At 36.1% G+C, this 144,179-nt stretch overlaps 6 protein-coding genes across 11 annotated transcripts; 5 read left to right on the top strand and 1 right to left on the bottom strand.

Moving 5' to 3' along the window:
- Positions 1 to 16,510: 16,510 nt before the first annotated feature.
- LOC145098325 (uncharacterized) lies at positions 16,511 to 17,745 on the top strand. Its single transcript, XM_079035962.1, has 2 exons — positions 16,511 to 17,075; positions 17,303 to 17,745. The coding sequence occupies exons 1-2, from the start codon at positions 16,511 to 16,513 to the stop codon at positions 17,743 to 17,745; spliced, it is 1,008 nt and encodes a 335-aa protein (XP_078892088.1).
- A 67,669-nt stretch (positions 17,746 to 85,414) lies between these two features.
- On the top strand, positions 85,415 to 88,284 carry LOC145100100 (Calcium-dependent ARF-type GTPase activating protein family). Of its 3 annotated transcripts, XM_079037495.1 has the most exons (10): positions 85,415 to 85,594; positions 85,697 to 85,820; positions 86,154 to 86,231; positions 86,485 to 86,569; positions 86,656 to 86,731; positions 86,823 to 86,986; positions 87,048 to 87,279; positions 87,391 to 87,507; positions 87,585 to 87,680; positions 87,776 to 88,284. In XM_079037495.1, exons 2-10 carry the CDS (start codon positions 85,778 to 85,780, stop codon positions 88,055 to 88,057), a joined length of 1,173 nt encoding a protein of 390 aa, XP_078893621.1. In that variant the 5' UTR covers positions 85,415 to 85,594; positions 85,697 to 85,777; the 3' UTR covers positions 88,058 to 88,284. The 3 variants fall into 3 exon arrangements, with proteins under 3 accessions (XP_078893621.1, XP_078893622.1, XP_078893623.1); XM_079037496.1 differs by lacking the exon at positions 86,154 to 86,231; XM_079037497.1 differs by lacking the exon at positions 87,585 to 87,680.
- Positions 88,285 to 94,917: 6,633 nt separating this feature from the next.
- LOC145101492 (subtilisin-like protease SBT2.2) lies at positions 94,918 to 99,204 on the top strand. The gene is made up of 11 exons (XM_079038705.1): positions 94,918 to 95,020; positions 95,140 to 95,428; positions 95,985 to 96,144; positions 96,229 to 96,626; positions 96,709 to 96,804; positions 96,874 to 96,946; positions 97,020 to 97,302; positions 97,382 to 97,704; positions 97,784 to 98,054; positions 98,239 to 98,520; positions 98,595 to 99,204. The coding sequence occupies exons 2-11, from the start codon at positions 95,205 to 95,207 to the stop codon at positions 99,023 to 99,025; spliced, it is 2,541 nt and encodes an 846-aa protein (XP_078894831.1). The 5' UTR covers positions 94,918 to 95,020; positions 95,140 to 95,204; the 3' UTR covers positions 99,026 to 99,204.
- Positions 99,205 to 109,108: 9,904 nt separating this feature from the next.
- On the top strand, positions 109,109 to 111,942 carry LOC145101491 (obg-like ATPase 1). The gene is made up of 12 exons (XM_079038704.1): positions 109,109 to 109,295; positions 109,629 to 109,796; positions 109,946 to 110,069; positions 110,162 to 110,253; positions 110,332 to 110,430; positions 110,518 to 110,631; positions 110,711 to 110,775; positions 110,865 to 110,981; positions 111,075 to 111,150; positions 111,247 to 111,339; positions 111,467 to 111,517; positions 111,614 to 111,942. Exons 1-12 carry the CDS (start codon positions 109,209 to 109,211, stop codon positions 111,710 to 111,712), a joined length of 1,185 nt encoding a protein of 394 aa, XP_078894830.1. The 5' UTR covers positions 109,109 to 109,208; the 3' UTR covers positions 111,713 to 111,942.
- Positions 111,943 to 115,100: 3,158 nt separating this feature from the next.
- On the bottom strand, positions 115,101 to 118,919 carry LOC145101490 (uncharacterized). Of its 4 annotated transcripts, none has more exons than XM_079038700.1 (4): positions 118,753 to 118,919; positions 117,893 to 118,311; positions 115,530 to 117,458; positions 115,101 to 115,427 (listed from the first exon to the last, which is right to left on the bottom strand). In XM_079038700.1, the coding sequence occupies exons 2-4, from the start codon at positions 118,249 to 118,251 to the stop codon at positions 115,361 to 115,363; spliced, it is 2,355 nt and encodes a 784-aa protein (XP_078894826.1). In that variant the 5' UTR covers positions 118,252 to 118,311; positions 118,753 to 118,919; the 3' UTR covers positions 115,101 to 115,360. The 4 variants fall into 4 exon arrangements, with proteins under 4 accessions (XP_078894826.1, XP_078894828.1, XP_078894829.1 ...); XM_079038702.1 differs by having other exon boundaries at positions 117,893 to 118,306; XM_079038703.1 differs by having other exon boundaries at positions 117,893 to 118,253.
- Positions 118,920 to 122,474: 3,555 nt separating this feature from the next.
- LOC145101489 (EH domain-containing protein 1-like) lies at positions 122,475 to 127,590 on the top strand. Its single transcript, XM_079038699.1, has 16 exons — positions 122,475 to 122,691; positions 122,936 to 123,015; positions 123,553 to 123,621; positions 123,706 to 123,763; positions 123,912 to 123,967; positions 124,055 to 124,097; positions 124,177 to 124,211; positions 124,299 to 124,424; positions 124,503 to 124,605; positions 124,676 to 124,725; positions 124,809 to 124,937; positions 125,019 to 125,270; positions 125,369 to 125,448; positions 125,521 to 125,647; positions 125,766 to 125,906; positions 127,183 to 127,590. Exons 1-16 carry the CDS (start codon positions 122,607 to 122,609, stop codon positions 127,366 to 127,368), a joined length of 1,620 nt encoding a protein of 539 aa, XP_078894825.1. The 5' UTR covers positions 122,475 to 122,606; the 3' UTR covers positions 127,369 to 127,590.
- Positions 127,591 to 144,179: the final 16,589 nt, after the last annotated feature.

Below are 144,179 nucleotides of genomic sequence, written 5' to 3'. Positions count from 1 at the left end.
TTCTTCGATGAAGTTTAGACTCCCGTTGATTTCAATTTCATCCAGTGGAATAACAAGAGTCTCATCAGACAAGATCTTCTTCCGATCCTGGGATGCCTTCAATCATTCACGGGTTTGAACAATCTTCTCTGTAGTTTCTCGTATGATCTGGGGGCTGGTGAAAGTGTTGTTAGGAACTTGCCTGTTAGCTATTTGTGTGTCACCTACCTCATCCCATCAAAGAGGTGATCTACACTTGCTTCTGCAGAGAGCTTCGAATGACGTGACCTTGATGTTAATGTAATAGTTGATGTTGTATAAGGATTCGATGAATGGTTCTTCCTCTTTGTCTTTCAGTTTGAGGGTGATAAAAAGGACTTCTTTAACGACTATTAAAAACACGAGGCGAATCGCCTGTCCCTTATCCAAAATGATAGATAGTGGTATACTATACAGTCTCGCAATTTTCTTTGTATATGCTCCTGTTAGCTTTTCTATTTTTCTTTGTATCCTTGGTCGGTAGAAAGTGTGTGGGTTTGGTTGATTTGTCTATGATCGCTCAAGTGGTAGCATGTCCATCCACTATCCTGGGTAACTTGTCATGGAGTTCATGGTATGACTCATAACTGATTCATCTATCATCTCTTTGTGTTTATAAGTCGTGTATATTAAGATTGAAAAGACAGTCGAATCGGTGATTCTATTCTAAGCCCACATCCAAACAAGGAAAAGGATTTAAAGCGGAAATACCAACCCTAAGTCCGTAGAATCTTGATTATATTGGGCTCCAATATATACACTTAGTAATCATAGATTCACTAGTATGGGTCCATAGTCTCTACTTGAGTGGGGTGATTAACTTGGGTGAGATGGCATTTACCACAACCCTTTTCCGCAACTACTACACTTAGGTTGATTTTTGAACTCGGGTTACCGTATGGATGGTATTCCCAGGAGATCTTCTCGGAATATATCGAGAAGGTTACGGGCTTTTTCAACCTCCATGATGTCTTTCTCTTCTTGTTTCTTATCCACAGCACAGGCTAGGACGGCGTGGTGCCTCCTGTGTAGGTACTTCTGAGTCTTGTTGCAAAAGGTGAGTCGGGGGATTGTGTCCGGTTTGTCGTTATAGACAACGAGGGTTCTATTACTCGATGGGTTTAGGCGAATGGACTTTTCGTAATATATGATATCGGTATGGTGAGGAAACTAACTAATACGTTGTTAAAATGAAAATGTCGTAAATTTTTATTGTGACCGGTTTTAGGATGATTTGAATGAATTGGTTGATTTAGTGTTAGAGTGCACCCTATGTACACGTCTCTAGTGCTTTTGATTATTCCAATTCTACTGTAAATATTTCGTTTAAGTTTTTTTGAGGTTTTTGGTTGAGAAATTGATTAAATCTACGACTCACAAAGCCATCAAAAGAGTTATGCGGATGTGAGGCGCTTAGAGCTAGAGTTCCATGTGGGGGATCTAGTGCTCCTGAAGGTGTCGCCCTGGAAGGGTGTTATCTGCTTTAGGAAGCAAGGCAAGTTGGGACCCAGATTCATTGGCCTTATTCAAGTATTGGCCCATGTGGGCAAGGTGGCTTACCAGTTGGAGCTACCGGAGGAGTTGAGTCAGATCCATGATACTTTCCATGTATCCTAGATAAGGAAGTGTATAGCTGATAAGGCAACTATGGTTCCCTTAGAGGAAATTTAGGTCGATGATCGCCTGAATTATGTGAAGAATCCTGTAGCCATATTGGATCGTAAATTAAAGACCTTAAGGAACAAGGTAGTGAACTTGGTCAAGGTTCAGTGGCAGCACCATACAGGTTCAGAGTAGATGTGGGAACCAGAGTCCGAGATGCTTGAGCAGTATCATGAGTTGTTTCTGGAGGAAGAGTTTGAGGACGAATTCAAATCCTAGTGGGGGAGAATTGTAACATTCCGAATCAAGGTATAATTATATTTCATTAACCTTTCCTTATTATGTCAAAATTGGTCCTTATATTGTAAAAGATGGCAAGTGAGTATGCGGGGCATATGCATGAGTACGCGCAGCGTACTCATGCACTAGCAAGATCGTCGAGGCTACCTAATACATTAGGCATACTAGGCTCAGTATGCAAACCCTAATACTTCTTATCTCCCTATTTAAGGAATATGATAGCCTCATTTGTAGCCACCTTTATCAGCCTCCAACCTTTCCTAAACCCTAAATGCTTGTGGGTATGATTTTGCAAGCTTAAAGAGATTCTTGACCCTAATAGTGAAAGAGTGAAGTTATAAGAAGAAGAAGAAGTTGCCATCCAATTTAGATATCTAGAAACTATTCATCTTTGTGCATGCTTTCCAGGTATAAAGCTTGTAACTTGGCTAGTATTATCTTAGATCTCTTTTGGTGCAAGATTTCTGAGTTTAGGTCCTCAAGTATACCTTTTCGAGTTTGTGACTCTCTAGAGAGTTTAGGGTGTCCTTTCATGCATTTTAGGGCATCTAGATGGATAAAAATGCTTGATTGATCTTCTTTTGTGTCACATGCATGATTAAAGTAGTTTGAAAAAGGGTGAAATGATGATCTAGCTTCCCATAGCCATGCAAAGGCTTAAAGCCCATGAATTTATGGAATAAGAGACCTTGTTTAGCTCAGATTTATAGTTGGAGAACTTGTCTTAACGGATTAAGACCAAAAGAAGTGAAGAATTGGAGTGCGAGGTGTACGTCGTGTGTACTCCCATCTACACGCAGTGTAGAGTTGACGACCCCCGTTGTATGCATGGCCAGTAGTACTCCCAACGTAGGAAGTTGTATGCCCAGCATACTCTTTGGGTGTTGACTTCGGTTGAATTTTGTTGACCCCTTTTGAATCTAACTTTTAGGTCAAAATTTAGGGTATGGACCTAGGAGGGGCAATATGGTCCTTTTTGCCCTTAGTGGTCTTAGCTGTGGACTTGGACTCCTGATATGATTTTGGACCTTAATTATTAATTAAGGGTAATTTATTTGGTTGAATAGGTGGATTCTAGATCAGGAAGTTCGGGTGCTAGGTTTTCGTGTCATCAGTATCAGTTGAATCTCCTCACTTACTATTACATCTGTGGTAGGATAGCTGTAACATTATGACCAACTGGGTCTAGCTATTATGTATGTTATGTTATGTTATGTTATGTTATGTTATGTTATGTTATGTTATGTTGTGTTATGTTGTGTTATGTGCTGATATGATATTTGTTTAGCTAGGGCTGCTATTACCCAACCGGGGGTTGCTGATAACCTCCTGAGCATGCTGTTAGCTCATCAGGACTGTTGATAGTCCCAAGGTTACAGATAACCCATAGTTGTTTATTTATGATGAGTTATATGTGGTATTTTGGGGAATTCACTAAAATTTGTACTTACAGTTGTTGATTTTTATGTGGCAGGTACTTCACAGGACCGCGGGAAGGTGAATGTCTGATTGTACACACACTGAGACTTTATTATTGGGATATGATCTTTTATCTACTCTGATAACTATGACACTTGTGGTTTTGGGATTGACTTGTACTTGATATTTGGTTGTGAACTATGTTTTTGGAAGTTTTAAAAATGAAAATTTTGGTCTAAAATCTGAGGTGTTACAAGGATGTGCAAACCCATTTCAAACTATGCATAAATTTTTCTCAAAAACAATTGATATCACAAAATGATTTAATGAATGCAAATAAGTACCAATTATATTCACATAGCAAGTAAGACAACAATAAACATATAAATTGAAATGAAACTCCAACGTCATATATAATATCAAATTCCATGTAGGAAAAAACACAACTCACGTATAGAATCAAACATCGAGTGTGAAAACAAGATAGGTACTTGTACTCTCGCTAAACTCGCCTTGAGTTTATTTCATAGCTCTAATACTTCCCGCCTTATATTTCAAGAATACTTCAAATGTCACCTAAGAGTATTGTAAGATTGGTTAAATCCCATTAGGTGTCCAATTAAGTCACTTATTAAGATATTAATCTTGAAACTGAAATTTTATTATCTCAAATCCTTCCTTATGTTAAAACATGAATGGAGAAAAATCTCATGTGTGATTTCGATTCCGTATGAAAAAATTATGAGCAAAAAACGTTGTTGAGTGACATGAGGTAAACGAGACCAATACACGGCCCTTGTGGATTCCACATGACCCTTGTGCCTCATGCACACAACTTAAATATTAAAATATGCTATTTTATCACTTTAGGCATTATACTTCGCATATATGACCTCCAAACTCTCTCAAACTTTATTTTAAACCATGTTAATGTTTGGAATACATTAATAACTTTATTACACATGATTTAACACTATCATAATATCCCTAACATTTTTGGATTGTGGATTAAACTAACATTTTTTAGTTTCTCAAATTTTATGTTTTAAACTCCAATAATTGTCATTAGTTTGGATATTTACCCCAAATTTGTATCTAAGATGATACAAACTAACATAGAAATATTTTAGAACCATTTTAACATACTTCATTCCATGATTAAACAAACAATGTGATACTTAGTTCAAATTCAAGCTCAAAAGTCAACTTTTAAGTTTGAATCTCACCACTAAATCCATAGATCCAGATGATTTATTATAATGACCTTAGATCGGTAATATGAGCTTATTAGTACACTCAAAATCAACTTTTAATCATCATATCAAACTTCTAATAGACTTAATCAAATTCAAGATTATGATTCTATCCATTTAAGTGACTCGAAACATCATTTATGAAGTTGAGATGTCTTAAACTGTAACAACCACAAATTCAAGCTAGACATTTAGGATATAGTAAATAATCTTATCTAAAGTTGAAGTAGTCACGATGATGATTTCGTAGATATAAGGACCACTTAAATTGACTTCATATGAAGAACTTAGGATTGTTTGAAGTTTTGCGTCCGACCCTATACGGCAAAATACATCACAAAATATGAATCAAAGATCGATTGCTTATTATCTTGAGTAATCTAAACGAAAATCGTAGTAATCATAAAACTGAGAGTGTACATATAGATAATGCCTAAATCTGACTTCATATGAGGAAGTTATGATTTTTCGAAGTTTCAGTATAGCAGTGTGCGACACAGAAATTGAAATTTAGATCGGTTGAGTTTTAACCAAAACAATATAAACAAGAGTTGAAGATATCGTGAACAGGATTCCGTCGATATAAAGACAGTTGAGAACATAATTTGTATGAAAGAGTTATGATTTTTATACGGAATTTAACAGTCTAAGCCTGTTAAAAATTTAAATTTAAAAATAAGTGAGAATTAGCCGACTGAGTCTAAATGAAGGTTGTGGTGCTCATCGATAGATATGCATGGACAAAAAAAACGTAAAAAACAGAGCTCGTACAAGAAAGATACGATTTTATGAAGTTTTTTGAGAAGCGTCACATGTAGGTAGGTTACGGGGCTCACACATCTTCTAGAAGGGAGACGCGGACCACCATCCTTGCGACACATGGTAACAACCTAAAGGAGCAGTATAACACGAGTACGTGACGTGCACCTGTATAGGCATGACGCGCATGGTCAAAAATCATCTATAAATAGAGGGCGAAGCCCCATTCCTTCCGTAGGTTCCTTGATCGATATTAACTAACAATAAGAATAAACAAAAGAACACATAAGAATAACACAAAGGTTTTCACAAAGAGAATAAACACAAAGCTCTAGCGTTCGATGATCAACCAATGATCTGGACCCTAGTATATAGAGAAAAGTGAATACTATGTGAATCCCTGCAAACCATGGATATCACCTAATCTACGATAATAATAAAGTATATCCGATATCACTAAGATATTGGATGTACTAACTAACTACGTATATTCTTTAATTACAAGAGATTGCATAATATATATATATATATATATATATACATACATACATACATATGCACACACACACACACACATATATATATATATATATATATATATATATATATATCACGCTGACACGAATTTACAAACATAACTTCACGCTGGCACTTGAGAGATGATGGCACTGATTGAGTCAGCATGACTATTTTACATCATTAAATTCTAAGGATTAATCTTACACTTTCCCTCACACCTTTAAATCTTCTCTATGCATTTCTTTGAAGTTTTAGCTCGATTTTCCCTTAGATTTTACAAGTTTTTATTGGAGCCTTAAGTTATCGAAGAGATAGAAATATTCAGTTGAAGTTCTTCCTACGAACTATCTAGGATTTTTTCAGTAATATCTATAAGTTAAGCTACAATTATTATGCTTCAAGTGTAACTTATATTTATATTCTTAGTCGTTACTATGAATCTATAAATAAGATTTATCAGTGATTCCAGGTTACAATACTGATTGATCTACTTACGGGGTGATGTCTAGTCTAGATTTAGTGAGGTGTTTAATGTGGGATTTCCAAACATTATACTTTGTATACTAAACGGGCCCTACCTCCGATACGATCTTACTTGGTTGCTCTTTATCATCTATAGATCAGTATTCATTGGAATTATTGAGGAATCTAGACTATCGTTATTATAGTCACGAGTGATATAAAACTAAGACTTAGTGATAACTATATCTAGGTATTTCTAAAGGAAAAGATAAGGTGTTAGGCGGAGTGATGCTCAAATCATCATTCGTCCACTTTTTAACAAGTGAGTGAATAGTTACATTCGTCTTACACATAGATATGAAGTATTTAGATGATTAATTTCTATATGTGCTTATTATCTATGCTTAAGATGTTTTGTGTTATATGAAAAAATATTAGATGATTTTTAATCTATTCGTACATATAGTTTCATACTTATATTATACTGGGTGGTGATTGTTGATGACAAATAACGAAGAGATAGGTTATGACTTTACTAATAATGTTGTGATGTAGTCATATAATAGGGTATATAGGATGGCCACAGATTATTCTAGATAAATTATGGAGAAACATGAACATACTTGCAACCTGTAGGTGATTATAAATCATGCACGGGAAAGTTTACAACCTCTAGGTGATAGATAAACCATACATGGGCAGGTCTTCAACCTGTAAATGTTAAATGAACCATATAGGGGCAGGTCTTCGACCTGTAGGTGATAAATGAACCACACATGGACAAGTGTATGACCTGTAGATATTGATGAACTATATATTCATGTGGGCACTCTATTTTCCCCATGGTTGCCTTATTGACATATATTGCTAAGGAATCTCCAAAGCGGTATCATCTACCCGATGATCCTTTAGAATAGGTCCCACGAGATCATCATTTTAGGATAGGGGAGTGAGAATAACGAGAATGGGTAATCGGGTAATTTATTTGATACGAAATATATAATTAAAACAAATTAATTATAATATTGTGGGTTGGAAACCCTATGTGCTCATCGCGCTCCTAAGCCTGACCCACTCAGTTTTTTTGTATCACAAGTAGCGGTACTAAGGTAATATATAGTGATGTTTGAATCCGCTGAGAGATTAAAAGAGTTTAGGCCATTAGTACAATAATTTGTTGTAAGGCCTGTAATGACCATATTTATGCTTTTGTTTCTTGTATCAGTTATGACATCCCTAGTTTTTAATAATCAATGAAAATCGTTTCTTCGGAATTGCTTTTATCTCACATTTTTATTATGGGACAATTTTCGTATTTATAAAGAATACTCTATTTTAAAATAAGCATACAAAAAAGGTCTTTTCGGGCCGAAAAAATTGGTTTTGTCACATAAACATTTATAATATAATAAACTTATGAAATCTTTGTAAATTTACCAAAACATTATAAGTTTTGTTTAAGTAAATCATTTTCTAGTTGAATTAATGCTTTACAAGGGTTGATCAGTTTTAAAAGATTTTTTTTCAATTCAATTGGTGATTCACCATTGGAATCAGTAATTCCAATCACAAAACTCTATAGAAACATGGAATCACAACAATGAATCATCATAAAGAATAACAGTTAGCATGAGAATCAACCATAATTTAACAATTAAGTTACAAACTCCAACTACAACCTATATTTCAATCTAAACTTCAACCACGAAATGAAATTACAACTTGACATCAAGTTATTTTTCCAAATCCTTATATTCCATAATTGGAAATGGAATCAATAATTCCATGGGTTGGATGATGATGCCTTGATGTTCTAGAGCATGATACAAGCCTAAAAACTCAATCAATTCACAATTAAATCATTAAATTTTGTATCGCCCGTTCCTCAAATATAACCTACAATTATCAAAATTCTCCAAGTTTGAGGAATTAGGGTTTTGAAAACGACAACACGGTTCTTAATGTGTGTTATAGCACAGCCACGTTACTTAAGTGGCGATGCGGTGGTGGTTGGACTCAAAACCCTAGGTCTTGGGCCTTGGGCTCTATTTAAAGAATATGACAGTTAGGATTTCCTCCACCCTCAACCCACATCATCCACAGAGCTTATGCACCAAAACCTAGCCCCCTATTGGCCTTTTGAGCTAATTTTATGCTTATCTTTGCACATTAAAGGAGAAGTGTGCACATTTGGAAGCAACAAAGCAAGAAGTTAGTTGTATTCTTTCTTCTGGGCATTCCCTTGACCCGTGTAAGTCTTCATCACTTATGTTTGGATTTATTTGAGTGTTTAAATCTAAGGTATCATGGGTTTTGACCCATTTTGACTCCATGTTCTCGGAGAGGAGCAAAATCTATAACTCCTTCTTGTTTATAAGCAGGTATTTGACCCTAAAGATTCATAAAAAAAGTCTTTTGTTGTGTTTTTGACCAACCATGAAAAGTTTGTAGAGTATAATGGACAAAATCAATTTAGGGTTATAGATCTAGAAGGATTTGGACATGGGAATGGATAAATTTGGAAACTCTATCCATTAAATCAATGGAAAGGTTCAAACCTGAGAATTTAAGCCTTGATTTGTAAGGATTAAGAGCTTAACGAGTGTCTTGTTCTACCAGATGAACGGTGGCATGGTCACTAAGTAACCATGATGTGGTAATCAATGGAGCCTCGTGACTAGACGATGACACCACTAAGTATTAACCACAACGTGGTGGCTGTTGACTTTTGACCAAGTTTGATTTTTGGTCAACTATGTTGGGTATGGGCCTTTAAATGGGAAAAATGGTATTTTGCTCATGGATTGACTTTTATTTGATTTAGTTTCAATTAGAATGGGTAAATAAATGTGTGACCTTAGTTATTAAATTGCGTTAATTATTATGTAGTGATTTGAGGTAGTATAAGTGTCGCCTAGCCCGTTGTGTGGGTTTATCTTATGGATCATTCACGTGAGTTCTCATGAAATTACTTATTATATAGACTATATGTTATATATTCCGACAAGATCAACCCCTCAGATGGAATCTAGTTGGATTCGAAGGATGTAAGACTATGATATAACTCTCAAAAGGAAGTGTTCAATATTAGTTCAACTAAGATAGACCTCTTAGAGGGAATATAGTGGACTGGGGTTAGTTATGCTAGCATACTTTATGTATTTATATGTGAAGTTAGATGTGATTATTAATCTATTCCTATGATCTATGTAAAGAATAAGTGTTATGAATTCTAACTAAGCCTTAGGCTTAGAGTTGTTATTTTATGTCTTTAGTTGCAGGTCCTTCATGTTTGAAGGGCAAGGAGCTAGTTTGATTGGGTTATCTGGACATTCTCGAGGGCATGGCATCTACCCTGTGTTTATATTTTATGACTATGTTTTTAAAACAAGAATTTAGCTTCTATTTTTTATGATGATGTTGTGATACTATGTTTGATGATGTTGGATGGAACCCCTCTTTTTATTATTGATACTATGATTTTAGAAAAAAAAATTATGGTTGATTTTTGGGATGTTACAAATTTGAGATCAAGGATACTAGAGCTAGAAACGTCCAAAAATCTCCATCAAACTTCAATCATGAAAATATGGAAGAAGTTGATGATGAAACAATGTTATAGAGATAAGATAACAATTAGGAACTTCATTAAAACAATTAGAAACAACATGAAATTTTCATTTGACATAAAACACCTAAACCCTAGATTAATGAAATAAAGAGATTATAAGAGGAATATACATCTATTCATTAAGAGATGAATAGGTAGATGATGATTCTTCACTAAGACACAATGCTATAGTGCATATTTTCCCATGAAGAGGCATCGAGCCTTCATGTGGAATATATATAAGAAAAATACAATTGGGCTCAATGTACAACTATAGGCTAATTAATGAACACAATAAATGGGCTAACTAAAATATAACATACAAATACATATTACATCTAACATCCCCCCGTAGTTTGAACGGTAGGTCTTGAGCGGTCGTTCAAACTAGATATGAAGTCAATAAATAAAGAAGATGGGAGCATTTTGGTGAAGATGTCAACATATTGACATGATGAGGGAAGGTGAAGGACAAGAATCTGACCCGATGCAACTTTGTCGCGCACATAGTGTATGTCAATCTTGATGTGTTTGGTGAATTGGTGTTGAACGGGATTAGTAGAGAGGTATACTGCACTAACATTATCACAGAAAACCAAAGTAGTAGTGAGAGGAGGATAATATAAATCACGTAATAAGTTTTGAAGCCAACTTGTTTCAACCACCGTGTTTGCAACTCCACGATACTCTGCCTCAACACTAGATCTTGAAATAGTTCCATGTCAGATGTCTTTTAGAAGACCATGAGAGTAAATTTTGAAGGAGAAAAACACAGTATGCAGAGGTAGAGCACCTGGAAGAGGAACAGCCAGCCAAATCAGCGTCCGAGTAGACAATAAGGCCGCAAGCAAGGGACACATATAACTATAAATTATGAGCCAATGTACCCTAAATATATCGTAGAAACAATTTGAGAGAAGCAAAATGGGTCTCTTTGGGGTCATGCATGTACATGCAAACCTGTTGAATAACATATGAAGTGTCTGGGTGTGACATCCCCAAATCCATGGTCATTTTAAAAATTTTATTTATGCTTATTTGAAAATCAGAGTATTCATTTTAAAGAATAATATTGCGGTATTTGTTCCCATAAAACATGATAAATATATTATCAAAGCATTTCCAAAGAAAATGTATTTTGTTTGTATTAAAACTTTGGGATGTCATCGTCAATACAGAAATATAAGCATAAATAGACCTTACATTCATTTACACTAATGATTTACATCTCCTTTAATCTCTCGATGTAATGTAGCTTCATATCGACACCTGTGATATAAATAAACTGAATAGGTCAGGTTGGCAAACCTGGTGAGTACATAGGGTTTTCAACCCATAATAATATAGTTAAATTGTTTCTTCACATAATTCATGTCAAACAATTAACCCAATTACCCATCCCCATTTTCTTCATTTAATCCTCCTTAAAGATTTATCGTAAGGGTCATCTCCTACATCATATTTACCTCTCATCTCCTTACATCTCATTTCCTTATATGTTTGTTCCTAAGGACTTTTCCTGAGGATCATCGCCTACATCGCATAGAAAATACTGATTCGGGGATTACTCCCCCAATACGTTTCCAGTAAGGGTTAGGGTATAAATACGTAGTTACAACATCGCCTGAACTTATAATTCAAAGTAAGGGTGGGTTAGAGTATCATCGCATGAATATGTAGTTACAACATCGCATGAACTCACAATTCATCACCTACAGGTTATGAGGCTGTTGGTGTTTCCACATAACTGTCTAGAATGGTCTGTGGTCGCCATCTATACTCTGGTAGATGACTACATCGCCAGTCAAGGTTATGGAATCTCCTCTCATCCCACATCACCTATTTATCACCACCTATCTATCATCGCCTAGTTATCATCACATTTCTATCATCACCTATCTCTCATCACCCATAGTTACCCAATATATATTTATAAGTATAAAAATATTTATACATTTTAAACCACGTAAACATGTGTAGATCATTCATCTAGCATAGATATCAGGAACGCAGATAATATGCACACATAGCACGTAATTTATATTAAATACTTCATATATATGTGTAAGATGAAAGTAAATATGCAATCACTTGTTAAAGTGATGATTCCAAACTCGGCAGCGCTTTGCTTCTAACGATTCTATTTTCCTTCGACGAAACCTACTATTATTACCACTAGATTTTAGTCTAATATTTATTGCGACTATTTACGAGAAATATTGTTTTTCAAGTGTTAAACAATACTTTTCAACCACTATGTACAGACAGGGCCAGATATGAAGCACCGAAGGGCAGGACCATTTTCGCATTATAGCACTTCTGAAATCCAGCAACCCTATGCGGCCCTTGAAACCAGATTCCTCGTACCCTGAGTAGTTATAAGATATTATAATAATACTTTGTATATTATATTTTATAATATATATATATATATATATATATATATATATATATATATATATATATATATATATTGTGTATAAGTTCATAATAATGATATTTAACTTAAACATAAGCTATACTTAAAGTAGAGTAAGCATAACTCACTTACTAGGAGGTTTGGCTAGGAATCAGGCTCTGCGGTGGTAGAACTTCTGAGCCGAAAGCTCTTCTTCTCGGAGCCTTCTGGCGCTCCGGGACTTGCCTCTTAGCACTTGGGAAGTACTAAGTCTTGGGAGGGGTTTAGAGAGATGTTTGAGAGAGAGAGAGAGAGAGAATGGGAGAGGTGTGAAGGAAATTGAAGATTTGCGCCTCTATTTATAGGCTGGGAAATGGCCCAACTTGGCGAGTTTTGAGCCTCCAAATCGTCGAGTTGAGTGCTAAGTGTCACCATCTTGTGGCAAGGCATGGGGAGGAAGCATTGGTCAGGATTGTGCCACGTGTCACTCGCAGATTACTCCAAAAACTAATTATCTTCTAAAATCCGTAACTTTCGCATACAAGCTCCGTTTTTGACGTTCTTTATATCCGCGCGTAGGCTGCAATGTACTCTACAACTTTCATTTAGACTTCGTCTGTTAATTTTTAATTTATTTTTAAAGTTATTTTTTAACAGGCCTGGACAGGTAAAGTCCGTTAAAAATTCATAACTTTGTCATCCGACGTCCGTTTTTGTCTGTCTTTATATCGTTGAGCTCCTATTAATGATATCTTCGATTCTCGTTAAGATTGTGTCGGCTAAAAATCGTTCGATCTAAAATTTGGATTCTGGGCTGTGCACTGCTACGCTAAATCTTAGAAAAATCATAACTTCCTCATACGAAGTCAGATTTGGACGTTCTTTTCATGCACACTCTCAGTTTAACGTATACTTCGAATTTTGTTTGGATCGCTAAGGCTAGAAAGTATTTTATCGCAAGCCCACTTTTTATGATTCCTGGTGTTGTGTCGGTTTTTCCATGAAACTTCGATAGACCATAAGTTCTTTGTTATAACTCAGATTTCAACGTTCTTTATATGTACGGAACCCTTGTGGCATATACTATAACTTAGTTAAGATTATTTATTATAAATAATCTTTCATCAAAAAGTAATTTTTGATGTTTATTGTGTCTAAATTGATTAGCCCGAATATGCGGGCGTTACACTAGGCGAGTAAATGTCAAGTATTAAAGAGCACCTACAAGACAGTGATATAGAGTCGGATCCTCAACTGGGGGTTGTACCATCAAAATTTGTAGTAGTTTCTGCAGGAGTTCGAGCGGGTTTGCAATTAGACATATGTGCTCTAACCAAAATCTTTGTAGCATATTTTTGTTGAGAGAGAAACATTCCATGGCGATCTCTAGTGGCTAAAATTCCAAGAAAGTAATTTAAGGATCCCAAGTCAGTCATTGAAAATTATGAACTCAAGGTCATTATGACATGCTGAAGGAGACCTATGGAAGATGCAATTAACACAATATCGTCAACATAAAGAAGATGGTATGCACTATGATCTCCCCGTCTGTATATGAAAAGAAATTAATTAGATTTGTTGTTGACAAAGCTAAAGTGAGTGATAAACTAAGCAACTATGTGGTACGACATTCTAGGGGCCTTCTTGAGACCATAAAGATATTTTTGAAAAAGGCAAACATGATTAGGAAGTGACGGGTTTCAAAAACCCGGTGGTTGGTGCATATAAACGGTCTCCTGAAGCTGCCCTTAAAGAAACACATTCTTCACATCCAACTGATGAACAGGCCAGTGGTGTGATAGAACAAGCCTAAGGGGCCGTTTGTTATCATCTTACTGGGACCGATTCAGCGATTTGGGCTGACTCGGTCAGACAAAATACGTTTGGGGAAATAGCTTTCTCAATCAGACATATCTGACTCATAAGGATCTCGCTCAGACCATAAGACATAGCTGACTCGAAAAATTAACTCCATGCCCTCTCGTTTCTTTCTCCTTATCGTGACCTAATACAGAGACAACAAGGAATTAGGCCGCCATCGAGTCTCTCTGATCGAGCTCCGACGGGATCGAGTCTCTCCAACGTCGCTGTCCCTCCCTAGTCTGACTACCGGCCGGCCAGCGACCTTCCCTCCGATCAAGCTCCGACAGGATCGACGTCAAAACAGGTGCTATGTTTTCCTGTGAAAATTATTTTTCCTTCTCCTTTGTATATGATTTGATAAGAAATCACAAATTGGTTTTCAAATCAAAATTTATTCTTGGTCTAATGTTAGGAAATCAGAAATTCATCTTGTAATGTTATGAAATTTGAAATTATGTGTTTAAATGCTATGAAATTAGAATCATTCTTTGCTCTAATTTATGAAATCTGAAAATTGGTTATGTAAGCTGTGAAATCATGCATGTATTGGCAATATTGTGATTTTTTTTTGTTATTAGGATGTGAAATCTTAAAGACATGATGACAATGTTGGTTTGGAACAAAATCTGAAATTTTTTCATGTGTATAGGCTGTGAAATCATGTGTCTATTGGCAATGCTGTGATTTTTTTTGTTTATAAGCTATGAAGTCTTTTAAACATGATGTGATTTTTTTGTGTGTGTATAGGCTGTGAAATCTTTTAAACATCAAGTGTATAGGCTGTGAAATTTGTTAAACATCATGTGTGAAATGGCAATGCAGTGATTTTTTTTTGTTTATAAGTTGTGAAATCATGCTGTGAAATCTTTTTTTGTTTATAAGCTGTGATTTTTTTTTTGTTTATGATGGCAATGTTGGTTTGGAACAAAATCTAAAATCTTTTCTTATGTATAAGCTGTGAAATCATGTGTATATTGGCAATGATGTGAATCTTTTTTTGTGTATAGGCTTTGTTGACAATGTTGTGAATTTTTTTTTGTTTATAAGCTATGATGTTGATTCATTGGTAGAAAATTATTTTAATGTTTTAGGATGTTGGTTTGGAACGAAAGTGAGGACAAAACTTTTCTTGATGCATGTATCCATGAAATAAACACTAATGGTCGTGAGGGTTCTGGGCTTAAGGCTAGTTCATGGAAGACAGTACGCGAAAAACTGATAAACGAACATGGTAAAGAGGTTGATCAAAAGCAAATGAGAAACCACTTTGACTACTACAAATCAAAGTATGTTGCTTGGGTGAAACTGAAAAACAAAACCGGCAATATATATGATCCTATAAAAAATAAATTTAATCTGACCGATGAACAATGGAAGGAAGAGGGGAAGGTAATATTTTTATAACAAATACTATTATGATTATTTTTATAAAAAAACTAATAATTATAAAAATTGTAAACAGTTGAACAAGTACGTGTTGTCATTGAAAAGTAGACCCCTGTTGTTTTCAGATCTTTGCACCCAACTATTTGAAGGGTCGACCTCAACCGGCTTTCAAAGTTGGGGGCCATCTTCTACACTCCCTCGTCCTGTAGAAGAGTTTAGTGCCCAGGATTTTGATGAAGATGTTCCAATGGAAACCTCATCACAACATGTAGGTGCAAGTGAAGAATCTTCGGGGCGTTCAAAAAATACAGAAGTTGGTGGAAACAAAAGAGTTGGTGGGAAAAAAAGAGATGCAAGGGCATTAGAAGTTGAAGAGGAGATTGTCAAGCTTGCAAGGTCGTTAGTGGAAAAAAATGAAAGAATTGAAAAAAGTGAAATGGATAAGGATGTTGATGCGTGTATGGAGAAATTGAACAAAATGGAATAGGGAGAAGAAGATGAAAGACACAAGACCGCTCTTTTGCTATTTGGTGAAAGTGTTGATGTTCGAAAAGTTTGGTTACGACTTTCGCATACTAGTTGTGAGTCGTGGGTGATGAGTGCGGGTAGGAAGTATGGTTACCTTTGATCGGTGCGGGTAGAAAAGTTTGGTTACTAGTTTTTTGGTTACTTTGGATCCTATGTTTGATGACTTTTTTGGATGATGTTTTCTTGTTTTTTTGGTTACTTTGGATCCTATGTTTGATGACTTTCGCATCTTATGTTATATGACTTTTGTTAGTTTGGATGATATGTTATTGGATATTGAATATGACTTTTGTTATTTACTAGTTTTATGTTATATAATGTTTGTTATATGACTTTGGTGCATGATTTTTTTTTACTTTAGCATGTTACCTAATTGTTTGTAACAGGTCAAGTATGGTTTCTGATGGTGAAGTTGTAACTTTTCTTCTACTTGTGTTTTATTGGTTGAGGTCAAACCGACACAGACTAATCATAATTCATAGAATTAGAGAAAATGATTCAAGCGGGTATGCGTATACGCAAGATTTGATGTACGGAGACCCTACACAATGTTTCGATATGATGCGTCTTACACAAGAGGTATTTGCACTATTATGCAACCATTTTACCGAAAAAAATTGGTTGCAAGATAGTAGGACAATAAGCATTGAAGAGAGGATGGCTATCTTCTTACATGTTATAGGACATAATGAACGTTTTCACGCGGTTAAGGGAAGATTTCATCACTCCACACAAACGATTCATCAATGTTTTCATGAGGTCCTAACAGCAATGATGTGTTTTGCAAAAGAAATTATAGTACCAACAACTCCTAATCCAACAAGACATAACTCAGAACGGCATAGACGGTTAAAAAATATTTTTTTCGGAGTAATAGGTGCATTAGATGGAACTCTTGTACATGCGATTGTACCCGTTGATCAACAAACTCGTTATAGAGGAAGAGGAAAAGGAGAATGTTTTCAAAATGTAATAGGAATTTGTGATTTTGATATGATATTCACCTTTGTTTGGGTTGGATGGGAGGGTATAGCACATGATTCAAGATTTTTGAAAGAAGTTGCATTCAATTCGACTTCTGGATTTCCATTTCCTCCACCAGGTTTGTAATCTTTATATAATTTTTATTATCTATCTTCTTTATATAATATGTGTCATTATATAATATGTCATATTCGTTTGCAGATAAATATTACCTTTGTGATGTCGCATATACAAACACTCGTGGGTTTATGGATCCATACTGCAATACTAGGTATTGGTTAACCGATTTTCGAAGAGGCAGACATTTAACAAGAGAAGAAAGGTTCAATTATGCTCATGCACAACTTAGAAATGTTATTGAGCGTGCGTACGGGGTATTGAAGGCGAGATTCCCAATCTTAAAACAAATGGCTCCTTATCCTTTTACAGTGCAAAGAGACATAGTCATTGCTTGTGTTGCGGTCCATAATTTTATAAGGAAATACAATATAGAAGATGAATTGTTTAGAAATTTTGAGGAGGACACTATGGTTACTCCTGACGTCCAAGGTGGGGGAATTGATAGAGAAAACATACAAGGCATAGAATGGGGTCTAGAAGTCGTTGAATATATGCGTGCTTTGCGTGATCAGATTGCAAATTGACTACTTTCACCTACTTTACATTAAATTATTATGTTATTTTAAATTTCATTATGTTTTTATTTGGATATTAAATGATTTATGTTTAATTTACATTTTGTATGACATTTTTTATTTGTGTGTAATTTACATTTTGTATGACAATATGTATGTTTCTATAATTATTCGGCAACTTAATACATCACTATATATAACAGAAGGGTAAAATGGTCATTTTTCATCACTCAGCACATTCAGTCAGATGTACAATCAAACAACAAGATTTCTTAGTCAGTCAGGATTTCTTACCCAGACAGATCTTTCCCAGTCAGCACTTTCTCAGTCAGCAACTATCAAACGAGGCCTAAGAATAGTCCGAATAGTAGTCAGTTTAACAACTGGACTAAATGTTTCACCACAATCAATACCCGGACGTTGACTGCGTCCTCTTGCAACTAAACACGCCTTGTATCGAGCCAAAGATCTATTAACATTAAGTTTCTTTTTGAACAACCAAATACAATTAACCATATTAGCATTGTAAGGTTAAGGTACAGGTACCAAAGTCTCGTTAGATATAAGGCCATATTTCATTACATTTAGCTATTTAGGATCTTGAAAGGCTTGAGATAAGTTATGAAGAGTGAGAGATGAGGAAATGATGTCAATGTGAAGATTGATACGGTCAACGTGTTTATGAATGCCCTGTTTAGCACAAGTAACCATGGAGTGGGTGTTAATGGAATGATATACTGGAGGCCGAGAGACAACTGGGGTGGTAAGAGGAGACCGAGAGGAAGAAATAGGAGTAACGAGAAAGGTCGAAGACCCTGAGGAGGGAGAAGACCCCACTGTCGGAAAAATATCGTCAACGGATGTTGGAGTGTCAACAACGGCAGAACCGTCGAGAAGACGAGTGACAGTAGGTAGAAAAGGTGATGAATGGGTGGTATGGTTAAGGGGGTTTGGAGGAGTGATTGGGTTATTAAACATGTTACGAGATTAATCAGTATCAATAAAATCATATGAGGGGGGTTCATTCAAAGTCATAGATCCGAAAGGGACAATTGTTTCATCAAAGGTGACGTGTCTCGAGATAATAATTTGTTTAGTATGGAGGTTAAGACAACTAAATCCTTTATGGTTAAAGGGATAACCAAGAAAGATGCATGGAACAGAATGATGTTCGAGTTTGTTGGTGTTGGGTAGGTGTGGGTAGGAAAGACAACCGAACACGCGAAGATGAGAGTATGTAGGTTTAGTATGAAAGAGTTGTCGATAAGGAGTATCATTGTGAAGAGTAGTAGATGGTAGGATGTTTATAAGATTTGTGTCCATGTGGAGAGATTCCACACAATATCTAGGGGGAAGATGAGCTTGAAACATGAGAGTACGCATATGGAGCATGCATTTAGATTTTCCGTTTTGTTGGGAAGTGTAAGGGCACGAGAAATGCATGTGTATACCGTTAAAGTCACACAGTTAATGAAAATGTGTGTTGTTGTACTCTCTACCATTGTTACATTGAAATGCTTGAATTTATTTTTGGAATTGATATTGGACATAAGCACAAAAATGAAGGAATTTAGAGAATACATCATATTTCAATCTAAGAGGATAAACCCACACAAAATGAGAAAATTGATCAAGAAAAATAACCTACTCTTTTATTCCACTGTGACTTTGTAATGGAGAAGTCCACACATCAGAATGGACTACTTGAAATGGAAAAGAAGCATGCATTTTAGATAATTGAAAAGACAAATGAGTATCCATGCCAATTTGACAAGCAAGACAAAATAAAGGAGAATCCTTTTTATTACATGAAATGGAATTGCTAGAAATTACATGGTTGAACACGGGTTGACCGGGGTGACCAAGTCTTTAATGCCATAGGGAAGAGGTCAAATTGAGAAGGGCTTGAGGAGTAGAGGTGGACACTGGATAAAGATCACATGTGCTATTACATCGAAGGAGGATGCATTTGGTGCCAAAATGCTTCACGGGAAAACCAAACTCTTCAAATTCAGTAGAACATTTGTTATCATGAGTAAATTGACGCACATAAATGAGGTTTTTAATAATTTGTTGTGTAATAAGAATATTTTTTAGGACAAGAGTACGAAAAGGATTTAAATGTTGTTGGGTTTTGTATACTACAACATTCTATGGTGCACATACAACCCCAAATGCTTTGGATCTATGTTTTCTCTAATTATACATGCAATATTGTTTCTAAAGCATAAAGCCTACAACAAGCATACAATTGACATAATCAACATAAAAGTGAGTTATAGAATTACCTCTTTGTTGTAGCTTGTAGTTTTGGCCTTTAAGAACTTAGCACCCCAAGTGTGATGCATCAAACGTGTAACGATCGTTTCCGAGGTATAAAAGCTATTTAATGCTTCAGTTTATTTTGGGCCATAACTGAATTAATATTGTGAGTGGACCTTCATTTTGGGCCGAAGGGTAAGCAACCCATAAGCCGTACGTGGGGCGTAACCCCCCCCCCTTGTACGCTGGGCGTACTGCTTAAATGAAACACGGGGAGGCTGAGCGTACGCGCAGCGTACCTTAGGGTACGCCCAACGTACGCGACCAGGTGGCAAACCCTAATTTTAAGGGTTGAAGCATACTTAAACCCCATTATAGCCTCCCATTTGGACTCCTCACTTATCATTCACTCCATAGAAACCCTAGTTCGTCCCCTTTGCTCATTGTTTATGTGTGTTTGATCTTTGAGCTTATTTTTTTTTTGTGAAGAAGGAGGAGAAGAGAAATGGAAGAAGAAGAACTTGAGCACCTTGAGCTCATAGATCTGGGATCATCCTTTCTTTTGGCATTCAAAAGAGGTATAAAGCTTCCAACTTTCCTCTTGTAAGTTTAGATCTAGGAGTTTTTGGAAGTTTGGACCTTTTAGGTCCAATGGAAGGACCATTATCTTGCAACTTCGTTTTTGGAGCTTGGGATTGCGATCCTTGAAGATCAAGTGTCCCTATAGCAGTAAAGTTTCGATCTTTGTTGTTTATATGGAACCATGCATGAGATCTAGATGGTTTTATGTAAGTAGAATGTTATTTGTGGAAGTTTGAGCCTTTATGAGACTTGTAAGCCATCAAGTAAGCAACTTTATGGATTAAGTCATGGAATAAGCTTAGGATCTGGATTTGTAGCTTATGGATCGGATTATTAAGCACTTAATGAGATGTTGGCTTAACAGAGTTGTACGTTGGGCGTACATGGAAGTACGCGCCGCGTACAAGCTAGCAGCTAGTATGCTCAGCGTACCTTGATGTACGCCCCGCGTACGCTATCAGTTTGGGATTCGAGTGTTGGGCCTCGGTGTGGGCCGGGTTTCAGGCTTAGGGTCCTTGGGCCTTTATGGCCCATCAGAATTCAGTTGCTAAGGACCAAGGATTTAGTATTGAGCTTGGGTAAGGCCCAATAAAAGGGCCCTAGGCCCAATATAGCAAATTGGGCCATTAGTGGGCCTATAGTGGGGCCATAGATGAACTTAGAAGGAATTCAGGTTTTGGGCCATGTTGTGTCTCACACCATAGTAGGGGTAAAATGGTCATTTTACCCATAGAGGAATCCCTATTCTGATTTAGTATTTATTTCCCATTATAGCTGGGAAGCAGCCGGAGCAGCAGTTAGGGATTTCTCATTCAGGAGTTCAGCAGTCAGCATCACGAGGTGAGTTTCCTTCTAGTAGGAACGGGTCTACGACCACAATGTCGGCTCGTTTAGTTAGCAGTAGTTAGAGTGCTTGATGTCTTTGTGATTCAAGCATGTTTTGTGTTATGTGTTCCGGACTCTGTACCGATGTAGTATGCAGTATATGTTTTCATGCTAGTTGATATGTTTATGCTATGTTATGTTCAGTCAGTTCCGGACTTCGGTCCGATGCAGGGGAAAAGGTCCCATTCAGTTCCGGATTTCGGTCCGATGCAGTCAGTACCGGACTTCGGTCCGATGCAGTTAGTTCCAGACTTCGGTCCGATGCAGAGGGCAAGGCCCTGGTTAGTTCCGAACTCCGGTCTGATGCAGTTTCCGGATTTCGGTCCGATGCAGAGGGCAAGGCCCTGGTTATTTTCCGGACTTCGGTCCGATGCAGTGGGCAAGGCCCAGTAGATGCTTTATATGTTATTATATGGTATGTGGTAGTTTGGGGGAGCTCACTAAGCTTCGTGCTTACAGTTTCAGTTTTGGTTTCAGGTACTTCCGCAAGTAAAGGGAAGAGCTCGGGATAATAGCATTGCACACACCACCACTTTAGTCTTTTCCTGGGAGTTTGTTTTGATTCATAGTTTGATTTGACACAAATGTGTTGGAATAGTGTCTAAGGCTGCAACTATATTAGGCAAGTATTTGACCCGATTGTGCATGGTCCTTTTGGGTTGCCTTCACCATAGCAACTTGATGGGATGATTTATTATGAGAGAATAAATATTATTATCGGTATATTATAAGAATAATATAATGAATAATAATATTGTTATTTGATTAATATAAGTCATAAATTAATTAGTATTAATTTGGTGACTTAAAGTGATTAATTAAATAAGAGGGTATGAACTGTCAATTGTTTGATAGTTACACTTTAGACTGTAAATTCTTAAGGGATAAGGGATGGACGGATTCTAGGGCTTAGGATAGCTCAAAATCGTCCAAGGCTTATCTAAGGTAAGGATTTGGATTGCTTTAAGGAAAGATTATCCAGCTAGGGTTTAAAGGTGAAACCCTAGGAGTCTACAAGTATAAATAGACCCCTTGAGCAAGGGAAATCGGCATCTCTTCAAAGGAAAAGAACCCCTGGCCGATTTCTTCCTAACCTCTCTCTCAAATCATCCTCTTTGCTAGTTGGTGTTTGTAAGCCATTAGAGGAGTGACAATTGTGTCTCTAGAGCTCCAAGACAACAAGATCAAACAAGAGATTCAAAGGTAAACTTTTAGATCTGATTTTGTATTGTTCTTATACTCAATTAGTTATTAGAAGTCTTGGATTCAAAACATGTTTAATTAGAAAGCCTAGATCCAAGCATTAGGGTTTTGCATGCACACATAGGAAAGTTCTTATGGCTAAAACCCATCAAAATGTTCATGACATTTTATTATGGGTTGAGATAATTGACACATGGTTCTATGATGCGACGATCAGAATATGATTTTTATTATTATTCAAACAAAAATTTTTGGGTCGTATTTTTGGATGTTACAAGTTGGTATCAGAGCCTTGGTTTGAGGGATTCGGACACACTTTCGGGTGTGTCTGAACTCAAACTAAGGAAGTGGTAAAATGTTTTCAAAAGAAAAGAGTTTTAGAAAAGTGAAAAGGAAATTTTTAGAAAGAAAAGGACTTTGAAAAGATAAAAGGGGTGTGGTGCATGCGATCAGCCGAGCTCAAGTAAGTACTCCCAAATTACCCATACGAGTTTATGTTATCAGTTATCAGTTTCTGTAGAACAGCATGCTAGAATAGGGCTAAGGATCTAGGAGGATGCCTTATGTGCCTGCTATATGTGAATCAGCTTTATGAGAATTACATGCTAATATTGAGTAGACAGCAGTAGGATAGCCTGTTTAGGTTATGCTTGATAGTATGAGCTTACAAATTGCATGCTAGTATAGTTTCTCGTTATGAGAATAGATTTGCTTGAGTAGTTTCCTGTGTCCGAATGCTGCTTGCTTTGTGCTTTGTAGGACTCTAAGTGATGGGAGTTAGCCGTTAGGTGAATACGTCACGTCACATGTGATCAGGGTTGAATAATCTCAGAGTACTGGATTTGGCCCTATTGCGCAGCTCTTGTTTGAGTCTAACCGTTGTAGGGACGAGACTTTTACTCAAAGGATTATCTGAGCCTCGTCACATGTGATGGTATTCAGGTGATGGCTTATTAGCATTACAGGGAGGCCTTCAGCAGTTGAGGACTGGATTGGGTGGAGTCAGAGATTTCCCTAGGGAAAGCCTAGGATGAGAGTAGCAGAGATTAGTAGTAGTAGAAGTGACTTAGTGATGTCGAGGAAGTACTTGAGGAAAGTACGGATAGATGTGGAAGGTAGTATGGGCCCGTACTACTGAAAGCAGAGGATCCGTACTCGAATCAAGGAAAGCTGAGATGAGACCAAGAAGCTTGTGGTAGTAGTGATCCCTCGAGATATATTAGTGTTCCTGATGTTTTTTTTATGTTTCAGAATGGTGGTATTACGACGTAGACCAGCAGTCGGCAGTTCAGGTGCCGGAGGGGGATCAGGACCAGGCCCGGAGGCCGGGCAGTTGGATGAGCAGACTAGGGAGTTTCTCTCTTCAGAGATTACTCGCACCATACTTGAGCAGACTCCTGTGATCTTCGGTTCGATCAAGGGGGGTATCTTAGAGTTGATGGATGAGAGGTTGAGCACCTTCCGTGCTGAGATGGTGGCCATGATGGGGTCGCACATGCTTACTTTTAGGGAGTTCCAGGCATGCGGAGCTCCGGATTATCACGGGGCGCGGGACCCCATAGCGAGTACTAGATGGTTGGCAGATGTGGCCAACGCTTTCCGCACTAGCAAATGTCCCGAGAGGGACAAGGTCAGATTGGCGTCCTGTCTTCTGAAGGACAGGGAACAGGATTGGTGGGAGGAGGTTGGTCATGCCATTGGGGATGACGAAGCTTTGAATGCTATGACCTGGACTAATTTCACTACCAGGTTCAGAGCTAAGTTCGCACCGGTCATTGAGGTGCAACAGTTAGCCAGAGAGTTTCAGGATCTTACCCAGACTACAGAGACAGTGGCGGAGATTACCGCCAAGTTCAGGGAGAGGGCTCTTCTTGTTCCTCAGTACGCAACTGATGAGGAAATGAAGAAAGACTGTTATCATGAGATGCTGCGGAGTGATATCCGCCAGTTCGTGAGCCGGTCCAGCTGTAAGACGCTGGATGACATGATTGCTAGGGATCGAGAGAGAGAGAGAGAGAGAGAGAGAGAGAGAGAGAGAGATTGATCTTGAGATGGAAAGAAAGAGGAAGCCGAAGGCGGCTCCAGGTTCAGGGAGTTCGGGAAAAAAGCCCAAGGGTTCGGATCACAGAGCTAGGAGTCAGCATAGCCTTGTTAGGTGTGGCAAGTGTGGGAGATGGCACAATGGGGCGTGCAAAGCAGGGAGTGTCGGATGCTACAAGTGCGGTCGGACTGGGCATATGAGCAGAGATTGTACAGCCACTACTACCGCTGTTGCGGCATCAGATCTGATTTGCTTCCATTGCAATCGGAGGGGACATAAAAAGTCCCAGTGTCCGAGTTTAGCTGCTGCAGGGAAGGTGTCAGCACATGCCCCTGCTACTTTGAGGATTACAGATGGCCGTCAGGGCCGAGCTGAGACTCTAGTGGCAAAGAGTAGGGCTTTTCAGTTGACAGCAGAGGAGGCGCGAGCGACTCCTGACGTGGTGACAGGTATGTTTTTTTTCCTTTTCTCCGTACCCCTGCACTTAATATTGATTGTTTCTTATGGTTATATGTTTTGTATAGGGTCGTTCTCAGTGAGCGACATATCAGATACCATATTGTTTGATTCGGGGGCTACCCGATCATTCGTCTCTCTTGCACTGAGCAAGAGGTTTAGCAGAGCTCCAGGGGAGCTAGATTGTCCACTTGAGGTTGAGATAGCAGCTGATAGGACCGTTAGGGTTGCAAGGGTGCACAGAGGGTGTTCCCTACAGTTATTCGATGAGCAGTTTCTGGTGGACTTGGTCCCTATTCCCTTGCGAGGGAATAAGGTTATAGTAGGTATGGATTGGCTAAGCCCTAATGGGGAGATGATAGATTGTGAGCTACAGTTAGTAAGGGTTCGCACTCCCAGTGGGTGAGAGTTAGTGTTTCAGGGCGAGAGGCTACAGCACAGACCAGTTCTATGTTCAGCGGCGAGAGCGAGGCACTATTTTCAGCAGGGTTGTATCGGTTATGTTGCCTATGTTTTAGATGCCCGAGAGAAGGGTAAGATAACAGTTGATGATGTTCTGGTAGTGCGAGACTACCCGGATGTATTTCCAGAGGATTTTCCTGGAATACCTCCTGAGAGGCAGGTCGAGTTTGGGATTGACCTAATCCCTGGTGCAGCTCCGATAGCCAAGGCACTGTATCGTTTGGCTTCCCCAGAGATGCAGGAGTTGTCTACGCAGCTGCATGAGCTGTTAGACAAGGGTTTTATCAGGCTGAGCAGTTCGCCCTGGGGAGCGCCGATTTTGTTTGTGAAGAAGAAGGACGGGTCGCACCGTATGTGTATTGATTATCGGGACTTGAATAAGGTAACGGTGAAGAACCGTTACCCACTCCCAAGGATAGATGATTTGTTTGATCAGCTGCAGGGAGCATATTGGTTTTCCAAGATCGATTTACGCTCCGGGTATCATCAGATGAGAGTCAGGGATGAGGATGTGCAGAAAACTGCTTTCAGGACCCGATACAGTCATTATGAGTTCGTGGTGATGCCGTTTGGGCTCACCAACGCCCCAGCCGCGTTCATGAACCGCATATGTAGGCCGTTGCTGGATCGATCGGTGATAGTATTCATTGATGACATCTTGGTTTATTCCAAGACTCAGGAGCAGCACGAGGAGCACCTGAGGGAGGTGCTAGAGATTTTGAGGAAGGGGAGACTTTTCGCGAAGTTCTCCAAGTGCGAGTTCTGGTTGCGCGAGGTGCAGTTCCTTGGACACCTCGTCAACCAGAAGGGTATTTTGGTAGATCCGGCCAAGATAGAGGTCGTGATGCAGTGGGAGGTCCCGAGGTCTCCATCTGAGATTCGGAGCTTCCTAGGTTTGGCAGGGTACTACAGCAGGTTCATTCAGGATTTCTCCAAGATAGCAGTACCGCTCACCCGACTGACTAAGAAGTCGGTGGTGTTTCGCTGGGGGCCTGAGCAGCAAGCAGCATTTGAGATCCTCAGGAAAATATTGTGCGAGGCACCGATTCTTACCCTGCCAGAGGGAGTAGAGGATTTTGTGGTTTATTGTGATGCTTCGATCACAGGTATGGGAGCAGTGTTGATGCAGCGAGGTCGTGTGATAGCTTACACCTCGAGACAGTTGAAGCCTCACGAGGCTAATTTGGAGACATTACCTCTACGGGGTCCGTTGTACCATTTACACGGATCACAAGAGCTTGAGGTACCTCATGGATCAGCCGAATCTGAACATGAGGCAGAGGCGATGGTTAGATGTGTTGAAGGATTACGACTGTGAGATCTTATATCACCCAGTGAAGGCCAATGTAGTGGCCGACGCCCTGAGTTGCAAGGCAGCAGCGGCCCCGATCAGAGATATTTGTTTGAGGATGACTGTGATTACTCCATTGTTGGAGTAAATCAAAGAGGCGCAGGCCGAAAACCTCAAGGAGGAGAGACAGAAGTGTGAGAGGATTGTGGGCCAAGTAGCTTCTTTTAACTACGATAGTCGAGGATTGTTGACTCTTCATGGGAGAGTATGGGTACCGTACTGGGGCGGAGTACGGCAGGTATTGATGGACGAGGCTCATAAGTCTTGATTTTCCATCCATCCAGGGGCGACGAAGATGTATAGGGATCTTCGACCCGATTATTGGTGGCTCTGCATGAAGCGGGATGTCGCCTGGTATGCGGAGAGGTTCCTGACCTGCAGGAAGGTCAAGGCAGAGCACCAGAGGCCCCACGGCAAGTTGCAGCTGTTAGACATTCCAGTGTGGAAATGGGAGGATATCACCATGGATTTCATCACTAAGCTCCCTAGGACCGCACGTGGGGTGGATTCGATTTGGGTTATTGTGGATCAGTTGACGAAGAGTGCTCATTTTATACCGATCAAGGAGAGTATATCGGCGGAGAAACTAGCCGATATTTATGTGCGAGAGGTTGTGGCACGGCATGGAGTGCCTGTTTCTGTGGTGTCAGACCGAGATGTCCGTTTTACTTCCAGATTTTGGAAGCGGTTTCATGACGAGATGGGCACTCGTCTCCATTTCAGCACCGCTTTCCACCCCCAGATGGACGGACAGAGTGAGAGGACGATTCAGACCCTAGAGGACATGCTTCGGGCATGTGTCCTAGATTTCGGTGGCAGTTGGGATATGTATCTTTAATTAGCTGAATTTTCGTATAACAACAGTTACCATACGAGTATTGACCGACCTCCCTTCGAGATGTTATATGGGAGGAAGTGTAGGACCCTGATTTGTTGGGGCGAGGTCGGTTAGCGTGTCATTAGGAGCACCGAAGTGGTGCTCAAGACGACAGAGTTGATCCAGCAGGTATGCAGTAGGTTGCAGACTGCGCAGAGTTGGCAGAAGAGTTCCGTCGACAGGAGGCGATCAGACTTGGAGTTTCAGGAAGCTGACATGGTCCTCCTGAAGGTATCACCTTGGAAGGGTGTCATCAGATTTTGGAAGAGGGGCAAGTTGGGCCCTAGGTTCATTGGTCCTTTTAGGGTTCTGGCCCGGGTGGGTCTGGTTGCTTACCGGTTGGATCTTCCGGCAGAGCTTAGCCAGATCCACAACACTTTCAATGTTTCCCAGTTGAGGAAGTGGTTGGTGGATGAGTCAGTAGTTGTTCCCTTAGAGGACATTCAGGTTGATAGCAGCCTGAATTATATTGAGAAGCTGGTCGTGATTCTGGACCGGAAGGCAAACACCTTGAGGAACAAGGTAATTCAGCTAGTGAAGGTGCAATGGCAGCACCGGAAGGGTTCAAAATGGAAGTGATTCAGTGATTCAGTGACAGCAGACTTCGAGGACGAAGTCTGATTCAAGCGGGGGAGATTTGTAACGATCGTTTCCGAGGTATAAAAGCTATTTAATTCTTCAGTTTATTTTGGGCCATAACTGAATTAATATTGTGAGTGGACCTTCATTTTGGGCCGAAGGGTAAGTAGCCCATAAGCCGTACACGGGGCGTAACCCCCCCTTGTACGCTGGGCGTACTGCTTAAATGAAACGCGGGGAGGCTGAGCGTACGCGCAGCGTACCTTAGGGTACGCCCAGCGTACACGACCAGGTGGCAAACCCTAATTTTAAGGGTTGAGGCATATCTAAACCCCATTATAGCCTCCCATTTGGACTCCTCACTAATCATTCACTCCAGAGAAACCCTAGTTCGTCCCCTTTGCTCATTGTTTGTGTGTGTTTGATCTTTGAGATTATTTTTTTTTGAAGAAGGAGGAGAAGAGAAGTGGAAGAAGAAGAACTTGAGCACCTTGAGCTCATAGATCTGGGATCATCCTTTCTTTTGGCATTCAAAAGAGGTATAAAGCTTCCAACTTTCCTCTTGTAAGTTTAGATCTAGGAGTTTTTGGAAGTTTGGACCTTTTAGGTCCAAAGGAAGGACCTTTATCTTGCAACTTCGTTTTTAGAGCTTGGGATTGCTATCCTTGAAGCTCAAGTGTCCCCATAGCAGTAAAGTTTCGATCTTTGTGGTTTATATGGAACCATGCATGAGATCTAGTTGGTTTTATGTAAGTAAAATGTTATTTGTGGAAGTTTGAGCCTTTATGAGACTTGTAAGCCATCAAGTAAGCAACTTTATGGCTTAAGTCATGGAATAAGCTTAGAATCTGGATTTGTAGCTTATGGATCAGATTATTAAGCACTTAATGAGATGTTGGCTTAACAGAGCTGTACGCTGGGCGTACAAGGAAGTACGCGCCGCGTACAAGCTAGCAGCCAGTACGCTCAGCGTACCTTGGTGTACGCCCCGCGTACGCTACCAGTTTGGGCTTCGAGTGTTGGGCCTCGGTGTGGGCTGGGTTCCAGGCTTAGGGTCCTTGGGCCTTTATGGCCCATCAGAATTCAGTTGCTAAGGACCAAGGATTTAGTATTGGGCTTGGGTAAGGCCCAATATAGCAAATTGGGCCATAGATGAACTTAGAAGGAATTGAGGTTTTGGGCCATGTTGTGTCTCATACCATAGTAGGGGTAAAATGGTCATTTTACCCATAGAGGAATCCCTATTCTGATTTAGTATTTATTTCCCATTATAGCTGGGAAGCAGCCCGAGTAGCAGTCAAGGATTTCTCATTCAGGAGTTCAGCAGTCAGCATCACGAGGTGAGTTTCCTTCCAGTAGGAACGGGTCTACGGCCACGATTCCGGCCCGTTTAGTTAGCAGTAGTTCCGGACTTCGGTCTGATGCAGTAGTTAGAGTGCTTGATGTCTTTTTGATTCAAGCATGTTTTGTGTTATGTGTTCCGGACTCTGTACCGATGTAATATGCAGTATATGTTTTCATGCTAGTTGATATGTTTATGCTATGTTATGTTCAGTCAGTTCCGGACTTCAGTCCAATGCAAGGGACAAGGTCCCATTCAGTTCCGGATTTCGGTCCGATGCAGTCAGTACCGGACTTCGGTCCGATGCAGTTAGTTCCGGACTTCGATCCGATGCAGAGGGCAAGGCCCTGGTTAGTTCCGGACTCCGGTCCGATGCAGTTTCCGGATTTCGGTCCAATGCAGAGGGCAAGGCCCTGGTTATTTTACGGACTTCGGTCCAATGTAGTGGGCAAGGCCCAGTAGATGCTTTATATGTTATTGTATGGTATGTGGTAGTTTGGGGGAGCTCACTAAGCTTCGTTCTTACAGTTTCAGTTTTGGTTTCAGGTACTTCCGCAAGTAAAGGGAAGAGCTCGGGATGATGGCATTGCACACACCACCGCTTCAGTCTTTTCCTGGGAGTTTGTTTTGATTCATAGTTTGATTTGACACAAATGTTCATGACATTTTATTATGGGTTGAGATAATTGACACATGGTTCTATGATGTGACGATCAGAATATGATTTTTATTATTATTCAAACAAAAATTTTTGGGTCGTATTTTTGGATGTTACAAAACGGTTCACAACACACCCTTGAACAATTGGATGACTTAAGAGAGATTACTAGGCACACAAATCAGTTATGAACTCCAAGAACACTTGCACACGGTTTTGGCCATGGGATAACATATATATAGTGTAGGATTCCAAGAGTCATGGGTAAACCCTAATCCATACACTTTGGGTTATGATCCATATTTCATGTGGGCTAACTCTTCATGGATGCTTACATAAACTTAGCTCATCATGGATCAATAGCCCAAACTATATATATATATATATATATATATATATATATATATATATATATATATATATATATATATATATATATCATTGATTTACATAACCAGTCCCCGTTAATTTAATTAGTCTCTTTTGATCACTAAATTAATTTCATATTAATTCTTGATCAACACTAATTAATAATATGATTTCATATTAATATATTAGAACTTATAATATATTAATAAATCATAAATAACCTCTTACTCAAATGTTCATCCTCAAATTGTCCTGGTGATATGCAACCCGAAATGGACCATGCTACTCTTGGGTCAAGTACATACCAATTATAGTTATGGACTTAGACACCTAATCCAAAAAATATGAGATTGAGCAATTTTAGTGACCGGGAGACAAGATCCATTGCCAATTAAGATTGATAAATTTGAATTTTTGCACGTATGACTAAGAGACTTGAGAGTACCTGAATTGGCGTGAAGGTGCGTGGTTGCCGCGGTGTTCATATACCAATCTGCACTGTTTGGATCTTGAAGGTTCATAGTGTTAAATGCTTGGGGTAAGGTAGTCAGTTGATCCATATTACTTGGGTATTGAAACCATTGTCAGCTATTGGGCTGATTATTGGACTACTGAGCCATGGAGAAAAGAGTATGTTGTTGGGCTGAATGCAAATTGGGTCAGTTCTGATGGTAATTTGATTTTGCATTGTTGGGCCATGTGGTGTGTTGGATCAATGGAGAGGGTAGCAGCCCACATTGATGTTGTTGACCTTGCGACATCGCTGACTAGGGGTAATACCCTCCCTAATTTTGACTGTGACCAAATCCTCCGATATTGGACCAGCCTTGCCTACCACCACCTCTATCGCCATTCTGACATCGCCTATCGCCGCCTCACTGATTCCGAATACCACCAGAGTTATTAAATTGGGAATTGGAGGGCCAATTTTTGTGCTCGGTTGCAAGAATGGTTGGAGATGATGCATTGTATTGATGTAAAGCTTGAACTTGGCAGAAGTGTTCTTTTGTCATGGACCTTTCTTCACATGTTAACATGGAGAACATCTTAAGGAATGTGGGAAACGACTTTTGATGTCGAATGGTGGTGACAACATGAGCAAATTTCTAAGATAAGCCATTGGTGGCATAAATAACTAGGTTTCTTTCAGGTACCGGGGATCCAATATTAGCAAGGAGGTTAGAGATGGACCTAATACGTGTGCAATACTCCATGACTATAGAATCACCAATGGTGATAAAGAGAAGTTCATCATCTAATTCCATAGCTTTTATCTCTTTAATCTCATGAAATAGATCTTCAATAGTCCTCCATACATCCGTTGTTGTGGCATTGGGTTTGAGAATAGATTGGATAACGGTTTGAGTAAGTGTTCAAAATAACCATTGTTTGAAAATATTGCCCATTATCTCCCATTCCGGATCATCTTCAATTTTAGCAGACCCATCAAGATGACCATATACTTTGTATCTAATGCAGTAAGTTTTAAAAAGCTCTTTCTAGGAAACATAACTAAAGTGGTCAAGATCGAGAAGAAGGGGAACTTAAGACTTGATGTTGGTTATCCCATAAATTTTATCATTGGGACTAGGTTTGGGATTAGAAATACATGCAGTCATGGTGACGAAGGAGAATGGAGAAGATTTGAGGAGATTGGGATGACAAGAAGATGAAGGACAGAAGTAAAAGAAGATGAGAAGAAGTAGATGACCACATGGAGGGATCGACTAGGGTTAAAGAGTGGAATAGACTAATACCATGTTACAGTGCATATTTTCCCATGAAGAGGCATCAAGCTGTTACGAGTTTACGTGTAATATATATATAAAAAAAATACAATTAGGCTAAATGTACAACTGTGGGCTAACTAATGAACACAATAAACGGTCTAACTAAAATATAACATACAAATACATATTACGTCTAACACACAAAGGATGCTTCAATTTCACCATAAGGGATTGGAATAGCCATCTTCACATTGTCTATCCCTTTATGTTAACTAGTAAACACCCACTCGCGTCATTGGTACATGTTTAAATGAGTTTTGGCATAAGCAGTAAACAAATGAAGTTGTATATGGATAACAGAATCATTAACTTTCATAATATTCATGAGCTCGATTAGTACATCGATTTTGGAAAAAGAGCATTACTCCATATAACAAAAGCATCGACATACGTTGACTATTCTTATCAAGATCATTTTTTATAATGTGTAGTACAACTAAAGGAAAAGTTTTTTTCCGACGTCAAATGATAAAAAAAAGTTAGATAAAGTTCCTTACAAGTTCATTCATCAGTGTATTCTTCTTAAAACAGATTAATCCCAAGTTGTCAGCAAGTCAAAAAAATTTGTCAAAGAATTGGATTAACTTCAAATATAATCTCTTCCCTTCAACAATCACTTGGTTAAAAATCATTAAGTATACCGTCAAAACTCACAAAATTTCAGGGAAAAAGTAAGTGTAAAGAGTACAAAAATGCTAAAACCATAGAATCAAGTTGTGTCTTAATAAAGTAAGAACAAAACCAACAATAGAAAGAAATGAATGGCAATGCTATTATAAAATAATTATAATACACAGATAAATGAAAATACATTGTTATTTCTTGTGCTTAGGGGTAATAGTAATATACACTTTTCCAGATTTCTGATCAAGGGCTATGAAGCTGAAGATAGTCTTCAGTCCGGGTGCAGCTTCATCAACAATGATAGTTGTGAATACATACATGGTGTTGATGATAGGAGAAATGGTGAATATGTTTTAATTGAAGATAAAAGGGATTGGATAAAAGTATGGTAGTTATTGGTTACCCTTGAGTTTGTATCCACTTTGACATCGGTTGTCATGTTTTTGTTGATGGCTTTAGTGCTGAAATCTGCCAAGAAGAGCTCGCCTTTCTTGGATCCTAATGAGGTGATGACCTGAAATATATAAAGAGATTATGAATGAAAAATATTGTGGATATGCAAGATCATAAACAGTTGACCAAATTCTTCATCTTAAAACTGCATGTGAATTTTTTGTGAAATTTTATTGCCTATACTACGAAGTATGAAGAAAAATGGAGATTTAGTTTAACTGTTCCAAACCATTTGAGTTGCAGCAATGCTTTTTCATGTAACATGAATCTCGTCAATTTTAGATGGGAAACTTATCAATGTATAATAACATAACTGTTAAATTTTTCAATGTAGATCGAGTTAATAAGGGGAGAAATGAGAGCAGAAAGTTGGAATAGAAGAAGTATGGAAGTAGGATGGTATATTAGCATAATACACACAAAAGAAATGAATGTATATTGCTACGTCTTACACTAAAACCGAGTCATATATCACACATCTGATGCAACAAATCTCAGTTTGGCCTCACAAGGCTCACTTTGCCCCTTGATACATATCCATAGTGACTAAAACGTTGTAAAAATTATATTATAAGTTATCTTTATCTACATTTCCAGTAACATGGCTAGTTTTTTTTAAAAATAGTAAAAATAAAAATATCTTAAATGGTTTCATTATTTCGAATACAATAAGAGTGCATGTAAGGCATATTAGTAGCTGAGGTGAGATGATAGTAAAAATTATGATGGTTTTCTTATAACACCCAAGTTGGCCTGATGCGATAATCATTTTTTAGATCATGGAATACTAAAAACAACAAAATATGTCTTTATTCATTTCTTTGTACTATTTCCCACCATTACTGATATTGCCTTATTTACATATTTTTAGGCAATATTTTAATACATATTTTGGTTAATTGCAAAGATATGTGATACTTATTGAATTAAATTGTATTTTGCAACCAAATGGAACACTCTTGAAGAATATGGACTTTAATTGACATGGAATGGAACTTTGGAGGATTGAAGCTTAAAAGAAGAAAATTACAGCATAAAAACAGGATCGCGACATGGCAACTCAGGGCCACGACGTGAAGAGGGTATTCTAGAAGATAACTACATGGGAAGTTGTAATCCTTGCCCAATACGGATAAACAACCAATTCACGACGTGAACCACGTATTTTCCAAAACTATAAATAATCATTCACTCTTAAGATTTGGGGATCTTTGGGAGATTTTGACAACTTTTAAGAGTTTTTGGGAGGAGATGTATTCTAAAATATCCGATTTTAGAGTTCAAAAAAGTTCACAAAACATTCATTTGAAGGAGAATTCGCTTGAAGATTAAGGAATTAAATAACACATCATCACATCAGTTTGATTACTTTAATCATGTTGATTTATGTTGAACTTATGTTACCGTTTTCAGCCATGAGTAGCTGAACTTATTTTCTTTCATTCAGCTAGATGAAGCTTTGACTCTATGGCTTAGCTTATTAATTTGTGGATTTTAATAGTTGGTTTTGTGTTTGTGTTTGATTATCATTACCTAGCATGTTAAAATTGTGATTTTCTTGCTTAGTTTCAAGTTAAGCGTAACTTAGTGACCATTAAATTACATTAACTTGATTACTTAGTGATTTAGTGATCATTAAATTACTAGAGCTACGATCGACCAAATCTTAGATAATTAGTGAAAGTAACAAATTTAGCTGTGTTGGAGAACATAAATTGTGACCATAATTGTGTTTGATTAGATAAATCTTACATAGCCTATTTATAAATAATAATTAATTATGTGGTTTGCTTGTGTATGACCATACAAGGTAGTTCATGAATTGATGAAAATATTAGTAAATTTGGACATGAATTTCTAATTACATAATAATTGGTAAACAACTTAAATAATCCATAATTAGTAACTAACCATAGAGAAAAAATGGATTCGAACTAAACGAAAGTGTTTTTAGTATATTGATTAAAATCGTTAGTTAAGTGTTTAAGTTTGTCTGAACTTGAAAAATCAGATAAAACCATTTTTAACTTTTGCTTGTTTTTAGATTAATCTATTAGTACTTAGGTAAGTAAATTAAATTTGTTCTCTGAGTTCGATACCCGACTGTTTATGTTATATCATTTGCGAATAGGTCCACTAACTTAAGTCGTAATAGTTAGTTATATAGTTGGTAAAACTAGTAGGTGTAATAATTACGATTACATCATTTACCTAGAAACTCGATGATATTATTATGTTGTTTGTAAAAGTATATCGTCCTAATACGAAAAAAAAAAAAAACTAAAACTACAATAATGAAATGGGGTACATTTGTTGTTATACGATGCTTTTAGAAGATCATAAATGTAGGTTTATAATGTCCTAGTAACTAATAAGAAAAAAAATTAAAGTACAAAGCGATAACTGGCTTGATTCTTCAAATTAGGATGGATAGTGAACTTGGTTTTAGATTTGCTTCGATATATGCTTTTAAACAACTATATATGTATAAGTTTTTGTTTATGAAAGAACATAACAACAGAAATTCATAAATATGAAACATTGTTATGATAAATGCAAGCCAATGATACTAGAGCCTGTGATGTTAGAAGAATTGAAAGTATCAAATGAATTTTAGGGCACTGTTGCTAGTGATTTCAACAGATAGTTTTATCTGTGGTTATTTTTTTTTTCACTTATATGTTAATTTAACCAAATTATATATATATATATATATATATATATATATATATATATATATATATATATATATATATATAGTATTATTATTATTATGCGACTAACACCCAATGAAAGAAACTACTAACCAATTGAAAGGGGCAATATTAACCCTAACTTTTGACATAATTTTTTTCACGGTATGGTGGTAAAGACGAAGATTGGCGATTGAGCCTTCAGCGTTAGGGATCGATAAAACAGAGAAGACAAATATGAGGGAGAATATTAAGATGGTCAGTAATGGTGGTAAATGACGTAGTAACAGTTGTGGATGGTATTATGTGGTGGTGGAGACGGCGACGGACGGTAGTGATGGCGCCAGTGAGCACTGTGAATTCGAATTGTACATGATACATATTACTTTTTTTATAATAATCAATATGTCACTTGAATACAAAACCGGAAACAAACAATTATACAGGGGAGAGAGAGAGAGAGAGAGAGAGAGAGAGAGAGAGAGAGGGTGCTTACAATGCCTTTTGCAGCATAGGTGGTGGCAACACCGGACAATCATAAAAGACACACAGAGATAGAATCGAATAACAGATAAATAGAATGATAATCCATGTAAAAATAGAAGTGAACAAAAGCTGAAAAAAATGTTGAACTACCTTTGGTTTTTTTTGCCGATATCGGAATATAGACCTGGACCTTTCCCCATCTGTTTTCTTGTTCAATAAACTTTTGAGAGAGAGAGAGAGAAATGGAGAAAGAAGGAGAAAGAGATGATCACTTCTGTGGATTTCAACAACGGCGCAACCAATTAAATTGAATATGGGGGAGTTGTGGAAGGTGGATTGTTGATCTGGTTCGGTTTAAGAAATAAAAGAAAATCGGAGGCAGTGACGTAGGGCCGCAAAACGAAGTCGGAGGTGGCATAAGAAGGTGGAGTTTTTCACAGGAGAGCAACACATGGAAGATGACACAAACGTAGCTTTTCTTCAAGTCCTTCAGTCAACATAAATCAATAACGGTGGGAAGCATCGAGAATAGAGGCGGTGATTAAAAGTAAAATAAGACGGGGGACTAAAGGTGACAATCTTTACCAAATCGTCTGGAAAAAGTCTGAAGCTGATAAAGTATATTGTTCCTTGAACTTTTTTAAATTAATATATATATATATATATATATATATATATATATATATATATATATATAAGTGGTAATTTTTACATAAATATTTCATCGTCGCCTTGCGCGAGCCGACGTCGAGTATGTTTGTGTGTGTGTGTATATATATATATATATATATATATATATATATATATATATAGAGAGAGAGAGAGAGAGAAAGATTTTATCAAATACGTAGCAGAAGATCTGAGGGAAGGTTACTAGCTTTTATATGTAGGTCAATTACACTACAAACCTTCAAGTCCTAATATTCCCACTTTGACCATTAAAATTACTTAGTTTTTAATGATGCTTATAAGTTTTACACTTAATACTCATAATATAATTATTTTACTCATAAAAAGACGATATCTTCATGAATGGAATCAAGAAAAATATTTTTTGAAAGAAAAAACATGAAAAACCTGCAAAGGATTGCCACGTCCTGTCAGTTGTTCTGGCCCAAGATCATGATTCTTTTAGGGTTTGATTCGTATTTAAACCCCTCTAAGCCATTTATAAGGTTCATTACTAGCCTTTAACACCCCCATACCTCAGAGAAACCCTAACTATCATTCCCTTGATGAATTGTGGCCTTTTTGGAGCATTGTTGGCTTGGGGAAAAAAAATAAGAAAGAGAAGAATGTGTTCTTTTGGTGGAGCTTGCAAGAGACATCATCATCATCATCTCATTTTTCTGTTGGACCTTTCTAAGTGGAAAAGACTCAAACTTTATGGCTTGAGGTGGTTAGATCTAGGATATTGTCCCGTGTACTTCATGTTTAAGCGAGTTTGAAAGGAAGGTACACATAAGGTTGGTAACTTTATGACACTCCTGAGTCCCATGAGCAACATATGTTGTAGATCTAGATTTTGGTTGGAGTTCTTGTCATTTGCATGAGTTGTAGTCAGCTCATTTTCACCTAAAATGGTTTCTAGACATGTCTTGGTCATGCATGTCTATAAAGCTTTTGTCTTTATGCTATATCTAGTACTAGAAACTTTTCTGGAGTGGTTGGGTTAAGGACTTTTTCGGATTAAGGGTTTAATGGTTAAGACATTGTGGTATTTGGCTTGATTTGGACCTAGGGTTTGAGATCTTGATCTCTTTGGGCGTCTTAATGGATAAAGTTTGAAACTTTATCCATTTAGACCATAATACAGATCAGATCTGAGTTTTGGAGCTCTTGGAATCGAAGAAAACAGCTTAATCCATTAAGTTATTGGAAACCCAGTGCCTACGACGTGGCCATAGATCATCACAGCGTGGCGACTGAGAATTTCCCATCTGTTTAATCATATGAGGGGCACAACGTGGCCAAGGAAGGCCATGACGTGGCAGTTGACTAAAGTCAACTTTGATCACTGACTTTTGTTATGGATTGACTTTTGGTCAAATTCTATTTTTTTTAGAAGGTAGACTTAGGTTTACATTATGTGGATCGTTAGGAGGTGCTTAGCACCCATCTTTTGGCAAGGAGATTTGTTAGCGGTGGTCGGCGTGACATTGAGTTGGATTTTAGTCGGCTTTGTGATTCAGGCGAGTCTTCTCATTGTACTTGTGGGTTGAAGGCACCAATACTGGCCAACTGGATTGTGTTATGTAGAATGTTAGTTATCTTTGTAACTCTTGCATGTATGATTGGGTTGAAATACACCCCAGGGTTGGGCCTATTATTGTATGTTGGGTTGAAAGAAACCCCAAGGCTGGGCCCATTATTGATGTTGGGTTTAAAGAAACCCCAAGGCTAGGCCCATTATTGTATGTTGGGTTGAAAGAAACCCCAGGGTTGAGCCCATTATTGTATGTTGGGTTGAAAGAAACCCCAGGGTTGAGCCCATTATTGAATGTTGGGTTGAAAGAAAAACCCTAGGGTTGGGCCCATGATTGTATGTTGGGTTAGAATATACCCCATGGATGGGCCCAACTGTATGTATGGTATATGGTATTTTGGGGAGTTCACTAAGCTTTTTGTTTATAGTTTTGTGTTTATATGTTTTCAGGTACTTTTGGTTTCAAAAGGAAAGGTCCGACTTAATCATACTGCATCCTCTGAAGATTTTATTCCTCAATGATTGTTTATGATTTCACTCTGATGTTTTAGGAATATTTTTATTTTGATCGTCTTTTGGGATGATGAATGAATGGTTTTAACTTATTTAAAATAGAAATTTTACTCGGTATTTTTACGATGTTACATTTATATCACATTTTCTTTAATTTTACAGTATGATTTTTAATTTTAGATGATTTGAGATTGAAGTTTTTTTTAGTGTGAGAGTCATCCTAAAACAAATACCATCACGTCTTATCATATGTATTTTAACATTAAATAAATAAATATGTTAAAGCTAAAGTACCCATATTAACAAATATACATTTTGTGTTCTTTGCTTTTTTAAAAAAACCACTTCGGACCACTTATTGTGCGTCGTGCAGCACACGTGCATCACTTGGCCCTTCGCAACTGTTTGTTTTTCAGAAGACTTCTGACTTAAAAACTGTTGTGCGTGTGCTGCGTGGCGCAGCACTAAACCAACTACTCCAAACCTCTTCACGCCTTATTTTAACTTACTACAACAGTCTGCATGTAACACCCGTGGATCCGGGCCAGTCAATTTAGAGATAATAGGGGTCGAAAACGACTTTTCGAAAAAATATTATTTAGAGTAAATAATCTTAACCAAGTTGTAGAATACATCTTAGGGGTTCCGTACATATAAAGAACGCCGAAATCCGAGTTATAACGAAGAAGTTATGGTCCGTCGAAGTTTTACGGCAAAACCGGCACGACACCAAGAGACGTAAATAGTGAATTTTTGATAAAGGACTTTTTACCCTTGTAATCTAAACAAAAGTTGTAGCATACGTTAAATCGACAACATACCAAAAAAACGCCCAAATCTGACTTCGTGTGAGAAGTTATGAATTTTCTAAGATTTCGCATAGTAATGCACAACCAAAAACTCGAATTTTAGATCGAACGGTTTTTGGCCTACGCGACCTAAATGAGAATTGAAGATCTCATTAATAGGAACTCAACGATAAAAAGACAGACGAAAATGGAGTCCGTATGTAGAAGTTATGAATTTTACGCAGACATTTAACAGTATAATTTCCTCGTACTGTTAAATTTAAGATCGGCCGAGAATTAGCCGACGGAGTCAAAATAAAAGTTGTAGATCTTACTTTTACCTACGTGTGGAAATAATGAACGTAAAAAACGGAGCTCGTATGTGAAAGTTACGGATTTTAGAAGTCGGAAGTGTGATGTGCGAAAACGAACGACATGGCACAATCTTGGTCATTGCTTTCCCCCCAAGTCTTGCCACCAGATGGTGACATGTGGCACCAAGTTTAGCCATATTTCACCCTATAAATAGAACCTCTCTCACCCGCATTTTTTTCACACCTTTCCCATTCTTTTTTCTATTTACTCTCTCTCTAGAACCTCTTTCTAGCCCCGAAACCCCCCGAAAAGCCTAGGGAACCTCCCTAGTACGAGGCGGAAGCCCCGGAGTGCTCGAAGGCTCCGAGAAGAAGAGCTTTTCGGCTTGGTAATGCTACTCCAAAAAAATCCCGGTTTTCTATAAAACTCGTTGTAAGTGAGCTACGCCTATGCTATTTTTAATATAGCTTTTATTTAATTATAGTAACGTTATTAGGAACTTATAATAAGTACTTGGGCTATTATTATGGGTTATATAAGTATTGTTTAACGCTTATATGATAGTAATAATAGTTAGACTATTAATTAGTCTCGGCGAATAATAGACTAAACTCTAGTGGTAATAATACTAGGTTTCGTCAAAGGAAATTATTTTTAAGAAGCGAAGCGTTGTCTGAGTTCGGAATCACCACCTTTTCAAGTGAGTGCATGGTCTCTTTCATCTTACACATAGATATGAAGTATTTTATATAAATTACGTGTTATGTGTGCATATTATCTATATACTTGCTATCTATGCTGGATGAACGATTTTATACAAGTTTTATATGATTTAAACTGTATATGTATTTATATGTACATAATATGTTGGGTAAAACATTGGTAGATGAAATATGAGTTGGATGATGAGTTGAGAAGTGATATAGACCATGAGGTAAGGGTGAGAGGTGGACGATGTGAGAAGCCTTGTTCCTAAATGATGGCCCCATCATCTAGCAGAGTATGGATGACAACCACGATTTATTCTAGGCAGTCAAGTGGAACACTAGCAGGCTCGCAACCCGTAGGTGTTGTGAACGATGTGTTCACCGGTATACTCTAAAAACCCATTGACATGTATTGCGGTGGACTCTCGAAAACGATACTGTCAGTAAACGAGATAACCCTAGCAGCTGTGCTCGAATGACAATACTGGCAGCTGCACCTCATATAGAATGTCACAATTATGGCAGTTGCGCCTAAGTGATAGAACTAGCAGTTGTGCTTGACAGCTGTGTCATTGACAATGATGGACTTCGTACCTATTTGTTGGGTCAAAAATATGGTTTATACTTTGCTTTTCTAGGAGATTGTAATTTTTTGTAATATTTTATGAGTTTACGGTCAGGAAGTGTGTTTACGACCGTAAACCCAGTTTGCGGCTCGTGTGTATATATATAGGGGTGAGGGGTGTGAGGAAGAGATTGATGAACTGAATAGAGAGAAATGGGAGCTTATGTGTGTGTGTGTGTGAATCTCATGTAAAGGAGCATCATTTCAATCTATTCAATACATTGAAGATTAAAAATTCAATCAAAGAAAAATCAGAAAAATTAAAAATTCAAAAATAATGTTATTTTTGTTTTATTTCTTGTTCAGAAAAATCAAAAATCCAAGAATATTTTTGTCTCGGTGCTAAGTTTTCTTTTAGTTTTGTTTTGTCTTGAAAAGTGATTTCAGGTATAGATAAGACTCATGAAGTTTGTGTCGAAGACTTCTGATCCAAAGCCTCGTCCGTGAGCATCAAAGAATTCGCATTCGAAGGAGCAAGAAATGAAGATTATTCTTTCAACATTCAATCCTTCAACCCCAGAAGCAAGGTGAAGCTGCAATTGAAGAATATGTGACAGATTGCATTAAAGCCTCCTCAATCAGTCTGTTGCTATCTTTGTACCTGCTGAAGTGATCTAGAAGATTTGTTCTCTCTGATGTTCTCTCTAAAGATTCTCAAGCTAACAGCGCTATCTTCAAGAATCAGTACGTCAAGCCTCCTCACCCAACGTGCGTTCAATGCCAAATTCTAAAGAAAAGCCCAACTGCTCAAGATGAAGTCATTCATAGAAGATTCATATATTCATCCTGATGCTGTGAAGAATTTGAAGATAATAGTTGAAGCCTAGCTCCCAATGAAGATTAACAAGAAAAGCTAGCTACTTTTTAGGAGGAGCATGTTGGGTCATTTAAGAAAAAGAAAAGAAAGCTATAAACCAAGGGGGAGATTGTTGGGTCAAAAATATGGTTTATACTTTGCTTTTCTAGGAGATTGTAATTTTCTGTAATATTTTATGAGTCTACGGTCAAGAAGTGTGTTTACGACCGTAAACAGAGTTTACGGCCGTAAACCCAGTGTTTACGACCGTAAACCCAGTTTGCGGCTTGTGTGTATATATATAGGGGTGAGGGGTGTGAGGAAGAGATTGATGAACTGAATAGAGAGAAACGGGAGCTTATGTGTGTGTGTGTGTGAATCTCATGTAAAGGAGCATCATTCCAATCTATTCAATACATTGAAGATTCATATTATTCTTCTTCTCCTTCTCTTCTTATTTGATCTGACTTCATCCGTTTGATTGGGATTCCGCACCATCAAACGGATCTTATTGATACACAAACAGATTAGGGACTTACACTATTCCTTAGGATAATCCTTAGGAATGAATGAAGGAGAAATAGTTGATTCTTAGGGTAGATCCTTAAGAGTAAAGAGGATAATGGGGATGAGTAATTGGGTTAACTGTTTGATGATTAAACATAATAATTATATTATTGTGGGTTGAAAACCCTATATACTCACCAGGTTTCCCAACCTGACCCACTCAGTTTATTTATATCATAGGTGTTGATATGAAGTCACATTACACTGAGAGATTAAGGAGATATAAATCACTAGTGATAATGAATGTAAGTTATGTTTATGCTTATGTTTCTGTATTGACGATGACATCCCGAATGTTTTAAAAAGAAATAAAATACTTTTCTTCGGAAATGTTTTGATAATGTATTTATCATGTTTTACTGGGAACAAATTCCGCAACATTTTTATTAAAAGAGGTACTCTGATTTTTATAAAGCATAAACAAAATCGGTATTTTCTGGCCGTGAAAATGGGGATGTCACACTGCAGACGTTAAAAAACAAACATACTTTTTATTAAATGTTGCAGTCGTTTGTTCCACATCTTCTGCTACAGAGGATTGCAGAGGTGGTTCGCAGACTTCACTCATTTTCTCTTCGAAAAAACAAACAACACCTAGTCTTACTGAATTATTAAATTTTAGTTTTTAGTGTCGACAACTATTGGCAAAATTCATAGAGTGATATTGTCTATGGTCTATATAGCAGCCACAAACACAAGATACATAAAAAAAATTTAAAAGTAACCATATTGAAATATAACCATTCGGGAAGAGATGTGAAATTAACGAACAAAAGGCATGACAACGTTCTAGATAATCATGATCCGGAGCTGACTACAATATAAGAAAAGTTTCAAGGGGATCCCCAAGACACCAAAGAAGAAAGAAGAAGATGTCGTCAGGGCTCCAAAAAAAATGATATATTCAGAGCTCATCACATACATGATAGGTGATCATATGATTCATCTTAATTTTCAAACCTTATAATAAGTTATACAAGAACAAAAATTAGAAACCATCTTGTCATTTTGTTGGATCAAAATGGTTGATCAGTTTTAACAACCTAGTTAGTTGATTTAAATATTTATCTATACCTAACCCACATCAACATCAAAGTAAAAGCTTTATGATTTTTGTTACTTATAAAAGGGAAGTGTGAAGGGAATGTCTATTATGTAATGTTTAGGCGATACAATTTTCTATCTACTACTCCAACATTGTTGAATGAAGTTATTAAGGAAAAAAGTTAATGATTAAAATCTCAGACTTGGTTTATTATAAGTTTAAACTGGTTTTAATCATTTAATATTATTTTTGCACATTGAGCCGATTTTATTAGTTTAACCTTGTTCTATTCTATAAAATGACTGTTTTTTTAGGTTGAATCAGTCTGAGTTGTATTGAATATAAAAATCTTATGATTCTCTTGGCAAACAGGCAAAACTCGCCTTAGTAAAGGCTGAGTCCGAGTAATTTGCGGAGTGCTCCACCGAGTTATTTGATTTTTACAACAATATACACAACCCGACCTACAATTAGTAATTTTAACTATTTCATTTTATTCGTTTTCACTTAAATAGGGAACCACATAGTTTTTTGTTCTAAACTTGTCACTACACATCCTTTATTACTTTCATTTTTTGTGAATACTCTCTTAAATACACTAATCTTCCATTAGTAGCCTTTTCTAGTGATATAAAAACTAACTTCCGGCAAATAATAATAATAATAATAATAATAATAATAATAATAATAATAATAATAATAAAAAAGCAACAATAACAATAAATTGTAACGGGTACTTGTGATTTTCCTTTTGGGAACTGAAATGACTAGGTGTGGTAATAATGTGTCGGAGCAAAAACTTCACATTTGAACTCAAACTCGACCTCTTATTAAATGTCAAAGTAGTCAGATTAGAAAAAAGTTATTGAAGTTTGATGGTTTTAGTGGAAAATGTCATGTCATCATGTATGTCATCATGTTAACTCGTCAAACCAACAATGAGATGGTCATAAGGCTGAGGGGAGTGGTGTTGAGGCCACCGAGCTCCACCTCAGCTCCAACAAAGAAGAGGAAGCTTTGAAGAAGAGAGATAGCGAGTTGTTGAGTTGGGAGAAGGAGTGAAGAAGGAGAGAGACTTAGAAAATGACTGTCAAGTTACACTACCACAAGGCGCGGTGTGCTCCAAGTCCACATCGATATATCGAACTCCCTTCTGAGTCCACACCGTATAGCCTACTAATTGCGGTCATAATTTCTTTAAAAAATGTGTTTCATTTATCGAAATAAAATATACTACATTACTAACCAATCAAATAAAATATAATTATTTTTATATAAATTGTCCTAAATTTATTCAAATTATATATTTCAAATTACTTGTAATACTTTAACATTTAATGAATATCGGGATCTGACCAAGAATGACATCTAATTTCAAGCGTCTTTATAGTGATCGTTTAAACTTTAACGATCCACAAAAGCTTATGATATCTTTTTAAATAAATTATTATTCTTTTACTTAATTCCTTTAAAGTGATTTATTCATTTATACGTATAAATTATATAAATGCTTTGAGGATTCCGCCAACGCCAACATACATCCCTCCAACTAAGAAAAACCTTTTAATTCGATACCCAATAATTAGTTATTTTGATATCCTTTTTGTGTTTATGATTTCCAACGCTTTTTTTTTAGTATTGTATGGTTCAAGTTGCAATGGAATATTCGTAAAACAACTACAAAAAGGTCAAAATTGGTGCTGGTTTTGATTTAGTGGCATCGAGCTTCTTCTTCAAGGTGTCTCTTCTTTGTTACTTCTCATAAAACAAATCTGTTAGAGTGAATTACATTTTTGGTCATTGATTAAAATTGTTACTTTTAGTTTTTTTTTAATATATATTTTTTATTTTTACATGTTTTAAGAGTATTTAAATTTCATATCTACATTTTTAATTACTTATTTGATACTAGATGTAAAAAAAATTGTTATGCAGTTGAATAAATTTCCTATAATACTCTTTCTTTATTGTTGGTTTAAACAATAAGAATTTTGCAAATATTTTACACGTGGCTAACATAATTTCAAACAATATAAACAAATTTAAATATTATTTTGTTCATCTTGTTTTACTAAAGTTGATTATTTGGTTCTATTTAATAATTAAAAAAGTTAACACATATAAGAAATGAATTCATTCAAATATTTGTAAAACAGTATTTGTATATTTTATTAAACCGAAACATAACTAATTTATGAATGTTGTGATTTTTAATTGTGATATGTTATACCATGTTTTATAAGTTATTTATATATATTTCTCTATAATTTTAGCCAAAATTTCAACTTTGATCTAAATTTATGAACTTTTTATAAAATTACCAAAACTTTATTTATAACTTCATTTTTTTTTTCAAAGTTTACTTTCTTATAAAATTACTTATTCAAGCTTGGTTTATTTATTAAGCCACCTTTTATAAAAAATTTACAATTTTTTATATCTTTTTTACACATTAGTTTTTTATAATTCGTTTTCACAAAATTAGGTTTTGTTTTACAATTTTTATGAAGTTATTTTTATAAAATTTTCTTATATATATATATATATATATATATATATATATATATATATATATATATATATATATATATATAGATATATATAGTTATAGTTATAGAAAAACATGTAAAATTTCCATATATTCCATTTTATGTATGTTTCTAAGATATTTTTTGTTTTATAAATTAGTTTTTTCTATAAGTTCATTGTATAACTTGTTTTTACATATTGTTTTTGTTTATGTAAATTTATAAAATAAACATGTAAAATTTCATAATTTACATATTTGTTTTAAAAAAATTAGAAAAAACTATGCTGGAAATAATTAATTTATAAAAACAAAACAAAATATTAAAAACACATATAAAAAATATGTGAAAAAGTTAGAAAATAAAGTTGTAAAAAACTAATTTTATAAAAAAGAATCTATATTAAACAAGGTTTAAAAAACTATGTTTTCCAAATATATTTTTTCTTTATATCGTATAATGTATATTTTTCTTATATTATATTGTTGGAAATATGAATTTTTATGAGCTTTCAAATCCATATGAATTTAATAAAGTGTATTTTTTTCCATTTATTAAATTGAGAGAAATCTCATAATAAATGCAAAATAAATCTTAACATAAATCATAATCAATGCAATAAATAATTTCAGCTTGAAAATTGCTTCCCTCCTAATGTAAATCCGTAAATTCGGTCAATATTGACAAAATTCACTGTCATTAATAAAAACTTTCCGTAGGTGTCAATATCTATTTCTCACAATTATGTTCTTGATACGCTTTATGATATTGTATCAATCGCAGATAAGTCAAATAAACGATTTATCATATATTGTAATAATTTCCAAAATTATGTATATATATTTTACTATTTAACGCATATTTCCTATCAGTATGAGGATTACTTTGCCATACTTTGAAGTCCTGTTATTCTACTTAATCATCTTCGTCGACTGCATTATCTAAAGAATGTTAAAAATCTTAATTGTTGTTATTATTTATGTGTTTCAATGATTGACCAAGTGGCAAAATGGTCTCTCCATGTGCGTATGTGTCTGCCTATTTCTGTATGACCAAGGGGCAAAGATGATATTTTGTAAAATTATGTTTGCTGTTTGTGGAAGAACTAGGGCCAAAACATTGATATTCACCATATACCAATGTACTTTGTGTGGAATTAGTATTATTGCAGGGCGACCACCCTACTGGATCGATATGACTATCATGGAAAGTTTTCATTTAAAATGTCCTCGAATATTCTTGCCATGGACGACCACCCTACTGGATTGATATGAATATCAGGCGCTCAAAGGATGAGAAAATTACCTCATGATCCATGGATGTATGCATTATGCGATATCTTTGATGTTTTTGGTGCACTATGTTGATAACTCGGAGCTTAGAGTATGAAGGTTATCATCAACATCTAAAAGTGAAAATCCAATGGACTGATTGGGTGAAAATATAGATTAACATTTTACCACATGCAATTATCAAGGATATCATTGATTAAACTTCTTGTGACTTCACTTACCTAGAAATCATATTTATGTCATGCTTTTAAGTAAGCAACTCAACAATTGTTGATAGGAAATCATAATAGTCTTTTAATTCAGTGAACATTTTACCCATACGCTAACCTGTAGTATAGTTCAAAACCATGAATTAAAACAAATCCATTTTTACTATTTTATATCACACTACTTTCTTACAATTTTGAAAATAATAGTTTTGTAATGAAATTACATATTACTCCTGCAAGTTGTTAAACAAAGATATGAGTTTGAGCTAAAATTGATTATAAGTAAAAACAATTAATTGGTTTTTAAATGTTGATGTTTTGGTGTTTAAACTAATATGATGTAGAACTTTTCCAAAACTTAATCTAAGTAATCTTATATTTGTATATTTTTTGTTTAGTTTATAAACTTTTGTCTATGTTTGTATCTGTAACTAAAATTGGATAACTTTTTCCTTGACATGTAAATAAGATGTCGATGTACACATCTAAACATTGCATTAAAAAATTGTATTTTCGGTTTTTCACTAGCACTACAACAGGAAAGTTGGTGCTTTGATTTTAGGGGAATCGTAATTTTGAATTGGTTTTTAGTGTTTAGAGACTCGAAACATATGACATCTTCAAATCATTCTTCCAATCCAAGCCTAAGAAGAACTTCTGTCACATGGCCTTCATTTGCATTTGAGAAAATCTGTGGTGAAAATATAATAAATGAGTTTTCCTATAAAGTATAAAATTTTTCATTAAAAAAGGAAAGAAAAGTGAAACACTTTTCTATAAGATCAAATGTTTCATTAAAAAAACCTCTGTGGTGAAAATTTAACAAATGAGTTTATTAATTGTAGTATGATATGTTTCATTAAAAAAATAGTCAAGAAAAAGATTACCACTTTATTGTAAGTCAAACTATTTCTTGTAAGTCAAACTGTGTGCAAGAGTTATGAGCACAGGGTATTGTTTTAGATTTTCATAGGGCAATATCCCATGTAAAAAGATGTTTATTAGTAAAACACCAAGACTATATAATATAAGATTTTGAAGGTTTTTTAAAGATAAAAAAGTGTAAAATGGATGAATTGTTACATAAGGTCTTTTAAAAATTTTATAAAGATTATAAAAAGATCATGGTTAACAGTGGAGATTATACACGAACAACAATCATTGTTGTTCCATAATCCATGTTGAGTGTAGAACACTTTTCTGGAACTTTGGTTTCGTCTATGTCAAGCTTATTGACCATATACTCAAAAAAGATGTATTTATGTAACAAAGATGATGAGTTAAATTTGTTTTCTATTTAACAAAATATAATGATCAAGAAACTTCATGAATGTATGCATATACCTGTGATGTTTTTGGTGCACTATGCTAAATTGCTAATAACAAGGAGCTTAGAGTATGAAGGTTATCATAAACATCTAAAAGCGAACAAAATAAGGTTTTAATCTATTTTGCATAAATGGTCATGTAAATGATTCAATTGAGTAATATATTTTTGTCATTATTCGTGTTTTCAATGTAACCAATACCATATAAATAACTGGAAATTTATACAGTATCATAAAACTATATGAACATTTTGCCCATGCATCTAAATCTAATATTAATTTAATAATGGTTTAATGTTCAAAAATTGATATTCATTTTATTTTCAATAAACTCGTGTAATATACGGGTCTCACACCTAATATATATATATATATATATATATATATATATATATATATATATATATATATATATATATATATATATAGCTTTTTAAAATTAAAACACAACTTTTATTTCCTAATAAAGACTTTGCATTTTCTTTTATTTTCTTTCATTTGCTTGTTTTAACATGTTTAGGAGTAATATTTCTATTTTAGATAAAAAAAAATCATAAAAACTCTTAGTGTTTTTTTTTTCCGAAAAGACAATAGCATTGACAACTTTTTTGAAATTTAATTTTAGTTTTCGTGTTTTTCTTGTTAGAAACATTTTGAATCTTAGACTTGTTTGATATAATAATGTCATTATATTCTTTTAAAACTTAATTTTTGTTTCCATTTGAACCAAGTTTTTGTTTTGACTTGTAAGATCAAGTTTTTCATGTTTTATTTAGAGTGTTTTTAGTGGTTTTTAACATTAGACAACTCTTTCTCACCCACTTTAGTTTTTACCATCATTAACATAGATTTTAGTACGTATTTTGCCAACTAGAATTAGACTCGACATTTTCCTTTAAGTTTTGAAAAACAAATGAAATGTAAAGTGTCCTTTCAAATTTTAATGTTAAAAACTATAAAAACATCATAAATAGAAAACAATAAAAACATGGGAATTATAAGTCATCACAAAAAAGTTGATTAAAAAAAGTTTGTTAAAAAGGGGTTTTTTTGAAAAAAAAGAAGTTGATGGTTTTTTTTCCAAAAAAGTGTATAAAACCAAAACATTATGTAAACTTGATATGCTATAAGAACCACATTGGAAAAAATGGAAAATTATTAGGGTATCAAACCCAACAAATAAAAGGGTGCAAAATGAACTCCAAAAACATTGTCACTTTGCAGTAACAAATAATACAAGGTAAGTATGATCGACCCATTGAGACACAGAACAAATGTGTGTACTTGTTTGCGTAAGGTATTAAAGTCACAAGGGGGGTTGTATTTGTAAAAGTTAGAACTAAACACATGTAATTAAAGAATTTGTCACTTGATAATAAAATGATTTCGATCTCATTGTAAACTCATGTGTCATGCAATTCAATCACGTGATAAAGTTAATTTATAACCTATCTAAGTTGGTATTTGAAAACAGTAATAAGCTCTAACATTTTTCATTCACCAAATTGTTTAATCAAAATAAGCTCTTTGAATTAGTCCGAGCCTTACTAGTCTAACCTACACAAACTCTTAGAATTAGATTGAAAAACGGCATTAAGATAATGTGAATGTTCCCAAAAATGTTCAATATTTCTCATAAGCTTGGAAATGTAAAAACATGCGATTCTAATTTTCACCAAAGTTAATCCTATTATAAAACCGATTTGATGCTTGTAGTTTAATTTCAATTCATAAAACGATTAAAGATTTCATAAATTGAATAAAGAGAATGAAATAACCTAATTATAGTGGTCAACATGAACCAAGATCAAATTAAACATTAGGTTAAAACAAAACTACATCTAGATAGAATCATGAACATAACATCAAATCATATGATTCAAAGCATAATGTAACATCCCAAAATTTACGACCAAAAATTTCATTTTAAATTAAACAATTACAAAAGAATTTGTCTGAAAACATCATATAATCAACTCATATCGAAATCAATGTATCCATAGTCAAAACATGTCATGATAAAAACAATATCAGAGTATAAATCTCAAAGATCTCTTGTACGGAAAATGTAGTGTGATGCGTTGCAATCATGTCGGCTCCTTTCCCTTCGAAGAGTAAGTACCTGAAACCAAAATTGAAAACCATAAGCACAAAGCTTAGTAAGCTCCCCCATCATACCACATACCATACAATAACATACTGCCTAGCATATCTGGGTGTTGGCCTACTCCTTCGGTCTCTTTCAACCGGTAACCGCCTAGCATATATGGGTGCTGGCCAACCCCTTCGGCCTCTTTCAACTGGTAACTGCCTAACATATTTAGGTGCCGGCCTACCCCTTCGGCTCTTTCAACCGGTAACTGCCTAACATATTTAGGTACCGGCCTACCCCTTCGGCCTCTTTCAACTGGTAACAGGGACTATTTCACCCCTACTGCTACCCCATATCATCCTAGTACATAAATAGATAAATCACATACTACCTAGCATATCTGGGTGCTGGCCTACCCCTTCATTCTCTTTCAACCGGTAACGGGGACTATTTCACCCTTCCTACCACTATCACATAATATCATAGCATACTAGTACATAGAGCATAGCAGATAGTGGCATACCAAACAATTATCATAAATACAATCATCTCAACTATAATCAACTACTAGTGGGCCAACATTGGTGCCTTCGACCCACATCTACTGGAAGATAACTCACCTCAATATCGTGAAGTAGCCGAACTGTCCTCAACTCTGAAATCAACTCCACTCAAAATCTTACACATAAAGATCTCCTTTAATCACCCTTTCATACTCATAACCCCTTAAGGGTCAACTTTGGTCAAGGTCAAATTCAGAGTCAACACCCTAGTCAAAGTCAGCATTCTGGTCAAAGTCAACATCCTGGGTTGTGTACCATCCATAAAAATCAAGCCAATTTAAAACTTTTTAAAACATTTAAACCATTAAGTTATCACAATTTGTTTTCAAAATAGTATAAACATCAAAGTATTCCTAGAATCAAATCATGAAATATAAGGAGGTGCACGATCACGCCTTCGGCTTGTCGCGATCATCAAAAGTACCTGAAACATAATCAACAACTGTAAGCCCGAAACTTAGTGAGTTCCCCCAAAATGCCAACGCCATACAGATATAACCATATCATATAAACAAACATGGTATGCATAATGAGCCATCAGTCTGACTGGACCGCCTCACAGGCTATCAATCTATCTGGACCCTTCTCCGAGCCTTTGGCACGTCTGGACCGCCTCTCAGGGCCTTCAGCTTATCCGGACCTCTCGACGGGCCTTCGACTTGAATAGTATGGACTAGCCGGGTCTGCAGTCTATCTTGTCCACCTTGGGTATCTTGGCCTACAGCACAAAGCAGTACCTGCCTCAACCCAATCCTCCAAACCAACAAACATGTGCACATAAATATCATACGCTAGCTAGCATGTACAAATAATCATACATATCTACAGATCACTAACATAGCAATCATCTTATGACCAGGATACCAATCTAACAGATCACTAACATAGCAACCATCCTATAACCAGGATACAAATCATAAGGGTCGGCCTTGGTGCCTTAAAACACGTTGATATAGTGAGAAGAACTTACCTTACATTGTTGAAGTCCCACGGACAAAACCCTAGCTGCTGGATGACAGATTCCCGAACTGTCAACATCAAAACAAGACCCAATTAATTATTGGGTTCCAATATATAACCATAACTCCGTGCTTAGGGTAAAAGACTACTTTACCCCCAACCTATCTTGATTCAAGCCCAAGACCCAAACTCACACTCCAAAGGCCCAAAAGTCAACCAATGAAGCAAAGCCCAACATATGGCCCAATTTTCCAAATTGGGATGAAACCCTTCATATGGGCCTTACCGTTAGGCCCAACCATTTATTACGGTGCAAACAATGGGTATTCCAATGGTTCAATATCTCATAATCATTAAGGCCCATTTATGGCCCAATTTTCCAAATTGGGCCCAAGTCCCTCACATGAGCTTACCCTAAAGCCCATCCATATATTTTAGTCAATTTACTTGTTCTTGGATAGCCCAATCACCAAAGCCTAACAGAAAGGCCCAACTCAAGGCCCAAGCAAAATTAGGGTTTTCACATATAATGAAGATTAGGGTTAAGTGTTTCTTACTTAACCCATTAAGGACTTAATCCATTAAGTCCATCACTCTACTAGATAAATCATATGGTGTGCTCAGGTGAAATTCATAATTCAATTCCAATGGCCCAAAACATAGGTCTCGATAAGTCCAAACCAACCAATCCAAAATTAGGGTTTTCTAAACCTTAATTAGGGTTTCCAACCAATTTACAAACCAATTAATCCAAATTAGGTTTTTAGGTTAATTAAGGTTTCACTAGGCCAATTAGGGTTAAATAAGTCGGGCACCACCCACTACCACATCGGGTAGTGGTGGTCAACGACGGCTCACGGTGGCGGCCACCACCTCATGGTGGTGGTTATGGTTCTAGTCCACTTATGTCCAAGCATCCCAAAAGCAACCTAAACACAAGCAAAAGCACACCGCCACCTAACACGGATACTGGTGGCGGCGGAAGGCGGCAGCCACCACCTCACGATAGTGATTATGAGTTTCTTCATTATGCTAGTCTCTAATTACAAGTATAAAATGCAATATCTTGAAATAAACCCACACACAATAAGATAAACACACCCGCACAACCACCCTTATGGTGGCCAGCGGTGGTACAAGGTAGCAGCCACCACCTCACGGTGGTGGTGATGGCTTTTCCTAAAAATTTCATCTAAACAAAGCACCCCAAACCCCACTTCCCTGAAATAAACACACACAAACATGCTTTGCCCAGAAAAGAAACACAGCCACCCACCTGGTGGTGTACGGTGGTGGCAGTGACACAAGAAGGCAGCAGCAGCTCACATCAGTGGTGGCATACATGCTTGGAGGTAGTGATGGTGTGGCTGACGACGAGACAGAAGATGAAGGATGGGCTACTATTCATTCATTACCTTGTCTATTTATGACAGTTGTCTCCTCGAAACCAACACCTTGCTATATAATTATTGATTTTAGGGCTACTATTCATTCATTACCTTGTCTATTTATTTATTTAATAAACAGGGTGTTACAGGTTGACTCAACTCACCGAGTTGGTCCATCAACTCGTCGAGTTCTATGAATCATAAAACCATGAAATCGCGATCCAACTCATCGAGTTCCTACTATCAACAAAATCGGGACTTCTCCAGTCAACTCGTCGAGTCACCCTTGAACTTGTTGAGTTCTTCCTTTTACAGAATCGGGACACGTCGACCCAACTCGTCGAGTTCCTTTATGAAATCGTCGAGTTCTTCAGTCTGTTAAGCTATCTTAATAGATTAAGCTCCTATCCTTCAGATCTAAGCTCTATACTTCATATACATACTGAAAATGTCCTTTTAAGGGTAAGGTTTCCAACTTTACCCGTTAATACCCTTCCTTAATGAATTTAGCTCAAACCCTAACTCTTTAAGACCTAGATCTTGATCCAAAATCCATTAATACTTCAAGCTAAGGCATGCAAACTAAGATCTAGACCCTAGACACTACATGAACACGTAAAGTCTCTAAATTTCTCCCCATGCATGGCCTTTTCGAGCTTAAAAGGCCAAAATGACATCATAAAGCTTACATGGGGCTTCAATGGCCATGAAGTTTGCACCTTTATGCCATGAAAGCCCTCTAAGGTCCTAGATCTAGAAGTATACTCACTTGGGACGTCCATTTCCCAAGGACCACGCTACTTAGACCAAAACCCAATAAAAGTGAAAATGAAGAGATCTAAGTAATCATTAATCATGTTTGAGACTTGCTTACCAGAAAATGTTGCAAATGGAGTGAAGTTTCTGGATCTAAAAGCTTCCTATTGGGCTCTCAAGCTTCCCCTTCTTCCACAAGTAGGAACTGGGTGTTACAAATCTACCTCACTTATTTTAGACTCCGTCTTCGAAGTCTGTTGCGTCTTGAAATAACTCTGGGTAGTGTTCCCTCATCTCATCATCCGGCTCACGTGTCCATTCTAAGCCCTTGCGGTGTTGCCACTACACCTTCACCAACTCTACCCTCTTGTTCCTCAACTCCTTCGTCTTCCTGTCAACGATGGCTACCGGTCGCTCGATGTAGTTTAGGTTGTCATCCACCTAAATACCCTTCAAGTGCACCACCATGGAGTCATCAACCAAGCACTTCCACAGCTGGGAGACATGAAAAGTGTTGTGGATCTGACTAGGTTTGGCCGGCATATCTAGTCGATATGCAACTCGGCCCACCCATGCCAATACCCTGAATGGGCTAATGTATATGGGACCCGACTTGCCTCATTTCGTGAACCGGAGATACCTTTCCAAGGTGACACCTTCAGGAGGACCATATCTCCTACCTGAAACTCCAAGACTGATCGACATCTGTTGGCGTAGCTTTTCTGCTAACTCTGGGCCATTTGGAGTCTATTTCGGACCTGTTGGATCCTCTTTGTCGTCTTGAGTACCACTTGGATACTCCCCATGACCTTCTGCCTAACCTCGCCCCATCATATTGGGGTTCTGCACTTCCTCCCATATAGCAACTCGAAGAGAGGACGGTCGATGTTGCCGTGGTAGCTATTATTATAGGAAAACTCTGCCAAGGGAAGGTAGGTATCCCTGCTACCATCGAAATCTAAAACGCTCGCCCGCAACATATCCTCCAAAGTATGGATGGTCCGTTCGCCTTGACCATCCGTCTACGGGTGAAAAGTCATGCTAAAGTGCAGAATCTGGAAGTGAACCGTACATCTCGGTAAGAAATATCTAAAACTGGCACCCCGTGCCGAGCTACTACCTCCCTGATATAGATTTCAGCCAACTTCTCGACCAAAATTCTCTCCTAGATCAGAATGAAATGGGCACTCTTGGTCAACCGATCCACAATGACCCAAATCGAATCTACTCCCCGTGCGGTCTTGGGAAGCTTCATGATGAAATCCATAGTAAGGTCCTCCTATTTCCACACATGGATATCTAGCGGTTGTGTCTTGTTGTGAGGTCTATGGTGCTCGGTCTTGACCTTCCTGCATGCCAAGCACCTCTCAATGTACAGGGCTACATCCCGCTTCATGCAATGTCACTAGTAATCAGGACGAAGATCTCTATACATCTTCGTCACCCCGGGATGGATAGAAAATCTAGACTTGTGCACCTCCTCCATCAGGATCTGGCGCACACCACCTGCGTATGGAACCCACACTCTGAAATGGAGTGTCAACATCTCATGGCTATCATAGTCGAAGGAGGAAATCTGACCCACGATACGCTCACTCTTCCGATGTTCTTCCTTCATAGCCTCCTGTTGGGCCTCCCGGATCTGCTCCAAAAGTGGAGTCACTACTGTCATCCTCAGACAGATATCTCTTATTGGGACTGCGAATGCCTTGCGGCTAAGTGCATCGGCCACAACATTGGCCTTCCCAGGGTGATAGAGGATCTCACAGTCGTAATCCCCCACCACATCCAACCATCTCCGTTGTCTCATGTTCAGATTTGGCTGATCCATCAGATACCTCAGGCTCTTGTGGTCTGTGTAAATGGTACAACGAACCCCATAAAGGTAGTGTCTCCAAATCTAAAGGGTGAAAACAACCGCCCCTCACTCCAGGTCGTGCATCGGGTAATTCGCCTCATGAGGTTTCAACTGCCTCGATGCAATGGCGATGACGTCCCCCCTATACATCAACACTGCGTCAAAACCCGAAATGGACGCATCACAGTATACTACAAAATCCTCAACGCCCTCTGGCAGGGCTAAGATCGGTGCCTCGTATAGCCTTTACCTCAAAGTCTCGAATGATGTCTGCTGCTCAGGCCCCCCGCCAAAAGACGCCTTCTTCATCAGCCGAGTCAGGGGTACCACTATCTTGGAGAAATCCTGAATGAATCTCCGATAATAACTTGCTAGCCTGAGGAAACTCCGAATCTCAGATGGAAACTCTGAAAACTCCCATCTCATCACGGCCTTCACTTTGGCCAGGTCAACAAGAATATCGTTCTGGTTGACAAGGTGCCCCAGAAACTGCACCTTGCGCAATTAGAACTCACACTTGGGGAACTTGGCATACACGCTCTCCTTCCTCACGATATCCAACACCTCTCACAAGTGCTCCTCGTAAACCAAGATGTCATCAATAAAGACTATCACAGACCGATCCAACATCAGTCTGCATACACGGTTCATAAGATCCATGAATGCAGCAGGGGCATTGGTGAGTCCAAAGCGCATCACCACGAACTCATAGTGGCTATAGCGAGTCCGGAAAGCAGTCTTATGTACATCCTCATCTCTGACTCGCATCTGGTGATAGCCTGAACGTAAATCTATCTTGGAAAACCAAGATGCCCCCTGAAGCTGGTCGAAGAGATCGTTAATCCTTGGGAGTGGGTAATGGTTCTTCACCGTTACCTTGTTTAGTTCATGGTAATCTATACACATCCGATGTGACCTGTCCTTCTTCTTCACAAACAGGATCGGGGCTCCCCAAGTGGAACTGCTCAGCCTGATAAATCCCCTGTCTAACAGCTCCTGCAAGTGTGTAGACAACTCTTGCATCTCGGGAGGAGCCAATTTGTATGGTGCCTTGGATATAGGAGCCGCACCCGAAACTAGGTCAATCCTGAACTCCACTTGTCTCTCCAGAGGTATTCCAGGAAACTCCTTCGGGAACACATCCGGATACCCCCTTACAACTGGCACATCATTCACGGTCGCCTTACCCGTCTCCCGGGTATCCATAACGTAGGCGACATAACCTGCGCAACCCTGTTGAAGGTAGCGCCTAGCCCTCGCAGCTGAACACAACGTCGACCCGTGATGCGGCCTCTCGCTCTGTATCACCAACTCTCCCCCACTTGGGGTCCTGAAACGAGCCAACTATTGCTCATAGTTGATCACCACCCATTAGGGCTCAACCAATCCATGCCTATGATGACCTTGTTCCCACGCAAAGGAACCCCCGTAATACATCCTCAAGACACAATCTCTCTGATCAATAAAAAGTCTTGATATTTTTACCTCTTGAATAGAAAAGCCCTAGAAACCAGCTAATTTATTCACTTTAGCCATTTTGACCTGTTCAGCAGGTCATGGGACCAAATTGTTAATTTTTCGAAAATAACGAGACTTTTTTACAGATTTCGTCAAAATTTTTATGTAATGTATCAACATATTTCTTACATATCTATATTTCCTTTTACGTATTTTTGTATTTTTTATGTTTTTATATGTATATATTTAGGTATTTTTATGTATTTTAAATGTATAAATGTATATTTTTACTTATTTATATGTATTTTTAACCATTTTACATATTTTTTATGTGTTATTTTTTATGTATTATGTATTTATATGTATTTTTAAATATTTTTATGTATTTATATATTTTTTTAAGCTTTTTATATAGATGTTTATGTATTTTAAGTGTACAAACGTATTTTTTTACGTATTTATATCTTTTTTTTAAGTATTTTACATATTTTTATGTATTACGTATTTATGTATTCTTTTAAAGTTTTTTATATAGATGTTTTTGTATATTTATGTGTTTTAAATGTATAAACATATTTTTTACGTATTTATATGTATTTTTAAGTATTTTACATATTTTTTTGTGTGTTTTTATGTGTTTTTTTATGTATTATGTATTTATATATATATATATTTGCGTATTTATGTATTTTTTTAATTTTTTTATATAGTTGTTTATGTATTTTTATGTATATTAAATGTTTAATTGTATTATTTTTATGTAAAAAGTATATAAACATGTAAAAATAATACAATTAAACATTTAATATACATAAAAATACATAGACATCTATATAAGAAAACTAAAAAAAATAGATAAATACGAAAAAATATATAAAAATACATAATACATAAAAACACACAAAAAATATGTAAAATATTTTTAAAAAATACATATAAATCCGTAAAACAATACGTTTATACATTTAAAATACATAAATATACGAAAACATCTATATAAAAAACTAAAAAAAATAGATAAATACATAATACATAAAAAATATATGTAAAATACTTAAAATAGATATAGATACGTAAAAAATACATTTATACACTTAAAATACATAAACATCTATATAAAAAACTTAAAAGATACATAAATACGTAAAAATATTTGAAAATACGTATAAATACATAATATATAAAAAATAACACATAAAAATACATAAAAAATATGTAAAATTGTTAAAAATACATATAAATAAGTAAACATATATGTTTACAAATTTAAAATACATAAAAATATGTAAATATATACATATAAAAACATAAAAAATACACAAATACATAAAAATAGATATAGATATGTAAAAAATATGTTTATATATTATATAAAAAATTTGACGAAATCTGCAAAAACAATTTGGTACCATGACCTGCTGAACATGTCAAAAGGGGCTAAAGTGAATAAATTAGCAGGTTTCCTGGGCTTTTCTATTCAAAAGATGAAAAAGTCAGGACTTTTTTATTCAAAAAATGTAATTTAAGACTTTATTAAAAATTTGTCCAAAATATTGGGACTTTTCTGGAGATATCCCGCACTATTTGTATAGAGTCAGGTGTACTATTTACACTGATCACAAGAGCCTAAAATACTTGATGGATCAGTCAAACCTGAATATGAGGCAACAGAGGTGGATGGATGCGGTGAAGTACTAAGATTGCGAGATTTTATATCACCCATGAAGACCAATAGTGTGGTTGATGCCTTAAGTCACAAGGCCATGAGTACACCAATCAGGGATCTATGTTTGAGGATGGTTATTTTTTCTCCTCTGTTGGATATGATCAAGAAAGCTCAGGTAGAAGGGTTGAAGAAGGAAAATTGGAAGACATAGCGAATCAGGGGTCGTATCCCTTTATTTTTCATTGATAGTTGTGGGTTGTTGACTAAGTGTGGTAGGGTTTGGGTTCCGGTTGCTTATGAGGTTAGACATACACTACTGGAGTAGGCTCATAAATCGAAGTTCTAGATCAATCCATGAGCCACGAAGATGTATAAGGATCTAAGGTTGATTTACTGGTGGCTCTGTATGAAGAGGTTGGCAGCATGGTTTGTGGAGCGGTGTTTGACTTGTCGCAAAGTCAAGGTCAAACATCAGAGACCCCACGACAAGATGCATTCGTCACATATTCCCATGTGGAAATGGGAAGATATCACCATAGATTTTATCACAAAATTGCCATGGACGGTACGCATGGTTGGTTCTATTTGGTTCATTGTGGATAGATTAACCAAGAGTTCTCATTTCATACCTATTGTTAAGAGCATTTCCGCCGAGAAATTGGTTGACCTCTACATCTGAGAGGTGGTGGTTCATCCTGGAGGTGGTGGTTCAGCATGGAGTGCCATTTTCGGTGGTTTCAAATTGAGATATTCACTTCACCTCCAAGTTTTTGAGGAAATTTCATGAGGAGTTGGATACTTGACTGCTTTTCAGCACAACATACCACCCCCATACTAACAGACGGAGTGAGCGAACTATTCAGACGCTTGAGGATATGCTCAGGGCATGTTTCCTAGATTGTGGCGGGAGTTGGGATACTAATCTTCCACTGACCAAATTCTCCTACAACAACAGTTACCACACCAGTATCAATCAACCACCCTTCGGGATGCTCTACGGGAGGAAATAATGGACCTCGATTTGCTAGGGTGAGGTCGGGCATCAGGTTATGGGGAATACTGAGATAGTACTCAAGACCACCATGTTGATTTAGCAGGTGCGAGGTCGACTGCAAACCGTGCAGAGTTGCCCGAAGAGTTATGTTGACCGACGGTGATCATACATTGAGTTTTAGGTGGAAGATTTTGTGCGTCTAAAAGTGTCATATGATTCCAGAAGCGGGGCAAGTTAGGCCCCCGGTATATCAGCCCCTTTAGGATTATCACATGGGTGGGCAAGGTTGCTTACCGGTTGGATCTGCATGATGAGCTTAGTCATATCCACTACACATTCCATGTCTCTCAGTTATGGAAGTACCGTGCTGATGATTCCGCAGTGGTTCCTTTGGATAATATTCAGTTCGATGACCATCTGAACTATGTAGAGAGATCGATCACGATCCTTGATAAGAAGATGAAGAACTTACACAACAAGGTGGTGGGCTTAGTTGCAATGGCAACACCGAAAGGTTTTAGAACGGACGTGGGATCCTGAGGAGGAGATGAGAGAGCATTACTCAAAGTTATTTGCAGCAACGGACTTTGAGGACGAAGTCTGATTTAAGTGGGGGAGAGTTGTAACATTTGAATCTAGAGGTACATTTTATTTTATTAAATTTTGGCTTTTGACGGTCGTCGTGGCATGGGGAATGGCCACCACGACGTGGCGATGCATTTTTTGATCGCGAGTTTCTTTTGACCTGCCATGGCGTGGCCGCCGCTGATGTTTTAAACCCTAATTTTCCAGGGTTTTCACACTATTTAAAGGAATAAGGAGTCTAAGTTTTGCTCATCCTCAACCTCCACCACCCTCCTTATCTCTAAAGAAACCCCAATTCCTTTTCCTCCATTATTGAAGCTTATTTTGGTGTTTTTGGGAGATTTTGAAGGAAGGAGAAAGAACGAGTAACCCAAGGATCATCAAGCAAATTCCCATTCCTCTTCCTAGCATGTTTTTGGACCTTTTTAAGTGTCCAAGACTCTACCTTTATGTTGCTAAGTTGCTAGATCTTGAGTTTTGTCCCATTTTCATCTAGTTCTTGTTAGCTGGGATGGTGAGATCCCATAAACGTTTCACTACTAGAAAATAGCCCTTTAATGACGCGCAAACAATGACACTCGCTGATAGAGGACGCGTATTTGGGCGTGCCCTAAAAAATAATGTTAGTTTTGCAAAATTTGAAGGATAGATAACACGCATCTGTGCGTGCCCTAAAATTAGTGTTAGAAAAAAAAAGGAAACGCGGAGGGCGCCTTTCATAAAATGTACGTCGTCTGAATGTGTCGCTTTATAACATTTTAATGAAACACGCGTTTTTAACGCGGGATTTCACCCGCCTATTGAATCCCAAAAATTAAACCCCCCGCCTCTTCCAATTAGGAAGAAAAATCCTTAGGCCTTCTCTTCATACCAGAATTGCTCTTGCTTTCGTGATCAAATGCCTCACGACGATGATGATAACGATCATTGTCTCGGCGGAGTCACCCCACCTCCATTTTCATGCGACCCTTCAGCACCAACACCGCTATATCCCTTCTGTAACATCAAATTACCGATTCCCAACCCAACCTTACCCAAAAATCAGACCTCACAAAATCTTTCATAGAGCCGACGATTGAAGATCTATGACTCCTCACACTCACATCGCCGATGATTTTAAGGCCTTTTGTCCCCGATATCAAGGAACAACTAGGGCTTTATGCTCCCGACCTCACAAGGGCAGACCCAAGAACTAGGGCTTTTATATCGGCGTCTTCAGGAAGAACAAGGATATTCGCTCTTCCTCCTTCCAAATCGACTAATTCTTCATTAGCTCTTGTTGAATACATGTCTCCCAAATCAAATCAGGAAGATGAGGACCTCGAGGTGAAGCGATATCGAATTAAGGAAACGTCTAGAACGAATGATAGGTTTTACCCCTGATCCCATTGCAATGAGTCAGCTTATGCAAAGTCCAGCTATTTCACAGTTCATTCAGCGTCTCCTTTCAAACCCACAGAACACGAATCCGGTTTTTGGCTTCTTCTTTTTTCATTATCTTTAGATTTATTTGTTTGTTAGGGTTGACTTTGCTAACATGCTTGGTATAATTTCACAGACAGTCAATCCCTCATTTGTTATGTAGATTCAAGGCACGCATTATCCCTTAAGGTATGCATGTTTTCACCATTTTGCTGTTAAAGAGACGAAAATACCCTTCTTGTTGTAAAAGAATAAGCTAATAAATATTGTATGGAATGTTTCAAGAAGTACAAGATAATTAGAAGCAGTGAAAATGGAACAACCACAAGGTCACTCTCGTTGCTGTTGTCCCCAAGTTTTCACAGAAGGATTGGTTGTCAAGTTATGAGACACTGACCACTTTTCTTCTTCTTCTTCTTCTCTTTTGAACAGCTATTGTGATCATCAATTGACACAGAATTGTTATCCTAACCTCTGTTTACAATGGTCAGTTTTACCTTAACGCAGTAAAATGAGTAGTGCATTCTATCCCTGAAAAAGCTGAATTCTTGTATTGAACATCAAACTATTGTAGATAACCTTCAAATAACTAAATCCATGCCTGGAGTTTATTATTAGCCTACTAACATGGGCTCACATTTCACTTACAGTCCATGTGGGAGGAGATAATACCAACTCTCCCTCTGATGTACCTGTGAGTTTTGAACAGAAACTAGATCCATTTGACTTGAACTCTGAAAGACTACAACAATAGTGTTTTTACCCCATTATGGTTTTCAAAGTAAGTAATTTCTATTTTCTACCTCTTGCAGATGGACGACTTTGTATTGCCCCCATCTGAGTCAACTCGAATCTTGAAGGACAAGGAAATAATTTGGTCAGCTTAATTTTTAACTTTTTACTACTTTCTTCATACAAACATGTAACTAGTTCTTTAACAAGTGGACATATGTTTGTTTGTTACTTCAATGTGAAAAGAAAAGAAACGGCTTTGGTTGAAGCAATACAGGGGGTAGATGCTGGTAATTTACTTGACTATCCAAAAGTCAACAGGAAAGAACCTGTAAATAATGGCATGTTACTTCTGGCAAATGAAGAGTTTGATAAGGAAACTGGAGGATACCAAAGTGAATCTGAGGATGCTGAAGATGAAAAGTTGGAAGATGAACCTTCACCTATACAAACAACTTCCAAGAAAATAAAAGCCTCTAAAACATCTAGGAGCTCAAAGTAAGTCATGTAATCTAATGTACATTTCGTTTTTGTGTTATATTTATGATAAAATTGACTTTCAATTTTATTTGTTTTTGTGTTACATGAGTTTGCTTTTGTGAAACATAGGAACAAGAAACACCGAACAATGATGGATGTTGTTGAAGATGAAGTTGTGACAGAGGACAACAACATTAATAATGACAAATTTTGTCCCATGAAAATCATTAAACCAAGCAAGGAGAATGGGGGTGCTCAAACAATCCTTATAGAAGTTAAATCTCCTCCCAAGTTGAAGAGGTAATTCATAATATGTATATACATATATACATATAAGTTTTCTTGTTACTTTTTCTCTATTAAATTTGTTCTTGGGCTCTCTTTGGGTTTCATAGGAAGAAGAAACACAGGGTGATGAGTGGTGATGAAGGTGAAGTTAGAGATGAAATTTGCAACATTGATGATGATAAAAGTAAAACCATTAGCAAGAAGAAGATTAAACCAAATGAGGAAGCTAACATGGGAGATGCTGAAACAAGTGACAAAAAGGTTAAATCTTCTTGAAGGACAAAGAGGTAATTTGTAATCTTGATGCCATGTATGTGTATATAGACTAGTGTTACAATTATGTAGGAATAATTCTCCATCCGTCTAATTTATGTAAGAGTGGAGAATATCTAGAAGACAATGTCCAAGGAATTGAACAAGCCTCTACTACACCTGATGGGGATAAAAAGGTCTTTTCATTCTTAGTTAAACAAATACAACATTTTTATCTGCTTGTTAAATGTTAATCATACAAAACCATAAATAACTTTTAGTATGAATCCTTAGGGCCCTAGTAGAAGTGCTAGAAGAAAAAAAGCTAAGAGACAATGGAAGCGAGAACTTACTAAAATTTCAAAAAAGGTAAAAAAATTATTTGTTCAAATTTATTTCTCAATAAACTGCTGATTTATTTCTTGCAATCTCAAATTGCAGCATGATACTGATACCCATCTAGAAGGGACAAATGACCACCCGAAGGGGCATGTTAGTAATTTTACATTTGAACATATGTGGATATAAATAAACCATCCATTTATAAATGTATGTTTTCTCAATCAGGAAAAGAGTTTAACAGAAGAAGAAGAAAGAAATTGTAATGGGAATACAGATACTCAACTTGTTGCTTGTGTAGTCAAGCCAGGCTATATTCGCTTTGAACTTCTTAATGAAGGTATATATATATATATATATATATATATATATATATATATATATCATTATTATATACAAAAACCTTATTTTTTAAGAAGCGCGTACAGCGCGTTAGATGGATTTAAAGAAAAGCCGATGGCGTAAACAAAACTGCCGCCGAATCGACATATATCTTCACCTTTCTTTCTCTTCGTGACACCTAACTCCACCACCGCTTCAGAAAATGATGCATGAATCAACACAACCTCTCGTACTCTTGCTCTTTCTCTTTGAGGAAGGCATGTTTCCGGTTCCAAGTAAAATCCACTTGAGTGAAACCCGTTCCACTCCCAATAGAGACTCGTTGATCGATCGTGCTGGACCCTAATTATCCCCACTTCGACATTTATCCTCCATTCGATGCCTCTTCTTTTGCATTGAATATGATTCCATAACTTTGGTGAAAGAGAAAACTCGAACCCTAATCAACCTCGCCATGCAATCGATTCAATCTTCAACATTTTAAATATACAAGAAGGAACATAAGGCAATAGTTGGTTTTGCCCTAAATTTTCAGAATTTTACTCTTTATTGATATATTCGTGTTTCATTTTGTTTGTGTTACTGCAGACCCTAATCTGCGTTTCTTTTTTACATTTGTTTATTTGCAACACTTAGATGAACATCCAACTCCTTGAAGACAATTCTATACAGCATACAATCGCACTTACAAGGAAGGTTAATTAGGGATTGTCTAAAGACAACTACGCTTGGTGGCATGCTTGCTTATCGTAGGTTTCTCGCTTTCATATTTTATTGTTTACTATTAATTTTGATTTGTAAATTTTGTAGTCTGGAATCTGGATACTAAAATATATTTTATTATAATATATATTTTATTGTATTTCTATTTTGCAGCATTATTAAAGATTTTTGTCAGATAATGATCATTTATTGGAAAAATTACATAATAGAAGAAAGATTAAGAAGATATCAGATATAGATCTATATCTGATATCTTCATAATCTTTCTTCTATTATGTAATTTTTCCAATAAATGATCATTATCTGACAAAAATCTTCCATATGATGCAGAGATGGATCTTGGTATCAGGAAGAAGGGGCTCATTCTCTTAGGGAATTTGTATCATCATACAGGGTTTCATTGGTAATTTTGATATTTCATTTTTCTGTTGCTCTAAAATAAAATTTCTTCAAGTTGTAATTTTGATTGTGTTTTGTGTAGATGCTTATCACATGTGTTTGTATTTTGGCTGTTGACAACATTGACATATTTTGGAATTGAATAAGTTTCACCATTATTGTTTAACACCTTTCTGACAACTCATATTACCATTTTATCCTTTCAACTGACAACATCTTGGCAGCTACTGTTGTGGTCACTTCTACAGTCCAGTCATCTCTAACACCTGAGAAGATTGTTTTCCATGTCATCACTGATAAGAAAACATACGCAGGCATGCACTCATGGTTTGCCTTAAACCCCATCTCACCTGCCATTATTGAAGTCAAAGGTGTTCATCAGTTTGACTGGTTGACCCGAGACAATGCTCCTGTTCTTGAAGCCGTTGAAAATCATAATGGAATTTGTAATTACTATCATGGAAATCATATATCAGGCACTAATGTTGGTGATACTGTTACTCCAAGATCATTTTCCTCAAAATTACAAGCTAGAATCCCTAAATACATATCCTTGCTCAATCATCTTCACATATATCTCCCAGAGGTAACCAGTAATTTGATTTTATTGTAAATTAAAAAATGGTCCCTATGCCTCCTGTTTTGACCACGTTTAGTCCAAAATTAAATTCTTTTTCTGTTTCGGTCCTTATCTCAAGTTTTCATATCGATTTTGGTCCTTATTTCAAGGTTTTAAGAACCAAAATCAATATGAGAGCTTGACATATAAGGACTGAAGTTGAAAAAGTTGTCAAATTTAGACTAAACACTGTAAAATCAGAAAGCACATGGACCCTTTTTGTAACTTAAAGTTTATATATGCATCTGAAAGTTTAGATTTGAATGGTTATTTGATAACTTTCCACATGTGATAAATTCTTCCCAAGTTTTCTATTTTAATGTCAAATCTTTAACATAACTTTGTTCACCTCATCAACTTCCAATCTAAATCAATGCAGCAAAGAGGTAGGCTTAGTGAAAAAACTCATGGATGATTGTTTGACTAGTCAACTCTCCAATTCCCTTCGTCCACACGATGTTGTTTCTGCATTGGGCCCCATGTATGAAGGTCATGACAACAATGGATGCAAAAAATTGCAGGTCTCAAATCAACCACTTGGAAAGCACTAAAGGTTTGACTTTTTTTTATTATTCCGAATAGCTTTTATTAATCCTTGTAATTATACTTTTATCTTTTTTCTATTAGATGTGAATCCTCAGTTCAGTCCTTGATAAGTGCCTAAGGCTGCTTGGTTTTGAGTCGGCAGCACCTTGCGATACCTCTTGCAAACTCAGGTATGTAGCTTTATTATTCCGAATAGCTCTTGTTTTCTAGTATTAGAAGATCATATGTCTTGATTTCATGCATAACAATAGAGAGATATTACAACATCTTTAATAGAGCTATGTAGCATTATAATCCTTTAAATGTGATGGAAACATATGAGGTGCAGTGGATAAGCAAATAAAACTCTTAATCCCAACGATGTCAATAATCTTCCAGAAACTAAAAATCTTCATTGTTTGTACGATGCATGATATATTTGCATCCCATGCTATATTATTTAGATGCTTTAACTTTCATTAATTGGTTTGAATGTTGGTGTTTAGTAATTAAACTCAATTTATTCCTCTTTTTATTAACAACTTTTATTTATTCATGATCTTCAGCTATCTTCTGCTTTTGGGCGGCTTGTAATTTCAAGTGATGGAGTCTGGGATGCTCTTTCCACTGAATCAGCTCTGGAATGCAGTCGCGGATTGGCTCCGGAATCAGCAGCAGCACAAATTGTCAAAGTACGGAAACAAAAAAAATGTCAAATTTGTAATAAAATATTAGGCAATGGATTCTATTTTTGTATTAAATTTTATGAAATGGATTATATTTTTTGTATATGATATTTTATTTTCTATTATGATGCATTAAATGCAAATTTAATCTGAAAATTAGTAAATCTATAAAAAATATTTTTTTTTAAACATTTAAAATTATGATATACAAAAATGTGTGTCATCTTCATTTATGACATGGCCTTTCTTGACAGGGGCTTTCTTGATACGCATTGCGTGTCATTAACACGCGCGTCGTAAGGTTACGACATGCGAATGCATGTTGTCTTCCTTTATGACAGGGCCTTCCTTGATACGCATTGCGTGTCGTAAAGGTGCATCGTAACTGCGCGTCGTCTCTCTTTATGACAGGGCCTTCCTTGACGCGCATTTGCGCGTCATCTGAGCCATTTACGACGCGCAATGAGCGTCATAAAAGGCTGTTTTTCTAGTAGTGTTTCAACTTTATGAATATATGGTTTATTTTTAGTGATTAATGGTTTGGATCTATAGTATGATGTAGTGGTTGAACCATGAATGCGATGTTGGTCAAAATCCCCATTTTTGATCTAATATGAGCTCAAGACATGCATTGGACATGCATGTCTATAAAGCACCAACTTTTAGGTTAGTGTTGGTGTTGGAAACTCTTTTGGAGTTGATGGACTTGGAATTTTCGAGATTAAGTGCTTAATGAATAAGTCCATTCCATGTTTTGGTTTTTGGACCTAGGGTTTTAGATCTTGATCTCTTGGAGAGTCTTTAGGGATAAAGTTGGAAACTTTATCCACCTAGACCATATAAAGGACCAAATCTGAGCATTGGAGCTCTTGGAATCGAAGGAAACGAATTAACCCATTATGATGTTTTAAACCCAATGCCTATGGCGTGGAGATTGGAGATTTAGCAATTGTTTTTTCGTTTGTAGGCCATGGAATGATCAAGGATGGCCACGACGTGGCAAGTCAACTGAAGTCAAATTTGACCGTAGACTTTTGGTCAAACTCCTTGTTTTGGAAGGAGTGCTAAGATTTTAAATTATGTGGCGGTATAGGTGGTGTATAACATCTGTTTTCGTGATAGTGAGAGCGACATTAGATGTTTATCTTCATATAATGAGTCTTCTCATTGTACTTGGGAGTTGAAGGCATTAATGTTGACCCATTGGATTGTGTAGGATGTTAGTTGTATTTGTGATACTTGCATGGAAGGGGTGGTGGTAGCCCATGATATTTGTATGAAAAACCATAGAAGTAGTCCATGGCACTTAGATGTTAGACCATGAGGGTAGCCCATGGCACTTAGTTGTAAGACCTTGGGGGTAGCCCATGGTATTCTCGGAAAACCCTGGAGTTCTTGGAAAAGATCATGGGGGTAGCCCATGGCAATTATATGTATGGTATGTGGTATTTTGGGGAACTCACTAAGCTTTGTGCTACAACATTGTGGTTGAATAATTTCAGGTACTTCCAGTTCGAAAGGGAAGGTCTCGACATGATCGCACAACATCCCCCTCATTATTCCACATTTATGACTATTTTACTCTGATGATTTTGATACACTATATTATGATTGATTTTGAGACACTTGATCTATGGAACTAATGAGTTTTAAAATGAAAACTTTTATCACTGTTTTTGGGATGTTACCTCTAAGACAATTTCAAGTATCTTATTGCAAAAGTGTGTCCCTCGGTCACTTACTAGTGCATTTGGTGTGCCAAATCTGGAAAAATTTTGGTTCTTGACAAAATTACGACCACTTTTGAATCATTAGCAGGGGTATCTTTCACCTCCACCCATTTGGACATATTGTTCATCGTCGTTAATATAAAAGAAAAACCGAAAGAGGGCAGAAATGGTCCCATGAAGTCTATACCTCACACATCAAATATCCCACAAACGAGAATTGGGGTAAGAGGCATTTGGTTCCTTAAAGTAAAGGATCTGGACTTTTTGCATCTCTCACAATATGCACACAATGCATATGAGCCACGAAAAATATTGGGCCAATAGAAACCACTATCGATGACTTTCTTTGCGGTTCTTTGGGGACCAAAATGCCCTCCACATGCCTTGGTGTGACATAAATGTAAAATAGATTGTACCTCATGTTGCTCTAAACACCTTTGGATCACTTGATTCACGTAATATTTCCATAGATAGGGCTCATCCCACACTACCTTTTGGCATCTTTCTTATCTTGTCCTTTTGTCATCTTGAGAATTCCGAATGGGATTTATTGGTAACAATGTAATTGGCAACGTCTGCGTACCAAGGAGCTACTTGAGTTGAAAATAACTACTCGTCCGGGAAAGCATCTTAAATTGGAGTGGTGTGTTTAGGCTCCGCAATTCTACTCAAAGATCTGCCACAAGGTTCACATTTCCACCTTTGTCCATTATCTCAATATCATACTCTTGAAGAGGCAATATCCACCAAAATAGTCGAGAATTTGAGTCCTTCTTAGCAGAAAAAATGGATTCATGATCAGAAAAATGATAACTTTAGAACCCAATAAGTATTGTCTAAATTTCTCTAAAAAATAAAATTGAAAGTAATTCTTTTTTAGTGGTAGAGTAGTTGCTTTGTGCATGATCAAGTGTTTTGGAAGCATAGTAGATGACATGTGGCACTTGATCCTTTCTTTGTCCAACACCACTCCTACTGCATGGTTAATAGCATCACACATAATTTCAATGGGAAAAATCCAATCCGATGATTGAAGTATTGGTGTTGTGATCAAAAGTTTCTTTAATTGCTTCAAATATTGCTTGCACGCATTAGAAAAAATTGAATTCCACATCCTTTTTTAATAACTTGCACATAGGTCGGGAAATATTTGAAAACTCCTTGATTACTCTTCGATAAAAACCTGCATTTGTAACACTCGTTTTCCAGTAATTTTCATTTACAACCTAAAAATGACATTTATTGCAAAATAGGTACCTACGTTGGGCGTACACGAAGTGTATGTTGGGCGTAAGTCATTAAATGGATCACAAACTTTGTTGAGTACATTGGCCATAAATGTTGAGTACGCAGAACGTACTCATGTTGTTCCAAAACCCTAAAATCCAGGATTATGACCCCTATTTAGGGGTGGAAAATCGTGCTACCATTTCGTGTTTCTGTCTGACACGACACGACACGACAAGGTTTTATGTAACTCGAACATAACACGACACGATGTCGTGTTTTTTTTAACTAACACGAAAACGAATGAATTAAAAAACGACAAACACGACACGACACGACACGAAAAATATAACATATACTAAAAACTAGTTTATTTAATGAATACTTTATCAAATATAACTCGACAAACACGAAAAACATGATAAAGAACTACTAAATCATGTCAAATTTTGAACACAAACACAACACGACATGACATTGTGTTCTTTACAGTTAACACGAACACGAATTCAAATTTCAGTTTCGTCCCAATTTCGTTTGTGTCGTGTATTTTTGTCGTGTCGTGTCATAAATTGCCACCCTACCCCTATTTAAGGACATTAACTCCTCTTGGACCTTCTTATAACCAGCCTCTATCCCTCTTAGCCCTGATATCGAAACCCTAACCCTTGAGTGTGAGTTTTGAAGCTTGTAAGTGATTTTTTGGTGTTCTTGGTGGTGAAGGAACATCATTAGAGAAGTATTGGAGCATCCAGTCTCTTGGATATAAAATCACCTCATTGTTCATCTACAAAAGGTATAAAGTTCATACCTTGAGGCTTGCTTTGCTAGATCTTGCTAGAGTTTAATTTCATGTTCTTTGTGACCTAAAACCTTGGTCTTTGTGAGTATGAACTACTCCAGGCCATTTGAGTTGTCCTTTCAAACATTTTTTAGTGCATGATGTTATAAAAATGCAAGCTTGCTCTTTTCCTTTCATCCATGCATGAGTTATGGGGTTTTTGGTGATGTTTGAAGTTAGGGTTTTGGTTTTGAGATCTCTTTAGCCATGCAAAGGCATAAAGTTGGAGACTTTATGGATTAGAATACCTTTTAGGGCTAGATCTGAGGTTGCGACAGAGTGTCTTAATGATTAAGAGCTTAAAAGTTAAGACTTGAGTTTAAATTGTGTACGTCATGTATAAATCTGGCTATGCCCCGCTTAGCCAGGTGGGAGCTCGTTTTCAGGCTTTGGGCTCTACGCATGTGTTATGTAGCGTGTAAGGTCAACTGTGTTGACCTTGGACTTTTTAAACGAGTGTGACTTTTGGTTAACTGTGATGGTTTTGGTCTTGGAAGGGGGAAAACATTCTATTTCCCAAATTATGTATTATACTTGGTTTGGGACTAGTTGAGTTTGGATAATTACCTTAATTTCTAATTAGGGTTATTTGGTTTCATTAGGCAAAGTCTAGTTTTGACAGTTAGCGTGTGAATTTTATTGTCTTTCGTGTGAGGTGAGTATTCTCACTATACTTACATGTGTGGTAGAATATATATATATGTTAACCTGCTGCTTCTATTCGTTGTACTGTGATATGTGTTACTGTGTGTGCTGAGACTTCGGGTAGTCTCCAGGATTGTTGATAATCTACAGGGCATGATGTTTACCCATTGAGACTTCGAGTAGTCTCAAGGGTTGCTAATAACCCATAGTGTAACATACCAAAAATCAAGGCCAAAAATTTCATTTTAAATTAAGTAATTCATAACATAATTTACCAAACATTACCAATGTCATATCAATTTATAAAAACCATAACAGCGTGTCTGAAAACCATATCATCGAAAGTAATAAAAATCATAGTACAATCCCAGAAAACTCCATGCGGAAATCATGTGTGTGATGCGCTGCTACACCGCCGACTCCTTCCCCTTTAACGAAGAGGTACCTGAAACCACAACCAAAAACTGTAAGCACAAAGCTTAGTGAGTTTCCCCCATCATACCGCATACCATATAATATATATCGTCGGTATCTTTCAATTGGTAACTACCATCGGTATCTTTCAACCGGTATCCGCCATCGGTATCTTTCAACCGGTAATCGGTGACTATTTCACCCCTACCACTAGCATACAATAGCAAGGTATAAACATACAGTCAGGCATATCGGGGTACTGACCTACCCATTGGTCCTAACGACCTATGCCAGGGAAAGACAATTCCCTGTCATTACCACTAACACAACGCTCATATTACACAAGCATATCTCATGACCAAGTCACATAACCAAACCAAGATAATTATCACAAAGACAATTACCTACTAAATATCCCTGTTGGTGGGTTGACATTGTGTCCTTAGACCCACCCCTACTGGAAGGTAACTCACCTCGATGTCGTGTAACGTCTGAACTGCCCCCGGTGTGAAGGTCAGATCCCCTCGACTCCTCAATCCCTACACGACAATCCTCAAGTCATCAAACAGAACATATGACCCTAACCAGGGTCAATACCATCACCAGACAAAGTTAACCTTGGTCAAAGTCAACATCCAGTTGACCTGACTCGCCGAGTTAGCCTGCCAACTCGCCGAGTCCATACTCCACTAATCCGATACAACCCCAACTCTGCTTGTCGAGTCTAGCAAGAACTCGACGGGTTCTTCTCCCTTCAAACTATCGGTACCATCTCCATCCGACTCGCCGAGTTCTTCCTTGAACTCGGCGAGTTCATCTCCCTCATAAGAACATGTCCAGTCTATGACTCGTCGAGTTGTAGAACAACTCGTCGAGTCCATCTTCAAGCGTTGGGAGATTGCCTTGGACTCGCCGAGTCTGTTCATACACTCATCAAGTCCCATGGTTCTCAGGTCCTTTTTCGCGTCTAAACATCTACGGGACTTCCCTCCCTAACAACTGGTCCATTCGCATAATGGATTTGGTGGTCATTACACCCCGACTCACCGAGTCCCAAGAACAACTCGGCGAGTCCATCCTTGATCTTTACTATACATTTGATTTAAATGGGTCTTAACACATCAAAACCATAGATTTGGCCTCCTAATGTCCATTTTATACGTAAAGTTCCAAACTTGGTGCACATGCATGGGGTTTTTAGCTCAAAAATCCATAAAAGGTGCTCTACAATGTGCATGAGGCTCTCATGGCCATACTATCAGTGATCCTCAAAGTAACTGGAGCAGGTGCACTCAATGCTCCACCCCTCAACATCGGAGAGTCAGCCTTCTTGTGGCTAACCTGGTTGCAGTGAAAACAAATCGAAATCGATCCATGGGGCAATCCCTGTTGAAATGATCCATCTGACCACAACTGAAACATCCCCGACCTGTCTCCTGACATCCTCCCTCATGGTTCCTACCACACTTGGCATAACGGGCCCGAACTTGATGGCCACCTAAACATGAATCCTGAGTCTTGGCCCTCTTCGCCTAGCCCGCTGCAATTTGAATCTACTCTGACTTCCTCTTCCTGAGGTTATCCAAATCGATCTCCCACTATCGGGCTCTAGAAATGATATCATTCAGGGTCTCGCACCCTGACAAACTCACAAATTCCCTGATATCATCCCTCAGTATATCATGATACCTAACCTTCTTCATCTCTTCACCCACTGCATACTGTGGAATCAACAAAGCCCTCTCCCGGAACTTGGCAGTGATTTATGCCACAATCTCAGTCGTCTGGAAAAGGTCATGAAACTCCCTCGCCAACTACTACATCTCATTAGCTGGTGCAAACTTTGCCCTAAATTGGGTCACATACCCAGCCTAAGTCATCGTCTCCACGGCCTCGCCTCCCAAAGCGAAGTATACCTCCTCCCACCAATCCTGAGCTTTGTATTTTAGAAGACGCGAAGCATATCTCACCTTCAACCCCTCAAGGCAGAAACTCGTCTGGAAAGCGTTCACCATATCCGCCAACGATATCCTACTAGCAATGGGGTCCTTCTCCCCAAAGAACATGGGAGCTCCACAAGCATGAAACTCTCGGAAAAAAAAGAGCGCAATCTCCCACAATAGCCATAATCCCAGTGTGAAACGCGACCATATGCTCATCCAGAATCTCTATAATCCCCTCATTGACCATTTCTAAGATCATAGGAGTCCGCTCCAAAATATTGTGGGTAATCTCTGACGAGATGAACTCCTGCATCCGCTCATCAATCGACTCAGTACCTACACCTAAGCCTGAACTGGAACCTGAACCTCCTCCACGTGTACTCATCACAATTCTGAAAAACAATCATACAAATGATCAGAACATACCCAAGAATCCTTAAACCGTAGGATTCCTAGATTCACCATGGCTTTCCTCAGTTCGAGTATGGATCATGTGCTGTAACAGCCCAAATTTCCAATAAATTTTTTCATTTTTAAGTAACGAAATCATTTCCATAAAACATAAAATTCCAATCACATTTGTTTTCAAAATCCATAACATAAAACAATTTATTCATAATAATAGAGCGTCCCCAATAAAATGCCAGAGAGTGCATGCCGCGCCATCATGTCGGGCTCTTGCCCTTAGATCCCGAAGTACCTGAAACAACCAACAAATTGTAAGCTAATGCTTAGTGAGTTTCCCATAACATACCCCACGCAATCCACATAATCACATAAACCATATCAGCCATATAAGCTACATAATCCATGCATATAAACATATAAGGATGCCATGGAAACCTGCCAAGGTCTTACACCAGGTGCCACTAGAACCCCTACGTGGTCTTAACCCACTGCCATGGGAACCCCGACATGGTCTTAACCCACTGCCATGGGAACCCCCACATGGTCTTAACTACCTGCCATGGGAACCCCCACATGGTCTTAACTGCCTTCCACGGGAACCCCCACATGGTCTTCCCTAACTGCCATGGGAACCCCCATACGGATTTAGCTAACCACATAAATGGCATATAAGCTAAATATGCAAACATAATAGGATGCCATGGAAACCTTCCAAGATCTTACACCGAAAGCCATGGGAACCCCAACATGGTCTTAGTCCACCGCCACAGGAACCCCCCGGGGTCTTCCATGCGAGTATCACAAGGACACCTTGCATATCACATATCACGTAAACAACTAGCATTCCACATAACACATAATGGTCCAGCCTTGGTGCCTTTAACCCATTGGTATGGTGAGGAGACTTGCCTCAAATGTGAATTGTAGTTGAGTAGGTCTAAACTCGGAGTATCAGTTCTACTACCTCCTTAATCATAAACAATTCGTTAGATACAACTGAACCCTTCAAACCCCTTAAAAGTCAAGCCTGTTTACGGAAAAGTCAAGGTCAATGTCAAAGTCAACGCTCCAAGTTGACCTGAATTGTCGAGTTATCCATATAACTCATCGAGTCCATCCCAAAGCCAGAATCACAATGTTGCAATCTAACTCGTAGAGTTCCTCCATTTTCCAATAGAATCGTGGTAACTCCAACCCAACTCGCCGAGTTCCCCTGTGAACTCGTCAAGTTCTCCAATTTGTCAACCAACTTAATGCATTAAGCCCTTTTTCTTGAATCCAAAGGTTCCAAACTTGAGATCCCTAACCATAGAGACGTCTAGACGGGTAAAGTTTCCAACTTTACCCCCAAAGATCATCTAATAAGCTTTAGTCCCAAACCCTAGCTCCTTTGAGGAGGGTCTTGACCCGTTAAGCCTCAAACCCTTGCTTCAACGTTTCATATTATATATTTGAGGTCCTAAGATGGTTTAATCATGTAAAGTTTCCAACTTCACGTCCATGCATGCTAGAAACACCCTCTAAGGTTCACTTTTGGCTTCATAATGGACATATTGCATGAATGGAACACGAAGGCTATTAAAGTTTGCAACTTTAATCCTTTAGAGGTCTTATAGAGGCTAGATATACACCCTCAACCTCTGGAAACCTCTTTTCTTTGGCCATCCAAGCCAAAGTCCCAAAACCAAGCCCTAAACTACAAGTATGTAGCCTCTAGCGATGTAGAGCATGTCCCCGTAAGAGAATGACTTCCATTCTATGGCATAGGTAGAAGGTTAGAAAGGGCTATAAGCCTGAAATCTACCAAAATGTTAATCAAAAATTGTTATGTCTCCTTGATTGTATATCTTTGAATCAAATCATTGATTGATATGGAAAGTTGTCACATGATTCACATATGCCTTTGTTGTTCCTTGTTCCTCTTTGCTTCTGCCATATTGAAGTATATATATGGCATAACGTTATATTGTATCTATTATTGAACTCACTAAGCGTCATCGCTTACCCCTCTCAATGTTTAACAAATTGCAGGAGATAAGTAACCAGTATAATCGTATACTGTTGGAAGATTTTGAATAGTTTGAAACTACTGTATTTTGTACTCATGTATGTATAAATTATAGTATCCTGGGAAGTTATGTAATATATAACAGTTTGTCATAGTCGGTTTGTATCCAGCTGTTTGTAATCACTTTATCAATGTAAAATATTGTTTTTATGAATATGCAAGTAGCATGTTTTGGAGTAACTATATTGTCAAGTATGAAAGTTTGGGTCTTTCATAAATACGAAAGTGTGGGTCTTTCAATCATGGTATCAGAGCAGTAGTTTAAGTGAACTAAATTCCACGGATTGGTATTTAGACTTAAACTATTGGAAGTTCAATATATGAATGGATTCATTGTAAGTATATGGATACAAACCATAGGAAATATTTAAGTAAAATTATTAGGTAATAATAAATCCTAATATTCTAAAATACTATGTTGCTTCAAAATTTACAGAAGAATGGTTGAACAGGAAGGTAGCCATACACCAGAAATGGGTGGAGATCCTCGTCTTGATGAAGTAAATACTCCAGTATCCCCTCGTGAGGAGCGACTCTTGGGTAAACTTAATGGTATTATTCAGAAAACTTTCGAAGAACACAAAAAGAATGGTGATAAAGGCAAAGGGAAAGAGAAAGCCACTTGAGAATCTTCAAAAGGGGAGGTGAAGCGTCCCACGTTCAAAGATTTCAAGAGTAGTAGTGCTACGGAGTTTTCAGGTGTTCTTAATCCTATTGTTGTTCTTACCTGGATCCAGAACACAGAGAAAGTGTTTCGTATTTCTCATGTGGATAATGAAGACAAGGCCAATTATGCTTCTGTTATGTTCGTCGGAGAAGCCTTAGTTTGGTGGGAAGCAACATATGAAGCTCCAAATGGGTATGACCAGGAGAATTTATCCTGGGAGATGTTCAAACCTCATTTGCTAGAGAAGTATTGTCCTCTAGACATGAGGAGGAGATTAGAGAAAGAATTCCTCGAGCTTAAAGATGGAGGAATGACTGTGAATGAATATGAAACTCAGTTTAATCAAAGAACAAGATTTGCTACAAAGTATATTCCAACTGAAGACAAGAAAATTCAGTTATTCATGGAGGGACTACGGCATGAAATCCACGATTTCGTTGTCAATCGGGATGTTCTGTCATTCGATAAAGTCGTTGAGTATGCTCGAAGGCGCGAGCATGACTTAGAAATATGTGGTGCCACTTTTACTATTCCGAAGCATCCACGTACTGAAAGAACTGTTCCTATTCCCTCTATTCCACCAGCTCAATCCGTTCAATCTGAACCTAACAAGCAAGTGCAATCTCAGAGTGCTTTTTGTGGTCGTGGTAGATCATAATCTTTTTCTATTCAATCGCCTTCAAGTCGTATTTGTGGAAGGAATCATCCGGGCCAATGCAAAATAGACAAAGAATCTGTTGTCTGTTATGGATGTGGAGAAACGGGCCATATAAAGCCAACTTTCCCAAGAAAGGATGTTACTTGCTATGCATGTGGTATTACTGGCCACAAGAAACGCTTTTGCCCTACTCTTACTAGTCAAATGATGGGAATTCAAGCTTCTATTCAACAACCGGCGAGAAGTCAAGCTTCTGTTCAACAATCAAAGGGTACTCCAACTAAAAAGGTGGAGGTGCCAAAAGTTAAGAGTCGTGCATTCCAGATTACCACGGAGGAAGCACGCGAGTACCCGAATGTTGTGACAGGTACATTTCTTGTCAACTCTATACCTGCTCACATCATATTTTATTATGGTGCCTCAGATTCTTTTGTGTCTTATGAATTTGCGCATTCTTTTGAAATTGCTTGCTATGCACTCGCACAACCATTTCATGTAGATACTGGGGGAAGTATATCATTACTTGCTGATAAAGTCTATAAGGATTGTGTTATAGAAATTGAAGGCTATAATTTTCTTGTTAACTTGATCCCTATCTCCTTGCCCAACTTTGATATTATTCTCGGCATTGATTGGTTGTCAAAGGACCACGCAGAACTCTTGTGATATGAAAAGATAGTACGCATTCCTATTGAAGTGGAGAATCCTATCTATGTCTACGGTGAACAAAGAATCTTAAAAATAATCTCTTTCCTTAAAGCTCGTAAATTCATATCGAAGGGATGTTCTATCTATCTGGCCTACACAGTTGATGTCTCAAAAGAGGAGAAGAAAACGGTAAATGATGTTCCCATTGTTAACGAATATCTTGAAGCATTGGTATGCAACGTGAATTGGGATCTCGAGTTGCTCTCAACATACAACTTATCATCCAGAGACAGATGGTCAGACGGAGAGAACAATTCAAACAATAGAAGATATGCTTCGTGCATGTGTCTTGGAGTTCGGTGGTAACTGGGATAAATACTTACCTATTGTCGAATTTTCGTATAATAACAGTTACCACGCTTCAATCAAAAGGCCACCATATGAAGCATTATATGGTCGCAAATGTCGTACGCCATTATGTTGGCGTGATGTAGGACAAAAGATCCTTGGAGGCCCTAAAATGATTCAAGACACCACCGACAATATTCAAATTGTACGAGAAAGAATGAAAGCGGCCTAGGATCGACAAAAGTCCTATGCAGAAAAGAGGAGACGACCCATAGAATTCTAGGTGGGTGATTTCGTAATGTTGAAGGTATCCCCGTGGAAAGGCATTATGCGATTTGGCAAGAAAGGAAAACTAAGCCCTAGATTTGTTGGTCCTTTCAAAATCATCCAGAGAATTGGTAAACAATCATACCGGTTGGAATTGCCGGAAGATTTGGTAGGTATTCATGTTGTGTTTCATGTGAGCTACCTGCGTAAATGTTTAAGCATATATGATGAGGCAGTTCCATTATCCGCGGTAAAACTGAATAATAAGTTAACTTATGTAGAAGAGCTTGAAGAGATCGTAAATGAAAGAACTACTGAGCTACGTAATAAAGAAGTAGAGTTGGTGCTTGTCAAGTGGAAATACCATCGATGCCCAAATTATACTTGGGAAAATAAGAATGAGATAAGAGCGAAATATCCCCATTTATTTTAATCGATGTAATTTCGGGGACGAAATCCTCAAAAGGAGGAGGTATTTGTAACATACACGTTTTGAAATCCTGTTTTGTAAATTAAAGTGAATAATATTATGAAATATTATATAATTTTGAAAGTTGAGCTCTAACAAGATAGTTTTTACTAAGATTGAAGTAAAACTATATTTAAATTCACTCGGAAAATATTGGAAGTCTTATGAGATTCCAATCAGATGACAAATAGTGAAATATAGCGAAAATATAAAATTTGAAATAATTAAAATTTTATTATTGAAAGTTGTAGATAATTTCATTAGAAACATTTAGGCGAAAACCTCATCGAAATACGAGTTATAACGAAGAAGTTATGACCAATCGAAGATCCGCGACAAAACCGGCACGACACCGAATGATGTAAAAAGTGAGTTTTTGATACTGCTTTTTAGCCTTGGTTATCTAAATGAAATTCGTAGTATTTGCTAAGCCAAGAATTTTCATAAAAAGAACGTCCAAATCTGACTTTGTATGAGGAAGTTATATTTTTTTAAGTTTCGGAATAGCAGTAGACAACTAAAAACTCGAAATAAAGATCGAGCAATATTTAGCCGACACAACCAAAACGATAATCGAAGGTCTCGTCGATAGTAGTACAACGGTAAAAAGACAGACGGAAACGGACGTCGGATGAAGAAGTTATTAATTTTTAACGGATTTTTCTGTCGCGATCTGTTAAAAATAATAATATTAAAAATAAAGTCAAAATTAGCCGATGAAGTCTAAACGAAAGTTGTAGAGTATAATTTACCTACGCGTGCATATAAAGAACGTCAAAAACAAAGTCCATATGCGAAAGTTATGGATTTTAGAAGTTTGGGGCTCAATTTCTGAGAAACCTCGCATGGATAAGGTTCGATCTCAGTGAGTTACCCGCCCCGGGTCCGATCTCGGTGAGTCAGCAGACGCGTGTCCGATCCGGAGAGCCGTCCGAAGGGAGGTCCAATTGGTGTCCGACGCATGCCCCCTCCTCGCACCCGAGGCCTCGTTCCAATCAGAAGCCGCCACCTGTTTCGACCCTCGCATCTGCGTCGCGTGTCTTCATCTCCCAGCTTCGGATCCGAGGCTCGCAACTATATATAGAGGCTGCGAGATCTCCCGGGTAAAGTTTAGAAATTGCCACTTTTCATCCCAAAATCCATATTTTTACTATTTTGACTTCCCCCAAAGCCCCGATGTCATTTCCAACACCCGAAACACGTCCCGAAGTGCCCGAGAAATTTATCTTTTCGGTTTGATGCTCAACTCTCGTAAGTCCCGGTTTTTAATAAAGCTCCCGATTTTTAACAAAGAAAGTTATTTATTATAACGAATTGTTGCACAAATTACTATTTTAACCCCCGGTTATTTCACGGTGAGTTCAATATATAGGAACAATTGTATGTTATGTATTATATGCGCTATGTGCTTTTCAGTGTTATTTTTCCAGGTTATTTTCCCGTGTTATTTTTATTCGCTATTTTAATAGCAAAGTAATACCTTTGATCATGTGATCAGTGAAAGGACTTAGATTCACATTGGTACTGGTATGTAGCCTCAAGCCATGTAGAGCATGTCTCCGTAAGAGAATGATTTCCATTCTATGACATAGGAAGAAGGTTAGAAAGGGCTATAAGCCTGAAATCTACCAAAATGTTAATCAGAAATTGTTATGTCTCCTTGATTGTATATCTTTGAATCAAATCATTGATTGATATGGAAAGTTGTCACATGATTCACATATGCCTTTTTTGTTCATTGTTCCTCTTTGCTTCTGCCATATTGAAGTATATATATGGCATAACGTTATATTTTATCTATTATTGAACTCACTAAGCGTCACTGTTTACCCCTTTCAATGTTTAACAAATTGCAGGAGATAAGTAACCAGTATAATCGTATACCGTTGGAAGATTTTGAATAGTTTGAAACTATTGTATTTTGTACTCATGTATGTATAAATTATAGTATCTTGGGAAGTTATGTAATATATAACAATTTGTAATAGTCGGTTTGTATCCAGTAGTTTGTAATCACTTTATCAATGTAAAATATTATTTTTATGAATATGCAAGTAGCATGTTTTGGAGTAACTATATTGTCAAGTATAAAAGTTTGGGTTTTTCAGAAATACAAAAGTGTGGGTCTTTCATGTTGTTACCTGATAATTCTCACATTCATTTGGTAGTGTGCTTTGATATATATTTATATATATATATATATATATATATATATATATATATATATATATATAGTTGGTACGATAAAACTGTGATACTAAAAATTTTGTATCACTTATGTGTCATAACTATTCAACTATATGTTACTACCGATAAAATATGTTGGTTACTAAACATGTTAGTTGATAAACATATTTGTAATAATTTTATTGGTTCAGTATAACATGTTAGATTGTTTTATTTGGTAGAAATTTGATGGTCTTAACAAATATTACATAAGTATAATCATCACCATACCAAATTTGCAATATTTGAATGTCATGATAAACCAATCAAAATCACAACAACAAAAAAAAAGTTATTATGAATTTGTAATTTTAGAAGTAAATAGTAATTACATAACAAAGTTTTTATTTCTAACAAGAAAAGTTTGGTGGCTAAAATCTGAAAAGTCAAAAGTGTATTATTCTTAAAGGAACTCTCTCTCTCTCTCTCTCTCTCTCTATATATATATATATATATATATATATATATATATATATATATATATCACTTATAATATTATAATATAATTTTTAAATCATATGTTTCAATATTAAACATAATATTATTTTATATTTTTAGAATGGGTAGATAGGCTTGCCAATGTCAAGTGGTTATCCTAAGTGTTGGAATATGCTCTACCTACGGTACCTAACTAGTCTTTCTTTTCGGTAAGTAAGAATACATTGACCGATGAAGGAGAGCCCCCGAAATAAACATAAATGAAGGGGCATACCCCACCCCAGGCAACCAAACAAAGATCGGATAATCGGATTGGTATAATATCATTTAACAATTTTATAAAACAATACACTATAGATGTTCTAAAAAACTATCAAAAAGTTATTCAAATCTTCCTTAATAAATGAAGGTTTTTTACCACATGTCAATCTCTCATGAGTTTTGATGCTTGTCATTTTGTGGTATTTTCGAAATAAATATTATTCACCTGTCAGTTTTTGGTTTGTTTTAATTTTTAAAATCAAAGTCATATACTTATATATGTAAAATATTAAATATCATATACATGATACTAAATTGCAATATATACGTTTTTCCTTTTTTATTTTAAAGTTGTTCATTACAAAATATTTTCTGCTATACTTTAATGTTTAATCTTTTTTTTAAATCAACTCGTGTAATACATGAGTCTCACACCTAATACTACTACATAATAGTACATAATAGTCAAAGTACAATAGCATACATTGCTATTTAAAACAATGATTCCTTTTCTCAAACCAAACCATCTCCAACCTAAGAAAAGGAAAAAAGAAAGATATTATCTAAAAAAGAAAACAAAAACGAAACATACCATACAAACATATATAGATAGATATACACAAACTTACCATACACTTTGTTTTTATATTAAAATCTATAAGCAGTCAAAAGTTATTATTGAATCTAACGTTTTAATTAGCAATGAGACTTACCTTGCATAAAGATGTGTTACTTAAAATTAGGGGTATAAACGAGTCGATCCGAGCTCGAGCCTGGCCAAGTTTGAGCTCGACTCGTTTAATTTTAAAGTATTATATATGTGTGTGTGATATTAAATTGCAATAAATACGTTTCTTTTTTTGTTATTTTAAAGTTGTACATTAAAAAATGTTTTTTGTTTACATTTTAATATTTAATCTTTTTTTAAATCAACCCGTGTAATATACGGGTTTCACATCTAACAGATATATGAAAAGCTGGTATCAAGAATGCTCTTGTAATGTTCGAATGATCTTTAAGAAAACCTAAATTTCCAAAAAAAAAAAAAAAAAAAAAAAAAAAAAAAAAAAAAAAAAACACGTTTTGTATAGGTTCTCAAATAGCAAAAAATATTATAAAAAGTTAAAATGCTCTAAAAAAACAAAACATTTATTAAAGACCAAAGCAGCAGTTTGTCAAATATCAAGGACTACATCTGTAATTTACAAGGTCTGTTATAATCGTTGTTGTGTATGCTGTTCGTTCCGCAAGAACCCTCTCTCATTCTCTCTCATTCCCAACGACAAGCACAAGGAGACGGCTTTAAATTTTCGATTTTGAATATCTGACACATGAAAACGCAGGAGTTGCGTATAAACTTTGATAATTCGTTGCCGCATTTCAATTTCTGAAGCACAAATGTCCACGACGCATATGAAAACGGATTTCGACAATGTATCAGGTAATGATCGAGTCCCTTTCGCAGACTATGGTTTATATGATGCTAGGGGTTATGAAATGCTTAATTTATGTGATTGGTGTTGGTAAACTTTCGGAAATTAAGATGTATTATAAGGCAGAGGAAAATGCGGATGCATCTAAAGTTTGATTATTCGTTGCTGTATTTCGGTTTCTGAGGCGCAAAATGTCTACGACGCAGAAGAAAACAGATTGCAACAATGTATCAGGTATGATCGAGTCCTCCATGGTGCTTTTCCAGACTATGAAAACGAATTTTTGGGTTATGTCATGCTTAATTTTATGTAATGGATGTTGGCAAACCTCATACATTCAAAATACGCTATTTCTAAAGAAGTCGTGTTTTTTTTTTTATTGATGTAGAACAGAGCATATTTCAGTTCTCACAATCACATTAACCTCTATGATTGTTTGACAGCTTTTTCTTTTTGTGATGTTATTCAAAAGTTACTACTGCTATATGTAGCATTCCTCAATGCCAAATTATACTTATATAACTGAATATGATATGAAGTTCTATGATTAATTGATTATCATCTCAGGATCTTCCCTCTATGACCTCTTATGTTTAGAAAATAGAGAAAAGTGGAGCTGCTTGTTTGGACAGATTCGATATGACAGTATGTGTGATTTCCTTCTTCAAAACTCATTATTTGCATACAACTGTTTTCATCTGCCAAATTGGTATCATATCTTGAGAAATGCACAATCTTTTATGTAATGGGTACAAAATTAGATCTCATGCTTATACCTATTTGTTGTAAATGACATACATGTCTTGTGGTTTACAGTAAGTTATATATAATGATAATGAGATTTTTTATTAATTAGCTAGTTGATTGTTCCTGATGCAATTTGATTTTCACTGATTAGGTGCGAAACAAAAGCTGGCAGAATTTATATCTGAATCGGGTAATATGTGCTGTGCAGATTGTGGAACTCCAGATCCAAAATGGGTGTAAGTCCTAATTTTCATATGCTTGTAATTTCACTTCAAATAAATCCTCTCCTCTTTCTTCATAAACTCCATGTTTGGGTTTCCAGATCTGTAAGTTTCGGAGCATTTATATGCATCAAGTGTTCAGGAGCACATAGAAGCCTTGGGGTTCATATATCAAAAGTAATTCACCGTTTCTTAATTTCTCAACTTTCTCAACTTACAACATCAATTATATACCAAATATTTACAATGAAGTCGACTCCACACACAGGTGTTATCAGTGAATCTAGACGAGTGGACACATGAAGAAGTCAATGATGTAATAAAAAGTGGCGGGAATTCAATGGTGAATTCCAAATATGAAGCTTGCATTCCCGACAACTGTAAAAAACCAAAATCAGATTCTTGTATAGACGAGCGCCTCGACTTCATCAGGTAATTAATTAATTAATTAATTAATCTTTTACTTTAAATAATTATTTAATTGCGTATTCAGGAGAAAATACGAAGTGCAACAATTTTTGAACTCCGATAAACAAATATGCGATCGTGCATCTCCATGTCCATCATCATCATCATCCATGGAGTCTTCTTCCACAAATACTGCTACAATGGACAAGAAGCACTCAAACAGTGTCCTTATGCCAAGTATTAGCCATGCCTTTCGCAACAGCTGGAAAAAGAAAGACAATGAACACAAGCCACCTCCTAAGACAAGCAACTCAATGGTAATTACTAATTTCTTTGTGTTTTTTGTATATATATATATATATATATATATATATATATATATATATATATATATATATATATATATGTCTGATATTTTGTGTATATAGGCAGGTATGGTTGAATTTATTGGATTGATAAAAGTCAACGTGGTCAAAGGCACCAATCTAGCTGTTCGCGATATGATGACTAGTGATCCTTATGTCATCCTCTCACTAGGAAACCAAGTAAGCCTCTGACTTGTTAATTTTGTCATAACACAATTGCAGTCTAAAAATAGTTAAAATCTATAAAAACGACGCAGTCTGTGAAGACACGTGTTATAAAGAGCAGCCTTAATCCTGTATGGAATGAAAAACTAATGTTATCGATCCCAAGCAACATGCCTCCTTTAAGATTAGTAAGTTAAAAAAAAAATTACGTTTTTATGTAAAAACAAATTCATAAAAGTTTGTGTATTGAGGAAGTTACATCTACATCTACATGATGTTGTAGACTGTGTATGATCGGGATACATTGAAGGCGGATGATTTCATGGGTGATGCTGAGATTGATATTCAACCATTGGTGTCAGCTGCAAAAGCATCTGAGAATTCGGATGTTAATGACTCATCAACTCAAGGAAAGTGGGTAGCAAGTTTGGAGAACACGGTTGTGAAAGATGGAGTTATCACACTCGCGAAAGGCACTGTGAAGCAAGAGATTGCTCTTAAACTTCAAAATGTTGAGAAGGGTATCTTACAAATCGAGCTCGAATGTGTTCCTCTTACCCAATAGTATTTTTTTTTTTTTTGGTGATTTATGTTATATTTAGGTGATGTGTTTTTGTTGTTTTATGTAAGGTGTGGTTTTGAATATTTGTATATTGATGATATGATGTTTTTTTTTTTTTGTGTTTTAATATTTTTTTTTATGTAAATCATTTGTGATGGATTGATGGTTGGTCTTGGCAAAATGTGGACGAGAATTGTAATGCATTTGTCAAAAATAGAATTTAATTTAAATACATTGTTATTCTATGCATTAACTATTTCATAAAGTATTGAAATGACTTTAATATGTAAGTAAGAAAAAAGATTATTCTATTTAAAAGAGGCATATGGTCGACATAAAAGAGGGGAGGATGATCTTAGTGTTTCTTCAATGATGAGAATGTCAAAAGGTGAAGTTCGATTCTTTTTGGGCTAAAAGTGTGAATTTACCCTCATACATACTCTTATTACTTTTTCATTTATTATATTTTTATAAAAAAAAGCTGAATATGTGAGTTATAAATTTTTGTAAGCAAATATATATTGTTTAACATATTGTGGAGTATTCTCTTGTAGGATTAAATAGAAGAGCATGTATATTGATTAATTTTATTACAAAATTCATTTATCATTTAGGGCTCTCAAATGCATTTTACCGAATATTTGTGGTACTCTTGATCTTGGTATTCAGTTATATGTCTCCCACACCGGCAAGCTTATATTGTATATTGTTTTGTGATTAGGGTCCATGCAATACAGCGGAAACTATGAAAATTTCTCTATTCTTATTTTAATAAATAAATAGTATTAATTTTCTTTTGTCAAATGTCACTCTAATACAAGTCGTTAGGGATGAGCATATGGACCGGGGAACCGGAACCGGCACCGGAACCGGAACCCGATGGAACCGGTCGGGCCGGGACCGGTACGTTATTTTTGTGGATTTTTGGAACCGGGAACCGGTGGGAACCGGAACCGATTTAACCGGAACTGGTAGAACCGGCAAAAACCGGAACCGTATGATGCTATTTTTTAAGGAGCGGTTCCAACATTTGAAGACATGACAAGAACCGGTAGGAACCGGGAACCGATAGAACCGGAACCGATAGAACCGCTGGGCCGGTTCGGGTCTTGATTTTGGCCGAAGCCGGTTCCCCGGTCCGGTCCGGTTCGGGCCAGTTCCGGCCGGTTCGGTCCTTTTGCTCATCCCTACAAGTCGTCATTAATATTATGTCATGTATCAGGGAGGAGGGAGTCGTTCCCATTGAACCCACCGAACCCACTGCCACATCAGCTTTTCTCTTTGATTTTTCTTCATTTTTCCGAACCCACAACACACGGAAATCCTATCTTTTTCAACCCATTCAACCCACTCAATTAAAAAAAAATACTAAACAACTAAGGTACAAGTCTTAAAACATATGGTACAAGAGAAAATGAGAGAGATAAAGTAGAGAGAGAGAGGATGAAGTGGGTTCATGAAACCAATTAAACAACCCGCCGAAAAGGGAGTGGTACCGGCAGTAACTCTATTGCTAATTAAGATTTTACCTTGATTATTTTGTATATTTTTTTTAATAGAGTGGGTTGAGAAATATAGGATTTATGTGTGTTGTGGGTTCGGAAAGATGAAGAAAAATCAAAGAGAAAAGCTGATGTGGCAGTGGGTTCATGGGTTTAATGGGAACGACTCCTTCCTCCCTCATATAGATATATTAGGCAACTCATTTCAAAGTTTAAATTTACATTTTCTAATTATATGTTAAATTTGAAGTTATAATAACTTTAAAATTTTGATAGATCTTTTAATTAATAATTTATTTAAAATGACTTATTTGCAATAGTTGATTAATAATTATAATATTTTATATAAAAGTTTAATTAATTGTATAACTGTGGTTCATACGGGTTGTAAACTAGTAATTAAATGAAAAAATAACAATGTGATTTTGGATCTATATTATACAATATTTATTTAAATATCGTTTGGAGTCAAAATTGTAGATCTAAGATTACGATGACTCTCCAACAACGAGAAGCACTCATATTAATCGAAGAGAGAACAAGTGTATTACTTCCTCTTTGGATTTCTTCGAGACTTCAAATTCAATTCTCAATCGTCTAAAAGAAAATGTCCTATGTTATGGTTGCATATTTCTTATAAATAATTATTATGTTGCATAAGCTAAAAGAAGAAGTGAAATGTTTTTACCTGATAAATAATTTGACCTTTCAATATAATAGTGACCTATGTATTTATTATTTAGGTGGTTAAAATTTATCCATAACAATTTAAACTCGTGTATCTATGTATAATATATGCTAACTGTACAAAACCCATCTAAATGATTTTATATATATGAATAACACCAACTTGGCTTTCTTGTGTAATTTCCATGGCAGTAAGTTTTTTAGAATTTTTTTATATAGGATTGAAATTAAATAAATCAAATCGCAGATGCTAAAATTGCTCAAACTAATCCTGGATGATGTTACGAAAAATAATATATATATATATATATATATATATATATATATATATATATATATATATATAAAATAAGAAAGATATGATTTACAGTAGATTTGCTTTAATTATAAGTAAGAGGACACTTGTGGTTAGTAAAACGACTATATAAAAAACCAAAAGGTTTTTGGTCTAGCAGTAAGGAATGACTATTTCGATTGAAAGGTCATGTGTTCAAGTCTCTTAGGAGATATAGATGGTATTTAGGAGTAGGTTAGACATAATTTGCAGCTTCAAAAAAAAGACTATATAAAGAAAACAAATAAAAATAAATATGTAAACTGTCACACCCCGAAACCGAAGGCGGAAACGTTTCGGGGCGGAGGACGTCATGAAGTATCGGAACCAATGTACATAGTAAGCATAGTAAACACAAAACTTTACATTACATAGATTCATTTACATTGTCTGAAAACAAAGAGTTGCATATGTTGTACATATATATCATATGAAGCAAAACTAAGACAGGTCTTCTATACGCTCCGACTTCTCCAAAAGATCGCGAGGTACCTGTCTAACGTAAACCTGAGAATACAAGCAGTTTGAAAATCAGCATAAAGCTGGTGAGTTCATAAGAGGTTTGTTTTCTGAAAATGTACAAGTTTCCTTTGGTTTTCCGAAAAAGTTTGTTATCCAAGAAAATCTCATATTTTCTTATAAGTATAGTTTAGTTATCCGTTTGTTATACGATCCGGTTATGTACAGTTTGTTATCCCAGGAAAAACCCTTATTTTCCTTAAAAGTTTATAGTTGGTTATTTGTTTCTGAAAGTAATGTACAACTGTCTACCATACTTTATGTGTTCGTGTGATGTTTCCTGAAAACCTGTTTATCCTTGAAAAGTACATTAGTTTTAACACGTATATAAAACTAATAAGTAAGTATAAAAGTATTTATAATCTAAATTGCAAGTTCCATAACCATACTATAGACTGGATAAGGTTCGAAACAGGGGCCAGTATCTTTTTATGACTTTTGTCACCCTTGAACCTTTCGGTTCGACTGTAGCTAGCAGCCAGGTGCGGGGTTGTCAATCCCGTATAGATCTATACACTCAAGTCACGTTCTCCCTCCAAGAGATTCTGGTTACGGGGGTAGTCCTACACTCTCGTAACTAGGGGGAGTGTTACAAGGACGTGTCTCCAATCTTAAGATTAATGAATTAAAAGATAATAAAACGGGAAATTCTATTTTATTAGTCCTTCACTCTCGTAACTAGGGGGAGTGTTATCAAGGACTCGTCTAAAGTTCTAAGTTTAATATTAATATTCCACCACTCTCATAACTAGGGGAGTGGTAAAGTTCTAAGTTTAATGTTATTGGTCCTTCACTCTCGTATCTAAGGGGAGTGTTATCAAGGACGTCTTAAAGTACTAAGGTTCATGCTTTAACAGTAATAATGTGGAAATACATTTGTGAAATATAAAATATAACATTTTAAAATGAGTTTCACAAATAACATGACAGTTTACTCTGCAAGTTGAACGATTTGTTAATACAGTTTCCCGTGTTAAAAGCATATGAAATATGAAATAGATCAAATGAAATCATAAGTTTGACTACAAGATTTCCTTGTACTTTTGCTTGTATTCCCCCTCTGAAAACATTGAAAACATGGAAAACGTAGGGGTATGAACTCACCAGACGAGGAATGTATCGGCTAGGATGCTAAACGTCAGTTCGAGGCTTGAAAATGCGCGAGGTTCCTATGTTATATGAATAGATACACATTTGTATCTAATTAGACCCTGAACCACTAATCAAATATGGATAAACACTTCGAGACGCGAAAACACTTCATTACAAGTGTTTGGAGTGACCCGGGTGACATCTACGGACGTATAGGGCATAAATATGGAGTTTGCTCTTCAAGAGTAAACTCCCAAGAGTGTTTACGGCCCTAATGACCCACTCCCCATGAGTTACGGCCGTAAAATCATGGTGGGGTGTTCTAGGGTGCTAAATGGCCTTATAACATTTAGGGGGTGATGCTAGGTTTGGTTCTAGGGCATTGGAAAGTAATTGGGACATTCTAAGGACCATTTGAGGAGTTTACGGCAGTAAAATAGGAGTTTACGGTCGTAAACTCTTATGTACCCATTCTTATCGTGCTTTGGTGGTCCTAGGTTAATCACACGTGATTCTAAGTCATTTTACAAGTCATGGGGTGAATTAGGGCACCATTTGACCCATTTATAGGAGTTTACGGCCCAGGAACCCATCCTTGGGGGGTTTACGGTCGTAAGCTCCTATAGGAGTGGTTTTCATCATGTTTAAGGCTCCTAATTCGTTTGTGGTTGCTTATAGATATTAGTTCAAGACTTAGGAGGTGTGTAAGTGGCATTTTAACACCTTAAAAGGAGTTTACTACCCATGAAAGGGTGTTTACGGCCCAAGCATGTTCTTGGGCAGTAAACTCATGTTTACTCCGTAAATGATGAGTTCAAGGTGTTCTAAGTCCAGTTTGGTAAGCCCCTAAGTCACATCTAAGCTCCAAATGTGGTTTGGAAGAGTTTTAAGGCTCAAAAACCCCATTTGCATGTGTTCACGGCCTAAGGCTATTCCAGGGCCGTAAACACATGTTTATGGTCCTATTCCATGATTTGAACACGAAATTGAAGGCTAAAGATGTTATACTATAAGCTAGGATAGTTACCTTAAAGATTTGGAGCTTGAATTTGATGATTTTGGAACCTAGAACTTGGATTGAGGAGAGAGAGTAGAGAGAGAGTGGAAAAGGCTTCAATTGAGGCTCTCTCAACTTTATATATGGTTAAAGTTTGGGACACGGTTAAATTCTACCCGATACTGATGTTAAGCGAGGCTTTTGGTCGCACCCGATTAAGTTGTCGTAACCCGATATGGTCAAAACTAAAAATTTTCTAAATAATAGTTTGGGATGTTTTCATGAGTTTCTAACGTATTTGGATACCAATTAAGTCATAATGAAAGTCTAAAAAATAATGACTTAATTTAAAAACTTAAACGGAAACAATTCGAAAAAACTGAATTTTGTGGAGAGAAACGGGTTACGGCGATGGAGCAAACTTCGGGTTGTCACATAAACAAAATAGAAAACAAACATATAAAAAAACTAATTTATAAAAACAGAAAAATCTTAAAAAACCATGCACAAAAACATATGCTTAAAAAATGTTAAAAAGGTAAATTTATATAAAAGGTAATAAAGAATTCATAAAAAGCCAAATTGTACAATAATGAGTAAAAGAAGTTGTGTATAATGTAATTTTGTAAATAAAAAAAAAAACTAAGTTTAATTTAAAAAAAAAAAAAGCTGAAAAAATTAAATAAGAAAAAGATTGGACAAAATTCGCAAGAAAAATTAAATCTTAGGCTAAAGGTGTAAAAATGAAAAGTTGAGGGGTATATTTGGGTCAAGATCTTGGGCAGGTTGGGTTTATGTTGGGTGGGGTGGATATGAGGCTTCTAATTTGTTTTATCGGCGCATAAAAAAAGAAGTGGTAGGGCTGGAAACCGAACTATTAAGCCATACATGTGTTTCATGACACAAAATACCTGTAAAGCGAACCTGAATTGTTACTGTTCATGCCCTGATAGTTATCGGTAATCGGTAATATACAAACCATACAAATTGTGAAGAAATTAATTTAAAATGGCAAAAAATAACACTTCTTATTTCTTTATATTATGCGTGAGGTGCATAGGGAAAACGAACATAACTAAATAAAATTTTATGTATGTCTATTATGGCAAACTTGAAATCTTTTTATATGTATATAAATAGTGCTCAAATTTCTATGTATATAAAGAAATTGCAAGTTGGTAGTTTTTTTTGTATTTTACATTTTGTGGGAAAGAAATCTTTGTGGGTTTATAAATATTTTCTCTTGATAGGCCTTTAAATACATGTCTAATCGTAACACTGGTATAGCTTAAAAAAAAATTGTATTCAATCAAAAAAAATTCTTTTTGCCCGGTAGTCAATTTTCTTTTTGTGACATTTTATAATCAAAACCAAAGCCAAAAAAGTTTCTATTAAACGTTGAAACTGGTTATTAAGATTTAAAATACTTATTATTAGAATCTTAAATGATAATAATGGTACATGATTTAATTCTATATACCCTAGAAAATAAGTAATACAAATGTAATTTCATATACCCCAGAAAATAGGTAATACAAAATAAAGTTGCCGACGGCGTTTGATTGGCGTATATGCTTTGAAGAAAAGAGTGGGACGGAGGTGGTGACTGGTTGTGCGGTGGTGGTGGGCTTCAAATCAAGCAACAGTCAAATAAAAACAAAAGCAAAATGTTAATGATTTAAGCCGCTTCCGCTTTACATAAATAAATTCTTTGCTAATAAACAAATTAAAACGTTCATGTGCACACCACCCAAGACAGAAGCTCTTTTTTGCAGATTCTTTCTCGCCATTTCCCTTTCTCTTCTCTCCTCTCTCTCACACACACATCAAAAAAGGTTGTTTCTTCCTCTCTACTCTCATGGCCATTACCCCAATTTCACCTGTTCATACATGGACTCCTACTGGGTTCTTCTCAGAACTTTTCAAACTAAGCTAAATTCCATCTAGTGTGCAGTTCTGCTTTTCTGCTTTGTCGGACCAAGTGAACAGCTTCAAAATTGGAACAAAAAAAAAAGGGGAATGGAGGGCATTGTGCGAGTCGTGGTGGTGGTGCTATTCGGGGTTTTAATTAGCGGCATTCGATGTCAGGAAGATACGGATAGAACCTCTGCAGGTGTATACATGGTTACCCTCAAACAAGCTCCTTCTTCTTTTCACAATTCGAGTAGAGCGAAGAAGACGACTCATCCTTTCAGGTTCCCTGCTTCTACTTCTGGAGGAGCAAATACACTCGAAAATCCAAGGTGATAAGATTCATTTACGCGTTTTAGTCATTTCTGATTACGAAATTGATATGGGTTTTCTCAATTTTGTCACTAATTTCTCATTCATCTTCAATGTAGTAGTTATGATTCGTTTTTAGCTTATCCTTTTCATAGAATGTCTTTAATCCATATTTGGTACTTCGGTAGTGATAGATTCGAAATGAAAATGTGCAAAGTTACTCCTAGTTTATTAGTAAATTTTTAACCCGTTAGGGTTAAAAGTAACCCTAGTTTAGTAAGTATACAAATTTTGTATGCAATATTTTAGGTCGTCTCTTTTTTGTGCTTCCTACTTTACCACCATTAATGATGACAAAATAGTTATGCGGTGATAGTGAATTAGTGATCATGTCAAATTGTGAATTGATGAAAGTATGCACTTTGACTGTGGGGATCAAAGTGATTTGCTTTTCAACTTTAATATTGATGTTGAATGTTGATGATAAACTTTTCTATTTGTTTGATTTAATTTCTTAGAAATGTAATATCATAGTCAATAGCAACCCTAATTAATTTCTTTTGCTTCCTAATTTAGTTTCAGAAACATCACAACCAAACACCATCGTTATGGTTCCCGAATTGCAAGAGTTCATGATTCATTATTGAGGCGAGTTCTAAAAGGAGAAAAATATCTCAAATTATACAGCTATCACTACTTAATAAACGGATTCGCTGTTCTTGTTACTCCACAACAGGTATAAATATAATTATAATAAACAATCTTCATGAAATCAAATCACAACATAAACATTAATTATTTTATCAATGACCCATTAAAGGCACAAAAGTTATCCGGTCGAAAAGAAGTGGCAAATGTGATACCCGATTACTCTGTTAGAACTGCAACTACACATACACCACAGTTCCTAGGGTTACCTCAAGGTGCATGGTTACAAGAAGGTGGATATGAGACAGCTGGCGAAGGGGTTGTAATCGGGTTAATTGACACGGGTATTGACCCGACCCATGTGAGTTTTGCTGACGGGTTATCAGAAAATAACTATCCGGTTCCCGAGCATTTCACGGGTGTTTGTGAGGTGACACGGGACTTCCCATCCGGGTCATGCAACCGGAAGCTTGTTGGGGCCCGCCATTTTGCAGCTTCTGCTATCACAAGAGGAATCTTTAATGCATCTCAAGATTATGCTTCACCATTTGATGGAGATGGACATGGGACGTGAGTATTTTTTGTATTTTATATTTTTAAATCTATTAATTTAAATTTTTACAATAATATAAAGTACTAAATATAATCACAGGCACACAGCGTCTATTGCTGCGGGAAACCATGGGATCCCAGTTGTTGTAGCCGGGCATCATTTCGGGAATGCCAGTGGAATGGCCCCTCGTTCACAGTAAGTAAAACAAACCAAAATTTTGATTTTCTGCTAGAAATGTCAACAATTAACTTTTATGTTTTTCAGCATTGCTGTTTACAAAGCATTGTACAAAAGCTTCGGTGGCTTTGCTGCTGATGTTGTTGCTGCCATTGATCAGGTAAAACATTAAATGAGACTTTTTATGATGTAATTTAATAATTGAGATTTGATATTTTTTATTTTTTTTATAGGCAGCTCAAGATGGAGTGGATGTTATAAGTTTATCAATAACACCTAACAGACGTCCACCTGGAATTGCAACATTTTTTAATCCAATAGACATGGCGTTGCTATCAGCGTATAAAAAGGGTATTTTTGTTGTACAAGCTGCGGGTAACACCGGACCTTCACCCAAGAGTGTTTCTTCCTTTAGTCCATGGATCTTTACGGTGGGTGCAGCTGCACATGATCGCAAGTATAGCAATTCCATTCTTCTTGGGAATAACATCACCATTCAAGGAGTCGGACTTGCACGTATGTTTGTTTAATAATTTTATTTCTTGTATTTTAGTTTTGTTAATCAAGTTGTAACATCTCTCCTCTTTGTGCACAGCTGGAACAGATGAAGATTACACTTTAGTTTCTGCAACAGACGCACTGAATGATTCAGAAACACCAACAGATGAATACGTGAACGAATGCCAAGATTCAAGTAGCTTGAATCAGACAATTATCCAAGGAAACCTCTTAATCTGTAGCTACTCCATCAAATTCGTTCTTGGACAATCTACCATAAACAACGCTGTTCAAACAGCTAGAAATCTGAGTGCAGCTGGAGTTGTATTCTCCATGGATCCTTTCATCATTGGATTTCAACTCAATCCTGTTCCAATGAGTCTCCCTGGAATCATAATTCCATCCTCCAATGATTCCAAGGTCATTTGCAATTTCACCATTTCACCACTTTTAATACACATATAAACATTCTAGTTTAATTTTTTTTTTTTATTTACAGATCTTACTTCAGTACTATAATTCTACGTTAGAGAGAGATCCAGTTTCAAGAAAGATAGTAAAATTTGGAGGTGTTGCATGCATTGTAGGTGGAGTTGAAGCAAATTTCAGTAACAGTGCTCCAAAAATAATGTATTATTCTGCTAGAGGTCCAGATCCAGAAGATAATTTCCTTCAAGATGCTGATATATTAAAACCAAATCTTGTTGCTCCTGGAAATTCCATTTGGGCTGCTTGGAGTTCCGGTGGCACTGATTCAGTTGAATTCCTCGGTAATAGTTATTTTATCTGTAATCAGGACAGAACAGAACAGGTTGTACTGTGTTTAGTTTGACCAATACTGGTACCGGTACTGATGTTAGTGGGACAAAAGCTGCAATCTTTTGTCCTATCTGAAAAAAAAAAAGACGTAAATACCTTCCTCATACTGAGTGATGTTGATTTGATGTTTTTAAGGTGAGGATTTTGCGATGATGTCGGGAACGAGTATGGCGGCTCCTCATATAGCAGGGCTGGCTGCATTAATTAAACAAAAGTTTCCCCATTTTACCCCTTCAGCAATCGGGTCCGCGTTATCAACTACCGCTTCTCTACGGGATAAAGATGGTGGGCCCATAATGGCACAACGTGCGTATGCTAACCCTGATTTAAACCAGTCTCCCGCAACTCCCTTTGATATGGGAAGTGGTTTTGTAAATGCAACCGCAGCATTAGATCCTGGACTCATTCTTGATTTAGGTATCATCACCATCATCATCATCATCATCGTCTTTTCCTAAATTGAATTAATTACTTAATTGCACTTTTTGCAGGGTATGAAGACTACATGTCATTCCTATGTGGCATAAATGGGTCAGAAGCCGTGGTGCTAAACTACACAGGGACCACATGTGGGCCCACAACAACGGTGTTGACCGGTGTTGACCTGAACTTACCTTCCATCACACTTGCAGCACTGAACCAGTCTCGAGTGGTCCAAAGAACCGTGACTAATGTTGGTGGGATGAATGAGTCTTATAGTGTGGGTTGGAATGCTCCTTATGGGGTTTCTATGAAGGTCACCCCGGCTCATTTTAGCATTGGTGGTGGTGAAAAACAGGTGTTGACTGTCTTGTTGAATTCAACCATGAATAGCAGTGTTGCGAGTTTTGGAAGAATTGGGCTTTTTGGTGATAGGAGTCATGTCGTGAATATTCATTTGTCTGTGGTGGTTAAAATCGCGTATAATGTGAGTAGTAATTGAGGGTGTATGATTTTAGTATGTTTTTTATTGTTATTATTTGGTTTTTTGTTGATTTATTTAACCCAATTCGTGTCCAGTTTTTGGTGTGTAACTGTGTATATCATGTAGGGTCTTGTTATGAATGAGGCTAATTGTATTTGTTTGATTTTGATTACAATAGTTAACTTGATTTTGGTTTATTTCGGAGTTTAATTGTTTATACTTTGTTAGTAATTCAAACCAAAATATATGAATTTTGATTTTATAAAGTTTGATTCTATATAAAAAGTTATAAGGGGGTTTTTTCGTAAAATTCAAGAGAGTAATTAATATTTAATTTTAAATTTGAAAGTTAAATTATATAGATTAAATTCTTGTATGATACAACTTGAAAAAAACTGAAAAAATCGATGAATTTTGTTTGTTTGTTTTACTATAACAGATGAGGACAATAGATAGTGTTGAGGAGTCACGAGACTCAAAACCTAATGATAACGGCAACAATTTGGTCATATGACTCTGAAGTCACTTTCCACTGGAGCCACGCATGACACGCATGTAGATTTTAAAATATTTAAAATATGATTTTGATAAAAAAAAATATTTAATATGTAGATACTAAAACTATTAATTATAAAGCAATGTTAAAAAAAATGTTTAAAAGAAAAAAAAAAAAAAAACTACTTTTTGAATAAGACAACCAATCCATCAACCATTACAGAACAAAAAACACCCTGGAATACATACAAGAACGATCAGAGTATCTCTCTGTATCTATGTAAACGAAAAGCGTATCTCTCTCGAAAATAATTTCATAATAATGAAGCTGATACCAAAATATTAACATATAATTTTATGCTCGACTAATCTTCCGGTCTACACCTTGAGCTTCCATCTTTTTCACTTTAGTCCTCCAGCTACAAAGAGAGTCTCTCAAGTCCCTCAACTTCCAGCTGCATCTGATTTTGACCTAATAAACTAGGGGTGTGCAAAATAACCGAAACCGAAAATTTGAACCATTTGAAAAACCAACGGTTTGGTTTTTGCTATTTATAGAAACCGATTTTTTTCAGTTCAGTATGGTTATTTCAAAAAAAAAAAATGAACCGAACCGAACTACCAAATATATATGTTTTAGTTACTCCGACGGATTTGATTGTGATGTTTTTCATAAAAATGTTACTATGATGTTCTTCAAAAAATTACAACGATGTTTTTAGAAAACATCCCTTCGACTTCATGCATTAAAGTATTTATAATATCCAAATTATTTTTATATTATACTTTAATAAAATATTCATAAGCATATTATAAGTATAAAAATTGAATGTATGTTGTGTAATACTTGCATAAAAGTGTCTCATTTTTGTCGAGGTTATAAATAAGTAAAAATGAAAGAAATTATAAGAAATGTACACAGCTTGCAAGGTTGTCTTGTGAGTCGTTCTAAAATATGAAAGATGTTTCGTCATAAATTAAAAGTTTTTTCGAATATATCATAAACATGTAGGGTTTCGAATATATCATAAACATGTAGGGGAGTATTTGTTGATGCCCCTCAAAAGTTGTATCTATGTTATGTATTAAGGGAAAAGAAACCTAAAACCAAAATATAAAACCGAAAAACCGATAAAAAAAATCGAAACAAAAAAAAAAAACCGATGGTTTGATTTCTCTAAAATAAAAAAACCGAAACTATTGGTTCGGTTTCGGTTTTAATCAAAAATCGAAACATACTCACCCCTGTAATAAACAATTATCTACACCAAATAGACCAAATCAGCTACAAATTACAAACACATTTTTATAGTTAAGATTAGAAGTCACACATACATTTTAGCTTTTATAGTTAAGATTACTAGTGACGCATACATTTTAGATGTATGGATCCCATATACCATAAAAAAATACTCTCCCTTATAATAACCAATATTTCTGAAATTATCAGCTTATGATCAAAACAGAGATATTTGAAAATGTTGTACCATTTTTTAGTGTACAACATAGGCTCATATTTTATATATAGGGAATTTCAAAAATGTGTTTTCTTTTTTTCAAATTGATGTCATCTAATTGATTTTCGAAAATCCTTGGGTATTATTTTTTTTCCGAAGAACATGTACCTAGGGATGAGCATATGGACCGGGGAATCGGCCGGAACCGGTACCGGAATCGGAACCCGATGGAACCGGTCGGGCCGGGACCGGGATGTTATTTTTGTGGATTTTTGGAACCGGGAACCGGTAGGAACCGGAACCGATATAATCGGAACCGGTAGAACCGGTAAAAACCGAAACCGTATGATGCTATTTTTCGAGGACCGGTTCCAACATTTGAAGACATGACAAGAACCGGTAGGAACCGGGGACCGGTAGAACCGCCGGGCCGGTTCGGTTCTTGATTTTGGCCGACGCCGGTTCCCGGTTCCGGTCCGGTTCGGGCCGGTTCGGTCCTTTTGCTCATCCCTACATGTACCAAACATATAAAAAAATCTATGAAATTTCTTGTTCGCAATCATTTTGCACTAAAAGAAATATGTTATTATTTGTTTTGTTCTAAAAATCATGAACATTCTATCTTCAAAACACTTGACAAAGTTCGAAAATCATGAATAAGCTCGAAAATAACAAACAAGTTAAAAACTGATAATATTTTCGAAAAACTTTTATATCTTTTACTAATGTTAAATTTTGGCAAAAAAAATTTACATGTTTTATGTGGTCGTGAGAGTACCAAAACAATAGAAATGGAGTCAACGAATGAGTTATTTATGTCTATGAGATTATGACATGGTGTTTTTAGGTTAACGGACTACCACCCACAACAGTGGATAGAGGTCTTAACCGATCGATTTCTCAACACTCTTCATCAATTAGTTGTTGGAATTGTATTTTGGACAACATATCGTCTCATCCACCATACGACCATGCACAAAGATATGGCTAGTCATATGTAATATCCAGGAGGCTCTAGATAGGTATGATTCCGAAAATGCTGAAAAGCATTAATGTTTTTTTATTTATTGTTTTGACAATCTTTCAGGTGAAAGCGTGTCAAAGATTAATATTTCTCATGAAATATTGTCAAACAAGATATATAAATTCATCACTAGTTATTTTGGTTCACAATAATCCATTATGTATGAGAATTATAAATATATACAAAATTTGTATAGGTAACAGTACAACCAACTAATGCACAATATACAACAACTATATCAATGCGTAAATTGCTACTTCAATCTCCCAACTTTGTATATATGTCACTTGAAAACCCTCTATTTTTTAAATTATATTTTCCATCCCTTTACTTTTTAAAATATCACTTTGACCCCCTCCACCTTCAAATTTGTAAGATGTCACTTTTACCCCATTCGTTTTCTATAAAATGATATTTTCCATCCCTTTACTTTTTAAAATGTCAATTTCAACCCTTCCACCTTCAGCTTTGTAAGATGTTGTTTTTACCCATTCGTTTTCTAAACTTTCGTGTTTATCCCGCGTCCTCAAATTTTCCTTCATCTACTTTGTATAATGCCGATTGTACCACTTCTTTTAAAGTTATGCCACCAATATTTTCATGGATTATTCAAAAACCATCCAACTTACAAACTTATATTTAAACATTTGAGAATAACATTCAAATTTATTGTAACATCCCAAGTTTTGTCATTTGTAGTCCCTGGGCATGGAAAGATAAAGTCAGTGTTGTAAAAATCGGTCTAGGCGGCCGATTAATCGGCGCCTAGACGTTTGGCGGCCTCCAACCGCCTACGAATAGGTGTTAGAGGGTTAATTAATCGGCTCTGGTCAATATCGATCAAAACCGGTCCAATTCAATCCAAATCGGACTAAATTGGACCAATTCGGACACCTAATCGGACCAATTAAATATAAGAAACCCGCCAGCTCAAAGGAGCCAGCTCACTAACACTACCTGGTTTGGTTTTCTAAGAGATACAACCTCCTTTTATAGAATAATTTTGCCACTACAAGATGCTCCCACCAGCGATGTGGGATAAACTTATAATTGTTTCATATCTCTACTTTGCATCTCGTTCTTCCCTACTTATCTCGTTCTTCGGAGACGCTACCTCCGACGATGTGTAAACGAACCTTGCTACCTCCGATATCGTATAAACGAACCTCGACAACTCAGATTAACGAGGTTGCAAGTGACGGTTGGAACAGGTGACAGAAATCCCATCAACACGAAACTAGTCTGAATTTGTTTTTGGTGTACGAAGGTTTGTTCTTCAATCTCTACTCAAATTAGCTGGTAGGGTGTGTTTTGTTGGTAAAATCGATCCTCTATCGACTCAAATTGGTAAAATTAGCTTAATGTACTTGTGAAGAACCCAAAGAATGATTTTACACAAACCCGATTCTTTGGAATTTGTTTCATATACACTTGATTCATTGTTTGATCACTGGGAATTACGATTTCAGTGATTTTGGTCATACAATGCTTAATAGAAATTTCAGTGATATAGATGATATGGTTGTTTGATAATTAGCATGCCAAGTGTTTGTGTAAATGCTTAAGAGAAATTTCAGTGATTTTGTTCATATAATGATTTGATGGTCTAACAACATTCATAGGAGCTGAAATGTTAGTGATTTTGGTCATACAATGCTTGGATTTACTTTTTTAGTTGCAGCCTATGATATAAGGTACCGAATGGGGGTTGGATACAAGGTGAATGTTGATGGAAGTGTTATAGAAAACTACTGGGAACAGCTTGCACAAGAAACCGAACCAGTAGATGGAAAGATAAGAATACCATATTTAGCTGTCATTAGAGGCATCAGGTAATCAATCCCCCTTTCTCATATATTAATACATATTATACAAATTACATTTCTTACATTGTTGATTCATCCATTCTTCAATATTGTTGGCTTAATTAATTGTTTAACAGGAGAGCAATCAACATATGAAGGGATGTGAGAGTGAGGTCATCGTTAACATCACAAGAGTCTTCAAAGTCAAAGCAAAAAGGAATCAAAACAAGTTATCATTTATAATGATATATTTATTAATGATATATGTATTAGTGTTATATTTAATGTTAAAATCTTAAGATTATTGTTATATTTCTTAATTTTTTAATAATTAATGGTCCCCAATTAATCTCCGCCTAGCGGATTAATCCCTTGACCCCAGTCCACCGATTAGCCTACGTCGAGCGATTTCTACAACCTTTGGTAAAGCCATGAAGAGCCTAAGGGCTAAATTGTAATTTAGGGACCAGGAGGAGTACGATGCGCGTGCATAAGGGTACGTTGAGCGTACTAGGGCGCGCCCTAGTACGTTGGGCGTAAACTTGTGTACGTTGGGCGTACTCATAGGCCATAGCAAAAGGAAACCCTAATATCTCGGGTTGGGGGCTATATAAACATCCTTATGGCTCATTTTCTCTCCTCCTTCTCAGCCTCCATCTTCCAAAAATGTCCCCAAACCCTAGTTCTTGTGTGTGAGAGTGATTTGGTGGGTATTTCGAGCTCTTGAAGAGGAAGCCATTGCAACAAATAGTTAAAGAAGGAGATTGGCTTGTAGATATGAGATTGTGTTGTGCCCTAGAAGCTACAGGATGTAAAAAGTTTCAAACTTTATACTTATAAGTCATAGATCTAGCTTTTCTAGCATTATGGAACCATTTCTTGTCCCAAAAACCCTAATGTGGTGCATGATGCATTTTGGACGAGATAAGTTGTCCTTCTTGGACCTTGAAGGGGTCTCAAGTGATAATAATGAGATCCCAATGGCTTAAGATGTCCCATACATGTAATAGAATGGCCTTAATGGATTAAGACCTTGGATTAAAAGCTTTTTGGATGTCCAAAGTGATAAAGTTTGAGACTTTATGAGTCCTAGGCACATTTGGTCACAGGATCTGGAGTTTGGGCTTAAGTGCTTAAGCCATTAAGCACTTATTATGGTTTTGGTGAAACCTAACGTACTTGGTCAACCACCCTGATGGTGGTCAACATCTGGACGAGTACGCCCCGCGTACGCCCTCTGTTGGGCCTTTGACAATTGGGCTTCAGTTGTTGGGTTGTTTATGGACTAGTTGGATTTGGGCCTTTGCTGTACTTTATGAATATAATGTTTTGGGACAAGCTTTGATAAGGGATCTTGGAGTAAGGCCCAATTAGGGAGTTGGGCCGAATTTGGTAAATTGGGCCAATAATGGGTTTTGCTTAAGGGCTTTCAAGGTTAGGGAATTGGCATTGGGCCTTCGCCCAATAAAAGGAATGGACATGATGGATTGTGTGGACCCTAGTCAAGATTGTTATGTTGTGTAACGACTTGGTATTTTTTATGTTATAGTTCGGGATTTCCAGGAGTGAGATAGCGGTTCGAGAGCTCGTTTCTTCAGTTAAGATCGGCGTGCAAGGTGAGTTGTCCTCACTGTACCCAAGGGTCTAAGGTACCAAGGCCGACCCTTGGATTTGTTATTTGGGTTTGTTACTAGTATGATCTATTAGTTCGGTATCTTGGTAGATAGGATGGTTATATGCTAGTGTGATATGTTACATGCTAGTTTACATGGTTTAAAGGATCTTAGGATGAATATGCTTAGTGATCTGTAGGTCGGTTTGACTGCATGTGGAATGTTATGTAGTTGCCTGTTATATGTGCACATGTTTGATTGGTAGTGGAGGGTATTCTATCCTGAGGATGATAGGACCCTAGCATGTTGTCTTTATAGACTGTTATATGATTATCTGATATAGATGCACATGTTTAATTGGTTATGGGGGCATTCCAACCCGATGGTTGTGGGCCGAGAGTATTCCATCTCGAGGATGATTGGACTCATAGTATGTTGGCATTCCAACCCGATGGTTGAGGGGCCTGAGGTATTCCATCCCTATGGATGATTGGACCTATAGTATCTAATATATATGTATTGTGTGTGGGCATTCCAACCCGATGGTTGTGGGCCGAGAGTATTCCATCCCGAGGATGATTGGACTCATGGTATGTTGGCATTGCAACCCGATGGTTGAGGGCTTGGGGTATTCCATCCCGATGGATGATTGGACCCATAGTATGTTGTTTGTTATTTTATGTGTATGGTTGTATGTATGGGTATTTTGGGGGTAACTCACTAAGCCGTGGGCTTACAGTTTCAGTTTATTGTTTCAGGTACATCAGAGGATCGCGGGCGAAGGCGTGATCGTACAACCCCTCATGTTTTATTTATGTTTCTAGGATGAACTCTGATATTAGACTATTTTGAAAACAAATTTGTAATAACTGCTGATTTTAAATGTTTTGAAAAGTTTTAAATTTAGCATGATTTCTTTATGGGTGTTACATTTATGTCATAAAACAACATCATAAGCTTTAAACATTTAGTAAGAAGTATGCGATACATACACAACTACTTAAACAACCCAAGTTAATCTCATGTGCAAACTCAAAACAATGGTATGGACTCCGGGTTCATGTATAGTTAGCACATAATAAAACCACACAAGTTTTGCATAAGTCTAAAGCTAGGTACTAGTAGACTAGATCATATGGGAGTTAGAAAGACCATATTTGCATATGAGAGCCCAGGGGCGGATCCCTTTAGGGGCCAGGAGGGGCCATGCCCCCCCCCCCCCCCCCCCCCCCGCCTGTTTTTTTTTGCTTTCTAATACCAAAAAAAAAAAAAAAATACAAATTACCTTCCTAGTTTATGGTAAATGCTAATGTTGGGCCCTCACGATTTTTAGGTAATTACTAATGTTATGGCCGTCCTGATTTGCAAAAGGTTAAGAGGAGAAGATAAGCGTATCAATGAATCGAATTTTAAAATTATTAATCTAAGAATTAAAATGTATTTTCTGTTGACAAACATAAACAAGCAAACAACAATCACTTACCATTAAGGAGATAAAATAGGAAGAAAAATAGGAGAAGAGAAGTTACAGAAAATAAAAAGATTACATTGCCAAAAGTAAATAAATAATCTTCAAAAAATTAAAAGAAAACCAAGTGAGATACAATGAGAGAATCATCCCTTCCACCGGAGAAACAAACAACGATAGCAGTGGAAGAGCAACCATGCTCGCCAATCTCAGCCTTCTTGTCACCTTGCCTCACCCCCCATCGCCGCTGAGATAGGTATGCATTCTTCTTCTTCTTCATTTGTGATAATATATTAATTTTGCTTTTGCGAATTAGATTTGGGTTGTGTATATGTATTTTCTTTTTGTCATTGGTTGTGCTTTGATTAGGCTACCCGGAGTGGGCGTCTATGAAGATGCGTGATGCTGATGTGGCATGCCTGAAGATGCGTGAACACCGCCCCAAGGACCGGTGTTCTTGGTGTGGCGTGGATCGGAAGACGGAAGAAGACGGAGCTTCCTATTGGTTGGTTGCTTTTTTTTGCCCCCTATTTCCGGTGGTTTTGCTTTTAATCCATCGAATTAGAAAAAAGAAGAAGAAGAAGAAAGGAATGGACCCGTTTTACAGAGAAATCGGGTGAAGAAGACAACCGGATGCACATTTTATATGATTTAATTCAAATTACCTATTTGGTCCCTGAGATTCTGGCATTTAATCTTATTATACCCTTTCACTTTTATTTGAATTATGTTAAACCCTTAACTATATGTTTATTTAATTTTAAAAATTAATAATATGTTTATTTGATTTTTTAATTAGTAAAATGATTACTTAAGTTTATAATAATGTTTTTTTTTTAATTTAATCTAATGTTTTAAAATTAAAAAAAATAAAAAAATAAATATTGTTAGTGGTGACCATTTCCAAGGTTTAGTGGGTTGGTGGTGGGTTGGGTGTGAAGCTGACGTGTCGCATAAGTGGCAACACTTTTCCGGTGGGATGGGTGTGACCACTCTCCATAGCCTTATACACAATGTCAGATTAAAGTTACTGTGAGTCTATGACCTAAGACTTTATGACGTATATGACTTGTCTCTCTTTTATACCCTTTTTATATATTTTTTATAATGGATTTGGTAATACTAATAAAATAAATAAATCATGTCTCGCATACAACTCAAATCAATTGATTTCATTTATTTATTGTTATACGTTTTCTGTAAGTATTATTTTGTACTAATGTTATTTATACTTTTTTATTTTCATTATTTAAGTGTAATATATTATTCTTCTCTAACATAGTTGCTTTCTTTTTATAATTTATATTAACAAAGTTACGTGTATTATTCCTATTAGGATTTAAAAATATATAAAAAGGATATATATATATATATATATATATATATATATATATATATATATATATATCCTTTTTATATATTTTTAAATTTATTAGAATATTAGGTATATGTTTAATTTTCTATCACTCTCCTATTAAGATTCGACCCCTCCTTTTCTATCGCTTATGTTCCGCGCCTGTGAGAGCCTACCATAATGCTACTCACAAAGCATAATTTTGATAAAGAAAAACAAGCTTAGGGATCATAGAGATGGTCATACACAAGTCAACCCGTCATAATATCTGAATGCACAAGTATGGTGCTCAAAACAAAACAAGTTAACCAATTCTATCTAAATGCATGCTCAAAATAATTTTTAGTTCAAAACAATAGTTTTCCAATAAATATAATCATTTCAAAATAGATTTGTAGATGCAACATTTAATTATAATATAATCATACTCAAATCATATAGTAAGATCACATGAAATTATCAAGTCTAAATAATGATGTATTGAGGGTGTATTTTTCATGTTTTAAACTATATAATGTTAAAAATGGGTTTATTGATTTTTTTTATATATGTTTGAAAGTGTTTTTATAGGATCTTATGATTTTAATTCAATCTTACAATTATGATATTTACAATTATGATATTGTAAAACGAAAACGACCGTATATGGAATTCATATCTTGACAACCTTGATCCAATGGATAATATCGTTGGCATCCATCATTTCACATATATAAATGAACTGAAATCTATAATTTAGCTAGAAAAATATTATTAAGAAAATGAAAAATATACAATAAAATGATAAAAGTATGTGTTTTTGTGTTTTATCCATTAAAAAAATAAGAAAAATAGAATCGCCTCTTTATTCCGTCCGTTCGTATAAGAGGCTAGATGCAAATGTCTTGTTGTTGTATAAACCCTAAAGAAATCTTGAACGCACTCTCGTTCCTGCAGCCTCGCTCCTGCTCCCGTGCTTCTCTCGTTTCTGTTTGTAAAAGGAAATATGCCTCCAAAGGCTGCGAAATCGAAGGAAGCACCCGTAGAAAGGCCAATCCTTGGTCGTTTTTCATCGCATCTGAAGATTGGGATCGTTAGTTCCTGTTAACTCTCACTGTCATGAATCGCAATCATTATTTGATTCATGCTTATTTTTATACAGTTTCTAATCCAATTCAGTGTAATTCAGTATGATTTATTCGTTATTACGACAAGTATATGATAGGGAGTAGTAGTACTATATGAAGTCATAAACTTCAAGCTTTGACTATTGGTATCCTAAATAGTAATCCTAGATGATGAAATAAGGGTCTTTGCTTCCTTGCTACTAATAAAGGAGATTACATCTTCATTTTTGTGCGTTGGGACTCCAGATTGTAGTTAAATTGCCTGATCTGGGATTTGTTACAATGTAAACTGTTTTCAGGTGGGATTGCCGAATGTAGGGAAATCTACTCTCTTCAACACTCTCACTAAACTGTCGATTCCTGCTGAGAACTTTCCATTTTGTACCATTGAACCTAATGAAGCTCGTGTCAATATTCCTGATGAGCGTTTTGAATGGCTTTGTCAGCTATTCAAGCCAAAGAGTGAGGTAATATATATTATATATGGAAGCATCAACATATAAACTGTTCATTTGAATGCTGAATGAGTTTTTATTTGATGATCTACTCTTAGCTTCCAAGTAAATTAACCAAAATTTTGGCTTGTATTCATGTCTAGTTTTTGTTTGCTTGTTAGATCTCTGCATTCTTAGAGATACATGACATTGCTGGATTGGTTAAAGGTGCTCATGAAGGACAAGGGCTTGGAAACAATTTCTTATCTCACATTCGTGCAGTTGATGGGATATTCCATGTTTTACGTAAGAGTACATATTTGTTTTTTGTATTGAGGATTTGCTTATTCATTTTCAAAGTGTGAAAATGTTTCTTGTGGTATGTTTTTGTAAAACAGGTGCATTTGAAGACCCGGATATTATACATGTTGATGACATTGTGGATCCTGTAAGAGATTTAGAGGTTATAACTGCAGAATTACGGCTGAAGGTGCGTTCTCATTTCTTTTTGGATGCTTATTCCTTGTATGATTTAGATCCATAACAATTAACATCATATATTGTAAAGGATATTGAGTTCATAAAAAGAACAATTGAAGATCTTGAAAAGAGCATGAAGAGGAGCAACGACAAGCAGTTAAAAATAGAACTTGAATTGTGCTTGAAGGTATGTATCTTCATGGATTTACTATGTATTTTTTAATGTATATTTACTTGATTAAGAGTCAAATGTACGCGACTTTGTTTTGTTAAGGTGAAAACATGGCTGGAGAGTGAAAAAGACATTCGTTTAGGGGAGTGGAAAGCTGCTGAAATTGAAATACTGAATACCTTTCAGTTGCTCACTGCAAAACCTGTTGTTTATCTGGTAAATTCATTTGTTCTTGAATGTCTATTGTTATGCTGATAATATTGAAATCTTGAATACCCTTTACACATTTGTTCAGGTGAATATGAATGAAAAAGATTATCAGAGAAAAAAGAACAAGTTTCTTCCCAAGATTCATGCTTGGTATGTGTGATTTACTTTTTACATTTTTAATCATCATGAAAGACAATTATTTAGTGATTTAACTTTTAAGTTTTTTTATTTTGTACTAGGGTGCAAGAGCATGGGGGCGAGACAATTATTCCTTTCAGTTGTTCTTTGGAACGGAATCTTGCTGATCTTCCAGATGATGAAGCAGCAAAATACTGTGAGGAGAACAAGATCCAAAGGTCAGTTGAGATGATGTTTTCTTGAAAATGATATGCTTATTTTTTGTTGGGTATTTTTGGTATTATTATAATCAAATATGGAATGTGGCACAGTGCTCTTCCAAAGATAATAAAGACTGGATTTTCTGCTATTAACCTTATCTACTTCTTCACTGCTGGACCTGATGAGGTAATTTCTTTTCTATAAACATTAAAAAAGAAAAACCTTTGCTTCCGAGATTGCTGTATAGTTTAAATTAAAGATGACGTGGCAATTGGGATGCAGGTGAAATGCTGGCAAATTCGGAGGCAAACAAAGGCACCTCAAGCTGCAGGAGCAATTCATACTGATTTTGAAAGAGGGTTTATCTGTGCAGAGGTTATTACTTGTCTTCAATCTTATATAATAATATACAATTTATGTTTCTGAATCTTTCAAGTATTGAATATTTGAATTTGATTTTGAGGATGATGATGAGAATCTGTATGTTTTGATGCTTTTGTAGGTAATGAAGTTTGAGGATCTTAAAGAGTTGGGAAGCGAGTCTGCTGTTAAGGTATTATCCATATGATATGTGGTTGAATTGATTAAGGGGAAGGTTTTTTTTTTTTTTTTTTTTTGAGTTAATGATGAGTTAAGCACTTGATTGCAGGCTGCTGGGAAGTACAAGCAAGAGGGAAAGACTTATGTGGTTCAGGATGGTGATATTATATTTTTCAAATTTAATGTCTCTGGTGGTGGGAAGAAGTAAGAGAGAGAGAGAGACAGGTATTATTATCCTCTGCATGTTTCTCTGATTTAAACAACCAAACAAACAAACTCTGTATCTGAGAGAGTCTTTAGGGAAAGAGGTTTTTTTTTGGTGCTACTGTGTTTGTTCCTTTGACATAAGTTGTAATCCTTTGTTTTGAAGATGACTGAATGAATATTTGTATGAAATAGAGAAATGAGAGATGCATGTCATGCCATCTAATCATCAAATGAGGAGTTTCTATTTTTATTTTTTTATTTATTTATTTTTCATGTTATAGCTCAATTGCTCGTCTCCCCCAGATAAGAAAGAACCTTAAATATGATTACAGTTGCAGTTTTTTGATGGATTTCTAAATTAAAATAAAGAGGAAATTATGCTGAAGAGCAATGTGTTTTATTATTTTTACTCAAACAGACAATGTACTCGTGAATAGCTACAGCTACTAGCTACCTAGTTTTGCTAAGCAAGCCCTTAAATAATATACAGAATTACATTATTGCCCTTGTCTTCTTCATTACTTATAGAAGAAACCCTGAAGTCAATTCAAATTTATTAGCTTCTTTTTGTTCTTTTCAAGCTACTTTAGAAATACCCATCTGGATTTAACGAATCTTTAAACATTTTTAGAATCTAGTTTTAGACAATTTTACATTGTTTGATCAGATGTATGCATCTTAAATTCTTTCCGATTTTCTTCATTACAGTCTTGGTTTCTTAAATTTAATCATAGGGAAGTTTCTTTAAAGTCGAAAAAACAATATTATTGATGAATTGGAGTCAAACTTGATCCACTTGTTATTTAATCGTCTGTGTGCGTTAACTAAAGGATACTCGAAATCGTAGATAGGTATTGTGTTCTGGAACTTTTGGTTTTGTAACCCCAAATTGATGCTTCAATGACTCAATGAGCAAAAGAAAAATCGTATTTTGTCAAATATTGACGAACATGATTATGTTTTTTGTTTGATTATATTTTTCTATAATAAGGTTTGATTTTAAAAGATGTTAGTATTATTTGTGTTGTAATTATATTGGATATACAGATAAAAGATTCTTAAGAATGAACACCAAGAAATGAAGATGATAACAGCAAAACGGTCAGTTGGAATGATTTTAACAGCCCAGGGACCAACGTGACATAAAACTTTTTCACGGACCATAAATGTTAAAATTGGAAAAAGTGTACTTTATCCAAAAAAATCATATAACCACATGGACCAAAAATGTAATTTTGTCTAAATAAAAATTACATATTGAAACGTTCTAAGTTTGAAAACTACCGAGATAAAATAACTAAAACCTTATGAGCGACAACTATGTAGTTTAACAAATACTAAGGCCAAGGTCGTAGTCTCGTAGACATTCTATGTAAATAGATGATGATAATGCCTTAAAGTTCTTATATGAAATTTTAATTCATGAACTACTTAAGTAAAAATATCTTACATGGATAATGATATAGGTTCTTGGTATATATTGTCCCATGGATCCATACCTTTATCCAAAAGCTAGAAGGGCCCATATGTGAAATTATTTCACATATCACGGGTTTTCAAAAGTCGAGTTGTTTGGATGTTCAGAAGTCTTCAAGAAGTCCCCACCACTTGTTAAAAGTATCTTTATAATTATCAAGATTGTCGGCCACATGTAACAAATTAAATAATGGCCCTTGTTTAAATGTCATCGCTTACGTTTTTATTCTTGTCCAATAGTTTGTAAGTCCGTCTATATAAGGGCATAAGTTCTAAGTTTGAGATCATCGAATTCATTCACCTACAATCACCACCACTACCATTGTATCAAAGCTTCCGCAGTATTTTAATAAAGAGATGTGTTCTAAGTAATACTTGTACTTTTAAAGTTTTAGTTTTTGAGCTTTTAGTATAATATAAATATTCCTGGCAACGTAATTTTTATCTTGGTATCAGAGCTTTGAATCAAAACGTTCTTAGCTCTATGGAAGGCTAAACCCCTAAGGTATATTCAGGAAAAGGCAAATCTTGTTCCAGCAGAGATACTTTATTCAAACAATAGGAGTACTACAAGACATAGAGTCTATGACACTCCTCTGAGCAAAGAATCCTATGTGTTGGAGAAAATCAAGTTAACCTTCGGCTGTGTGATCAAGAAAGCTACCAGAACTTGAGGACTTCAGGGCTCCAGCATATTCACCTAGGAATATTCATGATTAGGCTACATGCACTCCACAGGAGAAGTGCGGGAACAAATGCTCTAGTTGTCCTTCGAGACACTAGATGGGAAAATAGTCGACAAATCATTGGAACTATGGAAGTCGACCTCTCTGCAGGAATGCAACTAGTCTACATGTTCCCTGATATGGTCCTAAGTATCGAGGACTTCCATAATCATGTAGAAGTTGTCATACAAACTCATGGGTACGAAACTTGGCAAGGAGGCGAAAGTAATCTTTTGATTACAATAGCCATAACGGGTAGGCTATCAAACACTAGCTATATGGGATTCCAATATAATATAGAAAATGTTGTGGACCATCTCACAACAAATGGCATCACGTCAATTTCTGGTGAAAGGAGTATATAAGAGCTTGAAGGAATGAGCTGGAATCTAAAGCCATCTGAGCAAACATCAGTAAGTTTACCATCAAGAGTAGCGGTACATGAAAGGCTTAACAGATCATTCTGGTCAACAGAGTATCTTGCTGGTTGGGGGGTTCGGCGATATCTTTCAAATTGGAGGATGACGTTTAAACAAGGGCCATTATGTAATTTGTTACATGTGGCCGACAATCTTGATAATTATAAAGATACTTTTAACAAGTGGTTGGAACTTCTTAAAGACTTTTGAACATCCAAACAACTCGACTTTTGAAAACCCGTGATATAAATAAAAATGGGCACATTTGATACATATACTATTATTGTATACAGGAATAAATATAAATTTGTAAAAACATAGTTTCCGAGACTTCGGTCTATTTCAATAAACTTATAAAAACATTTGATACATATAAATATTTTTGTATACACATTAGCAATATATATATATACCCATAATAGCAATGTATTTGCATTGTTTTGCTGGTAGTAGCAATGTGTAACTCATAAAGTCCATTGCTATATCAATATAGAAATGTAAGTACGCTGTTATTATATTTAAAATAAATAAAAAAGTACATTGCCTAGATTGGTAGCAAGAGTAAAGTGTGTTGCTATTCACTCATAGCCATGATTAAACCAATTAAATAAAATAAATAAAAAAGTACATTGCCTAGATTGGTAGCAAGAGTAAAGTGTGTTGCTATTCACTCATAGCCATGATTAAACCAATTGCTTAAATAAACTGTGTGATAACAACGATTACAAATGTAAGATATTATCTTGAAATTCCCAAAAACACAAACAAGTATAAAAAAGAAACTATTGCAATTTCCATATTATTTCAAAAAGAATGGAAAAAAGAAACACCCTTTAAAGGTGTAAAAGTATAATCTAGGCCACCAAGTGTGCAATGAAATGCTATTGCTTCCTTATCAAAAGCCTCTTATCAACTCCTTCAAAGATCATAAACTAATCTATCCTAAAAATTTTACCTCAAAAAAACCAGGATGCCTATGAAATTACTATCTGACATTTACATTTAACCAACCATCAAATAAAAATTACGCTATAAATTCTGACCAATATCGATCGATGTCAACCCACTCACCTGCAAGTGACCTTCATGATCCTCTCTGAAACCAAAACAAATCCATTAATCACAAAAGATTAATAAATAAATTTTCAAAACAATGTAAACAGTATAATAAATGGAGCCTAAAGGAAGAAAGACATACTTGCATGATCTCTTATTGTGACCAAGGCCTTTACACTTCCCGCATTGAAGTTGACGTTTAAGAAAATCCGCGGGCCCAACCCGACCCGGTGCAACCTTCCGGATCTTTGTCCTGCCAGGTGTCCGAATCGTGGGTGGAGGCGTGACAACAATCGTCCCATCATCAAACTCAATATCCAATAACCTTTCGACATTTGGCACAGGATGAATCGAATCCGCATACGCCAATTGATATGTCTCAACATGAAAATACCTGGAGCAATGATCATACGCGCTCCTCCCATACGATTCAAGAACCGCAATCGCATGACAACAAGGCAACCCAGTAAGCAACCACCCTTTACAACTACAATCCCAATTCTCAATATCAACAACATCAATACTGTCACAAAATCGAACCTCAAATTTGCTTCCATGTGACCTCAAGATTTGAACCGAATGAGCTTTCATAATCTCATTCTTTAACTTCTCCTCCATCGAAGGAGTCAACCGGGTCATCCACTGAGTCGACTCCACTCTTCTTGTGTATATCAACTGCATCATTTTACCCCTCAACTCGTCGATCATTTGGGTTATTGGTAACTCGTTTGCTTCCGACACCCACGCGTAAAAAACATGACCGAAATTCGATGTCATATGATTATACCTTAAACCTCCAAAAAACGCGTTTGCCCAATGTTCCGGTTCACTACAAATAATCCAATTATAAGCTTCCGGAGATATCGCTTTGATGTCTTGTGTACATTTCTCAAAACCTTCGAGTTTTGTCGCGTGTGCAGCTGCGTATAAATCTTCAACCATTAACCTTCTTGCATCATGTGAAAAATGTCCTTTTAAATCTTTATTTAATTTCTCAGCTAAATAACCTAAACAATACGCATGATAACAATCCCCACCGAATATCTCCGGTAAAGATTCCCGCAAACCCTTCTGGAAATCCGCAACGAATGTAATCTGTATATGCCCGTGTGCCGCCACCGCGAGTTTCAATTCCGTTAAAAACCACCGCCAGTTATCGTCGGTTTCCTCATCAACCACCGCGAAAGCCACCGGAAAAACCCCGTCATCACCATCTGCCGCCGTGGCCGCCAGCAACATCCCTTGGTACCTCGAATTCAACGGCGTGCTATCGAGGAAAAGAAGCGGCCGACAACCTTGTACGAAACCGGACACCGAGGCGTGAAAAGAAACAAAAAGACGATGAAAACTCGAATTTTCCTTAGTAGTAAATGTAGCAAGACTCCCGGGATTTGTTTCCATTATTTTCTCACAAAAAAACGGTAACTCGTTATACGCGTCTTTATAAGATCCTAGAAGCTGTTCACGTGCGTATTCTTTCGCGCGTCTTGCTTGGGAATAATTAAGCTCGATTCCATAATCACGTTTGAGATCATTAGCAATGTCTTTGGGCTTAATTTTGGGAGAGTCTTTTACTTTTTCTTTTATTAAATTTCCAACCCAACTTCTTGTAGCTCGAAACGCGGGTTTTATTGTGCCACCTTGGCAAGTATGAGTTGGTCTCATTGTTTTGATGCAGACTAATTGTGTTGTTGAAAGTCTTGATGCATGGATACGCCATGGACAGCTTTCTGATTTGCATTTAACAGTGACACGTTGGTTTTCGTTTTTTTTGTAGACATAGTTGAATCCATGTGCGATTGAATACTTTCTTAGGGCTTCCCGGAATTCAGCTAAGGAATGGAATCGTTGACCAACTCCGGTTATGAGATTCTCCCATTGTTTTGCAGCTATAGGGGGTTCGTTGTCGGTTGTGGACATGGGGAAAGGGTTGATGGGAATTGGAGTGATGTCGTTTGTTGTTTCTATGTCAATGACTTCGTTTAGAGGGACTAAATTGGTTTGACTTTGACCAAGGTCAACGGATGGCACGAGAGCTCCCATGTCTGTTTCAACCGGTTTCTTTTGTGGTCTACACGTGTTTGATAATATAAACTCATTAGAAAAGGTAACAAATGGTTAGATTCTATTCCTTGAACGGAAATTCAATTTAAATCTGCTTTCCGTTTCCACTATCTTACGTGACAAACATAAACATGTTATGGGAACTCTTTTAGGCTGCGTTTGTTATACAGGACAGGACTGGACAACATATCTAGGGCTTGTTTTTTATGATGAGAATGAGGAGGGTATTTATGTCTTTTCCACAGAGGACCGACATAAACTTAGGGGTGTCTGCATGTGTATCTGATTAATCAGTTTCATAATAGCAAATTAGCAATATATTAGCTGTGTTTCCAAGACTAATTTAAAGGCACATAACACTACCTTAAACACTACACATTGTCATATACAAATAATAAGCATGCTCATGAAACTCTTTAAAATATTGGATAATGAAATTACCTGCGAGCAGGCTGCTTCTTCTTGGGAGTTTTAGCAGGTGGGGATTCTTTCATTATAAAGACCTCTAGCTGATCAGATTCCTTGTAGTAGTTGACCATTCGATGAAAATCCTTATCTTTTGATACAGTAATGAGATTCTTGTTGTTCCCTGGTAAGAAGTACTTCACTAGCATCCCATCTACAGAAGAATCGATAGTTTCAGCGATCTCTTGTTTGAAACCACTGAACTGCATGTTCTCATCTAGGTCAACAGCATAGGCTTCCCCACCAATATATGACATTGATCCATCTTCATTCGTTTCAAATTCACCTCCGTAGTGGCAAATAGCTATCGTCTTCTTTGATGGCACGATTGCCATCTCTGTAATTTTAATAAGTCAATCTGATTCGTTTTTACTGAACGGATATACAGAACTGACCTAATTCAGAATCAGAAGTCAAAGAAAAAAAATTCAATCGTTTACGGTATCAAACGATTAATTCAACCTTAAAAGCTTGAAAGTTAAACCCCATCCTCACGATTAAATCTTAAAAGTTCAATGCCACATTCACGACATACAATATGAAACAAGATAGTAATATCAAAAACACGAAACAGAGTAACAGATAATAAGAAGCGGTCGAAATCATAAAAAGTCAAACCCTAGAAATCGGTGATGCAAAAACAAAACACAGATGGGAGACGGCCTCAATTGTTGAAAATCAAACACTGTTGGAGCTGATCTTGAGTATAGTCGACTAATCATGATTGAGGGTGGGAAACCAATTTCGGAAATAGGGTCCGTACTCCGTACAGAGATTACAGTTAAATAAAGGAAATTGAATGATCGAAAGGGGAGGGAAAGAGAAATACGAAATACCTGTGTGTAGTGGAAGTACGAAACACTAAATATTTTCTGATCTGCCCTTGGAGATTTGCAATTGCAGGTAGGGCTACACTCTGAGGGGGGCGACAGAAAGGATTGGAGAAAGATGAAGGAAGAGAGACGCATGTATTGAAGCTCAGGGGGTGCAATAGCCCAACTTTCCTATTTATATCGACTTTTTATGTTTATGTTTATGGTAAGTTAAATGCAATTGTATTTGTAGGTGTTTAAATCGATTTATGTAGGAGGTGGCTTTTTAAGCAATTTATATAAACTTATTTATAGCCTTCAATTGGTCTATATAATGGGTAGTGATTTTTCATACCCATTTATGAAATCATCTCCTCCAAAATTTTTTTTACCATTTATGAAATCATCATCCTCTATAATAAATAAAGATTTTTTTTGTGTCATGTTATATTTTTTATAATTTTGCCACATAATTTTATAGTTATTTAAAATTAATTTTTATTCCACTTGTCATTTTATGATTTTTTTTTATTTTAATAGAATATAGATAATGTTTAAATACAATAATAAATGCATATCAATTTCATTAATAAACTTTTCTTTTAATTTCAAAATTAGTAAATTAAAGATTCATAATTTTCTTTATTTATTTGTCTAAATTGTTTGTTTAAATTTAAAAGAGAAAAAAAACACTTTAATTTTTATAATTCAATATTTTCTTATTTTTCTTATAGATTCATCCTTCTCAAATATTTAGAATTTTATATTTTTTTTATATAAACTTATGTAATACATGGGTCTCACACGTAGTAAAATAACAAATTGATAAAATATTAGAACCAATTAAAGGAATACTTTGTATGCATCATAAAATTACAAATGCCATTAGTTATCCGATTTTCTTTTGTTTTGTATACACTATTATATTTTGGAAAAAAGTTATGTTTTTTTTCCCTTGGCCGGATCAATAGTTTAAGATGGTGTGTCGGTTTGGCTAACATGATTTTTTTTTCTTGCCATGTCACCAACATGTATTTTAAAATGTTGGGGTAAAAACTTTCGATAAACACACATAACTTTAATTGTTAAATGCAAGAAATAAATAAATAAATAAATAAATATATATATATATATATATATATATATATATATATATATATATAGAGAGAGAGAGAGAGAGAGAGAGAGAGAGAGAGAAAGAAAGGTTATATGAAAAAAAAACAAAAAACCCTAAAAATCATAAAAATTACTTAAATATCACTAAACTTTTTTTTTTTTGATTTTATACATAAAAAAAATCGCAGCTTTTTTAAAATTTTGCTGAAAAAAAAAATAAAAAATTGATTTCCTTTTTTTTGGTTTTTTTTTTCAAAAAAATGTTAGTGGAAATTTATAAAAACTTGCGAATTTTCATAATATAAAATAAAAAAAGTATTTTTTATGCATTCTTAGGGTTTTTTTTAGGGTTAGGGTTAAGTTTATGTGAGATCACTATATTTTGTGAGACAGGGAGACACAATCCTAGCCATTCATTTTGTAGATAAAAAAAAAATTTAATACAAAATAATTGAAAATTTTCGAATTTTTTTAAAAATATTATTTTCGTCACTTTTTTTATCCAAAAAAATAAAATAAAAATAAAAACAAATAAAAAAGATTACCGGTTTTTTGAAATATCAGTGAAAAATTCTAGTACACTATTAGAATAATTTACATATCTGACAAATGTACTAGAACACTAAAATATTTTTACATTCTAAAAATCACATTGGAATATTTACAGTGTAATATTCTATTAGAATATTTCACGTATTTAAAAAAACGGTAATTCTTTTATTTTTTTATATATTTTTAGGTAAAGAAAATGACGAAAATAATAATTAATTTTTTTTGTTGGATTTTTTCTTTTCTTTTGCATTTTAAAATTATTTTTAGGTTGCGTCTCACGGTCTCACAAAATTAACATGATCTCAAATAAACCTAAACACACACACATATATATATATATATATATATATATATATATATATATATATATATATATATATATATATATAATACCGTTGTACTTTTATATTTTTTTTATAACATGTACTTCAAAATTAATTTTAATTAGTACATTATACTTTGATAAATATAGTCATTAGAGCAACAGATAACATGTTGATTCGAATTATGATGATATAACACACATTAACATGTTTTTATGACATAACAAAAAGAGTTATTTCGCTCATCAATCATATGCCCTGATGCTTAAGGAGAAGTCTTGAGTTCAACTCTTGCCTTCAACGTCTCTTTCTCTTTCATTTCAAGCTATTATATTTTTAAATACTTGTGGGGTTGACCGACTAATGACTAAACGTATATCATAACGTAAATGAAGGAGTTAAATGCAAACTAAAAAATATGTCCCAATATATGATTGTAATTGATGATTGGACAAGAGCCCACAAATAGAAGGTTTTCCAAACAATAATGGCATAAAGAACAAAAAGAAAGTTAGGCTTAAAACATAACAAAGCCATATAAATAATGGCTTTGAGGTAATAGCTTGTAGATTAATAAGAAATCATTATCTTTGTATATATTGTTACAAATAGTTGCACAATTTTATTTTTTTGAATAACAAGACTTCATATAAAAAAAGATTAACAAGGAGCTAAAAAATACGAAGACATAATTAGATTTTTCAACCAATCAATACAATTAATCATAGCCTTAAAGTTATTAAAGGAAAACCAACGAAAAGAATATTCGATAATATTAATAAAAATTAATTGATTCTTATGTTTAGGTGATCAACTCCAAATAGTTGCATAAATAAACATTTAATTCAAAATGTAAGTAGTTTTTCATGACTATTTTGTATAGGGTTATTTCGGTTTTTGATTTGTACAATTTTATAAAAAATCGACGAAACTTAGATTTAAGATTTTTTTACGTGTTTAATGTTAAATAAACGAAATTTAATTTCATCAAAATCTTACATATTTGATGGATTTCTTCATTTATAAAGAGAATAGAAGAGATTCAATATCAATTTTTATTAAATGATTAAAATTCAGTAGTATAGTAGTTTAATAGTTACTATTTATCTATCAAGTTTGTAATATACACTTATGGTTACTCTATATCTATCAATTTCACCTTTAATTTAACTTTTTCGTTATATATTATCCAAGTATGACAAATTTATATCTTTCCAATTCACTATAGAAATTAATGACATACTAGGGATGTTAAATCAAAATCTAAAGTCTTAATGGATAGTTGATTTTTTATTATTGAAAAGACCGTTGATTTAAAGCATATATAATATACAATTGTATTATTTTATGAGTATTAAGATACATAAATTTTTAACGATGTATATGAAAACTAACGTATAACAATCTAGAAAATGTAAAATAAGGAACTTTAAATTATTTTTTGTAAAACAATACACAAAGCCTATTATATACTTTACACTATATGAAAAGCATGCCAAATATAATCTAATTATTAAGAAAACTAAATTAAATTCACTCACCAAATGATTTAAATTAAATCATAATATTTTAAAGGAAAAAAAAACATATATGTAGTTCATATACATTTTATCTGAAAAATAATTAATAAAGTTTATAATATATTTACTCCGATTTTTAAAAGTAAAAACAAAATGGCATAACTGAAATTATTCACTCTTACGGACCGAGAAATAGAAAAGACTGAGCGGTTGACGACGATGTCTAATAACTGAACCAACAACACAGAAAGCGCAAATATGCGTATTCAAATTTCCAAACCCCAAATGTTGTAACTAAAAACCCTCAACTACAAGAGTAGATCATTTGCCATCAATGAATTGGTGCTTTTGCAGTTTATAGAAGAAAATGGTGAATGTATCGGGTTCGATCGCTTCTTGTTCGAAGGAGCATCAAAAAATCTATCAAAAATGGTTCGACTATGTTGATTCAGGTTCTAATTTCATCTGATTTTGTTTATGCTTGTATATATCCACGTAACTAACTCACTCAAATCTATAGCTTTGGTTAATTGGCCTCATTTGCGTTTGTTTGGCTACATATAAATGAGCGATATACGTAGCCGTTCAATCCGTGCATCTATGTTGAAATTGCTACTGAATTCGCTGTATATGATTTAATCACAAGAACAGATTTCGTTCTATAGTAAGCATATGTTTGTGTGTTTTAATGTGTAGATGGTGATGGTCGGATAACAGGAGATGATGCAACGAAGTTTTTTGCTATGTCGAATATTGAAAAACCTGATCTTAAACAGGTGAAGACACTACTATTGCTCACAAATCATGGACTTGGTTTGATGCGTTGAATTTTGATCCTGTAATTTACATAGCTTTGGATGGGGGTTAAGTTTGCTGGTCTTTTATCTGTTTTTGAGCGTATAACATTCATATGATTGATGCTGAAACGGACTGTAGCTGTTGACGCATACTCTATAGTCTATTTGCTACCTGTATTCACTATACATGTTGCTTTATCTTAGGGTTTTATGAGGTTTAGTAAAATTTGCTACCATATAGTCGTTCTTATGCTGTAACTATGCTGAATTCAGAAGATAATATAATTAATTGTTGGGAATATTCCTATGCTCCTTAAAGTGTATGGTATAAAATATGAATCTAATCATGATATTGATCTCTGTATATGCCTATTTGCACAAGGGACCAGTGTATTATTGTGCTGTCAAATTTGATTGAATGAATGCCCCCTTAAGATATGCCATCCCTAAAAAAGATAGTTCTTTTTTGCATTCGAAGGTTTTGTTCTTTGATCACTGTTATTGTGCTTTTTGAAGATTTGGACAATTGCAGATTCCAAGCGTCAAGGATTTTTAGGTTTTACAGAGTTCATCACTGCCATGCAGGTATGTCTTCTTTCTTCTTTTTTGTTCTTGCAATATTCACACTATCATCTCACTTAAATTTGATGTTGTTGTTTTGCTTGACAGTTGATCTATCTAGCACAAACAGGACATGAAATAAATGCAGATTTAATGAGAACTGATGGTATGTGAAATTGTGAATCTATCTATACAAATTACTTGTACTCATTTCATAGCAACTCTTGAGATTATATTACTTCTTTCTTATGGGCAAATACCTTATGGATGTTTGCTACTGATATTCTATATCATCCTTGTTTTGTGTTTGATAGTTGATCTGGAGCTTCTGCAGCCTCCATTAATGGAAGGCTTGGGTTTACTTCTGGAGGTAAGCATCCATTTCTGTTTTGATATCTATCATTCATATTATAAATCCTTTTTCTTGTATTGATGCTTTATCCTTCTTCATCCCCAGAATCATAGTGGTTCACTAACCAATCATCCCTCCGAAACAAATGGTTCGTACACCTCTCATTTTGATGTCAAAAAAAGTTATAAACCTTTTCTTATTCTGTTATTTGCTTTGATTTGATGTAGGCATTATGTCATTTGAGTACGTGTCACCAAGGAAGGTAGGTTTTCACACATCCAGTTAATATTTCCATATTCTTATCACTGATAATAGTTAAACATTCTATTCTATTTCCTTTCCTTTTCAGACACCTCTTCACACACCTCGTGACAAAGTCACATCTATAATTGATGGGTTGAAAAGATTGTACAATGAAAAGCTAAAGCCACTAGAGATTGCTTACCATTACAATGATTTTGGATCTTCATTATTGGTAAGAATTTAAAAAGTATCTTTTTGTCTTTCATACAAATCTGTTTAAAAGTGTTTTGATCATCATCATCAAATGCAGTCAGATACGGACTTTGATGCAAAACCTATGGTAATGCTTCTTGGTCAGTACTCAACTGGGAAGACAACATTTATTAAGCATATTCTTAAATGCAACTACCCAGGTGAGTTAATTTATTTACATTGTCAAAATAAATATAACATTTCTTTATAATCTTTCTTTTACATGAACAGGAGCTCACATTGGACCAGAACCTACAACCGACAAATTCATTGTTGTGATGGTGATATTACACATCTTATCATCATTTTTTTCTGTTTATTTCCATTTTCTTTTTTATTCTTGTTGTTGAATAACTGTTTGTAGGGTGGACCCCATGAGGTAACCATACCTGGAAACACAATTGCTGTACACGCAGATATGCCTTTCACTGCCCTTGCTACATTTGGAGGCACATTTCTATCCAAATTTGAATGTGCTCAAATGCCACACCCTGTAAGCTAAGTTTACTCTACACATTTAATTTTCACTAATTGCGTTTTAAGTGTATTTACGAATTTACCCCTGTACCTGTAGCTCCTGGAGCACATGACCTTTGTTGACACCCCTGGAGTTTTATCTGGAGAAAAGCAACTCACACAAAGAAGCTATGACTATGCTGGGGCGATAAAGTGGTTTTCACACAGATGTGATATTATTCTTCTTCTGTTTGACCCTACAAAACTTGATATCAGTGATGAATTCAAACGTGTGATTTGGTCTTTACGTGGTCAAGATGATAAGATCCGAGTTGTTCTTAACAAGGCAGATCAAGTTGATACTCCACAAGTAAGTACTAAATGACCATCTTGCCCTTACATTCTAACAAACAATTTTAACAATATTCATAAATTTTAACGTGCTTCCTTTTTGTTTTTGTATTGAAGTTGATGCGAGTTTATGGTGCATTGATGTGGTCACTTGGAAAAGTGCTCAAAGCACCTGAAGTTGCACGCGTTTACATTGGGTACGTATGTTTTCCACCATTTTATTAAGGAAAAAAGAAAAATTCAATTTCTAATAAAAGTTATGTCAACAGGTCATTTAATGACAAACCAATTAATGAAGAATTGGTGGATCCCAAGAGCAAGGAGCTTTTTGAGAAAGAACAGGATGATATCCTTGTAGACTTGAAAGACATTCCAAAGAAGGCTTGTGATCGTCGGGTATGGTATCAAATAAAATCTATATGGTCTTTTGATTAGAATCTAAAAATAAATAATATATATATATATATATATATATATATATATATATATATATGTATATTTTTTCTTTTTTCAGATTAATGAATTTGTTAATCGTACTCGAGGCGCCAAGATACATGCCTACATAATCAGCCAGTTGAGAAAAGAGATGCCCATTCTGGGTAAATCTAAAGCTAAGCAGAGACTTATGAAGAATCTTCAAGATGTTTTTACAAAGGTAATAAATAAAACTAACAACACATCACATGATAATGATAATATTAGAGTAAATTACATATCTGGTCCCTGAGTTTAGCTTATTTTTGCAATTTTGGTCCTCATTTGAGGTTCATTTAACAGTTTTTTGGTCCATGTTCCACAAAAAATCTCTACTTTTGTCACGAGTATAACTGATTTTTTGCAATTTTGGTCCCAACCGTAGTCTTTTTCTTGGGATAGGGATCAACAACGTAATAAAACTTCAAATAAGGACCAAAATTAAAAAAAAAATAGCTATACTCATGGTCAAAAATGTAATTTACTCATTTTTCGAGTAAATTATATTTTTTGGCCCTTGAGTATGCTGAATTTTACATTTTCGGTCCCAAAAAGTTTTCTCTTGCAATTTTGGTCCTCATTTGAAGTTCATGCAACGTTTTTGGTCCATGTTCCACGAAAAATCACTATTTTTGTCACGAGTATAGCTATTTTTTTGCAATTTTAGTCCCAACCATAGTCTTTTTCTTGCGATAGGGACCAACAACGTTAAAAAAATCAAATAAGGACCCAAAATTGAAAGAAAAAAAAAATCAGCTATACTCAGGGGTTAAAACGTAAATTACTCATTTTTCGAGTAAATTACATTTTTGGCCCCTGAATATAGCTGAATTTTGCATTTTTTGGTCCCAAAAGTTATCTCCTGCAATTTTGGTCCTCAATTGAGGTTCTTGTAAGGTGTTTTGTCCGTGTTTCTAGAAAGATTACTTTATTTTGTCAAGAGTATAGCTGATTTTTACAATTTTGATCCCAAGCATCAAGTCATTTTCTTGGAAGAGGTACCAAAAACGTTAAAAAAAGTCAGATAAGGATCAAAATTGCAAGAAAAACTTATTGGGGAAAAGATTGGAAAAATCAGCTATACTCGGGGTCCAAAACAGTAATTTGATAGTTTTTATAATAAATTACATTTTTTGGTTTCTGACTATAGCTGATTTTTTGATCCCAAATAAATTTGGTCCTGATTGTCTTAGAAGTTAGAACAAGGACCAAAAAACGTTACAAAACCAGAAAACCTAAGTTAAGGACCAAAATTGCAAAAGAAAGCTTTTTGAAATGAAAATTTCAAAATCAGCTATATACCGAGGACCAAAAATGTAATCTGCTGTAACTTTTCTGTGGTGTGGAAAATCAAGACATGTAATGGTAACACCATATCCTGATTGATTTATAAATTATAAAAAACGTGAGCCACATGATAATGATAATTTGGTAAACAAAACATATGTACAATACAGGTTGAAAAGGAGTTTCATGTGCCAACATGTGATTTTCCAGACGTGGAGCAATTTAGGCAGGTTCTTGGTGCATATAACTTTGATAAGTTTGAGAAACTGAACCCAAAGATGATTGAGGCCGCAGATGACATGATTAGATACGACATTCCACACCTCCTAAAAAACTTCAGAAATCCTTACGAATGAGCCAAATAATTACAATTACCTGCATAACTTTGATTAGTTTCTTCTTTCAAACCCTTCCCTTTATATGCATGCACAGATGAACTGAACACTTATATCGTGGATTTCTCATCCACTTAAATGTTTTGTTTTTGGTACTAGATCTGGGTTGCTTAAACCTAGCTTCCCAATATTCTGTTGTGATGGACACTGAATGGAAAATACCATGTCAAAATAATTTTCTTTCTTCTTGGCTCTTCTTTAGTTGCCAAATTAACTAAAACTTGGACTCGATATATAGTACATCCACAAAAACATATTTTTTGTATTTAGTAAAAAGTAAAAACATTTTATCCAAATTATATGTTTGTATTAGCTTTTGAATGTTTCATGCTTGTTTGTGAAGACTGTTCTTCTACTTCTCAACTTTAACTATAAAAATCATACCATTGTGTGTACATAAAATGGAATAAGCAACCATTCTTGATTCCTAATCCAAAATTAGAGATCTATCCATCTTAATTCACACAAAGGAAATCATCTCACTTCTTCCCTTTCGTCCTTAAGCCTCAAGAGCAACAAACCCTAAGGGAGCACACAGCCATAGGTTTTTTGGGGGAGGTACCGGTACCTCCAAGTTGTGCTTCCGTGACATCTGCAAGCTCATGTGGGTTCATTAGAGAACCATTATTAATAAAGGAATCAAGGAACCAATCCAAAATATTGAAATTTAAAGCGATTAACTGCAAAAGAAAAAGGTTGTAGATTTTTACAATAGACGCAAATGCACCAGATTATTACAAAAACCACTTTTTTTTTTTTTTAGTTTAATTTTTTCAGGCCATGTTTTTTATCAAAAAAAAAAAAAAAACGAATATACCATTGTTCATAATTTTTCGTCCTCTTTCCATGGAGATCCATATTGATATATAAAAAATGATTTTTTTTTTCAAAAAACTCACTTCATTTTCTTTGTTTGTTGAAAAGTAGATCTATTTTTAAACATAGATTCATATTGATGTTAAAAAAAATCGATATTTCAATTCAGATTAATATTGTGAACCTGTTCAAATTTACATTATGAACATTCTCAGATTCACAGTGTGCATAATAGTAAGTCAGATTCACAATGTGAATCCGGACTGATCGAACTTTTTCACATTGTGTGTTGGACCAACCCCTACAGCCCCTGAACAAAATAAGAAAGAAAAGAAGGAAGTGTTCCCTGTTGTTGCTGCAAACGAAAAGAAAAGGAGAAACCAGATGGAAACTTTTCTTTAACCTGGACTCAACCACACTATATTAATCAAAAGCAACTGGCTATAAATAGCCTACAAAAAAACTAACGGGAATCTGATACTACACATACCCATAACTTCAATAAACCCATGACCCATTTCAAGATTACTCAACAATCAACCCCTTAATCTTGACATGAATCTGATTTTTCAAAGTAGTGCTTCTGGCTCATTATCATCTTGAATCAAATTAGCTTCTTCTTTTATTTCTTTCTAGGACACTCAGCTGCATAGTGTCCATATTCTTGAAAATTATAACATTTAATATGTCTTTTATCTCGATACATACCTTGCTCCCTTCGATCTTCATAGCTTTTAAATTAGCCATCTCGACCTCTACCACGACCTCTTCCTTGACCCCGACCTCTTCCTTGTCCAAATTGATCTTGACTAAAGTTTCCACGCTTGGTTCTCTCTTCCCATTCCTCTTTTGACAGTAAAAGTTTGTTTTGATTTTGATCATTATCATCTTCATCAAGAACCTTGATTTTCTATTCATATGCCTTCAACCTTCCCACAGCTTCCTCAAGTGACATGTCCTCTATCTCAGAGTATTGCTCAATGGATGCAACAATCCGCAAAAACTTCTTAGGAACCGAATTTAGTAGCTTTCTTACAATTATCTCATTCTCCAAGCTGGACCCAAGACTCTTGAATTTGGATGCAATCTCACTAAGTTTCCCCAAAAACTCATCAATCGTGTCACCCTCTTTCATCTTCAACATCTCTAGCTTGGTTCTAAGTGTTTGAAGTCTTGCCTTTTGAACTCTTTTGGCTCCCAAATACCGCACACAAAGCGCTTCCCACACATCTTTTGCATCCTTATGCTTAGCCACTTGAAGCAATATATCTTCAGGTAGAGTTTGAAACACAAATGCTCTTGCCATTAGATTTTTCTTTGCCTCTACCGCTTTTCCCGTTTCCAGATCAACCGTTTCCCATAAGCCGTATGCTTGTAAGATCGACTCCACCATAATCGACCAACTTGTATAATTTGTAGTTGTTAACTTGGGGCATTGCAGCGGGATACTTTGACTGGTCACGGGTACAACTTCACTTGATCCTCCCAGGTTTGTTGTTGGCATCTTCCCTAACTTGACCCTTTCTTCTTGTACGGAGCCAACCAACACAGATCACTCTCTTTCTTATTGCACAGAACCAACCAACACTTGAGTTATTTCTGATATATTTTTTTTTGCAAACCACCGATACACACTTGCTACATACTTGCAGGTGTACCAAAACCTTGTTTTCTGATCTTCTTCCTCACTTTGTCTAGCTTCTTCACATAGATTTCTTCACCATATAGGTTTCTGTCTTCTTCACCCAGACCTTGAATTCAACACACAACACTTTCTTATCACACAACTTTTTCTTCACACAGATCAAAACGAAAAACCAATCACACAGATTGTAACACCCAAAAAATTCAAGCCAATTTTAACTTTTAAAAACATTTCAAATCCATTAACTATTATAAGCTTGTTTTCAAAATGTATCATATCAGAGTATCCCAGAAACAAAGTCATAAAAAGTGAGGAGTTATATGATCACGCCTTTGCCTTGCCATGATCCCCTGAAGTACCTGAAACAATAAACTGAAACTGTAAGCCCGAAAGCTTAGTGAGTTACCCCCAAAATACCGATACACATACAGTCCACATAAGGATATCAACAATATCATAACATTACAAACTAAACAGAACAGAACGTAATGGGTCAACAACTTTACAGACTGGAATACCCCTGGGCCCACAGTGTGAGTCTGGAATGCCTACCGAGTCCTCAGCTCACACCTGGATTGCCACTGAGCCCTCAGTACAAGTCTGGAATGCCTACCGGGCCCTCAGCTTGTATCTGGACAGCTCCCGAGTCCTCAGTATGAGCCTGGAATGCCTACCGGGCCCTCAGCTCATATCTGGAATACTCTGGGGTTTGTTGGCTACCGCACGGAGCAGTACAACCTCAACCCATCCCACATAACATGTCGACATGTAACAGATAAATGCACATACAGGTAATCAATCAGTATCACAGGTAGTCCTACCGACCTACCAAACTAGCATAACAACTGGCATACATTACTAACTCAAACTCAACATATTAGTAACTACTAAGATATCGAATCCAATGGGCCGGCCTTGGTGCCTTAGACCCCTCAGTATAGTGAAGATAACTAACCTGGCATTGCTGAAGTCCCGCAGATAAAACTCCAGCTGCTGGTTGACAGGTTCCCGAACTGTCAACATCAAACAATAACCAATTAATAATTGGGTTCTAAGCCCAAGGTCCAACTCACACTATAAAAGTCCAAAAATCCAATAATGGGCCAAAGCCCAACATATGGTCTAATCTTCCAAATTGGGCCCAAACCTCTTCATGGTCTTTCCTTAAGGCCCATCCAATTATTCCAATCCAATTCCTATGGCCCAATATCACATAATCATAAAGGCCCAAACTATGGCCCATCTATGGCCCAATTTTCTAAATTGGGCCCCAGTCCTCACACGGGCCTTATCCTAAGGCCCATCTAATTACTTTAGTCTATTAACTTGTTCTTTGATGGTCCATCAATAGTCCAATCGTCAAAGCCCAATAAGAAGGCCCAACTCAAGACCCATGTAAAATTAGGGTTTCACATAAAATGATAATTAGGGTTAAGTGTTTCTCACTTAACCCATTAAGGACTTAATCCATTAAGTCTCTCACTTTACTAAATAAGTCTTATGATGTGATTGGGCTTAATACCTAAGTCCATTCCATTAGCCTAAATGTGGGTCCCGATAAGTCCAAGCCCATAATCCCAAAATTAGGGTTTTTCACATGAAATGATGATTAGGGTTAAGTGTTCCTACTTAACCCATTAAGGACTTAATCTACTAAGGACTTAATCCATTAAGTCCAATATTGCTTTTAGGTTAATTATGCCAATGATTATTATTTAATATTTCAAGTTATTAAATAATCTCGTGTGTGTCCCGATTAATTTTCAACATTAGGGTTTTCCAAACCCTAATTAAGGTTTCCTACCCAATCTTGGCCCATTAATCAATTGGTTGGGCTTTTAGTTCACTTTTAGCCTCATTGGGCCCACTAGGGTTTCTTTGGGCCCATTAGGGTTTCTTTGATCCCACATTGTCCAAACATCCCCCAAACGAGGTCCAAACGCAATCAAAGCACATCGCCACCCGACACGGTGGCCGGTGGCAGCTGGAGGCGGCAACCACCACCATACGGTGGTGGTGACGGATTTTCTTTTCCATTATTCCATTTTGTTACAATTTACAACACCATCCAATTAACACACACTCACACATACTAATAAACACATACTAAGTACACACACAGTCGCATCGTGGCGGCAAGTGGTGGTAAATGGCGACAGCCACCATGGCTGGCAGCCATGGTGGTTCCCATACAATTTCTGACCTACAGAAAACATGCACACATAAACATTTACACGACCTCTGTTGTGAAATAACCCAGCCACCCACCTGGCGGCGATGGTAGCACAAGGAATTCGGCAGCAGCAGCGGTTGACGGGTCCTAACAGCCACAAAGAAGAAAGTAGACGGAGCCACAGCAGCGACGCAACGCCGGAACAGAGACGGAGAAGGGAAAGAAAAGCACGACAGGGAGGTGGTGGCGACGGAATGCTTGAAATCGTCCGACAGTGATGTCGCTCATTCAACCCATCATAGCCTCGTCGTCCCAACATCTTCGACTTGTTGGACTCCCTCTCGCTGGCAGCAAACGTGGTGGGAGTCTGGTGGTCGCTATCGGCGGTGGTCAACAGCTCTCGGGGCTCAAAACGTCTAGCAGCCACGCTGTGGCGGTACCCGGTGGTTACGATGGGCGAATGGCGATGGAACAGTGGTAGTAACCGCCCAAGCCGGAAGACGGTGCGATCGTTGGTGGTTTCCGATCTCTCTGATGATGGTGGTGAGGAGTGGCGTAAGGAGGCTGTGCGGCGGCTGGAAGAGGGAGGCACAAGGATGGAGGGTGACGACTACTCATATCTTTAGGGTTAGGGTTTGAGAGAGGATGTCACACCCCCAAACTAAGGATGGCGGAAACGTCCGGGGGTGGAGGACTTCATGTATAGTATCACAACAACGTGTATAATAGTGCTCAAAGTAAATACAACCATCATAAATATAATTGAAAAAGTTACACCAATGTATATGTTTACATATTTCAAATCAATTACATTATGATGACAAAATGAACTGTTTGACGATTTATCATCCCATCCTCAAAACGCTGTTGATTTCCTGTTTCACTGAATTCCTGAGAATACAAGTAGTTTTGAAAAAGTGTCAACACAAAGGTTGGTGAGTTCATAAGTTTTTGAGATAAAGAGTTTGGAAACCGTTCTTTGTAATGTGTTGTGTGTCACCAAGAAAAATCTAATATTTTCCTTTAAAAAGTTATGTGGTCCTAAATACCAGGACTGAAAATGAACAAGTATTTGTCATACTTAAAGATATAAAAATGGTTTCAAATTGGCGTAAAAACCCTTTCTGTTTTGAGAAAACTCCCGTAATGAATGGTGTGTAGTCTTAAATACCAAGACTGAAAATATACAGCAATATCTGTAATTATTGATATAAAAAGTGATTTTAAATCGACATAAAACCATTTTTGATATGAAGGCGTACAAGTATTTTTCCATACTTAAAGTAATTTCAGTGAGCTAAATCGACATAACTCGCTAATTTAAAGTTAGAACCCGTAAATTTTATGACTTGTTAATACTACATGTGAGCTATCATAACCATACTTGACTTAGACGGCCTCGTAATGCGACGTTCTTCAGGCGTCGCCGTTAAATGACATTTGTCACCACAGACCTCCCGGTCTAGCTGTTGCAAGCAGCTCAGGTGTGGGTTTGTCAAACCCAGTACAGATCTATACACAACTATCACGTTCTCCCTACAAGAGACTCTGGTTACAATTTACAGGACTTTTTGAATTGGTTACTTTGGAAGTAACCCGAAGCGAATGACTCACAAATTTATTCATTAACAGATTTATGTGAACTAAACTGAAAACCTTTGGTAAATAAGTTTGAGAAGTAAATGATACATAAACTATACCTATTATAATTTATCCAAAACGTTTGTAATGTATAAGAACTCCTTTATGAAAATGCATTAGTGTTATGAATCCATAAACTATGCTTATTATAGCTTAATATACGTGTTCTAAATGAATGAATAATCTTATCATGAATGAGTAAGTTTCAGTTTATGATGATAAACTAACAAGGAAACACATTCAATATTTAGAACTTATTGTTATACACTTTGCTCAACATAATACAAAGTGTTATGAAAGTTATAAGCTATTAACTAGTTTTTAACCTTTCTGCGCTATTTTAGAAAAGTCATAGAAAAATCATACGAAGTTGAAAACTGAATCCGTAAATTCCAAGAGTTCCTAAAATGTGTCTAGTTTACTCATATTTTTTATCATGATTTTTGGAAGTCTTTAACCTGTGTTAAAATGTTCATATTCACAGACTGGTCGAGATTTGTTCTTGAAACGATAGACTGTTTTGTAAAAATCACCATAAATTGTAGAAAAATCGTATGGAGATGTGCAAGTAGTCATTTTAAAGCTAAGAACTTGAAATATTTGCACCTAATACAGTTTTGAAAACTAAAATGTTTAAGTTGTCCAAAACAGTCCGTGAATGGAGTCCAACTTTTGTGATGAAAGCTGTTAGAAAAGTTTAGTTATGTTCTTAGTGTTTTAACTTGTATTCCCCCCTAAAAACTTGAGAAAACATGAAAATGTAGGGGTATGAACTCACCTTATATGATTTCAGTGAGTGAATGTTGAAGAAGTGAAGTGTTCAATTCAAGAACACTTGAAGAATTGCCTTGAAGATTCAAGAATCTAACATAATATGACGATATTTGTGTAAGCAATCTATGATTTGGATGAAGGATAGTAGAATATCTAAGTGTAGGAGGAAGATACTTACCAAATGTGGAAAGAAAATCTAAGATTAGCCCTTGAATCTCGAATTTTTAGAGAGAGGAAGTGAGAGAGAAAATATGTTTGATCTTTGGTGGAAGAATGAGAAAATGAGAGAAGTGTGAGGAGAGAGGAGAGTTATCTAGCCTTTGACCAATTGTGTGGTTAGAAAAAGGTGGGAAAAATACAATGAAGTGACTAGGTATGGGCTGATGGGGAATAGTGACATGGAGTGGGTATGGGAGGTTGCTTGTGTCATAGATTAAAGCAAAGTCAACACTCCACCAATAATATCCCACCCACTCTTATTGGATAAGGATTATACTCTAAAAACGTGATTAATTGGGAAATAAGGGGTTCTATAAATAAAAAAAAATGATTTTGGGTGAAAACCCCGTGTTAAAATAATTAAAATCGGGCTTAGAACGCAAACTAGTCGAAAACCGGGAAGAAAAGGGCATTACAGCGAGACTCCTCGGATTGGGCCGGAGGTTCGGTCCCTACTGTTGCTGGGTTCGAAGCGAAATGAGGCGAAAGAGGGTAAGACCGAAATGGACCGAAATAGACCGAAATGGACCGAAGGTTCCGTCCGAAGGGGAGGGTTCGGTCCCTTATGCGAGGCTCGATCCGAAGGGAGGGTTCGCTTCTGATGCCTTCGCTTCTGACAAGTTCGCTTCTGACAAGTTCGCTTCTGACAAGTTCGGTTCCTAAGAGGGGTTTCGGGTCCTTAAGAGGGTTCGGGTCCTCAAGAGGAGTTTCGGGTCCTTAAGCCCTTTTTATCCGTTCTTACCCCGTTTTAAGTGGTTTTTGACCGGTTAAGGGCCGGGATGGCCCGAAAGACTATAAAAATTTTAAGGAAACTTTTGAGAGAGATTTGGGAGAGATTTCACATTCTTGGAGAGATTTCTCATACAAAGAGAGATTTAGGAGAGATTTCATATTCTTGGAGAGATTTCTCATACAAAGAGAGATTTGGGAGAGATTTCACATACTTAGAGAGATTTGGGAGAGATTTCACATTCTTGGAGAGATTTCTCATACAAAGAGAGATTTGGGAGAGATTTCACATACTTAGAGAGATTTGGGAGAGATTTCACATATTTAGAGAGATTTAGGAGATATTTCACATTCTTGGAGAGATTTCTCATACAAAGAGAGATTTGGGAGAGATTTCACATACTTAGAGGGATTTGGGAGAGATTTCACATTCTTGGAGAGATTTCTCATACAAAGAGAGATTTGGGAGAGATTTCACATACTTAGAGAGATTTGGGAGAGATTCTCGATAAAGAGAGATAGAGTGAAAACAATTAAGAGAGGTTTCGTGTGTGACAAATGTGAGTGTCCGGCCTCGCAATGCAAGGTCCGTAAACCCTATTAAGCCTTGTTTAAGGATCTTACACACTCCCGATGAGTATGCAACATTGTTTTATCGGTTTGGCTCGTCACTTACCACAGTTTTAGGTTAAGGAGATCTAGATGTACGTACTTTTCGATTTATGATCTCTCATTAGATAGCGAGTTGTTTAGAAATTTCATAACGTAAACTCTAGTACCCACGGGAAAATTGAGTCGAACTGTTTGACTTGTTGACTTCAGTTGATTTTGACTTGACCGAAAATTGACGGTTGTCACATCAAGAAGAGTGGGTGGGATATAAAGTGGGTTAGATCTGATCCCACATCGGATGGGAAAGAGAACTAAGCATTCCTTATAAGGGGTGTGGATACCTTCCCTATCACAACGCGTTTTAAAGCCTAAAGAGCAGCAGATCCCATAAGAACTCTGCAGTTAAGCGTGCTCGGGCGGGAGTAGTACCGGGATGGGTAACCCCCTGGGAAGTCCTCGTGCCGAGTGGCCCAAAGCGGACAATATTGTGATACGTGCCAGAGGGGGATGTAACAAATGGTATCAGAGCCAGGGCACGGGTCGATGTGTTCGACGGGGACGTCGAACCCTATAATGGGGGGGTGAAAGTGGGTTAGATCTGATCCCACATCGGCTGGGAAGGAGAACTAAGCATTCCTTATAAGGGGTGTGGATACCTGATGGGTTTTGTACAAACAATCCTATGTGTGGCCTACAATTTTCGAAATTCATGTAGAAGGTTAGAACACATACCTCTTGTTATATTGTAATAACAACTTAAATCTTCAAACCCTAAGTCTTGAAAGCAAGCACCACAAGTGTAGTGCCTCTAATGGCTCACAAACACCAAGAGCAAATGGAGAAGGTATAAAGAGAGAGGAGAGGTATAAGAATTCGTCCTTAGATGCTCTAGGGATCAAGTGCACGAATTCCTAAGGCCTTAGGGGTCTTTATATAGGGTTGGGATTAGGGTTTCAGTCCTTATCCTTATCCAGTTACTTGCCCACCAAGCAACCACAAGATAAGTCTTGAAAACCCTTATCTCTTGGACCTTGCCCACCAAGCAACCACAAGATAAGTCTTGAAAACCCTTATCTCTTGGACCTTGGACGATTTCAAGGATCCTTATCTCCTTAAATTCATTCAAACCATATTTATTATAACCATTACCATATTTTGTAACTATCATATAATTACAATTCAGCCCCTCTAGTTTAATTAATTACATTTGATCACAAAATTAATTCTTAATTAATTATTGACCAATATTAATTAAACAAATATGATTTCTCCTTTAATATATTATTCTTATAACATATTAATAAATCATAATAACCTCTCTCTTTATTTATTTCTCCAATCAAGTTGCTTTGGTGAAGGCAACCCAAAAGGACCATGCACCATCGGGTCAAGTACATACCAAAATAGTTATGGACTTAGACACTAATCCAACAGTCTCCCACTTGGATAAGTCTAACAACTATTCTGCGTATGACTTTAGATCCTGATTTGCAATCGTAGCTTTCCAAAACCACTGTCAACTCTGATCCTATCAGATACGCGTGTCCTTAGATAAGGGATCATATATTCTTCCATTCTAGATATCATATGAGATATGATTTCAAATCATTCTCTTTGTACTATATCTCGATTTCCGATTTATGACGACTGACTAATTGAACAAATCAAATTAGCCCTATCCCGGCCGAACATTTACGTTTTTCATCACAAAATCATCGAGGGGCCCAAAGATATCGCTTTTATCCTACTTTGGATAAAAGGAACGGATAAACTTTGATACAATGCTTGCTTGCACTCACTCACCAAATCACACACAACAATATGTTTTATAACACCAAGTTACTAGTGCGTTTACATATTATCAATGTGCAACCGATTCGCAAGATACAACTCACACATCTCGGTTTCAAGAATATAAGATGTTATCGTCTCACCAATCACTCGTGATACAATTCATGGAGTGATCCAAGTGAGCGTGGGTTTAATCCAATGCTCAAATCATATTCATAAGCACTCACGAACTTTGCAGCAAACATTTGCTTATGTCTAATGCTCTTTAGACAATCCACACACCAATTCACGACAGTCTTCATTCATATCTACTTCCAACATATGAATGACTGTGGCTCGTTCGAATAATTCGATTATTCTTAATAAACTCAATTATTCTGGAAGTCAAAACATGCAAATGTGAAACACAAGAATAATACTAATCCCATATGGTCTCAACCTTTGAGTATAAATAAAACGCCTTTTATTTATCACCATATTGATTACTCGTTATTTGTCGTTTCGGGTAATCAACTTCTTTCTTGAATTATTACACTTGTCCCATGCTCCTAGCATGCACACAATGTTTACCTATGGTTCTTACTTTGTGAAATAGACCAAATTGAGCACATTTCCAATCATTCTCATTTCACAACTCCAAATCCTTTTTCATAAGTGAAAGAATATCAAATTCTTGCTACTTATAGAATATGCTAGATTCTAACATTCTATGCAACTTATACTTTCGTAATGTCACTGCACAAAAGTCACAAAGACTATTGCCAATGATATTACAAAGTCTTTTATCGGAAATTGTTACAAGACAATTATTTAGATATGATGTCTCTCACTCAAAGTACATTCCTTTGAACATCCTTTTGCATAAAAGTTTCTAATCTAGTCATAGATTATCAATATTCAATTACCAATGTGGATACATTTCCATATTTTCCATATGACAACTTATTCTTAATAGAATCTTATCTATTCCTAATAATGTCGATATGGTCCATCCAATATGAAAACATTTCCATATCTTCCAATACTATACTTCCAACTACTCACAAGCAACCAATCCTCGTCGAACTTGGATTGTCCTTTGATAGTTGTTTAATTATTTTAGTCTAAATCGATTCTAGTCCTTTTTCCCTCTAAATGCGCTAAACATTTGGAAAATTTTAGAATGGTCAAACATTAAAGCATTTGCAATCGATCCTATACTCGAAGCGTATGGGACACGACGCATAATGTTTTATTTGCTAGGTTCTCAAAATTCGAATTGTGAAGAGGAATGCCGTAATCATAATCGAAAATTTAATAACACACTATTTACCTTTGACTAAATTTATTAACATTTCTCAACCTAATCCTTTAGATTTGAAATGAAGCATAATATTCTCTCCCTTAATTATAGCAAAACAACATTACAACCCTTACGACTTTGCAAGGTATAACTCTTGTTTTCTATAATTAATATTGTCAACTTGCAATAGGTGCCTTAATAATCATATAATCATAACTTTTATGCTCCCACTATCATGATGATTATTATAAACATAACACTTATGCTCCCACTAGCTTCGACATGTATTCAGAAACAGCTTAACTTTTAGAAAAACAATGCTTATTGAATTTCTTAAGTTCATGTTTCTCATACTTAGTGCTTTGATAATCTTTTATCAAGGCTTCTTGAACTTATACACCTTTGCCTTCGATAGTTCATATGTGTGTCTAAACACTTAAGACTAATTGCCAAACCTCACAATTCAAATTATGGAAAGGGATACCGTAACCATAATCGAATTCGAGAATGCAATTTTACAATCACTATCTTCTTAAATCTTTCTTAGTGAAAGCATTTCCTCACAATCATTTTCATGAAGGAGGAAATCTTATGACACTTAGATTTAAACGGTGTATTTGTTCCTATCCATGTGAATTTTTTTAAAAACAAAGTTTACGACAAATTCAAACTCATATGGATCGAACTTTCTTAATCTCGATTTTTTGCCTTATGGTAGCACAACTGCCCACCATGTCTTCCAAGTCGTTAAGCAGCTCACTTTTTCTTATCAATGTACTTTCTATTGATCAAGGTCCTTGCCTTTTATGCATTCAAATGAGAAATCATAGGATTCACATGCATAATTAACTCGATTGGATTGGCATAGAAACAAAATAATGTCAACACGATAGGTTGTAAACCTCAACTCGTGTGCTAGTGATGATCGATAAGGTTTATTTGATTTGTTCTTGAAACCTTTCAAGACCATTAAGACTCCCACTGACTCCTTGACATATAAGATTCTCTTGTCAACAACCATTTCTTGACAAACTAATATTCAAGAGTTAGTGTAGCTTTTATCAAACACTTCATAAATTGGTCCTAGTTGGTCTTTGTCTTATCCAAGACATTACAACTTTCCACATTTGATGAATGTTATAAACCTTCTTAATACTTATCACTCAATTTCACAATCTTAACTCTAAGACTTGTTTTTGGAACGAAGTATGATTGACTTCTTGATTTAACCATTTCTTCAATTCTTGATTCCTCTTCTTAGACATACAATTGTACTAAGACTCACTTAGAGGATCAATTGAGATATGGTTCTTAATCATTAAGACCCATCATAAAGCATAAAAGGTACTCTCCGTTCTTCTTAGAATGGAGAAACTTTTACCTTTCTACCTACTTGATTCTTCTTATTCGTTCTACTATTGATTTAAACCTTTTTTCAATCAATCTAGAATTACACTTGTAAGTATAATCACATTTGCTCTTATGGTGGACTTGATCAACACGCAACTTTGTGTGCTTGATCTCCTAGTCCTTCACTTGACACTTTGTCAATGAATTAGTCTAATTTCCAATTGTGAAATTTCTCATTCATCGTGCAACCAAGTTGCATGATTCCAAGTTTCTGTCCAATTGAAACTTGGGCGATGAGAAACTCTCCCTATTTGGTAAATTCTCTACTTTCCATAAATAACATAATAAGAACCAAATCCATTATTGCTAATAATAGAAACATCCAAACATCAATTTTTCATATACGCCATTGCAAGGATAAATAAATAAATGATATAAAATCAAAATTTATTTTATTGCGGAAAAAATTTTGTCCTTACAATGCAATTCATTGAAAAACTATGCTAATACATCTTTCTTAGCAATCTAATTCTAACTCTAAGTAGTAGCTCAAGAATCTAATATTCGAGAAATGCGATCGAAATCCATTCCTTCACGGTTAGATTTTGCTCACTTCTTCCCTTAAGCTTCCTTTATTTTCTTCGATCCTACAAAACATCAATTGTAATCTTATCACATTATGTATTAAGAATCTAGAATAGAAGCTTAAAAGAGTTAGTCAATGGATTTTACCTAAAGCAAAGCCATACGTTTTGACTCTCCCATCTCTTAGATCTCTTAGGTAAATAGGGCAGCTTCGTCTCCAATGCCCTTTCTCTTGGCAATAACAGCAAATTGACTCTTTTGGAACATGACATGGCACTACTTCAGACATTGCCTTTCTCTTATGATCAAACTTTTCGATCATAGCATGTCTTTCGTTGCCATTATCTATATCCATAGAGGTCTTGAAGGCAGATTCACCAATCAACTTTGCTTTTCTATTGCGCCAAACCATTGCTGAGTCAGCAGCAATAAGCATATATGTGAGATCTATAAGGGTCACGTCGTGGTTCATCATATAGTACTCTCTTACGAACTCACTATACGATTTAGGAAGTGACTGAAGAACCCAATCAACAACCATTTCCTCACAGACAACGGATCCCAACATTCTTAACCTATCAATGTGTGACTTCATCCCTATGACGTGTGCACACACCGACTTTCCTTCTTTATGTTTACTTGCCAAAAGGGCTTGAGTGATCTTGAACTTTTCAAGCCTTCGAACTTGTGGGTTAGGGAGAATAATCGGAGGAGGAGGAGGAAGTGAAGTATGATCTCTTGTTCCTCGATCGAATCGTGGAATATCATCTTCATGTGGAAAGCTTGTTCCACGGGATTTGGGAAGACCATAGTTGTCGAACTTTGACATCTACAAAACGGGAGAAAACGAATTCAAGTTAGTTGATTGATTGAGTCCATAGTAAATCACCCAAATGAGTTACTAAGGCTAGGACCCAACACAATATTCTACAACTCGGGAGAGGGATGTCGTAACCCTAATTGCAGAACATTTGAAGGTAAGTGAATGACGATTCACTAATTTCCACCATGAAAAACGAAAAAGAAATTTTAAGTTTTAAAACTATGAAAACTCCTAGATCCTTTGAGATTCATTGAACATTCAATGGCATGTTTAAATCTCGATATGCCCCTCTTTTTTGTGACTGGGATGCCGAGGATCACAAAGCGGGTGTGAATAACCATGCAAACTTACATGGTGCCGCCACATGTTACAGTCATCTATTCGATGTGCCGGTGAACCACACACGCTCCACCGAACTATGACAAACATTGAGTCACCCTTTGCTACCTTCGCTTAGAACCATTTAGTGTGCCGGTAAACCACACACGCTCCACTAACGTCTTCGCAAGGGTACAAAGTGTAATTTCATGGAATTGCATCAATTCACTTTTGCCTAAGTAACTAAGATTGGGAATTTTATGAAAACATTTAGTTACTTTAATAATTCATTATACTTATAATGGAAGGTTTCGTCCTATCCTACCCGTTCGGATAACGACCCTCCACTAGTCAAGAGTGCGGTGGGTAAGAGTGGATACTCATTCAATCGCCATTTTATAAGCAATTTCCTTAAACACCCCTTATAGACCAGCTTCGTGAATGAGGCCTACTAACGGTAAGACTGACTTTTACTCATACATATAATGTTAGACTTTTAATGTTATATATAATATAGGGTGTATTTTACACTTTAAAAATACTAGGTGGTCAAATATAACAATTATACTTTTAATTGTAAACCAAAACTTTTATGGATTTATTAAACTTCTTTTAATTATACACCTTAATTAATTAATAAAACCATAAGGGTGTGATTTGAAATTTTCAAAACAATACTAGAGTTTTAGAATTTAACATTCCTAAATTAAACTTTTAATCAACTTTTAAATTCCAAAACTTGAGGGCAAGTTTTGAAACATTTCAACACAATTAGGTTTTAATCTCACTTTAAAATTTTTGAAATTTAATACTATTAAAATTTTAAATATTAAAACTCTTGATTTAATAATTATCTTGAATTAAACTATTAATTTAAATTATTAAATCATAAGGGATTATCTAAATCATGAGGATAATTACCATTTATACATTTAAGATATCCTAATCCCTTAATTATCTCTCTAGATTTCGAAATTATGGTTAGGATAATGCAAAATCTATAATTACCATATATAACAACTAGAGGATAATTACAAGATATGGGATAATCCAAATCCCTAAAATTTAGGATCTTATCTTGGGGAGGAGGCTAATTTCGAAAATCATGGGGTTTTTCAAACCCTAGATTTCGAAATCTTGAGGCTTAAGTAAAGGATTTGAAACCCTTTCAAATTTTCGCAAATTAGGGTATAGAAACCCTAATCTTGAAATTTCTAGCCTCCTAGGGTTTATTGGCTATAAACCCTAATATGTCAAGTTCATACAATTGTATAATACTAATTGAAAACAAGTTAACCAAAGGCTCTGATACCACTGATGGGTTTTGTACAAACAATCCTATGTGTGCATGCAACCCTAGAATTAGATCTATGTTTTCACTATTAGATACATAACATTATAAACACATAAAGAAAACCTAATGTGGCCTACAATTTTCGAAATTCATGTAGAAGGTTAGAACACATACCTCTTGTTATATTGTAATAACAACTTAAATCTTCAAACCCTAAGTCTTGAAAGCAAGCACCACAAGTGTAGTGCCTCTAATGACTCACAAACACCAAGAGCAAATGGAGAAGGTATAAAGAGAGAGGAGAGGTATAAGAATTCGTCCTTAGATGCTCTAGGGATCAAGTGCACGGATTCCTAAGGCCTTAGGGGTCTTTATATAGGATTGGGATTAGGGTTTCAATCCTTATCCTTATCCAGTTACTTGCCCACCAAGCAACCACAAGATAAGCCTTGAAAACCCTTATCTTTTGGACCTTGAACAATTTCAAGGATCCTTATCTCCTTGAATTCGTTCAACCCATATTTATTATAACCATTACCATATTTTGTAACTATCACATAATTACAATTCAGCCCCTCTAGTTTAATTAATTACATTTGATCACAAAATTAATTCTTAATTAATTATTGACCAATATTAGTTAAACAAATATGATTTCTCCTTTAATATATTATTCTTATAACATATTAATAAATCATAATAACCTCTCTCTTTATTTAT

Source organism: Lactuca serriola, chromosome 4, assembly GCF_051521515.1.
Source record: "Lactuca serriola cultivar US96UC23 chromosome 4, Lser_US96UC23_V15, whole genome shotgun sequence".
In the NCBI taxonomy this organism is placed as follows: domain Eukaryota; kingdom Viridiplantae; phylum Streptophyta; class Magnoliopsida; order Asterales; family Asteraceae; genus Lactuca; species Lactuca serriola.
This window is presented reverse-complemented; position numbering and strand designations above follow the sequence as displayed.

What these genes read in the sequence shown, in the direction of transcription:
- LOC145098325 (XM_079035962.1), top strand. Translation starts at nt 16,511, where the DNA reads ATGGTTTCTGATGGTGAAGTTGTAACTTTTCTTCTACTTGTGTTTTAT. An exon ending in AGGAAGAGGAAAAGGAGAAT is followed by an intron (nt 17,076 to 17,302) that starts GTTTTCAAAATG and finishes ATTCGTTTGCAG; the next exon opens with ATAAATATTACCTTTGTGAT.
- LOC145100100 (XM_079037495.1), top strand. Translation starts at nt 85,778, where the DNA reads ATGTCTACGACGCAGAAGAAAACAGATTGCAACAATGTATCAG. An exon ending in CTAAGACAAGCAACTCAATG is followed by an intron (nt 87,280 to 87,390) that starts GTAATTACTAAT and finishes TTGTGTATATAG; the next exon opens with GCAGGTATGGTTGAATTTAT. An exon ending in ACATGCCTCCTTTAAGATTA is followed by an intron (nt 87,681 to 87,775) that starts GTAAGTTAAAAA and finishes ATGATGTTGTAG; the next exon opens with ACTGTGTATGATCGGGATAC.
- LOC145101492 (XM_079038705.1), top strand. Translation starts at nt 95,205, where the DNA reads ATGGAGGGCATTGTGCGAGTCGTGGTGGTGGTGCTATTCGGGGTTTTA. An exon ending in CATCCTCCAATGATTCCAAG is followed by an intron (nt 97,705 to 97,783) that starts GTCATTTGCAAT and finishes TTTTATTTACAG; the next exon opens with ATCTTACTTCAGTACTATAA. An exon ending in TGGACTCATTCTTGATTTAG is followed by an intron (nt 98,521 to 98,594) that starts GTATCATCACCA and finishes CACTTTTTGCAG; the next exon opens with GGTATGAAGACTACATGTCA.
- LOC145101491 (XM_079038704.1), top strand. Translation starts at nt 109,209, where the DNA reads ATGCCTCCAAAGGCTGCGAAATCGAAGGAAGCACCCGTAGAAAGGCCA. An exon ending in GAGGAGAACAAGATCCAAAG is followed by an intron (nt 110,982 to 111,074) that starts GTCAGTTGAGAT and finishes AATGTGGCACAG; the next exon opens with TGCTCTTCCAAAGATAATAA. An exon ending in TCACTGCTGGACCTGATGAG is followed by an intron (nt 111,151 to 111,246) that starts GTAATTTCTTTT and finishes ATTGGGATGCAG; the next exon opens with GTGAAATGCTGGCAAATTCG.
- LOC145101490 (XM_079038700.1), bottom strand. Translation starts at nt 118,251, where the DNA reads ATGGCAATCGTGCCATCAAAGAAGACGATAGCTATTTGCCACTACGGA. An exon ending in AAGAAGCAGCCTGCTCGCAG is followed by an intron (nt 117,459 to 117,892) that starts GTAATTTCATTA and finishes AAACACGTGTAG; the next exon opens with ACCACAAAAGAAACCGGTTG. An exon ending in CACAATAAGAGATCATGCAA is followed by an intron (nt 115,428 to 115,529) that starts GTATGTCTTTCT and finishes TTTTGGTTTCAG; the next exon opens with AGAGGATCATGAAGGTCACT.
- LOC145101489 (XM_079038699.1), top strand. Translation starts at nt 122,607, where the DNA reads ATGGTGAATGTATCGGGTTCGATCGCTTCTTGTTCGAAGGAGCATCAA. An exon ending in ACAAATTCATTGTTGTGATG is followed by an intron (nt 124,726 to 124,808) that starts GTGATATTACAC and finishes AACTGTTTGTAG; the next exon opens with GGTGGACCCCATGAGGTAAC. An exon ending in ATCAAGTTGATACTCCACAA is followed by an intron (nt 125,271 to 125,368) that starts GTAAGTACTAAA and finishes TTTGTATTGAAG; the next exon opens with TTGATGCGAGTTTATGGTGC.